General features: G+C 30.8%; 2 protein-coding genes across 4 annotated transcripts; one reads left to right on the forward strand and one right to left on the reverse strand.

Moving 5' to 3' along the window:
* Nucleotides 1-7,236: 7,236 nt before the first annotated feature.
* SCaMC (Short Calcium-binding Mitochondrial Carrier) lies at nucleotides 7,237-73,289 on the reverse strand. Of its 2 annotated transcripts, XM_035357210.2 has the most exons (10): nucleotides 72,960-73,289; nucleotides 41,481-41,592; nucleotides 41,310-41,397; nucleotides 29,612-29,723; nucleotides 28,254-28,412; nucleotides 24,982-25,128; nucleotides 19,353-19,463; nucleotides 16,964-17,131; nucleotides 13,828-13,975; nucleotides 7,237-11,514 (listed from the first exon to the last, which is right to left on the reverse strand). In XM_035357210.2, the coding sequence occupies exons 1-10, from the start codon at nucleotides 73,143-73,145 to the stop codon at nucleotides 11,327-11,329; spliced, it is 1,419 nt and encodes a 472-aa protein (XP_035213101.1). In that variant the 5' UTR covers nucleotides 73,146-73,289; the 3' UTR covers nucleotides 7,237-11,326. The 2 variants fall into 2 exon arrangements, with proteins under 2 accessions (XP_035213101.1, XP_085678865.1); XM_085822739.1 differs by lacking the exon at nucleotides 7,237-11,514 and having other exon boundaries at nucleotides 13,828-13,949.
* A 386-nt stretch (nucleotides 73,290-73,675) lies between these two features.
* On the forward strand, nucleotides 73,676-117,597 carry LOC118187026 (EEIG family member 2). 2 transcript variants are annotated; one of them, XM_035357211.2, is made up of 9 exons: nucleotides 73,676-73,944; nucleotides 81,672-81,862; nucleotides 86,061-86,181; nucleotides 88,590-88,780; nucleotides 91,168-91,325; nucleotides 99,600-99,771; nucleotides 100,295-100,376; nucleotides 108,233-108,341; nucleotides 114,187-117,597. In XM_035357211.2, exons 2-9 carry the CDS (start codon nucleotides 81,717-81,719, stop codon nucleotides 114,297-114,299), a joined length of 1,092 nt encoding a protein of 363 aa, XP_035213102.1. In that variant the 5' UTR covers nucleotides 73,676-73,944; nucleotides 81,672-81,716; the 3' UTR covers nucleotides 114,300-117,597. The 2 variants fall into 2 exon arrangements, with proteins under 2 accessions (XP_035213102.1, XP_035213103.1); XM_035357212.2 differs by having other exon boundaries at nucleotides 91,168-91,235.
* Nucleotides 117,598-123,001: the final 5,404 nt, after the last annotated feature.

Here is a 123,001-nt window from a genome sequence, read left to right on the forward strand (position 1 = left end):
GTATACCTTATCATCTAATAGAACAGTTAACAGAAAACTTGACCTAAAATAAATTTTAAGAAGTAAAAATATAGGAAAATTTTTATTTTATCTTGCTGTTACTCTGAGAAAGAGAATTTTAGCCGCCTCCCATTTCTTCAGAATTTGCACAAAATAACAACACTGTTAGCTAACTACAACAGCTAATGATGCTAACAGCGAAGTTATTGGTGATATGTATTAGTATGCATATAATGTATGTATGTAAATGTGATTTACCTATGTGCTTTATTTAGTATTTAAACAGTGAAATTAGTCTATATAGTATGATAAACTCTTTCCCCTCATTCTGCAATTTCATTATCAAAATACCCAATTAGAAAACCCTAATAAATTTTAGAAAAAAATTTAGCAAAATAGGGGTTCTTGAATGAATATGCTACTTTCCCCAATTACTTATTTTTTAAATTATAAGAAGCTATATTAGTGGCTGAGTGGTTAAGACTGCTGAATACTGGCAGTTTGACTTAGGTTCAAATCCAGGCAAACAGGCTAGGTGCATTGTTAGTTTTCTCCACGTGTAATGTGAATATAAGTCAGTTTTCCCTTAGAGAGTCTTCCACAAAGTCATTCCTTCCATTAAGCAAATAGCTCTCATGCGCTTTGATGTATTCAAGTGACCTAACCTTAAATTCTAGCACTGCATTGCAGATACAGATATAAATTAAGAGATAAAAAGGAATACACAGTGAGCTCTAAGAATATCAACCATACTATAGAGAATTTTAGTTTTCTGTCACTTTAAGAAAATAATGTTTTGTGCCATTATTTATTTATACTCTAAAAAATGCTGGTCACTTTCTAGGATAGCTGTTTTATGTTCTCTGTATTGATAAAAGGCATTCAAAATAAATTTTTATTCCATGGATATAATTTTTACACAATCTGATTATAGAAGAGTCAGTGCACATTTATTATTTGTGCGTACCTTTGCTTTTTATCAGATATTCAAAATTGCTTCTTAACAAGGTTGAGAAATGAACCAGGACTGCAAAGCTTTGCCAGCACCTAGTGTAACAAAGTTATAAAATAATAATAATAAATAAATACTTCAACATATAGCTATGATAAAAGAAAACTAATACAGTGAACCCTTTCTAAGATGATTGTTTATAGCTTCAAGTAATTTTAATTTTTTGAAGAAATTACATTCAATATCAATATTTGTTTATGTTCTCAAAAATAGTGACTAATTTTAGAGGTGTCTCTTTATTCATAATAGATTTATATTTCTAATCGTGAATTTATTTTTAAAAATGTGAATTTTGTTAATATAATTTTTATCTTTAAATAAAATATATCAATGAAAAATTGTAGATGCCTTATCATGTGCATCTCCATTTCTTCAAAGGTCTACATACCACTATTCAATAGAATCCATTTCAGCTATACTCTTATTGTGTTACAATAAGAGATATACATACCTTCTACAGATGATATATACACGGCTATATATCATCTGTAGAAGGGATTCTCAATCCCTTTTAAAAGAATGGTTTTCTTTATTGATTTTCATACACTTTTCCATATCATACAGTATGGCACATAATCATAAGAGAAATAACTGCACACAAATGATTTTAAGGTTACGATTAAGCTAAGAATATAAGCAAAAATACTGAAAAAAAAAAAGAAGGGTTATTAGCCTTATGCTTTGTTACTTTTGTATTATTATTATTTTTAATTTTATAAATATAAACTAGTTTTCAGAAACAAAATTTTAGATTCTAATTGTGCAGAAGTTTGGTTTTAATTAATATGATGGCTGCACTGGATGTACTGGTGTGCTTTTTTTTTTTTTTTTTTTTTTTTTTTTTTTTTTTTTTAAATATTTGGCATAAAATTGCTCAAATTAATTCTAAAATAACCTTGTTAAAAATATTCAACCTGTTTCTTGTTTTCCACAGTAAATTATTGATTAAACTATCAATAATTCTTCTTCTATTAGGTAAGAAGAGGAAAAAATCAATAATGTTGGTTCATCAACAACTTTCAGTTCAGCATACAGATGACTTTTAAATTCCAAAATTTAATCCACCCATGCGTTTTGAATGAGACATGCTTGAATCTTCCATGCAATTAACTCTTCTTGCATTTAAATATCAAGATCAGATATATCAGTTCAGCGGTTCAATGAGCCATGCTGGCACATTCAGAATTTAATGTCATGGAAAAAAACATTAAAATCTTTTTTTTAATTTTGTAAGTGATTTCGATGTAACAATACATCCTCCAGGGAAATATGATACTTTTCAATAACAGACAATTACATTAAGTTATCTTTAATGGTATAATTTATAATGTGTAAGGTAATTTATAATATACAAGTAATGGTATAATTTTCAATTCAGTATTGCTATAAAGAAGTGAATTTTTTTTTTTTTTTTTTTTTTTTTTTTTTTTTTTTTTTTTTAATCATGAATAATCGTTTTAGCTTCAATGAGATTGATGTCTCTTTCTTGCAGTTTGTGTATTGTTGGATAAGAGTTTTTTAAAGAATTGAACATTAATTGTATTGCCATAGGGCTGTGAACTTCAAAGGAAAATTTTATCACAGTATTGAAAATGTTTATGAAACCTTGCAAATATTTGCCCTTGTAGGCAGCATTAAAAACTATTACATAAAAACTTAATGTATGGTCACACAGTACTGCAAAAAGACAACCATTCAAAGCTTTGGCATTGATAGTATTTATTGCTTTGACGCATAGCTTTTTTCCAATTGTAAAAGGTAGACTTAACATGTTGAAGATGAAATTGCCATTTGACCAGAACTTCACTTAACAAATTTAAACAGCCTGTATCCATGAAAGAATAAGCATAAATTTTGCTGTAGTTCATTAGTTTTGCATTTTTTATGATTGTTTGGTTGTGTTCTTTACGTTCTTGGAGTTTCATATTGCGTATAAAATCTATATATTAAATAATTTTAGCATATTTTTACTTTGTATTTATTTCATGTGATTCTTCCTTACTGTATCTTGACAAACAATTAATTTTCGATTTTATTTATTTATTTTTGTGATCATGGGGATCTTAAATATGGCAATAAATTGCGAGTATATATTTGGCTATTGACTCCATTGGGATAAAATTTCATCACTTCATTGGGAACCCCTGATCTTATGACCTTCGCTGCAGATTACAGATCGAGGTGGCAAGTACCACTGTTGGTTCTGGGTTCAAATACTAGAAGTTTGTCATTGTCTTTGTAGAATTAAGCCAGATAAAATCTGTCAATTGAGAACTTTTCTCATATGGTTGTTGGTTACTATGAAAGGCACATCAAGTCTTTTGATAACAGTCCTAGGTTGCTTTTGGTCAAAATTGGAATGGTGTTTGTTTACTGCCTATGCTTCTCTATAGGAATAAAACATGCAGATTCTCTTGATTTTCCCTATAAACTAGCAAGATGCAAATTAGCTTATTAATTTCTTTTGAAAATCCACTAGTCTTTTTTAGTTTGAATAACACTTTTAGGATTTTGAATCTAACTTCATAAACTGTCTTTAAGGCATTTCTAAATTAGAAATTACATTATTTTTTCACAATTTTAGTTCTAGATTTAAAAAAAAATTAAAATCTGAAAGCTTTCAGATTTTATATTATGCCCAAAGGGACATTTTTTTAACATTTTGTGTGTTACCTTTATTTATTAAATATCGTGTTCTTCACATTTAAACCATAAAATTCAATTCAACAGCAACATCACAAAATAATTTTAAAACGAGCATATCTTTAGAATTTCCTATACACAGTCTTGTGTGCTGGAGATAAAAATGTCCTCCCCCCGGTACAGTATTGCCATTACTCGCTTTGAAATCATCAAATTTCTTAATCAAAAATTCGTTAAAGTTTTACAAAATATAAAATAAATAATAAAACAAATTTCAAGTTTGGGCTTCCAGAAGCCCATATTCTAGTGGAGGACAACTTAGAAAAGTGAACCACCATTTACAGTGAATCAATGCAAAATGCCAAAACGAAATTAACAGCCCTTCTGGGCTTTGGATTTTTTTTTTTTTTTTTTAAGGTAGCTGTGTTTCTCAAATGTAAGGAAATTTTCTTTTGTTTTTAAAAATTGCTTATTTTTTCAAAGGAAAAATGTATCCATGTTTCTCAACTAACTAACAATTTCATATACATTTTGTTTCATATACATCAACAATTTCATAACTAACATTTCATATACAAACCATTTGGAAATATTTAAGCATGGAAGTTACTCAGTGATTATTGAATTAATAATGTAATCATGTTTACCACTGGATGTCAATACTGGTGTAAACTGCTTAGAAAATAATTAAATTGCATTTAATGGGGTTATTTTAATTGAAAGAAAATTATGATAATTTATGAATCCCCCCACACACATAATGCTACTTTTAAAATGCAGATGCTTATAAAATTTTCCAGAAATAAATGTGTGCAGTGCCTTAAATATGCATTTAAATAATTATTATAAAAAGGATGATAAGTTCAAATGTGTTTATTTAGTATGCTTTTAGATGGGATGGCTCAATTCCATCTGGTTTACCTTCCTGGCTGAATCCTTCTCAGTGGCACACTAGGGTGCAAAAAAAAAAAAAAAAAAAAAAAAAAAAAAAAGTGCATGGATTTATCTTTCTAATAAGGGTACATGGATGATTTATAGTCTTTGTTTCCTTCAGGGTCAATCCTATCCGTGTACTTCCAAGACACAAATTTTTTCCAAATTAAGATACAGAATTTCATAAAGCATAATTTCAACACTGTAGGTACAATGGTTTTTATAGATCCAAAATTTTTAACTTTTTATATGATCCCCCCCCTGCACAAAGAAAACATAATTACTAAAATGCTTGTTATATGCTTATAAGTTATGAATGAAGTTCTGCACATTTACAAACAAAATTCAGTGATATACAAGTAATTAATGTTTTCTTCAGGCTGCTTACAAAATTAACTATTAGCATTGTTTCACACAATATAAAACCATTAATCACTAACACAAGTTGCTTTTGGTTCTGAACTGTTCCTTTAATTTTTTGGGGCCAGAAAATATGCCTTGAACGTGATTAAAGTTAGAAAATTTACTTTAATATTTTTATGAATTTTGCACACAAAAATATAAAATTTTTGCTTTTAATTTATGAACCTTTTGATTGTCATCAATGCGTTCAGCTCGCATTCCAGCACTGTATGGCAGTGGGCACAAACAGGGCTTGCATTACAAATTTACCACTGACATATATTGCATGTGTCTGGGAACAAAGAATTGCTTTATCTTCCAACCGCTGAAGGATTAAAACATATAATGAACATTTTATTAATGAACTTTTTGCTTTGCTCAAACTATATACAAGTTTCATTTTGTATTTTCAAATGTCTCCCAGAGGTCAAAATTTCTCATAAAATTCTGTACTTCATTTAGAGAAACTGTATTTGAAAATGCATGTCTAAGGTCAATAATTAAGGAAATAAACACTGTGGCTATCTCATATATAAGTAGTGAAATTTCTAAGTATTTTCGTTATACAAACAGTAAGATGTCAGCTTAAAAAAAATCTAAGCAATCAATTTTTTTTAGAAGATCAGGTATTAATTTCACTATTTGATCATATAATATGACGTGAGTCAAACCGTTCATTCCAAATTCTCAATTTGTTTTAAGTATATATTAAAAAAAAATCTTGCTTTTCAGTAAATTTTATTTTTGATGGTTGGAAAGAGTATTCTTCATACTTTCTAATACTGATTTAAATGTTTTCTTTGCTATATGGCAAACATTTCCATTAAAATTGATTTGATTTTCATTTGAATTCAAGTAAAACTGAGATTATATTTCAATGAAATCTTTAAATATCTAAAAACCAATTTTGGATACACACTAATTGTATTTGTTGGCTAGATGATAAAAGATTACATTATCTTACTTTAAATAAATCTTTGATATTTAACCTGTTGGGGAGCAGTGCGTGGAGAACAAAATACAGTCACGGGGTCGAACCTCCCAAAATGAAACATTGCCACCGGTCCACACATTTTCAGCAGTTAAGCCTAATTTTACGAAAAATTCATATAAAATCAACATTTTAATGTAATGACCTCAATTTTGGAAGCTACATATTTAATATACTAATTCTTAATCTGTATTAATATAAAGAATAACACATTAATATCGAATAAGGACAGCTTTTTTCTGAGAAATGCTGAGCATCAGGAAAGCTGATATCTTTCCCCTTCTATAATAATGTTACTTTTTAATTAACCAAGAAAGCCTGTGTTAAGTTTCAAAATAAATATAAGAAAGGACAACTGGTCTGAGATTTTCCATCACGGAAGTTTGCCGATGTTACACCTGCTATAGACAGCTACATGCATTTTCCCACATTCTCCTAACAAAAAAAGCAAATAACATAAATGGAAACATTCAGATGAATGCACTTTCCTACATTTTAAAAATGGGGGAAAAAATGAAGAACAAAAACAAAATTCCTAATGAAATTAACAAAAACGCTGGTGTCCGTTTAACTTAAGGAGCTGTGATTCCCAGTTTGTTTACACCAATAAATTTATCAAAACCAGAAAGCCAGCCCATACATGAAGGTCTAAAGCCATACGACTCAATCACGTGAAAACCATTACCATTTAGCACCATCAAATTCAAATAAATCATTCCTTTTCAAATTACACATACACAATGGTGGACTTAAGATCTTGATCGGAGTTCTTCACGTAGAGGTGACGCTGAGCTGTACATCGTTGTATCACGCCTACGGGATGTTGGTCAAGAACAGGTTAACAGCTTATAATATAAAATTGAATTTTTAAGTGTACATATATTGTATGACAATGAGAAGGGGCAACTATCATTTTCTCTCCAGTTTGGCCATGAATTAATCAGGGAATCTTCGTTACTACTGAATTTGATATAAATGAAACTATGATTCACGAATCCAAGTACTCTGAAAAGCCTTATATGCAACAAAATTTTACTATCCAAGCATTTCTGGAAGAGACCTCAGTTTAGTACAAAAGAAAATGTTTCTCATTCATATTTAAAACTATATCAGTATTTTGTTTGTTAAAAATCATTTTCTCAAAAGAAATATTTAAAAGACTAATGAGATATTTCATTAATGATGATAATACTTCTAAAGAGAAATAATTTATTAAATTTCTGTGAAACAGGATTAAGAATAAAAAACACATATAAAAATTTACAAGTGAGTTTTATTTCAAAGCTGAAGCAAAGTATGTACAACTATCACCTGTAAAGCAGAAAATGTACTCTGTAATAATTGCAGCCTATATTTCTATACAGGTGCAAAAATCAGCAGCACATAGCTGCATTAATAAATAAATAACCAGATAACTAGACTTATAATAACAGTAATGCAATTGGACATTATTAAAAAAATTACATTGTTATTTAAAACATTATTGTTAAAACCCAAAATCAGTCAAAACCAATGTCATGATATTATAATACATCTCAATTTATAAATACAGGAATAATATTCTTCTACAAAAAACATGGTTATTACTGATTTTTGAAACAAAGCTCGTATTTTCAATTCTAAAAATAATTGCTTCTTAGTACTTGATAAAGCCTAAACATTTTAGCTTTGACTGATCATAGTATTTTGACAATAACATACAAAGAACTATATAATGAACTTAAATACCCAGTCTTTATTAATAAATTAAATTACAACTGAATGCCTTTCTTATGGAAGTGAAATTATTTAGCAAAAGTACTCACTTAACTAATGTTATAAAACTGATTGCATTTCAATGATATAAATTAAAAATTAATTTTTTATGCATTTATTTATCTGAATAAAAATAATTTATGTAAAAAGGGATATTCCTGATTATTTTAAACTAAACAGTTGTGCACCTATATAAAACAGATAATGAGACAAGACAAAAAAAGGACAAAATATTACTCTAGTTGCAATAAACTTTGAAATAAAAATATATTACTTAAATCCATAAAAACAAACACTGATTTTTTTAAATATACATTCTAACAACACATGCTGTTGAGAAAAGAAAACTCAGTGGGGGCAAACAGAATAGAATTTTGCACGCTGGAATAACAATCAATCAAACTTGCACTTCCACACATACAGACATAAATACATTCATAAATAATTTAATACATAACTTTCTTAAATAACAAATATTTTTGCATAAAGGCAGCAAATGCACCCCCAATGAGTAGAAATTCTTTTGATTAGAAATATTATTTATATCACTATAAACATAGAAGACATGAATTTAAAAATGAATATCATACAGTATGTATGTCATAAAATATACAGATCAGGAGTAGAAGTGAGTTTCATGAAATAGAAAAGTTGAAAATGATGAATTCTAATTACAAAGAAGAGAATAAATTTCTCTAATATTACATTTTTAATTGACATATAATTGGAATAGATTTATTCCTAAAGAACCACAAATAATTGGAATAAATTTATTCCCTTAATTTACAAACACAATGTACATAAGACTAAGAATACAAGATTTATACTTCAAATAGTAGATTTACACACAAATTAAAACAATTTTATTGTTCCCAAATAAAATTAGTAAAACAGAAGTGATCAAAAGATAGTCTAGACAGTATTACCTATTCACATAAAATGCCCTAATAATAATAATTAAAAAAAAAAAAAAAAAAACCAAGACTTTTGAAAATGCAATGCAATTTATTATTTTGTACATGAATTTTGAATATTATTATTACATAGCAAGATAGCACTACACCAAAACCAAATCTGTAAAACGATGGATTGAGCAAAATACATTTTGAGAAAAATCCAAATTATGCTGTCTATGCAATAGTTTTTCACATAATTATCTCATAACGTGTATATTTGCCTTTTAACATAAAACGGAATGAAGCTAATATAAGAACGTTTCTGTATTTTACAAGACTAACACAGAAAATGTAGGAAAGTAAAAACAGCAAAAAATGCAGATTTATGGTTTTGGCATTGTGCTGATAATAAATTTTTAAAGTAAATTATGTTAACTGATACAGTATTGTTACTTTATACAATTAATGATTAGTGACCTTTTTGAAGCAATTACATTTTTAATAGAAGTTCATGTACACTAATGCATATACTTTAATAAATATATATATATTACATTAACTTTCAAAGATAAAAACGTTTTAGAAATAGAAGTCTGATCTAAAATGATGTATGATCAGCAGGGATACAGAGAGAAAATACAACCTGTTTTACAAAACTCTACGGCACATTTTTATAGATGAAATATCTAACTAGAAGTGTAGCTCCTTACAAAATCATAAAATACATTAAACTAAAAATTATGACTGATATAAATTTTAAAATTTTGCATAAAAGAATATGTGCAAATATACTTAAAGAACAAAATATTTTTTATGTATTGAGATCTGTTTTTTATCAACTATCAACATGCTATGTTTGTCCTGAGGTATAACATAACAGCATATTTGAAGATAAGATTTGCTGCCTTATCACAGACACTAATGAAATAAGACAGGATACATACAAAAATACTGTTTTTGAATGCATCCACAGTAGCATCAAACATTATGATATAGATAAAAATGCCTAAAAAAATATAAATATCTCTTAACTATGGTATTAAAATAAAACTGCCAAGAGTTACAAAAGATGTTTAAATTTAATACATTACACATAAATTAAAATGTACAAAATTATAACTAAGAATTATTATTTTAACAGCAAAAATGACTACACACTTTTCAATTAATATAATGCAGAATTTAATATAAGGCAATTTAAGTGTTAACTTTCTATCATTTAGACATCCACCTCCTTAGCACCTCTATATAATAAATATATATTCAGATATTTTTAATATAATTAATTAGACTTTGAATACAGAAGAAAGAACCAAATACAGTGAAATTTCTCTCAAAAGCATATTTAAAATTTTCCAGTGTTACTAAATAGTTTCTTTTTAACTGTTACATTTCTACATGCCTATAACTATATTTCTAATACTTTATAAGTATCTGATGACAGTAATTAATTTTTTCCACCCCAGAATCTAGAAGCCATTTTAAAATATTCAATTATTTAATTGCCTAAATTACTAATATATGAACCTTACTACCAATGTCTACAGTGAACTATGGAGGGAGAAGGCAAGGCACTCGGCACTCAAAATGAAGTTATATTTATATAAAAGTGTAAAAATTTAACTGCAGGTATATATTGACTACAAGGCTTTGACATCTTATGACTAATTTTACATTTATTACTTTAATCTGGATATGGGCGGAGAAAACAAAGAACATGTTACACATTAAGGAGAAGATTAAAAGTGGTACTTTTATTGCACTGGTGAACATCAACAGAGTATTTTTTATTGTATGAGGATTCATAACCACAATGAACGCTTCAATGAATAACTTCAGAACGCTCACATCAAATTACAAACATATTTTAAATGGTGGTAAGTTTGACAGATTTAGATATAACTTTCATGTCATTTATGAATTCCTAAATAGACAAAGGATGAACATTTTTGTTATCTCTATATTTTCTTTATTGGATATACAAACTTGTTCATTATGCTGCCATCTAACAGAGATGAATGTAAGTTTTGAGGTTTATAAATAGAAATAAGCTTTAAGCTATACAACTTAATCACTGACATTTAAAAATTTGTAATTTTAAAGAGATAAAACAGTAAATACTAATTTTGAAAGAAATGATGGATTATAAATGTGTATTGCACAATTTTTCTGTGTTTATATGCACATTTATTTTTTCCTTTAATATATGTATATACTTTTTTGGTATAAACTCTACAAAATAGAGGTCAATGAAACAGACTTATTCATAAAAAAATTCAAGAGAATTTTCACTGTAAATGGAGAAATATACCATCCATATTAAAAAAGTTTTTAAATACAAAATAATGCTTTCAAATAAAAATATTGCTTACATAAGTAGGAATCTTCTTTTTCTATGTAAAATATGCTAATGTAAAATTTGAACAGTTTAATTGAAATACTAATAATGAACTGCCAAGACTCATAATGCAATGAAATTCATAAATCTTTTTCTACCTTGGGAATGAATACAAATGCATAATTAGCATTACATAACAAACCTTAGAAACTCAAATTTTAACAGAATTGTGCAAAAAGAAAAGTTTTGGCATGAAAAAGAATTGTGATTGAATAACGAATCAAATGTCTTCAGAAATGCAAATGTATATTTTAAGCATTGATCTTTATAAATTAAGCTACCTAAAAACAAAAGCTTTATATCATAGTAACTCCTAGTGCTCGCCTTGAATATTCATAAACTACATAACTAATGCTGACAGCTGGAGCAACTTTCATAAAATTTGGTGTAATACCACGATATAGTCCAGCAACACCTTCCCTTTGAATAATAGTTTTGAATAGTCCAACCATACTTGCACTTGAGTTCGAATCATTTGTTACAGCTAAAAATAAACAAAATCGCATTAAAAAAGTACAGATTAAATAATGATAAAAATTTAAAAAAACAAATTATTTTTAAACAGATAAAAAGTGAAATAATTATTTAAAAAAAATCAGCTATCATATTATTTTGATATTTTATGATCAATATTTTAATTTTATTAAGTGGCTGGTATTTATCACTTTTGATTTTTAAATGTTAAATGATGATCTCTCACTATACAAATTTAGTTCTAAAACACTGACTCTAATTATGATTGTAAAGTCACTACATTTTTATATAATATTTTACAAATCCTTCACCATACTGGCAATAATGTAAGACCTAAGTTTTACTCTTAAAAGGCACTCCTGAAAACACTCATCTTGCAAACCCAATTTAACATAAAAATATATTATTTATCCTGGATCCTTTTAACTTTTATTTAAAAAAAAAAAAAAAAAAAGGAAAAAACTACTACTACTACTAACATCTTAATTAGGTGTTCATTGTTTTTAATAATTCTGTATCCTGGTAAAACAAAAATTACTATTATTACTTTCAGAATTTGAACTCAGGCTTGCTGCATTATTGGTTTTCATGGTTCCCCTTACGCATAATGTGAATACGAGCTAGTTGCCCTTAGAAAGTGAAACAATCCCTCTCTTAGGCAGACAGACCATGTGAGCTTTGCCATAGTCCAATAAACATGACCACATGCAGACACTGAATTATTTGGTGATCCAGTGAAATAAAAGCACAGAAGTGAAATAAAGAAAAATAAATTCTGAATCATTTAATAAACAGTGTAACTTTGCATGTGGTGATAATTTATGATGAAATAACAGAATTGCAAGTCCCCCCTACCCTTATTATTCGTTACTTCTATTTTCAACAGTTCATTTCAAATATAGATTTTAGATTTGTATCTTGAGTTTTTGAAGGATCAATTTTTAATTAGCAGCTACTTGTAATAGGTAAGCTTAAAACTGGTTTATGCTATAAAGTGGAGTTAGCATATAAAAATCAGATTGCAAATTTTTATAATTTTATTATTTTTCTATTTTTAAATACTTTTTTAACTTTTTGAAATTTTTATATTAAGCACTTCAAGGTGTTAAAAATGTAATCTACAATCTTCAGAATTTTTTTAAACTGCTTTATCTCAAGATGTGATAATTAGATCTTCAATCATATTTCTTACATAATAATTTCAAGATATCAGTCTGGCCACCTAATATGAAAAAATGATTTTTCTTGTGAAACAATGTTAAAAATGTTTTATATATGATTGATCCTCATTCACCAAAGAAAATAGCTAATGGGGAACCAAGCTCATGAACAGCTTTTGGTTTTACATGATTTTCTTCGTGACTGAAATAAAAATGAGCTAATTCTCTTTATAAAGTCTTTAATAGAATAATATCCTTTCCTCACCAAATAAATAAATAAATATATATATATATCTGAAAAATCTGCTGTATAGAATGACAATCTGAAAAGTTTAAGATTTTAAATTGCATCCAAAGGGGCATTTTTTAACGTTTTTGTGTGTTACCTTTATTTATTACATATCATGTTCTTTGCACTTAAACCATAAAATTCAGTTCAACAGCAATGTTGAAAAATAATTTTAAAAAATCTTTAGAATTTCTGATACACAGTTTCGCATGCTGGAGATAAAAAGGTTTTTCCCTCCTATTGGGTGTTGTCATTGCTCGCTTTTAAATCACTGTTAATCAAAAGTTCGTTAAAGTTTTACAAAATAAGAAATCGATAATAAAACAAATTCCAAATTTCAAATTTGGGCTTTCAGATGCCCATATCTGCAGCAGGATTATGTTGTTCAAAACTGGATGGCTCTAGGTACTGTTGTTTTATTACAATGCAAGAAACATACATACATTTACACATTCTTCATTACTTAATTTCTTCATACGTAATACAGGGCGATAGTATTTGGTGGCAACAATTTGAAAAGTGATACAGCCTTTTAAAGTTTTCAACTCAAAATCGCAAAACGAAAACAATAATCCTTCCGGGACAAAGCCCCTTTGGACTAATTATCGTAAACATACAACTATTTTGTACACTTTGTCAAAATATGTGAGTATTTTAAAGATAACCAGCTAAAAATTCAAGACTACATGAAACGAAGCTTATCAGCTTGCATAATATATATTCTTACGCAGGTAATTGCTCATTAAAATTTTAAAAAAAGTGACTGAAAATGATAGCAAAAAAATTTCTTTATATATTTTTTAAAATTTAAGTCTAAGCAAAAATGATATGATATAACTATGAAATTAAAATAATGAAAACCTTGTGGCATTACCTTGCGCTTGAAGCCGTGTTCTAACTAAAGCTAAAGGGTAACTAGCAATTTGTCCACATGAACTACTAGCTGTTCCACACCCTAGCAGTACTAATATGCCAGGATCTGTTTCTTCAGGATGCCTACGGATATAAGTTTTTTTTAAAGTCTGTAAGAAAAAATTTAATGAAGTTATCACTAAACACTGAAAAAAAATTTTATCACAAAAAAAAAAAAAAAAAAAAAAAAAAAAATCCTTATACAAACAAGCTACAAATTTTATGACAAAGCAAAAATATTTAAGATTACAATGATATACTTTATTAACTGTTTATAACAGAAAATGCCAAATTTCTTTTTTAGAAAAATAATAATCAAATTTCCCGTTCAAGAACACTTGGCATCTTCATGGACATTTTACAGACATTTTTTTCCAATTTTACAATTCAAATAATATAATAAAACAATACTGCATTTTTTTATGAATATCTAACATAAATAATGCTAAATACAAAAGCATCTTAAAATTATAAGGGCTGATTAAAAAGATTTAAGACAGGTTCTATCCAGACTTTATAGGTTTCCAGACTTTATACACAACAAACTCATTCAAGTTTTGTGAGTCCGATACATCAAAATTTGGAATTGTAATAAGGACAGTTATAGTCTACAATATTGGTTCACAATGAGTGTAAGTATGTAGGTATCACTCAAAATTCGGCAGTTTTTTAAAGTGCACTTTCTTCTTTTTATTTTGTAACTATTAATAAGGCGGTTCTATGATCGAATCTAACATTTAAATATGGTCTTTTCTGATCATATTCCATCATTCTAGCATGTGTTGCTGCAAAATTTTGCTTTCAGAGAAATGTTAAAGATGGAGAACCGAAAAGTTCATTTTTTTTGTCATGTTAAGCTCTTTTATTTCAGAGACTAAAAAAATGCTAGTCATACTGGTTGTAAAATTTGCACTGTATATGAATAAAGAGCTGTTTATGATTACACAGTTTGAAGGTGATTTGAGAGGTGCAGAAATTTCAGCCTTGAAGATGATGCTCACTCTGGAAGACCATCTTCTCTAAACCCACTCTGGAAGACCATCTTCTCTAAACCAAGTACTCTTTACATACAGAAATGAAAATCATTGTGGATAAAGTGTTAAAAGAGATATTACAAAATGATCTATTTCATGTCTCTGAAAGATACATTAAACCCTTGCCAAACATAGGCTTGCGGAACAAATTGTCACTATTTAATTTGAACAATGCGAGAAATTCAATTATACGCAATATGCTTCAGAGTGCTGTCATGTTGTGTAGTCCTCCTCAATGATTGGAGGCCAAATGGTAAAGTCGCTGAACACTGGTAATTTGATCCGAGGTTCGAATCCCGCGAACGGGCTGGCTGCATGGGGGTTTTCCCCATGTGTAACGTGTATACCCCTTAGAAAGGCGTCCACAAAGCATCCCTCCCCTTAGGCAGATAGCCCTAGTGTGCTTTGCCATAATTAAATAAACCAAACCAAAACTAATGATTGGATTGAAAATTCATTTATTAAAAATGTCAAACATTACTTAGAGCACTTAAAACTTAAGCTTTACAGCTCTCCTAATTCTCAATATTGCTGTAAAACATGGTGCTGAAGCACACACAACAAAGCATCCAAATCTATTTCTTCCACCAACACCACTTCCTTAATCTAACCAACAGATCAAGGAATTATAAAAACATTCAAAGCTATCATTCTAACATTCAAAGCTAAAGTGTGTGTATTTAATTATGGCAAAGCACACTAAGGCTATCTGCCTAAGGGGAGGGATGCCTTCGTGGAGGACTTTCTAAGGGAAACTGGCTCGTATACACGTTACACATGGGGAAAACCACGAAAACACATGTGCAGCCAGCCCGTTCGCGGGATTCGAACCTCGGACCGAACTACCAGTGTTCAGCGACTTTACCGCTCGGCCGCTGGTGGGCCCAAAGCCTATTATGTACAGCATGTTTTCATCTCAGCAAATAAAGCACCAGATGAAGGAAAGCATGGCACACTAATGGCATTTTGGAAGTAATTCGACTTTGCATAGAAATGATTAAACTTGCACGGAAACAAGTGTAATTTATCAACAATGAATGCTTGCTGACATCAGCTCTGGTTAGAGGTTATCAATAATTGTAAAGGAATCCCATTGATTGAAAATGAAGCCAAGGAAAAATTACAAACTGTAAAGCAATAGGCAGCAAAGCATTTTTAGACATGGAAGAATGAGAAATCAATGAATTAACCGAGAATGACAACTGTGATATGACAAATCAAGAATAGGATGATCTTATAACACTAGCTGATGGTTTCACTATCACTGCTTTCATTGCTGATGGTGAAAGCAGTGATAGTGATTTCACTATCACTGCTATCACCATCACGGAAGTTCAAGTTAAAGAACCTTTGACATCAAGAAGTTCAACAAACTTTCGAAAAAAGGCACAAGTTCAATTTTGTAATGGAGATCGACCCAGATGAAGGAAGAAAAAGATACTTTGCAAGAGATATTGCAAAACTTTGAGTTCCTTTAAATATTTAATGAGTTGCATGAAACATGGTCCCAAGCAAAAATTAACAGTTATTTAACAAAAATTATTGTATCGCATACCTATTCATTAAACAGTAACAGAAATCCTTTCAATTAACATCTGTTTCATTTTCTGTTTTATTACTGTAATATTTAGGTTTGTATAAATTACATATACTTTTTTAAGCTGAACTACATTTAACTCATTTTCCCCATAGAGAGTTAACTTTGTGAAATGTGATTTTGCTGTATGCACAATGTGTTAAGACGTAAACCCCACGTTTGGCTTGCAAGAGTTTACTGTAGTGTATTTCAAGATGAAGGAAATTTTATATCAACCTATGTAAGACTATACAGCTTTCTTTAAATCAAAGTGTCTTATAAATATAAGAATGTAAAGAGTATGAATGCAAAAAACTAATGCTATATCAAATACTAGCAACTGCACAAAGATTACATTATATCATATCATAATGATTCTTAACAGTAGTCCAAAGGTAATGCTTACAGTTGAGTTCCATAGTTCTGTTCCTTTTACTTTCATCATAACATAATTAATTACATTAAAAAAATACAGCTCTTAAGCTCACCTCATATATTGCAAGATCAATGCCTGCATATGGTATGATGCCTAATAAATTTGGAACATAACCTCTGTAGAAACTACGTAAGCCTTCCTTTCTGTAAATTTTGCAAGTTGCATCCCAGATGCTTTTGTACTGTCCTGTTTTCCTTAGTGCAAGTCTTGTTTTCAAAACCTAAGAGGTAATTAATTACATATCCATAAGTCCTTACATGCTAAATCATGAACATTTTCACTGAACCGTTTACTTGATATTACAGCTTAAAAAATATATATATATAACCATGCTTCAACCCATACAAAAATTGGGGAACATACAAGAGGGGGGATTTAATGGCATATAAAATGCTTTCATATTACATACAAAAAAGGGGAGAAAGAAACTGAATGTAGTTCATTTAAAAAGAACATGAAAAATGTTCATTTGCTTTTTTTTTTTTTTTTTTTTTTTTTGTGTGTGTGTGTGTGTGTGTGTGTGTGTGTGTGTGTGTAGCACTGTCAAGCAATGGTTGAATACATAAATGGTTTCATCTTGGGTTCAATTCATAACAGAGAAATGTGTCAAATGTACGCATATTTGGACTTATTTCAAAACGTAGCATTACATTCAGTTTATATGTATTTTATTTAATTAAAAACAACAAAATAAATTTAATTTAATTAATATAACTTTCTTAATCTCTTTAACATTCAACATTTAATATTAACATATGTCACAAGGAATGAAGAAACTTTCGCAATATCACCCTTTAAATAGTGGTAAAGTAATAGTGTAAGTAAGTGTGTAAGTAAAATGACGTAAAAAATATTCTTACAATGTAAAATATGCCCTACAAAAAGCTCAAATCAATTGTTTTTAAAACAGCAAACAATATTTACTTGTTCATATACACAATATATAAACCTCAAACAAAAATCAGGGGACATTTTTTAACAGTACGATATACTATTTAATTATGTACGCATATGATATCTAAACTATACAAGATTTGCAAAGGCTCTAATTCTATACCAATACAATTTTCCTGATATACAAACTAGAAGAAAATCATAAGAAATATCTTGTTACACTTAAAAATGATACCTAATATTATCATGTAATATTAAATCTTTATTCCTCAAACTTAATAAAACAAAAAGAAATGAAGAGAAGACTGCAATCATTAGTTGCTACAGAACTTTATTTTTGTTGTTATACTTTATTTTTGAATAAGATGGTAAGAAACAGTAAGATAGTTTAGTTAGAGTCAACTCCCAATTAGCCAGGAAAATTTTAGGAACATTCACAGTTAACTCAAAATCATGGTTAATCTGAGTGTAATTAATTTGATTATTTAAACTAATCATCAAAACAAAAAGAGTACATTGTAAGTAATGAAAGAATAAACATTATTAGAAATGAAAAGACTCAGCTATAAATGGCATTAAAGAACAATATTTACAGGTGACAGGCAGCGGAGACTCCTGATAGCTATTAGGGATTAGCAGAAATTATTTCCGCCGTTCCATCAGGTGTTTATTGCAACAAAAATAATTTTGAAATGGCCAGATAATGGCTGAGAGTAACATAAATGATATATTACACGATTTTTTTTCCCCAGTACATAATGAACAGTTTAGTCACATTTTTTTCAACTAAGCATGCATTTTTAGAGTATAATATATAATATAAAACTAATCAAACTAATATTAATATTACAATTAAACTGAAATAAATTAAAATTTAAAAAAATTAAACTAAAATTTTGTTGTGTTAAAAATGTTGCTCAGTGAGGGTCTGTGATTTGACTAATGCTATTGACAGATATCTTGCCTCATTGCAACTATGAATTTTATCATTTTGCAGATTTTATTTTCATTCTGTTGGTGATTATAACCCTTTATATAACATTACAAGAACAATATTTACAAAGAATTTTAAACAATATCACTGAGTTCAAAACTTCATACAAAAGTTAAAACTTTTTGCTTTTCGGAACAGTTCATCTGGCAGACATCTGCTCTCACTGCTGTTATCACACGTATTTTTTTAAAAAAATTTTCAGACAGTTTTGTTTTATGCTGACTGTTTGTGATGATAATTTTCTCACCATTTTTCAATAAATAAACTTAACTATTTTTTGACAGATCTGTTTAATTTAACCTTGGTTAATGGATAGCTGATAATATATGATATTAGAAATAACTTTTATTAATTATATTAATGGCCTAGATGTTAAAAAAATTTATTGACAGAAAAATGAAAATATTAAAAATATATTAAAGTTTTATTCAAAACTGAACATACTGCTTTTAAACAGTTCACTTTATTAGGCAAATAAATTATGCATTATTGGATGCAATCAAAACAATACTGAAAGATTCTTTTACTGTTTTAAAAAACTTAGCCTACTTACTTCTAAAGGATAAATCACAGTTTGAGAAATGCCACCAGCAAGGGATCCTGCAGCAAACCTTTCATAGATTCCCAGCTCCCGACCAGAATCACCTCGTATTAGTCTTTTAGCCTACAATTTAAGCACATTTTTATTAAAATTTTGTAACATTTTGTAAAATCTGTAATAACTGTTGCACAATCAGTTTTTGTAACTTAATTTTGTGAACATCTATATTCTTTTAAACAAAATATATCATATTTTTTCACTACTAACAAGCAGCCTTTATTTTTAGAAATGGAAACAAAACTGATTTAAAGGAAATCAAGAAACATAAAATGCTAAAGTGTTTTTAATCAAAACTTTTCTTCCAACAGAATTTAATTTATTAATAAGAATAGTATATATTTATTAACATGTACATTATTACAAACATGTAAAAATGAAATCATTGTCTGTTAAAGTGTTAAAAAATAAAATAATTAATAATGCCTTAAAGTGCAATATATTTCAAAGTACTTTCCTTTGTTGTTATTGTTGTCTTGTCTATAAATGTCATGGAAGAATAGTTGCCAGAACCTCAAGGAGATAGGATGTCTAACTTTCCTTTATGAAAGCGTATATTGCAAAATTTATATATATACCATGTTATACTGGGTATTTTCTTGATGAAGCACACATAACATTGTTGCAATGTATTTTTCTTTTTTCTAGTTCAACGATGGTGTCGTGAACATCATTGTGAGTTTAAGAGAAAATAATGAGCGGTTTGTTAAAATTTAGATCAGATGAAAGATCTTTTAATATATAGCATTTTAATACTATTTAGCACAGTGTAATAGGTTCATTTTACAACACGCGATATCCACAAAAATGATCGTTACAACAGAATGTGTCCATCCATCTTTTTGAACAACAATCTGTCTCGTTGCCATTCCGTAACAGAGAATCTTACCTCTCATGAAGTTTGATAGTGGCCTAACATTTGGGTCCTAATGATTATTTCCTCATGTCTATGGAAAGTCTCCCTTAGATAAGCACTTTGTTCCTTTCCTAATGCTAGATGTTGACTGTATATAGCAGTGCTCCGCAACCTTTTCTCACCTGCGACGCACAAAAAATCTTTCTGGAATTTCGTGGCACACCAAAGAGTTCCGAGTTATCAAGGAAGTGCCAAAAAAATTCAAATGCTGACACACTTACAATCACACACACAACCACACAACAGTGAAATATATAAAAACATTTAAAATAGACATTATTAAGGAAAAAAAATTGTCATTGTGTATTAAATACATGATAAAAAATTGCAAAATGTCAAATACATGTATTTGATTGCGGCACACCTATATCCTACTCATGGCACACTAGTGTGCCGTGGCACACCGGTTGCGGAGCACTGGTATATAGTATTGATGAAAGTCTTCAGGAAATAGGCACACTGCTGTATCAACTAAAAGAAACTGGCGCATCACAGCTTAACTGATAACGAATGAGTTTCTTGCTGTTACAGGACAACAGATCTCCTGAAAAACTGTAGCCAGATGTTTGGAGGAGAACTACATGCCCGTAGATCTGTTACACGTGAGCATAGCAATTAGACTGAACAGAACTGGGCTTGTATAATATTCTCAGATGAATGTAGCTTCTGTCTATCATCGATTTGTAGACGCCAACTTATCTGGCATGAGAGTGTACTGCTTACTGCCCAGAAAATATCCAGGGAAGGGAACTGATATTGGAAATGCAGTATCATAATTTTCATAATTTACGCCCCTACATGTGCTTGTAACTGGGACTATGACCGACCAACAATACTTTAATACAGATTTACTACCTCATATTTACGTTTTTAGTAGTGCTTTTGGTAATAAATATATTTTATTGCAGTGATAGTATGATAATATGATTTATAATATTTAGTGATAATATGATATTTATATTTTATCACACTATATATGCTACACTATCTAGAATGTCTTTTGTATTTATTCCCAAGTGACCTAAAAACTCTTCCAAGACTGGTGGATTGTCTACTGATGACCATCTTTCTTCAGAATCATCCATATCTGGACTTAAATCAAACCTGCTTGAAATTCTTGGTTAGAATATAGTCCTAGAATGTCGTATAATTTTGACATCACTAGAATCATCATCGGTAAGCTCTTTTTCACAGGAATAATTCAACACACTATCATCACAAAATTTTTCATCATTACATTCTATTCTAATGTGGTGCATTTTTTTAAAATTTACTGTAAAAAAGTCAAGTTATCATAAAAAAAATCACTTTGTCCTCCCCCCCAAAAAAAACACCAATAATTCATAGAAAATGAGCTTTTTTTTTGTCTCCTGCACTTTAATAACAATCTGCACAAAACGAGTTTACTCAGTTTCCACGTATTAATAACAATATACACAAAACAAAGTTTAGCCTTCCTACTTAAGATTTATTAAAAGAACATCATATGACCTGTATTATAAAAAAACTGCTAAAGAACAAGGGGACAATATTTCTTAATATTGTAATTATATGCCATATTTATTTCCCTAGTAAAAATAGAAAATATGAAAGCTTAGGAAACTAGAACAAATCATAAAGGAAAGGCCTTAATTGCATTCTTCAATAAATATTCAATCTACTTACTGTTCTATGGAAATGGCTAAATTTCATCTTGCATTATTTTTGTCGACATGAAAACGATCTAAGTAATAATAGATTAGTAGTCATTAGGGTTTTCTTTAGCAGGAAATGTGAAAAATGATCAATTCCTCACCAGGACTCAAACGTGGACTTCTCGAATATGTGCCGAATATGCTACTGTTACACCACAAAGGCATGCTGACAGAAGGAAGGAAAAATACCTTGTATATCCCCCTCTTAAAGGGCGACTGGGGATAAGGGGGCCCAATCACCAAATTCTGGTGGCGACGAATTATCATGCTCCCCTTTTTCCAGTTTGGGTGCCATTGCAGAGTCTTGTTCTTTTTGGGAGTATAAAATGTGGTCTCTACTGAAAACAAAATGGCAAATTCTCGCTATGTCTTGAAAAACAGATGACTGCTGATGAAGATCATAACCTTTTTATGCTAACAAAAATGAACAGAACAAGCACACACTCAGTGCTCAGAAAGCAACCCCCAATTGTGTCTAAGTAACTTGCACACAAAATAGTAAGTATAATCAGAATGAAGTAAATTTTAACTACAACTGGCTCCTTTAATCCAAATCAGGCTTATTGGTTGCACACAGCAAAATCAAGTCTAAAACATCAAATCAAAATCAATCTAAAGTTGCTAGCACAAATTTTCAGCTACACAGCTACTTGCAAACATGCAGCATAAATCTTGCTAGCGGCATAAACTCATTCTCAGTGTAATCTGCTCTACTCGCAACTAACTCTTCTACTGTGAACTCTTCAATTCTGCTACTTAAATACTCGAACTCATTGAGATTTTGCATATATGTCATTTAAATTTGCATTCTGGCAGGAAATTGAAATTAGAAAGAAAAGTTTCTTAAAATAAAAATAACTGATTAGTAAAAAATAAGGTCTTTAACAAAGAGCCGATCAATAATGTGATGGTTTGATTCATTTACTTAATTACAGGAATTTCTTAAGAGAAATTCAACGGAGGGGGAATTTCTTAAGAGAAATTCAATTTAAGGGAACAATTTTATGAGTTCTAACACTTAAACTGCAAGCAAGAACAATTTAAGCTATGAGATAATTCAGCTCATTGCAGAAACTAATCATTAACTGCAATGCCAAATTAAAGCAGATTTTAATATTAGGAAGATTAGTACACACAGATTGAATTTTGAGTTTTCAGCTAAATTATAAACATACAGTTATGCAATTTACACTATACCTAAGAAATTATGCAGTAATATTTTTCTTTCTTCTTAATTTCCTTTACAAAAAGCAGTAAAATGAGGGGGCAGTGAATCAACTAAAGAAAATCTGACAGCCACATATCTCATCAGAGATGAAAACATTTGATAAAGTATACAAGTACAATATGGATTTTCCTCTGTAAATGCACTGATACATCGTAAGTGCACTTCATACACACTTTCTGTAATTCTGACATGTACGAATTATATTTTTAGGCAAAATTAATCTGCATGAGATTAAACATAACAGAAGTTAATCAGCTGTAAAATTAGGCTAAACTTCAGAAAAGTATAAACTTTTTAAAAATGCTTTATGCATTTCATAATAATTTGATACTGGTTTCTTTATTTTCAGTGAGTAATCCTATTTGCATATTTCTAGTTATTTCACTAAATAATATCAAAAAAGAAAATTAATGCATTTGAATGTTTTCCCTTTTAAGGAAAAAATATTCATCAGATTTTCACAAAATACATTTTTAAGTTGTATATTAAAATCGATGCCAATCTACAGATGAATTGTTTAAATTTGAAAAATGGACAACTCCTACTTTTACTTTAAGAAATAATTGTTAACATCAAGAGGCCATTTTACTGTTAAAGCTAAACCACTTGACACTTTTTTTTTTTTTTTTTGTTGTTGTTGTTGTTGTTGTTATTGTTGTTTGTTTTGCTTAGGCGCATTTCCTACATTGTCAGTTTGGTTTGCTTCTTTCATGGCAATAATTGTCTTTATAAATCATCGCTCATGCTTAAACCCATGTTTTTCATCTTAAAAAAAAAAATAAATAAATAAATAAAATAATAATTTGATTTTTTTTTTAACTGCGGTTTTGTATTTGAGGATAGGAATATTTCACAATAAATCATTCATCTCATTTCGTTGATTCAGATATCAAGTGTCATATTTAATCTGTTAAGTGCGTGTGGAGTAGCACAAAATGGCATAACAAATACCAAAAAGTCACTGCCTGCCAACATGTAGTCAATCCAATTTAACTGAATTTATGTACTATCGCACATGCAGGCAACCAGAAGAACTAAAGGAGAAATGCCCTCTGCTACGCTGAATCCCATTTTTAATTTTATGCTTGTTGTTTAGTCTAAAATTATTTTTTTAGTTCAATGTTTATTAATTACTATAATTTTTATTTTAGCTTTGCAACAATGACAGCAGCAGTACCTGTTCAGTCTGCTATCTCAGAGGCAAACACTTTGCAGATGGTGTCAATGTTCAAGATGCAGTCCTAATGCAGCAAGCCAAAGAATTTTATGCAGCTGGTATTGTTGTGTTAAATATTAGAGTAAAGGTATAAATAATTATGAAGATTAAATTGGGAATAAAAATAGTTTTCAAGTGAGTATCTTGCTAGGTTATTCAGTAATTGTCTTCGGTAATTTTCTTACTGACTTCACTTAAATATATATGTATACTTTTTTCTTTTTGGATGGAATGGGTTTTGGGGTTGAAACTAACCAAAATCCTGTAACAAAAACTGAGCAAAGAAAGGGGAAAATACTTGAAATAAACAAAAAAGGGGAAAGGAGACTTGTTTACTACAAAGTCAAAATTATGGAGAAAGAAATAAGCCAAAATCTGCCAACAAGGTATTGACAGATTTTAGTTAATTTCCTTTCCCACAATTTTGACTCTATATTAAAGAAGTCCCTCCCAAATTTTCTCTTTTACGGTATGACGTTAACAGAAAAGTACCCACTAATATATATATATTTTTAAATAAGAACTCGTACCTGTTCATAAGCCATAAATTTTAATGCACTTTCTGGAGCAATTTTCAAAACATTAATGCCATTCCCCCTCCATAATGAACTCACACCACCTTCTCTTAGCATATGCCTCAGGCAGGCTGATATAGAACCAAATTCAGCTCCTGATACCTAAAAGGATTATGATGGATTTATAAATAACAGAAGATGCAGAATAATATGAATTAACAAACAAATTTTAACAGCTGGGATAAACAATATAAGGATAAGTCTCTCAAGGCTAAACATATAAAATAATAACAACTCACATAGTATTAATTTAAACCAAATACATTCTTTTATATTTTAGAATGAAAATAATTGTACATACAAACTTGAAATAAAATGACTGATAGCTCACTTACTTGAAGTAAAATGACAAAGGAAAATTTTTGAAGTAAAATGTATTCTAAGGGTGAAGTTTAGCCTTAAATCTATTCAAGCACCTAATTAATAATATTCAGCAACTCCAGCAGTAAAAAGTTATATTATTACATTAAATCCATGACAAATGAGAAAAATGAAGCTCAAGTATTTATTTAATAATTGAATAATTATGACTAACAGTTTTGAAAATTTATGAACTACAACAAATAACCAAATTAAAATTAACGTTTTAGTTTTTTTTTTTAAGTACATTTTTATGTTTGAATAAGAACACTCAGAATAGGTCTGCTTAGCAACTATATTATACTAGTAAGCTCCCTGATTTTCTAACTAAATGAACAACCGAATGTGTGAAACTTTCCATGTTATGAACTGCATGGGAATGAAAATGGAAAAGTTAAAAAATAGAGAATAAATCCGACTTTAAAATTTGTATACATATTTTTAGACTTTGTGATAAGCTTAAATGAAATTAAATAATAAATAAAGGATTCAATGAAGGTGGATAAATTATTTTATTGCTTTATTTTACAACACAACTGAAACTTTATGCAACAATGAGCAATAAAGGTAATAAAGCAAATCAACTCATGAAGTTAATTAAAATCTTCCCTTTACATAATGTTTTGGGTAAAAACGTTGTTAAACTTTAATAAATATTGATCAGCTGAGCCATGCCACACACATTTTTTTTTTTTTTTTCCTTTTATAATAAAAGCTATGGAACACACACACCTAACAAATCTCAGGAGCAAAAACCAACTGAAATCAGTACACCCGGGAATATAACAGCATTTTTAATGCTTGGAGTCCTTAATGGTAAAATACAGACAATTTAAGAATAAAAGAATGGAAGAATGGATTGAACAAGGAAAAATACTTTATTATACAATTTGAAATATATGATTGTGATTTTAAATCTATAAGTATATGTTCATATGCATATAAATGTTGAAACTAAAGGTTTTGAAAGTTATTTATATGTGATTTTTTTAGCCCAAAACAGCATTAACTCAAATGGGCTATTAGTCTCGAAATAGTATTTTGTGGCATATCACTTTAAAACACTGAATTACATTTCAAGTAGTTATAATAAACTAGTATTGCCCTGTATTACTTTTAAAAAAATTAAATAATGAAGAATCTACATGAATGTGTGGGATCTTTCACTGTAAAAAAACAACGGTACCTAGGGCCATCAGATTTTGAATGAAGTAGTCCTACACTCAAACATGTACACATGGAAGACCAATTTTGAATTTTAACATTTCATAGTCTGTAAAACTTTAACGAATTTTTAACAGACTCAACAATTTAAAAGCGAGCAGTGGCAATACTGTACAGATTAAAACGTTGTTATCTCCAGCACACGAGACTGTATACTGGAAATTCTAAAGATATGCTGTTTTTAAATATTTTGTGATTTTTCTATTCAAATTAATTTTATGTGGCTTGAGTGTGAAGAACATGATATTTAACTAATAAACTTTACACACAAAATATTAATAGTAAAAAGACCAGAAAAAAAAGTTTTGCAAACCGTCTTACTAAGAAAATTGTATACTGATATGATAAACCGAGAAAAGACCGAGGGGGGGGGGGGGGAAGAAGAAGAAAAATTTATGCCTCATCAGAAATTCTAAACACATGCTGTTAAAATTTTTGCAATTTTGCTGTCGAACTGTATATGGCATAAGTATGAAGAAAATTATGCTTAATAATAAAGCTAAAAAGAGATCAGTTAGCAGAAGTGAGTGCAACAACAGCCTGGTAGACTGTGAGCTCAGCAAGAGTTTAGAAAAACCTTAGCAAACCCTTTTGAGCAACTGTTAAAATCTTAGCCCTTTCAGATCTCCCCCCCCCCATTCTTCTTTCTCTTTTACACATAATGTTAACTGTTTATTTTCCTTTCATTGCAGAAGGCAAATGTGTTATATTTATTACTCAATGCCGTATTTCATGCAGCTTGGATATGTTTAATAGATCTTCTGCATATTAATATTGCATAGCTAACCTTTCAAAAACAAGCAGCTGTTTTTTTAAACTATTGTGCCATAAGCTGGTTGCTAATTTTTTTGTTTTCATTTAAAGCACGCTTTTTTTTAACGTTAATATATATTTCTTGCAAAAAAAATCTACTCTGTTATTTAAATGTTATAGAATTTATTATATTTAATTGCTTCTGATTTTTGATTAATAAGCAACAGCAAAAAGAAAAAGAAAATGCAATGTACAACGATTTGAATTCAGAATACAAATTTTAGGATGTCTTTCTTTTCAGATTTTCTGTCAGATTTAATCCCAAAACGAAAAGAATTATATAGATACACGTGTCTAAAATTAACTGTAACACCAAAATAAACTTCCTTAACTATCTATGTAAAAAAAGCTATTTATTGAAAATATTCTACAATTCAATTTAATTTCAAACCATATGTAAAGACTGAAACTTTACTGCATATTTTTTTCCCTCTTTCAAAAGAGAGAGGAATGTTAAATATTTTTGAATGCATTAGCTTCTTTACATTAAAATGAATTAATTTTAAGAAAAGTCTAATTCTCTTACACATTTCAAAGATTTGAAATTTATTAATTATTATTTAGGATAAAGAAATATTTTGAAAGTAAATTTATATTCAGAAGATCTGTTTTAGAAAATTCACTCTGTATTTAGAAGTATATTATCTTTTAGTTTATGTACCCGAATTTAAATGTAAATGCTATTTTTTTTTAATAATAACACAGTTTTAAAGCAAGACAAACTTTTTTATTAAATAAATATATATATATACATACATACATATCTTCCCCTTAATAACCCGAAAAAATTTTGATAAGAATTTTATAACAATAATCAGTCTTAATTTTACCTGTAAAAACACTTTAATTCTATCTAGAGGAGCTGTACATGTTCTAGAAACTGCACCAGCTAATCCTCCTGCTACTAGATGTCGCCACCACATTCCAGTATGCATCTCTGTTTGTGTGAAATCTTCAGGTACAAGGACGTTTTCACCTAAATCTAGAAACTAAATTTATGACCAGTATAAGTTTCTACTTCATATTACTATTAAATACACAGAGAGAGATTTCATTTGACATTCACAAATAAAATTACTGCATTATTATTATTATTCACAATGAGTAAGAAAAAATACATAATGAAAATGACAGAATGAAATATGTGCTATATAATTCTTTATATGAAAATATAAAACAATAATTATACCACCTGATAATTAAAGTTAATTTTAATGTTCATGTTAAAATTATCACAAACTGTAAAGGAGGTGGGACAACACAATTTCACATAAACCTGAGAGGTAGAAAAAAAGATTATTAGATTAAAGCAAGCCCCTTTTGCCTAACCATTATTAAAATTTGCAGAGCAAAACATAAAAATATGAAAAAAGAAAAAAATTTCTCCCAATGCATACACATATTTATTTGGGACTTCTTGGTCAAAATTCCCATTTATCATTAATCAAATTATATATATATATATATTTCATATTTTTAAAAGTTTTTAAAACAGTTAAAAAATAAAAAGAGTAAGTTATACATTTCACAAAAAAAAAAGTTGTATAATTGATATAAAGGTAATAAAATGCATATTAAAGAATTAAAAAATAAAAATAAAAGACAACTTACACATAACAAAAAAAGTTGTATAATTGATTTAAAAGTCAAATATATATAAAATGAGTTTAATGTAAATATGTTCTAAATGCTAGTTTCAGACAGCTGAAAAATGCAATCTGTTCTGCACAGCAATCCTAATTCAAAAGAATGCTGAATTTTAATAAAATGAATAAAATAAAATCATATCATGAGCTTATGCACGTCACATGAAGGAGGAGCATCCTTATCACATGCAGAATCAACCAATCACGGCAGAGATAAAAAATCAAGAGCTTTAACCATGAGACACAACAGCATTGAAACAGGACATTGAAACAGATAAAACAGACAATGAAATAAAGTAAAAAAATAAATAAGTAAAAATAAGATAAAACAAAGAACAAAAAAAGTTCATTCACTTTCTTAAATGGAAAACTTTACAGAAGTACAATACCAATAATATCATTGTTTAGGTTAACTAAAAATACCTTTTTTATTGGAATTTCATTATCGAAACTTTATACCACAGTTGACATAAATACATCTGAAATATATTAAAAAATTCAAAGTAATAAACTACCACTACTAAAAAAATTACTATACTTACCGTAGCGTGCCTCCAAGATCGTAAGACTTCATGTAATTCAAAGCTTGGCAAGAAAAGTAAATAATCTCTCCATTCATTGAATGATATAGTTTGAGAATTATCTTTATCCATTCTATTAAAAAAAAGATAAATTTATTCAATAAACAGACATTCATTTCTAAGAAAAGAAAAATAAAAAGGCAACTTACGCATAACAAAAAAAGTTGTATTGTTAATTTAAAAGTTAAATAAATATAAAATGAGTTTTAAAAAATATGTACTAAATGATAGCTTCAGACAGCTGAAAAATGCAATCCATTCCACACAGCAGTCCCAATTCAAAAGAATTTACTAAATACAAAGAATAATTAATAAAATTAATTTATTTTGTAATAAATATGCAATAGTTCCACATTTATCTGATATATGATGTGATACAATTATATATGTTAAGTCCCGCAACTGCCAAATCTGCTTTTAGCACTTCAATTCATGTAGTTAAATGCCTGTTTTTATATTAACACTTTTTTTTTCGGGGACCGGGGCAGGGGGAGTGTTTAAAAAAAAAAAAAAAAAAAACATGTGATGTATTACAGTAACAGTGGCAATCTATGGACAACTAGAATAGATTCAATAAACATATTTGATAAAATGCTATTCAAAAAATTAAAAATAAAAATTGAATACTTCAATGTTCATTGCAACATGAAACAGCATCAAGTAAGAGGTAGAAAAGTTTTAATGAATACTAACCGTACTTTTGATATAACCGTACTTTTAGTATAATTATTTTATTTGATATGTTCCAAGTTAAAAAAGGGGGGAAAGTGATATAAAGCTAAAATATATTTATCTTTTACGAATTAGAGTTAACTTTTTTTTAAAAAAATTCCGTTTTGTCTTTAAACCATTACAGAATTTACATTTCAGAAAAAATTGGCAGACACTCTTAATTTTGACATAAAATTTGAACAAGAGTAACATGAATTATTTTTTTTTCCCAATCTGGCACAAGAAGTACCCAAAATATTTTTCAAAACTGTGCCTTTCTAAATTATATTTGATTTTTTTTTTTTTTTTTTTTGTGTGTGTGTGTGTGCGTGTGCGTGTGTTTGATTCAAAACCATAACAGCAGTTTTAATTGCAATCTGGTCGTAAACTGCTGTTTTAAACCAACATTTGCTATAAATAATAACATGTTTTTGCATTTTATTACAGTTTTACACAGTGTATATAATACAATGCTGTTTTAAACCTGTGCCGTAACTGCATAACATAAGTAACTGCATAAGTGCAGTGACTGCACAACTTGCACACATTTTATATAAAAATTTCTTATATAAATTTCAATTTTGCAAATGGATACACTATAATATATTTCAATAAATTTAATTACATATTTTTTACCCACTTTTAAGACTTAAGACTTTCATCAAATAACTCTTAATAATTTTTTTTAAAAATACAGCTAAATATAAATATTCACATAAATATTAAAATTCAGTTTTTACATTATCTTATGATAATTTAATATGTACCATTGTTCAAAATTAAGAGAATTTTCCCACTTGATCAACTATTTCCAGAAGTAGTAAACAGATTTTAATGAAATTTGGTCTAGACACAAGTTGATATAATACAATATCGTATATATATATCATACAACAGTCATGGTACATACACACATGATTGTGCAGAAGATTCGTCAATGCAGGAAAGTCTAAACTAGAAATTGGAAGATCTGAGGAAAGAAGAGGCTACTAAGGGATACTGTTCACAGGGTTCATACACATTTCTGCACATGGAAATTAAGTACTTTTAAGGACCATCAATGAAAAAAATTAAGGACCTATGAGCGAATGGGAACTGAATAAATTCAATGAAAAATATTATCTATGCCTGAACTTTGTAATACCATCCTAAAAATAAAATAGATCCGTACGTAGGATGCATTATTATTAAACATGACTTAATTAACATAATTATTATTAAGTCTGAGAATAAAATATATGAAATTTATCAAGGAGCATTATATATTTTACACTTATAAGAACTGAACATATTTGAAAGGAGATAAGTGACATTTTATTTACGTTTTACTTACTAACAGTTAGTTTTATGTTGATTTTATTTTATATCTCATTTTGTCACATACTTGCTCAGTCTAGAGCTTTAGTAAATAGTAGTAAGCAGATTTTATGTCAAGTGGCATAGGTTAAAATGAGAAGTAAAATCATAATCAGCATGATGAACAACAAAAGACTGGCTGTTGTCACTGCTGCTGCTTACCTGCAGGAATTGTGACTCAGTTAATATAATATACTTTAAAGTTCTAATAAGCCACTAAAGCACCAGAGGTGATAAGTTGTTTTGCATTATTTTAAGTCTCACTAGATGTGAAGAATAAGTTTTACATGAATTTTTACATTTATGTGTTTTATCTTGTGTTACTACGGTAAGGGTTAATGAAATGCAGTAACTCGCTTTAATATGCAGAGATAATTTTTAAGGGCAAGCAGTAAGCAGTTATAAGTAATTAAATTAGGTATAAGATAACATTAGTCATTATGGATTTACATGGTCACTATTAAATTTTATTTATTTTTAGCCCTATTAAAATCCCAATCTAATAAAATTTCAGTTTAAAATACATGTAATTTAGAAGATTGATTCTTAAATGATATTTGGATAATTACACATAAAACATTTATGTTTTGTAGTAACAATACTCAACAAAATATTTATGCAACTTTTTAATTTGAAGCCTTCCCAGACATTTTAGCTGATTTATATTGATTTCCTTCTCTTTAAGCACCTTTTTTAACAATTCGGAATTTGTCTCAATACACAAAAGAGTGTTCTCACTAATTTCTGCGTATTTTATCTCCTAACCTATCAACCTGTCCACAATGTACCTATGAAAGTTTTATTTTATCTGGTAAAAGTTAAATAGTCCAAAACACATCAACAGATATGAAGCAAATTATTGCTATGTCTGAAAGTAACTACAATGTCCGAAAAGGTTTAAATAAGATTCTTATTTAAAAAGAAAAAAAATAAAGGCATGTTTTTATGTTAACAAAATCAATTACAGCTCGTAGTGATGTAATGAAACAAGAAGAGTCAAATTCAAACTAAAAATGTGGATTAGTGGTCAAAGATTATACAATTTAATTTGATTTTAGGATGGCCCAATAACTCTATCATCATAACAAACTCAAATGTCACCAACGATAATCCAAGACAAATAAATACAAATTATCAGAGCGGGCAGGAACTAATGCAGTGAGCAAGTGGAGGTCAGAAACACACTCTTGTCTTACACTCCAAAATTCTCGGTTTCAAAACTGTCTACGTGATTTGAATTCTGGTGAGAAAATAGAAAAGGGAAAATATAGTAAGGGCTGAAATTGTAAACAATTGGGTAATTTACATAATAATAACTGTACATATCTTTGAAAAATAAATTTGCTTTTCTTTATGTATTCAGTTTCTTTCTTCCACGTTTCCTCTTCATTTTAGATTTTTTGGATTTAGTTAAAGATTTCTGATATTCTAAATAAACTAAATGCATTTAGAATGTATAGAAAAAGCTGCTAATTTTATTTCTTTAGTAATATGAACATTAAAAAAAAATATGAAATATATATGGTAAGCTTCGGTTAGAGAGCTGATGTGGCATAATTTTTAGAATTTATTGACACACTGAGCAATAAAATCTAGAAATGGCAAAACATTTAGAATTTAGAACAAGCATTGGAAGCAGAATTTAGAAAGGCACCAGGCAGCAAAATTTACGATCCACAGAGACTGCATCAGATGGGAAAATGCCTAGTATCAGTCCTGTGTGTGATGCATTAAGACATATTAGATGAATCTTTTAAATTTTCAGTTCTCAATATCTTTATTAATAAAAGAATTCCTTTTTATAATGCCTGTCCATATGATAAGATTAGAAGCATTTTTGATATTTTCTATGCTTGTGTCTAGTGAAAAGTAGAGAAAATAAAGGGAAGATTAAAATGTTAAGAAAAAGATTCTAGTATTGGAAGTAAAACATTCAATATAATGTTTTCACTGTTCTTCCAGAGCTTAAATTGCGCCGGAGCAGGGCTTGGGCGCAATTTAAGCTCTGGAGAAAACTGATGTATATTTTGAGATTTCTGAATATTCTGAGACAATTAAATGGGAAAAGCCTTTATCATGAAAATATGAAAAATATATTTTTAATTAATTACATAGCTAGTTTGCTTTTGCTAAGAACTGTTTCATAACTGGTGCTTTATAGCATTATACCTTGCTTATTTTCCCCATATAATAAATGGCTGAAATGGAACTTTATAATATCACAGCAAAAAACAAAAATGCTTTATTTTAATCTTATCTCATAACAATAATTCAAAAATATTACCATTATTTAAATGAAATTTATGAATATTACAATGTTCTAAAAAAACTGTCAAAAATATCCTAGATCTCGGAATTAAAAATTTTCTATACAAACAGATCTTAAAATCGCCAAAATTAAGATACGCTGTCAAATTTAGAAGGGTTTAATAAAAGAATTAACATCCCAAAAAGCAAAAAGTTGTTTAAGAGCTCTTCATTAGGAAAAATGAAATAATTTTGAATGTTTCACTTCCTGCTCAGAAACTCGAGTATCCCACCATTTAATATTAGAAATAGGAACAAATTACAATCCATGAACCCACTTAAAAGATAACCATATTTGTCAGCAAATCGCCAAAAATATTACTCTAAAATGTTAATTCACACTCAAAATGGCAGTCATAGAAACAGACAGAAATTTCTGATGATTAAAATTAAGGACCTTCTGACGATTTTGTCTGAAATTAAGGACTTTTAAGGACCAAAAATCGATTCCAAAAAACTTAAGGACTCTTAAGGACCGTACGAACCCTGTGTCCACTTTAACAGTCATAGGCTCTCATAAGGGACTTCATACTCGAAATGAGGCATTTTGTGAGTCCAGGAGGCAGTCAATGTACTTTCATTCAGAAAGAAACAGGGACCAACTACTTGTCCTTCAACATCTGAAGGCATCAGTATGGCAGCAAAGGTTTGATTGTCTGGGTAAGTATTACATTCAACAGGTGTACAGACCTGCATGTCTTTGACATTGATTGCTGTGAAATATAGGGAAAAGATATTAGAAACCTATGTTTACCTTTTCAAGGTTGCAGTTGACTCTCAGTTTATTATTTTAGTTGATCCTTAATTTTACAGTTGTCTGTGTAGGTCTAATCTAGTGGATGATTTTCTGGAAAGTATGAATATTACACCAAATGGATTGGTGAGTCAGATCTTCCAGATAGAACATATCAGGGATGCTATTAGGATTCATTTGTATTACATGTGAATATGCTATAATTTACCTTCTTCCTCCCTGAATCATCAAGAAACAGAACTGACTCCCACTGGAACTCACAAACTGCCTTATTTCCAGTATGAAGTCATGCTATGAGAAGGTGTATAACTACTAGTCTATAATCTATTAGCCCATTCCTTACATTTAACCTCTTACGTCTAGCATGCTTGTAAATAGCTTGGTGCTGCTTTACTTGAAGTGAGCAATTTTAAAGATGGCAAACCGGTACTAGCTAGATTCCACAGTAGTCATATAAGTCATGTATGTTTGTGGATATACAATTTATTGTCTATGCTCCAAGTGCAGCTCTTCACAGGCTACTCTAGTAATAAATACTACATATTCTTTTGTGCATCTGCTGCCTTAAAGACCAAATTTACTCCAATCAAGATTTGATTCAGGAGCATCTCAGGCCTCAACTCATGGATTTGATCTGATTGTCAGATATGCCACAATAACTATCTCTTCTTTGATCAAGCTTGTAGCCTTTGTTTAAGACCTCCTTGCACTGATGAGCATTATGTATGCCTTCGTAAGCATGAAATGAATGTTCCATGGTATATTTTTCTAATTTATAATAACTTATATCCAAACAAAATTTCATTGAAATATGTCAGTTAGTTCTGGAGATTATCCTACAAAGTGAAAATTCTCTCAATTTAAAACCCAGTGTACATATTTTAAAACTACAATGATTGTGACAATCTGATCCGACCTCCCAGCCCCCCTTTTTTCATTACTCTTTTTGTTCCACATAATTTAATTTTCATATGATGACAATACAGTTATTATTACATTGGATTATTCTAATAAAGGCAGGATAATAATCACACATTTAAAATTAAAAATATATAGGTAGTTTTCAATATTTTAAATTCTAAAAATTTACCAATTTTAATATCAGTAATTTTGTAATGACCTCTCTTGGATGAAAAAGGTTCTTTTCTCCAGTGTTAGCATAAATATGAACCACATATATGTAAAAAGCAAGAAAAAAGATAACCTTTGCATATTTGCAAAAAATAAATATCTTGACATATTTTAAATTGGAGGATTTAAAATGTGAAAGGTAAAAAAATGATGCAGTCTTATTCAAAACCAACTTAAGAGATTATTTTACGTTTTAATTACTTGTCATTATAGCCACTTCTTTATTAATTCATAGTACACTGGTTATCATAAATTATGGAAAAATCACAAAAATCATGATTACTGAAAAAGTTACAAGTAGAATTTTATGAAACTTACCCACAATATACAACATATAGTAAGATATAAAATAACATAAAAAGAAATTACCAGACAACTATGGTAGTATAAAAATTAGCACATGTATAAAATGAACAAATCGAAGATGTCAGTTTGCTATAGTAAAAGTACCTTCAATATGGAATATAATCGCCTCTAGAAGCAATACAGCACATTCAGCGATGTGTGATGCTTTCAATTATGCGGTCTATCAGTTCCATAGGAAGCGAGAAACATTGCTCTTGCAAAGCAGTTGCAAGCATGGCAAGGGTATAAGGGGGCAGATTGAGAGCAGCTAAACGTCTCCCTAAAGCATCCCAAACGTGCTCGATAGGATTCAAGTCCGGGGATCGAGCTGACCACTCCACGCGCATAATAGTTTCCTGTTGAAGATAATCATATACGATGCGAGCCCTGTGTGGCCTTGCATTGTCGTCCTGTAACAGGAAAGCATAACCTATTACCCTGGCATATGGGCGCACATAAGCATCAAGGATGTCATCTCTATAAACATGAGCATTCACGGTTCCCCTTCGAAAAACATGTAGGTCTGTGCATCCACCCAAAGAGATGCCACCCCAAAGACAGACACTGCCTCTTCTGTATGCATCTCTTTCACGGATGTTTGACGGACGATAACGGGTTCCAGGTTCTTTTCATATGAAATAATGTGTACTATTGCATTCTAGACTAAACCTGGACTCATCCATAAAGAAAATAGCCCTTTATTGCTCAGGCGTCCAGTGGACAAGCTGTCGTGCCCACTACAAACAGCCCCCCCTATGGCGTTATTTGAGCAGCATGCAAATGGTTGTTCACCTCACATACAGACCACCTTCGTGAAGCCTTCTACACACGGTTGATGTTGACACCAACCTTCCGGTGGCTGCAGCAAGGGAGGATCTAAGAAGAGTCGAAGTAGCAGTTCTATTCCTGAGTGCACATAATGTCAAATATCGGTCATTGGCGCTCGTCGTAGCAGTTGGTCGTCCTCGGCTGAACCTCCTAGGCGCCGAATCTGTGATTTGAAATTGCCTCACACAGAAGGACTAGCATTTAGCCACCTGGCAATAAACTGTCAGCACTATCCTTATCTTCAGGGCAGATGTTTTTATTTTGTTCGGCTTATATTTCCTTACTAAATGCAGTATTTCATCTCGATGTACTCCGTCTTTGATATGATTTAAATCAAATTCCTTGTCATTATAAATATCATGAATACACATCAAATAGTTTTCTGGTTGCAATTTTCTAATTTTGACTATGTGTAATGAATGCTTTACGCATGTGCGCGTTGAATAAATGTTTAATAAAGTAAACAAATATTAAGCTTTTTTTTTTTTTTTTGGTAAATTTTGATAACCTTTAGATTATAATTGCTCTTTATTTCATAAATTACGGTTTCATATTTTTAATTTTATAATTTCTGCATTCCATCTTACCAGATTTAAACTGATGATTTATAATCCAGGAAAACCGATAATACGGAATCGCCGAAGTCCCAAAGAGTCCGGATTAAAGACTTTTGACTGTATTAAGGTTTTTTTTTTTGTTAATTTTGATACCCTTTAGATAATAATTGCTCTTTATTTCATAAATTATGGTTTCATATTTTTAATTTTATAATTTCTGCATGCCATCTTACCAGATTTAAATTGATGATAGATAATCCGGAATCACTGAAGTCCCGACGAGTCCGGATTAAAGACTTTTGACTGTATATATACAGTCTTTTGGCTCAAGCAGACTTTCTAATTCTTAAGTTTTGTTCATAGCTTATTTAACTGGAAGCAAAATTACTAATTTGATCCTTACCTGGAAAAAAGATGAAACACTCTCACTTAATTTGGTTATTGTTAATTGATAGTGGATTGGTTTGTTTCCCTTGACAAGTCAATTAATCTACTTTAAATAACAATAGCTACCTTTTCAGTACTTTATATTTTACATTTTACTTTTACTTTTTTAGAATTCTTATGGTTCAAAATATTATTCCTTTACAGTTTTTAAAAAATTTTTCAATATAATAGAAACCTAATAATTTATAATTAAATAAACAAATTAAAAATACAGATTAAAATTTATTCAAATAATTCATCACTTTAATTAAATTTATATTTCTTGGGGACGATATAAGAAAAACCTTTTCTAATAATATATATATATGTTAAAAAATTAGTTTCTTCCATTTCTTCCAGCTTGTTTTTTTCACATTAGAAGAAACTTGCCAACTCTGATACAAATCATGAGAAATTTCAGGAACAATAGGTTACATGTTGTAAATTAGGTTGGAAGGTACATGTTTGAAAATCAGAAGAACTCACACCTTTTGTTATTAACCAAAATGTGGTAGACACTGATTTCACTAATTACACTAGTCAAGTAAATATAGCTAGCTGCATATGAAATAAACATAGTAATTATTCTTAAAAAGTAACACCATTTCTAAACACAACGAATAGCACATAATTTTAAAAATAATAGAACTAGAAATACACTGCTTTACAGATTTAAAATATCAGCATTACTTGAAAATATGCTGATATTTTAAATCTAATAAAAAAGAATGTCTCAAAAAATGCTCGACTTTAGCACTAAGCCATATAAAACACTTACAACAGTTAAGGGAATATAAGCAAATATTACTAAGATAAATAACTATACCCATTTTCTCAGCTGACAGATTATCTTCATGCATTTTCAATACATGTAAGAGGCACATAAGACCCACATATTATTTATTTCATATTATTTATTTATTTTGCCTTCCAATCATCATCATAGGTCATCTTTTTTTTTCCCCCAGTATGAAGGTATGCTCTTAGTTTTCCTTCTCAAGTATAGAAAATAATAAATGCAGAGTGGTTGCACCTGAAATAACAGGAATACCGTATTCATAAGTTCTTCAAATACTATGTGATGTAATATTTGGAAGAACTGTTTTTCAGTAACTGTATTATTCTGATTTCTTTTAAACTCAAAATCATATTCAGTGAAAGAGGTGGAAGTAAAGAAAGTGAAGTAAGTTCATAATAATGTACCGCAGAGGGCTAGTCTTTGAAATTTTGTCGCCCATGCAATAATATATTTCATTTCTCCCTTGGCCAATTAAATATACATTACCTAATTCATTAACTGATAAAACATTCAAACTTTATAATCATTTATGAAATTTAAACTGAGATTTACTGCATTAAAATGCTTTATTAAAGCCTCTTAAATCAACAGCCTTCACAATTACATTTACACATAGTCAAAAAATTCTCAACAGTCAATAACATTTCCACAATATCATATGATCAGTTTACATTAGATCAAATAGTCTGCCAATATTTATCTATCAAAATCCAAAGTTCAAATATAGCATTAAAGTGCAAATTAAAATGCTTCAATACTTTTATTCATCAAGAAATTTATACTCGAATGAAATGGTCTCAGTTAACATTTCATAAATAATTATAAAGCTTGAATATTTTTCTTTTATGAAAAGTAATAATGAAGAAAGGAATTAAGCCAATATTTTTCTGCAAGCCATGTATTACATATCAAGGAGCTCATAATGTCAATGAGCTCATGATACCTAACTATGCAGACAGTCCTTAAGGTACAAAATCTACACTCATCATCAGTTGCATAATCATAATAATTTTGAGCTCAAAAAATACTACGCTGACGCTTACCTTTTTGCAAATAATTGTTTAATAAAATAAATGTTTACAATTAACATTTAAATTAAAATGAGTGTGGAGGAATAAAATGGGAAGGAAAGCATATATATTTGAAAAAATGTGTTGACAGTTTGATGAAAGATTTATAGAAAATAAAATAACACAAATTTGATACAGAGGAATGAAATGGTATAAATAATACATTAATGCTGAAATAAATATATTAATAAAAAAAGAGAAAAACATATAAGTTCTATCATCTAATTATTTACTTAAAAGAATCAAGAAAATATTAATTTTACAGGTTCCTTTTCTTTTTTATGACAGCATGGATTTTAAATTCACTGTATGTTTTGTCTGATTACGTTTCATAACTGACAATTAAATTTTACTCTCCTAGATTACCGCAGGTGTAAAAATCAATATCGTTATTACTACATATGATCAATTGGTTAAATTAGGTGAAATTTTACCCTTTGACACAAAGAATTTGCCATTCATACTTAAGTGTCACTAATTTGTATTATTTGTCAATCATTTCTTAGAACAGCCTGTTAAAAACCGGTGCTTACTTCACTAACATAAATTGATCATACATAAGTTGTTGAGGCTTATTTCACTTGTCAGACAATCAGATCAAGTCCATGAGTTTGTGAGACCTAAGACATTCCAGAATCAAATGGCTGAAGCAAATTTGGTCTTTAAGTCTGCCAGTGCATGAGAGAACATGTGAAGCAATGGTGTGAAGAGTCCCCCAAAGTCCTGTTATGCTGCCTCATCATGGCAAGGGGCAGAATAGCTACAATACATCAGAAGCCTAGCTTCTAGCAGGATCAATTTAGGCATGACAGCTTAAAAGCACAGCAGACAAAGCCAGATTTCATCCTCTGGAACCCAAGATCTACTGAAGCTGCATTTACTTCTCACTACCATGACTCAAAAGATACATAGATCATAATTGCTCTAATGTGTAATAAAACTTTCTATAATCTGCATTATATTGAGTCTAAGGTACACAGTACTCGATTCAAGCAAGATATTTTAAATGTTCAGAAGTTTTTTTTAAAAAATCAAAAAAGTAAAATTTACAATAAAAATCAGATGTCAGTTTTGAGAAAGATGTAAAGAGAATGCAGTATAAATATTTTTAATAACTTAGTTTCTCAGAATATTTTAAACCTGAAATGCCTAGCATTTCCTTTTCTAAATGTTTCAAACTTGCAAGCCATTAATTATATGGACATTCTTCTAAAAATAAAAGGAGATAAAACAGTTTTACAGGTTTAATTACTAATCTTTATAGAAAGCTGCATCATTTTTTACATTTATATAATTGGTAAAATTATATGATTACCTAAAGCTGATATAAGATTTTGAAATAAAAATAAATAAAGAATATAAATTAGGAATTTACCTCTTTAATAATGTATAAGCTTCTTGCTTATCAATCTTCACACCAAACCGTGCAAAAGCGCTCACTATCTCATCGGCATCAATAATGCCTAATGAATCAAAAATTCAGCTTTACAATTCATAAAATAATTTTTATTAAAAATAAATTCATAAGTATTGAAATTTTACAAACCATCACTATTTTCATCCATGTATTTGAACAAAGCCATCAAGTGATGTTCAGATTCCTGAATGAAGTGAAAAAAGTCATCAAAATTCAGTGAGCCCTTTTTCTCCACGTGACTCTACAAAATAAAAGTAGAAAAAAATTACTTAATAAAACATTGTAACAAAACATTTTTTAATAATTTTCCAAACAAGGAAGAAAACAGGAATCTTTCATATACATATGGATGTTGTGGTACAAATAATAATAATAAACTTAAAATTCTTGGAATACTAGTTATAATATCTTGCAGAAACTGTAATATTATAACTCTTTTTACTCAGCTAAATATTGACTTTTGGAAATAATTCTAACTGACACCATGCAGCTTCAAATTTAACATAGCATCCCAAACTTTCCAAGATGTGTTAGATAGTGAATAACTTCATTTTAGATAATCTTTACTGGTGGTACTATTAGTAATTCTTATTATTAATAAGTGAAAATTTGATAAAATATTTAGAAATGAAGATTTTAATATATGGTAAACAAGCTAGTTAACAAATTTCAAAATGTTGACTAACAACAAAATATGCAGAAACATTATCAAATGGCTGTAATACTGCTTTCTTTAAAAAATAAATAAATAAAAAGGAAGGAAGGGGGGGAAGAGAAAGAAGGAGATGATGCATCAAAGATATTATTTGCATAATATATTGATCCTACTATTTAACTGTCTTGAAAATGAATCCTTGAAAACTCCCTTCCTTTCTTTAATGCTTTTACAATACTCCATAAATTTTATTTCAACATAGCATGTAGTGGAACTTCCTCCCTTATTACCTCCATATCTCATTACTTTACAAAGCAAAATATAGCTTCTATCTACTTCTGCGTTCTTTGTCTTTCACAATATTTTCTTACACAAGAACTTCATCACTTGAAAGCAACATTTATTGATCAGCTCTTATCTTAGATAATAAGTTACCTTTTTGTAACTAACTAAACATTCTCCTACTGAATCATCACCTTATTTCTATTCAGTTTGTTACTAAATTGTTGGAATATGCCAAATGTTCAGCTTACTTTTTTTTCTCTTCTTTCCATGAAATTTTAGATTCAACTCTGAAAAATCTTAATCAGCTCTTAATGCTTATGGAATTTTGATATAAAAATTTTAAAAAATTATAGAAATTAAAAAAGGAAGTAGACTTTTGATGAATAATTGCCACTAAACATTTTATTCATTTAACTTTTCTTAATTTATAATCATCCTACAAATTTGAATAGATGTATTAAATTTTCCAGTAGTCTTTCATATTCATAAAAATATATCACCTTCAATCAATGACATTAATTTCAATTCAGTCCTTCCTTTCAATTTTACTTGATAAATAATATCAAAATTGCTTATTTTTTATTCTTCATTTTTTATTTTATTCATTATTTAACTAATAAAATTTTATTAAAAGACACAGCATCACTTTCCTCCTTGTAGAAAGGAAGCCTGTCTCAAATTATTTCAAAATGCATGCTGCATTTCTCTGAAATTAACACCAGTCTACAACAAAATAATTAAATTTACATATACATAATGATGATATAAACAACAGAGTTATTTAATTTGAAGGAAGTATAATTTTTAATTATAAATAAAATGCTCCCTTTTACAACTCATGAAACTGCAAAGTTCATTTCAGTACCCCTCCCCAAAAAACTCATTTATTCAGCATATAATAATTTATAGCACAAAAAATGACACATACACACAATACTGTATTTTTAATATAATATAATTTTTTATTATACTTATTAATTTAAACACGAAAAGTGTAATATATTGTTATAAATGTATGCATACATTTATATCTTTTACAATAAATTTATGCAAACTTATAAATTTATAATAATGTAAAAGGTAGTATATAATAGTATTTAATATTTAAGTACATTTCCATTATGCATCTAACAGGCATTCTGATAATCATCAGCTGACAAAATTGCGCCAAAAAGCATGGCAGGAGCAAAACGGAAAAGTACCAATATTTATAATCTTTATGAACTTATTTAAACACATTTTGCTTTTACATTTGTTTTATATAAAGAAAATTATTTTATTACGTTTAATAACTATGATATATTATGTTTTTTAATAATTTACAGCTTGTTAATAACTTAAATAAAACTGAATAAATCAGATTTTGAAATGTCATCATATTTCGTACGCACCTCGAAAATGTTACTGTTTTCATTACTTCGAATTTCATACCTTGGCAAAACATAAACTGTTACCCCTTCACATACCAGACATATTTATTGCAAGCTTTGTGGGGGAAGAAAAAAAAAATGTGCATAGCTACGTCTTGATTATCTGAATTAAATGAAACAGATGCAAAAATCTCCATATAGTGTTAATTTATAATACAATAGTATAGTAAGATTTTCGAATTTTGTTTTATATATTATTATTTTTTCATAAGGAAAAATTTTGCGCTGAAGATTTACTACAAAACATGATTAATAAATCGGCAGACGTTTATCTATTGCACCGACTGTTTTTACATCTAGATGAAGCAATAGCAAACGATTTTCATCTTTCGCTTTTCCTACTATTGCACAGTAAAATCGCTATCTTCAAAACAAACGCAGACATTTTAACCTCGTCAAGAGCACATACTGATATCTTAATAACTCACAATAAAGATGCGTATTTATTTGGTGACTATTGACGTTTAGTAACTATTTACCCAAAACATTTTGGGTTTTATGGGTCGTTGTATCAAAAGTCCAAAAGACAGATGCTGGCCTTGATTTTATAAATTCTTTTTTTTTTTTTTAAATTTCATCTTACGATTTCTTTGCCAATATTTCAGTCTCTTATGGCTGTTTAAGATGATATTCTACAGATGGATAAGGGAAAGAAAGAACGACCCATTTCATCAATATTCGTGTTACAATCCTCCAAAAATTAAAATTTATTACATGATAATACAAATTGTTTCTGTAGTTAAATACTTTTCAGAATGCCACACAATCCATTTACATCGATTTGATTGAGTTTTTAAATATTTATTTTTGAAGCAATTTCAAATTGAAATAAAGTGTTTAGAAGTAGAACTTAAGATTTTAGAGCGTTAACTTTTCAATATGTGATAAGCAATTATAGAAGCAAAATATAAAAATGTTTTAAAATTTGTAGAATGATAAAAATCTCCCTTACTTGATAATTATAATTTATTAAAATTAATTGTTGTTTCCTTGAGGTGCTGCTATCTAAATTTTCAAACTACAAGATTTTTTAATATTTTGGTTTTAAAAAATTCAATGTATGTAATCACTTAAAGCTAGTCATACTTTGGAATGTAATGAGGACATCATATTTTGAAACCTGACAAACTCGAGGATTAGGTGATAACATATGGCAAATATATGGTCAACTCTGGTGGCCAACTTGAATGCGGCTTCATTAGTGCCAAACCTCGATCTTTACTATCTTCTTAACATGGCACCATTTGAAATTTGCACGTCATACAATGAGCGATTAAATGCGTCAAGATTGGCAACTAAATGCAATGCAATGCCACTTTAACAAGAAAATATCCGTTATTTATACAGAACTTTATCCGAGATAAAAAATGCATGTTAACGATAGATCGTGAATATTACTTTTGTAGATGGAGGGGGGGACTTTCTCTGTGCAATAGAACCTTATAACCTGATCAAAATGTGGCAACTAAAATGTTATTTTTAGAAGTTAGCTACTAGTTAATTATATGGCACAAAAGCATCTTTATGTTTAATTATTAAGACAGGTAAATTCAATATGGGAAAACAATCAGCATTCATGAGAGAATAATTCAGTCATCAGAATGGCATGTAGCCCAGCAAACAAGGCCCTTCCACATTACATAATAAAATAAAATATTTTCTTAACCGACACTCTATTATTCAGTAATATCAAAATAACAGCACTTTTGAAGGTCTAAACTTAAATCTGAAACTTTAGGCCTACGAGATTTAAAAAGAAAATATGTAATGGGCTAATAAACTGAAGACTCACAATTTGTTAAGCATTTGTGCTATGTTTTGGTTGCCAAATGTAACAGGCCTCACCAAACCAATGAAACAATAAATTACCCAGAATTATAAAAATGAATTACTGATTCTTTTTTATGCATCAATGTGTAAATTTTGAAGGCACAATCAATGATTTTCAGAAATAATTCACAAAGACGTCCTTTTATTTTGTCTCTCGTTTGGATAAATGTCAAGAACTGTCTACATTAGCATAATTGTGGCCTATAATCATATTCATAGATAACGAGCACAGTGACAAAGATTTTAAAACATGCCCGGCACCCTTTGCCGACATCTTGGATTTGGTCAATGTTAAGGGATAAATAACTCAAAAGTTTCCATTGAACCAAAGGTTAAGTTTTATATTAAACACACAAAGAAAAAGATTTAAAAATAATATGAAAGATTTGGCTCAACAACCTGTTCTCAAAGAGTAAAATTTGTTCAAAATTAAAAAGTAAATAAATAAATAAATAAAAATAAACAAACAGGACATAGCAAACCAAGCTAGCATAAATGTAAACATAAATTATGTTTGGAAAAATATGCGTCTCATCTTTTTCATAACCATTATAGTTTTGATTAAGATGATGGAAAAAAGAAAGTTTGTATGTGTCTCTTTTACAGTAGAAGACAACTTGTTCTAAACCTGCAGGATGAGGATTTCGAATAACTGCTAGGCTCACATGGAGAAAAAGTGACTAACGAAGATCTGATACACCTCGAACAGTGAGAGAGAGGAGGATCAGCGTGCCTCAGTTAGAGGGTTCAACACAAAAGCAATGGCAATTAGTTTTTCAAGTTTAAAAAAGGCCTCACATTTTTTTCAAACCAAGTCTATGCATGATGTCGCACACTACTATCATCTTATTCATGACAAAAGAAAAAGGAAACTTGTTTATACACTTATTTTCTTAGGAAAGAACTTCAGAAATCGATGTTGCTAGCCCATCTAACATGCCAACTCCTTTCACCTCTCACACAACCTCTTCATGACAAATGTCTTATTTACTTGCAAGATGAGTCTTCAAAGGACGAGTCAATCGTTGACTCACTCCCACCATATAAAGATCTACTAGCCTTATCCTTAACCCCATCCACACATACCTCAAAGACGATAATCCAAGGTACATATTATTTATTTATTTATAATATACTGTGTTGTTTATTTGTTTAAGTAATTTTCACTGTTTTTTATGGTATTTATAGGTCTTATCTCATAAATATCATCAGGAGATATGCGTAACAAACTTACAAACAGCAGTTCAGAATGTAACTCGTTCGTAAGATGGAGAACATCTCTATATAACATATTTGAATTTAACAAATATTCTCTATTCATATAAAGCAAATATAAAATTTAAAATTTAATTAAATTTTAATTGCAAAGAAATTAAAATAATTATTATTGCTGCAAACTAATTTACAATATAATTTGAATTCTAAGAGCATATGTAAATTAATTGCACTTATCTAAAACCATGAAAAAAATATATTTTATTCCAAAAAATTAAATTTATTATTCCTAAAAATTGCATAAGTGCATAATTGTTTTGCAGGCAGGAGACAGACTTATCAAGGGGAAGTTGCCTATATTTTTTTATTAGAAAAGAATTCATAAACGTAACTAAATTTATATAGACATGTAATAAATTTATGTTCTTAGAGACATTACCTTGCATTAAACATTACTTACCGAAATAAATCTGAATGAAAAAAATTTAATTAAAAACATTACAATAATATGCCACATACCAATCATGATATATGAAAGTTAGTCCATTATTGTTTTTCTCAAAATTTGCAGAATTTTTTTATACTCCATGTCTTCACATAGAAAACAATGTATCTTGCAGGGTAGCTAGAAATTTGATGATCTTTGATGAGCAGAAATACTTGGAGAATATAATTTTCATTTTGAGAATTCATATCTATTTTGAGGTTTCGTATCAATTCTAGTGGTGAAATGTGCTCAGTCATTTGGTCTCATTCAATATGTTGTATGACCATTATATGGAGCAGCAACAGACAACTAATATCTCACAGATTTTAAAATGCAGAAATTTAGATATGATTCTGTCCAAGGAAAATATATGGATATCTTGCTGATATTAACTACAGTCAAAAGTCGTTAATCCGGACTCGTCGGGACTTCGGCGATTCCGGATTATCGATTTTTCCGGATTATAGATCATCAGTTTAAATCTGGTAAAATGGCATGCAGAAATTATAAAATTAAAAATATGAAATCGTAATTTACGAAATAAAGAACAATTATGATCTAAAGGGTATCAAAATTTACAAAAAAAAAAAAAAAAAAAAAAGCTTAATATTTGTTTACTTTATTAAACATTTCTTTCAATGTAAGTTGTTTAAGTTGCTTCGTTTTTTATGTGATAATACATTCTCTTTAATTCCATAAACAGACATAATTTCTTGTTCAGTTACAAAGTTCCGCTGTTCAAGTCCTATAATTGCTGTGTCGAGAATACGGACTAATTTGTCAATCGAAATTTTTTTGTTTTCAATAACCTCTGTCACTTTATTCGCTATCCGAAGCGAATTATAATGACGAGGCATTTGATTTAAATCATATCAAAGACCGAGTACATCGAGAGGAAATACCACATTTAGTAAGCAATTATAAGCCAAATAAAATAAAAACATCTGCCCTTAAGATAAGGATAGTGTTGACAGATCAACTTCCAATTCATTGCGCTCCGCAGCGTTAAAGATAAACAAAGTTTAGATAAACAAACGTTACAGTTTAGATAAACAAAGGATAAGCCTTTATCCATTTTTTGCAGCAATTCCACTTTTTGTTTAATGGACTCCGAAAGATACTTTCGCTTTGTATATCCTTTACATATTAGTAAATATATATCGGAAATTCTATTTGAAATAATCGAAAGTTCAAGCTTACTTTTATAAAATTGCTCTAACAGTCTGCAAAAAAATAATAAGCCGGATCCAATTCGAAGATTAAGGAACAACACAATCTGCAACATTAACTGAAATAGATAATTAGATAATTTTAGCTTAGCTTATCCCATCCGTTATACATTAAACGCGCATTCGTAAACGTATTTTGCGCACGCGCACACGCAAATTCACAGCCGTAAAGGTCTTACGCGCATGCCTCAACGCGACGCATGCGCAGAAATTTTTTGTAGCTTTGAGGTCCCGATTATAGATCATTCCGGATTATGGGTGTCCGAATTAACGACTTTTGACTGTATATGCAACTACGCATTTTGTGCTGAAATTGTATTTAGTACTCCTAGGATATGCTAATAAGATGAGTCGCATCATTTTCTTGATATAACAGAGTATTGTCTTTGTACCTATATTGTTCGTACCAACTGAAGTTGCTGCTGATGGCAAGTAATACAGAATTATGCTAACAATCTGCATCAAGATGAGTTCCATTGTTATGTCACTTCTAGGTGCTTCCTTGAATACAATATTATTCCATTCAACAAAGCCAAATAATATATCATACTTTTCCTAATGATGTATGTTTCATTGACGAAAATTACAAATCTACTTGCTACAGCATTATAATCTACCTCTAGGTTTTGCTGATCACTTATAATTGTGGATATGGAAGTACTTCTGCATAAGGCTTGCTAATCATGATATTCATGAAAAACACAGGATGTGCCGCATTAAAAATCATGTGATGTTAAAAGACAGGATGAAAAAAGAAAAAATTTTTTTTACTTCCGATATTAATGTTACATCATGCAAACTTGTCTACTGGTTTCTCTCTGCTGATATACTTTCATTCACCTTTTCCTAGCATCTTTGGATCACATGATTAGAAACCACACAGCTTGCATTCCTCCCGAGTCTCGCGTGATCAGATGGTCTGAAGTTCGCTAGCACACTCCAGTTTCTATATGGCAATATTTCTAACCACTTTATCTATATTCAATCCATAGACATTGAATAATATTACATTACGGTAGCTACACACACGCCTGGTTGTAGGCAGTCCCAAAAGGAGTCCCAACTTTTGTTAGGACACTTTTGTGACTAACTACTACTCGTCACGTGCTGAATTCAATATGCGTACTAAAATATTTTATTTTTAGGAAAAGAAAAATATATTTACATATTTACAACAGGTAAATGTTCCGATTGAAGAATGAAAAACAATGCCTGGCGTATGTCCTTACTGACTTGCTCTACAGTATCGCATTCTTTTGATGAAATTCGTAATTTCTTTTTCATACATTTGCCTACTTACATAGCTAGTAACAAACTAAATTTCCTCTTTAAGTTCTTTCGTTGCTAATATTTCTGGGATTATAAGTTTGGATTTTTTGGAACTTAAAATAACACTCGCGATTTTTATTGCAATATTTACAACAGACTGCCTGGATCAAGAGCATGGTGATTTAATGTCTGCTGTTAAACCTGGGTCTTCAATTTTTTTATCAGTCTGCAAATTGTAATTTCAACAGGTGAACATATACATCCAAAGACTGCCCTAAGTATTAAAGACTGCCCCTTTTGAAAATCGTATCAAATTTGAAAGATTCTCACAGATTTCTTAAAATATTTCTATTTCTTTATTTTAATATAAGAAAAAGTACAAAAATTTATTTTTTGTAGCAACAGCCACAAAATTTATTTCGACGGTGTAGTTATCCTTTTGTCTTTCCCCTTGAGATTGATTCAAAACTGCAATTATTTCCATTTGTCTTAATGGGCACTGCAGTACAGATGTCACTAAACAAAATCTGCACAGTCAATATTTTGTTTCACATCCTCTGTGAAACAAAATATTAGCACATCATGCAGCACGCGTTGTGTTGAAATGATGGACTTTATCATTTACTTTCCCAGAAGTTTCACAAGCTGCTCCTCACGCCAAAACAACCGCAAAAGATTATCTTCCAGAGGAACAACAAAAACATAAACATAACCTTGATCACGAGGAGGGGGAGAAGGAACTTAGGCAAACGTCGTTCAGTAAAACATACTTAAATATTATAAGTTCTTTCAGAGTATTTACCTTTTAGGTACTATTCGGTTTCGAGGGCCGTAAAAAATCGCCAAACTATTGTTGATGCCAATGCTACCAAAAATAATTGCGGCAAGAAAGGAAGTATAATAGTAAATAACTATTTAAGATTGATGTTTTAATTTAGATGAAAGGTTAATTACATTTCATACTTTTTTATTATTATAATTTATATGAAAAAGGCTAAACATGACTGAATGGAAGCATAAGAGTAAATAACTATTTCAGATCATTATTATAATTTATATAACAATTGCTAAACATAACTGAATGGATGCCTTCATCGCTATTTCGCTACCGACTTATCGCTAAAGCATAATTTCATCTCGTTGGTTGTTCAAACGTCATTTTCTATAATGAATGATGCCTTTTCTTTGAAAATATTCTCGGTAAAGTGCAGAATCGCTCACTTATTTGTTGGCCTCTTTTTACAAGGGTAAAAACAATTGGATTTTTGTACATTTCCTTTTACTTTTTAAGTGAAAATACGTCGATGTGTACATAGATAAAGTCAAGGGTGTGCGCAGTGCCATTTTTGTTCAATCCTAGGATTTTTTTAAGTGAAAATAGGTCGATGTGCGCATGGATACCGAGTATGTGCAATTCTTAAAAACGCGTCAAGCAGTGGGTGATTCTGCACTTTACCCAAAATTCTATTGCCGACTTTTCGTCATGGGCAATTCCCAAATTATTAAATCTATAGGATATCAAAAAAGGATTTAAAATAAAAAAAAGGATTTAAAAATTAAACTAGTATTTAAATGGCGTCTTAAGAAATATAGAACTATATCAACTTACGCAATCTGAAATCAATGCGTACGCTAGATTTGGGGTGCTGTTCAATGGGCGCGTTTGCTAGATTTGGCGCTTTTGCGCATACATTTTCGCTGCAATTTTTTTACGGCCATCGAAACCGAACAGTACCAAATTGTGTTACATATTCACTTCATTACATTTTATCACTGTCATAATGCGGCAAAACTGACTCAAACAGACCAGCCTTCAAGCAACCTTGCATTTTTGAAACTATTTCATAAAAATAAAATTAAAAAAAAAAATTGGGGGCTGCATATAAGACAGTCTCGTACACATGAGCTGACGGATCTTCTGCAAGAAAGATAATTAAATTATCTGTATATCACACCTTGAGGTAAAATAAACATATTTCAATTACATGGCATCTTTATGAAGTTCAGCTTATATCACGAATAATGCAGCCTTCGTTAAAATGGTGGAACATCCATGTGAACGCCTTTTACCTTCGCGAATAGTCACCAACTTGGATAAAGATGCCGCCATCTTTATGACGGGGCATCGCCATGAAATCATCGGGGTGTTGAGACATGAAAATTCCCCGCTTTTATACTACACGGTAAAAAATTAGATCGAACAATTATAAATTTCCAATAAGCTAACGACTATGGGTTTACCGTTAAGTCCCCTCCCCGTGGTATTAATTATTTTTCTTTATTAATGAGAAAAGGAGATGCCATTCATTATTTTTCTTTCAAGGAGTTTATTGCTTCTTGCTGCATCAATCCCTACAACTATAATTAGTTTTACCCATTTTTTAACCATCCATATTAAATGACAAGGAGGCGCTTTGCCACCTTATGAAATTTCAGGGATTTCTAATCCACCTTAGTGTTTGTTATACATTAGATATTAACATTGCATAGACAAGGCTTATAATTAGCAACGACGCATAATCCTTTCGCATAAAGAATTTGATGAAATTACCGTATTTTAGTGTACTTGCACAGGATCGACACCTGTTTTTAATCACTAGACCGTCAATCTCGGAACGCCTGCTATTGTTAGCTGGGCGAGTTCAATATACGCAGGTTAGAGGAATAGAAAGGAAAGGTTCTGGAATGGTTTCCAACGGAAATAATTAGATCATGGAACTAGGAAATAAAGTGATATGCTCGCTGACTTATTCCTAAACTGTGGAAAAAGTTTCACTGCTTATTTTTATGCTCCATGTTTTATTGAACATTTTGTTTAAGGGCAGATTAATTTTTATCAGTTTATGAAACAAAAAAAAAAAAAAAAAAAAATTCGTAGAGAAATACGTGTTTGCAATGTAAAATTGTATGCTTATTTAAAATCTGCTTAAAGGCATAACGTTTTGGCGAAATTACATAATTTTGTTTATTCCAACGAAATTTAATATTTATTAGAACTCTTATTACGGTAAAGTAACAGAGTATTACATGAAGTTACAATAGGTAACTATAAAGTTTTTATTTACTTAAGGTATTGTAGAAAATTGTAACTGTAAAAAAAAAGGGCAGACAATCAATACGAATAATAAATAATACATTTACTAACGAAACGCTAGCTACCCTCACAAAGCAGGAGCCCGTTCATAGTAGGCGCTCAATCCCGGAACGACTGAAATTCTCTATACTCAAAATCCCTTTTCATTTCTCCTCTTAGCTCATCCCTACTTTCACGTACCATACCTACAAATCTTGGACTCTTCCAGCAAACAATAGAATTCGTTCCGGGATTGAGCGCCTACTTTTTTAATCTGCCGTATGGATCACAAGGCAGTAGACAGGCTGTGATCAGGTGCCGTGCCTCATCTCCCGGCCCAGTGTGCTGTATGGGAACATGATCGATGCATAATGAGTGCTGAATTTTTAAATTAGTGTTGCATTTTTAAATATCATACTAAAAAACATTGCAATAGAAATAATTAGGTAAAATTAAATACTAAAAACATTATGACAGAAATAACTAAGTAAAAAAAAATATATATATTGAAAATGCATGCTTTTAAAAGCTCATTTGTCCTTTCTCCACTGAAATATTATGTAGCGGTTTAGATTTGAAACATTTATAAATTTCACGACACTCAAAAGCCTTTTTCTCATTTTCAGCTGCAGCATAAAATCTTGCACAAAACACGATAAGAAAGTAGTAGAAAGGATAAAAAAACTGTTACTTTAAGAGGCATATGACTGATAACGATTCTTTTATCGGGTCATTGAGGGCTAATAATAACTCTAAAAAGAAGATAAAAGTCTATTTTTGGAAAACATTTCACACTCAGAATTTCATTTCATCTCTTGTTCCAAAGGGCAAAAATATGACATATGCAATCCCAGATTTCCTTTTACGGAAGGCATTCCTTTTTGAGCACTTGCGATAATTCGCATTTCGTCTCTCATGCGAATGAGATAGCCCTAAGCAAATGCAAGGTATTTTTGAAAAATAAATTACTTTTTTCATCAAGTGTCGTGAAACGCAAATCGAGTAAAATTATGAGCTGAATTTAATATTTTTGTAAACCTTCACTTTTTACATAGCTGCAAAAGCATACTTTACGATAATCTACATCACTTAGAACTACGTTTATCAGAAGGGAAAAAAATGTCAGATTGCAGATGGTTGGTTAAGTACATATATATATATAAATTGCAGAATTTAGACTGGCAATAAATATGAATTCTTATGCTTGACCCATATTACAGTGGCAAGCTACATATCAGCAGTTAGGATTTTCAGCACCCGGGGACAACTGAAGATTTCGTCGCCCCCCCCCCGTTTGCTAAGAATTTAATTCTAAAATTTCCTAACATCAGTTTGGCGCCACCTGGATGCTGCGCCAGGGTCAGAAGTCTGTAGATTTCTATTCCACTAGTTTTCGCATTAAAAAAAAAAAAAAAAAAAAACTGAAATGTTTCAGATTTTAAATTACGTTTAAAGGGGCGTTTTTTAACATTTTGTGTGTTACCTTTCTTTATTAAATATCATGTTCCTCGCACTTAAACCATAAGATCCAGTGCAACAGCAATATCGCAAAATAGTTTTAAAACGAGCATATCTTTAGAATTTCCGATACAGAGACTCACGCGCTGGAGATAAAAATGTTTTTTCTGCACAACGTTGCCATTGCTCGCTTTGAAATCCTTGAGTTTGTTAATCAAAAATTCGTCAAAGTTTTAAAAAATAGGAAATCGATCATAAAACAAATTTCAAATTTGGTCTTCCACATGCTCATATTCGTTGGAGGATTACGTTATTCAAAATTCGATGACTCTATGTACCGTTATTTTATGACAATGTGAGAAATATACATACATTTACGCAGATTTTCATTATTTAATTTCTTCAAATATAATGCAGGACTCTAACATTTTATGGCAACAGTTTGAAAAGTGAACCGACATTTATCCGTCCGATGCAAAATGCCAAAACGAAACTAATAGTCCTTCGGGATTCAAATCCCTTTGGACTAAAAAAAAAAAAAAAAGATATTCAAAGGTACGAAATACTTGGGAAAAAAAAAAGTGATTTAATCAGAAACATTATATTTCTTTCAAATCTATAGCATTAATATCTGAAATCCGTTTTCTACAACAGCATGGTGTATATTTCGGTAACAACCTCTACAGTAAAACATCTCATTACTGACCATCGGCGACAGTCATATACCCTATGGAGACAGCCTTTAGAGACTATGGAAATTATTTAAAATAATGCAGTATATGGGTGGTTAGCATTGCTTGAAAGAACAAACTTATGTTTGTATATATTGCTTGAAAGAACAAACTTATGTTTCAAACAAAGGTGCCCCTTTCCTCTGCCGAAACGTAAAGAACGGAAAAACGTTCTTTCATTACTAATCGCTTCAAAAAGTGTTACACATTTAAAATTACAAATAACAATTAAAATTTCATTAATAACACATTCGTGTTACGAAAATAATAAATCAATTTTTAAAAAAGTGTCTTTTATAAAAAGATAGTTCAAATAAATCTTACATCACATAGCCATAAACAGCCATAAGTGCTTAATCGCTTAGGCTTTAATCAAGAAGTTCAAGTGCAATGGGTTAAATCATCAATCATCAATCCACTCAAGTTTTATACGCATAACATACATTCCTCGAGAGAGAGCAAAACACGGCAAGAATTTTTCGACGCAGCCATTTTATTGCCCATAATAGGAACAGCGAATATAAAAATAAAGTAGGAACAGCTAATATAAACTATTTAAAAAAAAACTGTTTTTACATACCTCGTTTTCGACAACTGTTATTTTTTTATACATTTTAACTAAGATAACTTTTGAACATTATACATTTTAAATAAGAAAACCTTTGAATAACTTTTGAAAATTGCATTTTATATTCTTTTCTTTTAAATTACAAGATAGAAGTAATAGGGACTTGTGCTAAGTTAAACTATGCTAAATTACATTTTTTATTATAGCATTTAAACGTCTCGAAGAAGTTGTAGAAATGCATGATGAAAGTTAGTAGTGCTACTGTTTACCTGCAGAAGTATCTACAGGAAAATGCAATTATAAATTTATTTACAAGATTAAAATATATATAGCCTCTAAACAAATTCAGAAATCCTCTTTTGGAATAGTCAATATCATACCCACTGATGAATTTTTTCACAGAAAGTAAAAAATTTATTTGGAACTTACTGAAGGATTTTTTTATTAATTTACTGAAACTTCTATTTTCGGCAATTTATTCATTTTGAAGAAATTTGTTTAACTGGAACAATCACAAATGAACTTAGATACATAAATATCACCTCTTAAAAGTACAGCAATCATTTTATTTTAGGGACTACAGCAATCATTTTATTTTAGGGGTATTTAAAAAAATTCTGGTAGGTTTAATGACGCTATAATACGAGGTAGATATTTCCATTTAAATGAACGTTGTTTTGATACAACTATATTGAACATGCACGATATTTCTTCTTTAATGCCTACCTATCGATCTGTAATGCTATTTTTTAATTTAGAAAAGGTTCGTTTGGTGTCGTTATTGTTTAACCCTTTCCGGCACGCTACCTTTTAAAGTTGGAGTTTTGATTTTTTAAAAAAAAAAAAAAAAAAAAAAAAAAAGTAGGCAGTCTAATTACGCCTAGAGGAGTGAGTACACAAGTAAAATTTTGTGAAGATAGCACTTATCTTTTAATTCTGTGGGTGTGCAGAAAGTGGGCAAAGTGATTGAATACAGCTTCGAAAAGAGTGCTGAAACGAGCATTGCTGTCAATGAACTGACCGATGAGATGCGGAGAAACAAAGAATACAGACTCTCAGTTGTCCTAGATTATTGGTAAGCCCGGTCTGGGCACACACACCTAGGGTTCGCCATTTGATTTTAGGCATTTCAAGGTAAAAATTTAAAACTAATATAGAATAAGAAGATTAGCATACAGCCAAAAAATAACATAGAAATTTATTTTCAAACAATTCCTTTTATACTCTAAAAAAAATCTGGAAGATTTCTTTGAAAAATGAGGGTCTTAAAAAACTAAACATGGCTAAAATATATGGACTAGTTTATGTTGAGCTGCCATCTACTATAAATAAAGAAGGTTCAGAGTAACCTATAAATCCTTTTTCATTAAATTTTTCTGTGCATACAGAAGGAAATTTTTAGGTGCGTCAAATGATTTTCATTTTCAAACATACGAAAGTAATATTAAAATTATTTAGGTGTGGAAAATAATCCAACAACTATACAAACATTAGAAAATCATTTAAAAAAAAACTCTAAAATACCTGATTTTATTTGACATTTGCGGAAAAATCTTATCTTTCTCAAATTTCAGAAAGCCTACTGAAATTCAGGAAATTAATAGTAAAAATTCGAACCGCAATTTCAGGAAAATAAATGTGAATTAAATAAACATCTTGAAAATTATTTAGCAGTTAAATATTTAGTTTTAGTTTATGAATATCAAAAACTACTTTTATTTAAGTTTTGGATTTATCAACATTTTGATAATATTTTTCGTTGCTTAATTTATAAAACACATTAAAAATAATATAAATCTAAATAAATGCATTTGTATTTTTCGAGTTTGGGAAAGGAGGGTGGGGTGATCTAGCAAGGGCACATGGATCGAGAGCCACTTGTCTAATTATGACAACTCCTAATAGCATGTCTACAGTTGGCTATTGCCGTAAGAACGCAACCCAGCCCATTTTTCTTTTTTTAGGTGTAGCTTCAGAAGTTTCAAGTTTCCCATATTGAAACACACTAAATGATGAACCGGCGATATACGGTTTTTGATTTTTACCTTAAATAAAATATTTGCTATAACATTACTTGCACTTTCTCGCGCCCAGCATTCGCCCAAAATAAGGTAACAATAAAACTCTAAGCAACTAACACTACTTGAAGTATATAAGACGTGTTACAATTGTGTAGATGCCTCAAAGACCTCTCAAGACTTTTGGGTATCTTTATCCACTTTTGTTGAAAGACATACAGTCAAAAGTCGTTAATTCGGACACCCATAATCCGGAATGATCTATAATCCAGACCTCAAAGTTAAAAACTTTCTGCGAATGCGCAGCGTTGGCACATGCGCACGGGCGTTTTACGCGTGCCCGTAAGACCTTGACTACTGCGCATATGCGTGCGCGCAAGTGCAGAATATGTTTTCGCCTGCGCGTTTAATGTATAACGGACGGTGTAAGCTAAAATTATCTAATTATCTATTTCAGTTAATGTTAATGATTGCGTTGTTCCTTAATCTTCGAATTGGATCCCGCTTATTATTTTTTGCAGAATGTAAGAGCAATTTTATAAAAGTAAACTTGAACTTTCGATTATGTCAAATAGAATTTCCGATGCTGGAACTTCAAAAGGACCTACAAAACGAAAGTATGTTTCGATGTCCAACAAACAAAAAGTGGAATTGCTGCAAAAAATGGATAAAGGCATGAAGAATGTGACAGAGAGGTTAGTGAAAACGAAAAAATTTCGATTGACAAGTTAGTCGGTATTCTCGGTACAGCTATTAACGGGACTTGAACAGTGGGACTTTGTAACTGAACAAGAAATTATATCTGTTTATAGAATTAAAGAGAAAGTATTATCACATAAAATGAAGCAACTTAAACAAATTATATTGAAAGAAATGTTTAATAAAGTAAACAAATAAATATTAAGCTTTTTTTTTTTTTTTTTAATTTTGATACCCTTTAGATCATAATTGTTCTTTATTTCATAAATTACGGTTTCATATTTTTAATTTTAGAATTTCTGCATGCCATCTTACGAGATTTAAACTGATGATGTATAATCCGGAAAAATCGATAATCCGGAATCGCCGAAGTCCCGATGAGTCCGGATTAACGACTTTTGACTGTATTACTCTTTGTAGCTGCCTTTTCCCTCAAAACTCTAAGCAGGTGGTTAATGGTTGGCAATTCACTGTCTAGTCATTTCTTTAGAATGTTCAATTGAATTTAAATAAAGCAAACATCCCGATTAGCAAATATGTTCCACACTCTCACCTTCCAGTATACTTGTAATCAGTGGTGACCTACAAAAGTTTAACCAAAGAAAGCTAGGAAGGGTTTTTAACAAAGCTGAGAAAATTTTAACATTTTTTTTTTTTGAAAAATGTTAACCTTATGAAAACAAAATATCTAATTCTAGTTAAATGTTTTACTTTTTATAAAAATAGAAAGTAGTAGCAAACAAGAAAACACTTCTAAATTAAAAAATAAATAAATTTTAAAAAAATCATAAAATATCCCCAAAATATATATATTTTATTTTCCAATGGTTAGGCAAAAAATTACAAAGAGCTAAAATCTTACAGAGGTTACAAACAATAGAACTAAGAACAAAAAGACTGAAGTCATTGCCTAAGCAGCACTCTTGCCTCCCAGTATCTCGATTTCTCTGTATGACCACGAAGAGCCCCACATTGAAGCAGGTGGTCCCTGTCCATTTCTTCTCCAGAGTCACAAAGTGGGCAAATAGGATTTCTTCAAATGCCTATGCGGTGCAAGTGGGTGACAAGGCAATCATATCCTGTAGACAGACAGAAAGCCGCAACTGCATTGCATCTCTCCATCGGGAATAAGAGGACTTATCATTCTCCAACTTTTTAAGGCTGTACGAGGCTGAAGATCTCACAAGGTAGTAGATATAAACTTCTTAAAAACAGTTTAATCCTTCAATAAGAAATGGCTGTGTTATGATCTTATAGTAAGCTGGCATCTCCTTTTTGCAGGTAAGTCCACTTACTTGCGAAAAGAGATTGTTCATTACCTTAAAGGCCACAATGGTCAGGCACCCACTGGAGAATGATTTGTTTCCCCTTTAAAGTGAGAGTTCTCAGGAATACTTGACATTGAAAAATTTCAGGTGTTAATGGGTGTTCAACAGAGCTAACTGACTGAATGGCTGCATGACACCTGAAATAACTGCCTTGCTATACAAAGGAGATACCAGTATATCCTGCAGGGGCATAGAAAGAAAAAAGATTCAAAAACACACCAGCCCCACTTAAAATGATAGTCTGACTTAAAATGATAGTCATGACTTAAAATGATAGTCATGACTTAAAATGATAGTCAAACTGAGAACCATCTATAAAAATATGTAGCCACTGAATAGGTGGATATCTAGCTACAATGGTCTCCAAAGCGAGACATTTCAAAACGCTTGGTGCAACATCTCTCTTTCTATGGATGTTTTCACTAGGTCTAGCCTTACTTTGATATTAATCACCTCCAGGGCTTCTATTTGTCATGAGAGGTTGTATATTACCTGGAATTTCAAGATCTTTCTTAATGTCCAGGACCTTTCCGAATAAATCCATATTGGGTTTTTAATTTCCTAGGCTTGACTATGTAGTCCCTCCAGTAGGGATCCTTTATCCACAGTAGCTTTTCATAGAGAACCAAGGCCTGCATTTTCATATCTCAGAAGGGTTTATTTCCTGGAAAGGGTACATCACATTGACAGGTGTGGACTTCACAGCTCCTGTAATCAAGCAAAGTTCTTGGTTTTGCATCACTTCAAGTTTATTAACCACCAATTATAGGGCAGCGACGAAAGCTCCACCACAATATGTCATTAAAGGTAGGATATAAAGATTAAATGTAATGTTAAGAATGGACCACGTGCTGATATGGAATCCAGATACCTCCTGCTAGACGCTTAAAAACACTAAGTCTATTTGAAACACTTTTGGTAAGCTGCTCAACATGAAGCTCCCAACTTAATTTATTATCAAAAGTAAAAAGTCACTAAAGTTGTCCGTGTTGGTAATCAGAGTATCTTGGTATTTTAAATTTGGGCAAAAAATTTCATGGGTTAGAGAAAAAGACTGTGAAGCTGCCAAGTTTACAGTCATATTATTTTCTTCACACCAATTCGAGAGCACCTGCAGGGCCTTATTTAATCGGCTCTCAATAAGGTTTTTTGCACCATGTTTTGAAGCCTTGGTCCAAATTATCTGCAATTAATACCAGGTGTTAATTTAACAGAAGAAACTAGATCATTGAATCATTGATATATGTATATTAAACAAGGTGCAGCTACTAACTGGTCCCTGAGCTCAGTTTGAAATTAAAATATTTGGAGAGGAAATCTTCAAACTTTACCCTGCATGTCCTCTGACTTTTGAAAGACCTATTTAGTAATTTTGATGAAATACCAATATTCAGAAGCTTCTAGTAGAGCTTTACCCTCCAGACAGAATCATAAATCCCCTTAAAGGCAACATAAATAGCTGTCAAAACATTTCTGTCATCCAAAGCATCCTTAATAAACTGGCTGAATTTTATCACCTGGTAACAAGTTGACCTACTCCTTCGGAGACCAGCTTGTTCTACATCTAAAATACTATGTTCCTCCAGATAACCAGTTCAAACAGTTTACCACAAGTCTTTTCACAGTTTTTGCAAGAATACTCATAAGTGAAATGGGTCTATAGCTGTTCAGCTGCCCGAGGTTCTTATTTTTCTTAAGGACTGTAATAATAGCTCTTCTCCAATGTGCTGGAGTCTAACCTGAAACCCACACTTGACTAACTGCTCCCTATACTGTTTTTCTTGCCTCCTAAATACTGTTTTTCTTGCCTCATTGCCCAAATGAATAAGAAACTCTGTATGGATATAATCTACACCAGCAGATTTCTTCATTTTAAGATGTCTAAGCACAATTCCAGTTCTTGTGCACTAAAGGGAGCCTCAAAGATAGCCTTCCACTTAAGTTCTTCCGTAACATTATGCATTTTGATTAACCTTTTCCATTTAACCTTAATCTTCCTTGACATTTCTCTTACATATTTTCCCTTTGGACTGTTCAAAGGCATTTGCAATGGCCTTATCTGATGAATTTTGCCAGTACAACAGCCTTTTTCATAGCTCCTTCATTGACAATATTCTAATATTGTTTCATGAGGCACCAAATAATTATTCACTGAATAAAAGTATAAAATAATGAGTGAACAGATTAAAAAAATATAATTCTGTTGTCAACAGGTAACATGAAAAGTTGAATGGAGGCAAAGCAAATTTAATTTTTGAAACATATAACCAAATTGCAAAAAGTATTCATACTTTATACGACAATCAATATATTGATTCCAAATTCAATGTATGGCATAGCTGAAAGTTATCAAAACAATAACATATTCTACACATACTCTCTCTATTTCAACTACACTAAATGAACAAAGTTCAAATCTGAAGGTTTGGGGAAAATACAATTTCTAAGTCAAATGCAAACACTATTACATTTGCTTTTACATAAACATATATAACTAATAAGAAATCACAAATGCAGGCAAAATATAGAAAATTAACATAACCTCCAGTACAGATCGAACTGCAAGTTTAAGAAAGCATTTATGATAAAGCAGTACAGACACTGTATATATGGGAAGATAAGAAACATGACAAATCTTGCCTATAACTCTGTCTTTAGCAATCAAAATCTTTTTTTCTGGATTATGAAAGCAATTACTAACATCTTTTTCAACATCATATGTTTTTTAAAATATTTTACCAATCATATTTTTCAAAATTATGGTAGCAAGAACTTCCTTAAAATTAAAAAGTAACTAATGCAGAAGCAATTATCCTTCATGGCACTATTAAATGTGGAAGTTCTTTGAAAAATCAAATTTCTTTTGTCTTGGCAGAAATGCAATTAATATACAGAATCAACCCTAACAATCATATTTATGTAATCACTAATCTTGTTCAACTATACAAAATTATGTAGGCTACCGCTCCTCAGTAGAGAAACACAAGTAACTGTACAAAACACATGATTCAAACAGAAAAACTGTATCAACAAATTTATTAGTTAAAAAATTGTTAGTAATTTTTATTTTGAAAATTCTCAGTCGTGTCTGGCTTTTTAGTCATTTTGCTATTTTCTATTGCGAGCTGCTCATGAAGCTGTGGCAGGAGACATACAACAGTCTGAAGACGCAGCTTTACATACTCTGATATTCATTAAAATTTTTCCAAAGTATTTTATTCATATTCATGAGTGTATGATAGTCCTTAGGACTGAATTTTTGTCAGATGCATGACAATTAGCAGCTAGCTGGCACTCCTAAAATGTAAAATAAACAGCCATGAATATATGATATTCTTGAGAATTGAATTTTCTGAAATGCACACCAATCAGCAGCTAGCTGGCTATCCTAAAATCATTACTTATTGTGCCTATGAATAAAAGTGAGAGCTTTTCTAAGCCTGTCTTATTGGATCTAAGTAATACTATATTTCTTTGTTTAGCTCTTTAACATTACTTTTAAAATCAAAGTAGTTAAGGGAAAATTTTGATAACAAACTATTCTTATCTACATTAAAAACATTTGTTATTCAGATATCTTAGACTAAGCCTTTCTTCGTTCCATTAATAACTATATATACATCCCTCCTGGAAACCCTAGGTTATTATGGAGTTACAACATACCATCCAATTCCTTGAAATCTCTTAACCCTGCACTGCTCGCGCGGCGTCCGACAGACGCCAGGGATGTTTCTTTTTTAATTGTTTTATAAACGGATGCGTGAGCAACCTTATGCTGCCGTCTACCTTTCTGTCAACTATACACAAATAAGTAGAAATCATCGAAACAACGCTATTTTCATTTTAGTGCTGAGAGGAAGAGGTTATACGCTGATGTGCACTGCTGGAGTCTAAGAGACACCACACGACCATTTTTGATTCTAAAAGAAAGTATTTTAAAATTTATATATTCTAGTATTTTTAAGTTATATTATCAACAGCAGTCCCTAGTAGTGTTTTTTTTTTTTTTTTTAGTTTAGTAATAGGTGAAGGAAATTGTTTGTGAATATATTTAATTTTTAACGTAAAAAGAATGTATTTCTTTTGGTATTTATAATTTTTATGTGTAACATTTTTTTATTATTTATTTTCTTACCTTTAGATTCAAGATGACTTCTCAGAAAAAATTCAATATGGCATATGAGCGTAACAGAAAAATAGTACTACGTATGCTGATGAAAGAATATGAATCAGTTGATGAGTTTGATGATTATAGTGATGCAGAAGAAGATAGAGTGGAAACAAGAGACGAAAACACAGACATCGAGCAAGAAAAACTCCAACGATAGCGAGTAATGATTATATTGCCGATAATTATTTCCAAGGCCGGAATAAATCATAAAAATGATCAAAAGTTTGCCTACCTAAAAATAAAAAATATACGCACTCGGCAACATAATAGTCCGATAGTCACATAATAGATAGTCGCTCATTTATCATGGGAGAAAGGTGTCGCATAAAATGCTCGAAAGCCGGAGCAATGTTGGGCATAATTTTTTGACAATGGCATGCTATTTAATACAGTTAAGTTCACAAATGAAAAGATGCCCACAGTACAGGAAAATTATTCTCGGGAAAGGGATGCCCATTGGACCAACATAATTGGAATAAAAGCATTTCTAGGCGTATTACACATTTGTGCTTCTAAAAAGGACAATCATGCAAATACCAAGGATATATGGTCCTCTGATAAAACGGGTGTTGAGTTATGCCATCTAATAATGTCTGAAAATGATTTAGGTTCCTTTCATATTGATTGAGGTTCGACAATAGCGATTTTTTTGCTTCAAATTAATCTTACTTTGGTTGGAACTATGAGAAAGAATAAGAGTGAAATTCCTCCAGAGTTTACACATGCAAAGAATCGGGAAGTAGGAACATCATTGTTTGGGTTTCAGAATGACTCTAATGTCTTATGTAACTAAGGGAAACAAGTTGGTTCTGATTCTCTCCACTATGCATCATGATGATGTAATTGATGAATCATGTGAAAAAACAAGCCCAAATGATAACCTTTTATAATGCAACTAAATCAGGAGTTTATACTGTTGACCAGTTGTGTAGGACTTACAATGTCGCCAGGAAAACGAACAGATGCCCTATGGTCATATTTTATAGTATGATGAATGTAGCAGCTATAAATGCTCAAATAATATATCGTGCAAATAACTTATCAATCAACACCAGGCACAGTGAGTTTTTAAAACATTTGGGTAGCTTATGAGACGTTCTCAATGCTCATCATTACCTAGAAACCTCAAGCAGGATATTCAGGGCATTTTCCCAGATGAGGGTACAGTTCAGCTTACGATGGAGCCTTGAACTACTAAAAGGCAGACATGTCATGAATGTGGCCGTTCCAAGAACAGGTACACCAAGTACAAATACCACAGTTGTAAGCATTTTTACGTTTAGAAAACGCTCAGCAAATATGCGTTGATTGCTAGTTTGTGTAACTAACTAAATGAGACAATTTTACTTGTATTTTTCATTTGTATTTGAGTTAAATTGAATAAAATTAAGTCTCATTGTAAATTGAAGTTTTGTTATTTGTATTTGTAATATGATACCACAAATATTATGTGAGTTATTTCAATAATGCCTTTGTATTTATAAATTTGAATTGAATAACCTAAATATATGTTAGTACAGCAAAAATATACCTGGCGTCTGTTAGACGCTACGCGACTTTTAACGTAACAATACGCCACGCGAGCACTGCAGGGTTAAAACTATATTTGTAGCAAATAAACTGGCTACTGCTTTAAGAAATTTCTGCCTACGGCATAACTTTTTCTTCTTATTTTTGCAATAAAGCAGCTAGTGTTTTCTCTCCAAATTTGGCATTTTAGGGAAATAGCTTGATAAAGATACAATTATGTAACAAATAATTACCCATAGCAACAAATACTTTTGTCACAGTCACTTTAATGATACTCAGTCAGCTTTTTAGAACCATGTTGCCAGAAATTTTTCAACTAACACAGCAGGAGAAGAATTGAAAAGCTGCCACAAAAAGTAGCATATGGCATCAGAGGTGATGTAATTTCTGGTGATGTCATAGCGGTGTATGGTCACATGACTTCTGACATTATCACAAATTCAATCTCACTTGGTTGAGTTAGTTTCAGACCATAATTCAATTTTCAGTCAGTTTAATAACGTATTTTAGTTCTGTAGAAATTCTAGTCATGCATTTTTTAAATATTCATTTTTTCTTTTAATTGATCCAAGCTTTTATTTTTAAATGAATTTGTTCATATCCATTGAAGTGCTTGCTTACTTTTGGATTTTTAGGGCTTTTGTAAAACATTTTTTTGAGTTGACAGCTCATTTGTCTAATTCCTTATTTTTTGCCTTATTTTAATTAGTAATGCTTTTCAGTAAATTCTGCATTCTGCTAGTTTAACTTATTTAAGTTTGACTAGGTTGACGCAGGCTACATTTCCTTTGTTATCACAAGAGACTGAGAAAAACTGACTTAAAATTTGTAAAGCAATAAAATCATAAATATTAGTATTACTATGTATAGCACTCCTGAAATTTTTCTTTTTTTGTTTTACAATATTTTTCCTCTTATTATTATTGTTTTATGGAATTCACTTATCTATCAATAATACAATACAATCTTTGATCCATGAGTTCAAAGAAAAATTTTTAAATTGCCCTTAAACACAAGAGGTAAACAACTCGAATACATGTTGTTTTTTATAAGATTTTTAATGATTTTTTAATAAGATTTTAATTCAAAATGAGATCTGCTTTTTTTACTTTGTACCATCATCACCCATGCATACAATTAGCTCAAACATTTATAAAACGAAAGAAATGAGGATAACAGACCACAAAAATTAACAGAATGACGAGAGTTATAAATTAAAATTTTCTTTTAAACAACTACTGAACAACTTTTAAGCAACCAAAAAGTAAAAATCTTCTTTTGAAATCACATATATCATCTTTACATATATATTATATATTTCAATTTTTTAATTTTTATTTGATTTGTTTTTGAAAAGATAGCATTGTTATGTTTCTTAATTTTCTAATGTTTATTTCATTTACTTTGAGTCTCAAATTAACATGCATAAAAGCGAAGGTGTCGGGGGACATTTACTCAAGTATTTTGTAAATTTTATTACATAAATTGCTTTTCACTCAAAATTTATAAAGAATTTAGTATTGGCAAAAATGCTTCATTCAGAATGAGTTCTTTGGTACTCTACTTTGGTTATAAATCCCATCACTTCAAGGAACTATAATTTTGGCCTAATTTAATTTGCCAGTTTGGCATCATCATTCTTACTTAAGTAAAAGACAAAACACCTTCGCATTCAGGGGCGTAGCTAGAGGGAGGCAAGGCGAGGGGGCATCTGTCCCCGGGTGCAGAATCCAAGGGGCGCCAAACTGATGTTATGACATTTTATAATTAAATGTTTTCCATCCTTGGCAACCAGTAGGGGGCACAAAATATTCAGCTGTCCCTGGGCACTGAAAACCCTAGCTACGACTCTTTTCACATTTATTAATTATTGTTCATTGAACGGGAGGTGGTTTGTTCCCCTTGAAAAGTCAACTAATTTCTGATTAATAGCGATAATTACTTGTATTTAATTTTTAATTTCTTTTTCAAAGTTTGAAATTTTGTTATTCATGGTTTAAATTCAAATCCCCGTAACACTTTTTTTTTTTTTTTTTTTTTTTTTTTTTTTTTTTTTTATAAATTACATTCAAGTTACTTTAAAACACAATTTTTGGAATTAAACTTCCTAATATGGGTTCCCTTTTTTTTTTTTTTTTATACTTCTACTAAATTTATATTAGGAGATAATATAATCAATATTTCTTTCCCTTACCTAAGCAGAACTTTTTAGTACAGAAAAGAGAAATTAAAAATTTTTTTACAGAATTTTAGTAATGAAAAAAGCCAGAGTCGTAGCTAGGGTTTTCAGCACCCAAGGACAACTGAAGATTTTGAGCCCCCTACTGCTTGCCAAGGATGGAAAACATTTAATTCTAAAATGTTGTAACATCAGTTTGGCGCCCCTTGGATTCTGCGCCCGGGGACAGATGCCCTCCTCTAGCTACGCCCCTGAAAAAAGCATAAGAATGGTGTCTTGGAATTTTATAGATACAATGAGATAGTTACTCCAATTATGAATAGACGTTCATGGCTTAACTTCTAAAGATTTAACTGTTTTGGGCAGTATGTAAAAATTCTAAATATATTTCATTTTTAAATTAATCTAACAATTGAAATAAAGTATACTACAGAACAAAAACAGTGCATACTCTTTAAGACTTATGATTCCAGATAATTTTGATTTTCTGTGAAGATAACCGTTTCATAACAGCTATTGTAAATTTATGTTCTTATAAATAAAGATAATTTTTAGAAGTGGATTTCACAAAAGAAACTACTGCAATTATATTCCACTCTACTAAGATATCTTATGTAGTGTCATTGAGAAATATATTTTTCCCATCAAATTATATTATTTTGTTTGATCCATATAATTAGTTCTGATAAAATACTTCTTCCTTTTAAAATAAATTGGCTAGTAATTAAACTAAAATTAATTATATTACAGAACGTATTATCATATTGTACATGATTAATTTATTAATGCTTATAAGGCAAAAAACCATATAAAAATTAACATTTTTTACTTTTCGGTTGCTTAAAAGTTGTTCAGTAGTTGTTTAAAAGAAAATTTTAATTTATATCTCTCATCATTCTGTTCATTTTTGTGGACTGTTATCTTCATTTCTTTCGTTTTATAAATGTTTGAGCTAATTGTATGCATGGGTGATGACGGTACAAAGTAAAAATAGCAGATCTCATTTTGAAGTATGGAGTCTAGGTGTTCCAAATACATTCTATTTCAATGCTTGGTTCTGGTTAAAGTGACTCTTAACTAGAACCAAGCATCAAAATAGAATGTATTTGGTACATGCAGTTGCATTGTTTATTGGCAAACTTTAAACAAAGCAATCAACTAAATGTGAAAAAACACAAGTGACTGGCACTAAAATCTGTTTGTACCAGCTCTATGATCTCTGGATTGCCAGATGCCAACTTCTATTTAAGATTATATAAATTGCTTTTTTCAAATTACTTATTTATTTTTAATTAATTATAATACCTACATTATTTTAACATATAAGCATTTTTCAATGTAATAAAAATTTTTCAAGTTTCAAAAAATAGCACAAGGAAATGATGGGGTAACAAAAAATTTTTCAAAATCACATACAAATAAATTTTAGTCAAACAGTTTATCAAAAAACACAAATTTGCGGAAATTTAAGTTAAAAAGTTTGACAGCATTGTAAGATCAAACTATCAGTAATAAGACCCAAATTTTACCATGAAAATTAATACATAATAAATGAACTACATAAAAGCAAAAAAAAAAAAAAAAACTAAGAAATTAAGAAACTGGTGTAAAATAAGAATTTTTTAAATGTAGTTCATGTATTAATTTTCTTGGTAAAATTCGGGTCTTATTAATGATAGTTGAATCTTACAATGTTTTCAAGTTTTTTAACTTAAATTTTAATTTAGCAGCATTTTGTGCCAATTTGTTCTTTTAGTACTAATGTGCTTTATTCTCAAATCATTAACGACTTCTTTTTTCTTTTCTCTTTAAATTTGTGAAACATCGCACAATATGGTAATACTGCTTTAGATTCAGATACTTACAAGCAATGTCAGTTTTAGTCAAAACAAGAATGTTCACTTCTTTTAAAATTTTTCTTCTTCTATTCACAGACTTACTTGAAAATAAGATTTTTAATAAATTTCTTATTTTCCCATTAATTATGAAATCAAAATTTACTGAAGCAAAACTGACTAAGAATGCGCAAACATTAGAAATTTTTTGACATAAATGAAAATATCTTATTTTATCACTCAGATACATTTTCTACTTACAGAATAATTTTAGACCTTTTCATTCAATCATTTTTAAAGAAAAATCATATTCTAATTGCAAATACTCTTTCTTCCCTCATACTGAAGCATGTTTTGCAAACAAATTACTTTCACCTTTCCTTAGCAACTTATGATATTAAAAGAAAGAATGTAAATTATTTCTTTCAAACTCTTTGTTATTAAGGTAATCATCAGTTTGGGAAAATATCATCATCATCTGCCACTAAGTTGTTGTCATCCAGGATGAAATAGTAAACAAAAAGTAAGGAACTTGTATTTGTAAAGACATGAAAATATGTAATCTTAGCTTCAGAATAGAAATTAACATTAATTCTAAAAACACTTTTTGAAACCAAAAAGTTAATAATTCTGTTGCAGACGAGTAATTAAAATAACAACTTTGAGACTGTTATTCAATTACCTAGTTCTCTCACTTCAATTTTCTTCTCAATTAGTGATAATGTTCATTTCACAATAATCTTGTCATCGTCCAATCATCTTCTGCTAGTTGATGAAATTCACTAGATTAACCAATTATTCAAGTTATTTTCTCTCTTATTTGTAAAATTACAGTTCACTTTTAAAGACTGAAGAATATATGACATCCTTTGCAAGTGTGTTTTAATACATATAAGTGAAACAATGCCACTTTTGAAATTTAGCATTAAGCACAGCAAATCTTTATTACAGAAACTATGGAGGGAAAAAATTAATAATATTTTTATCATAAATCAGATTTTTAACTATTCTTTAAATTTTTCTTGAGCTAAAATTATCTTATTCATACAGTGAATTAAATTTGTTTCACACAGACATTAATATGAGTTATAAAATTCTTTAAAGGCTTCCACATTTATAAAAACTTGCACATTAATTAATGATTAAATTCATTTTAATCTTCCTTTTCCTTTTAATTTGGCTCAACAGGTGGCACCACATGCATATGCATATATAGATAACTGGAGGTTGCTGGGTATACAGGTGATATAATTTAAAACATTACTACTACTAATAATAAATCTACCCAGTGATGAATGAGAATATATTTTGAAATACACAGATCCTTTTATTTAAAATTAAAAACTAACTAAGATAAGATATAATTCTGCCCAGTTTCAAACTTGATGTGCTTTTCATACATCAACCACATTATAATGCCATCTTTGCTACAATTACTCCAGCAAAATTTTGGCTTTGCTTCAAGTTGCAGCAGTCAGTTAAAGTGATAAAAGATATTAATGGGTAATAAAAATGCCCCAAAACAACACAATTAAGTAAAAGAAATAACTAAATTAAAATAAGAAACCACAGAATACCAAAAATGTCATTGTCTAAAATTAAATTTAAGTAATGAATGACCTGTTGTGAGCATGAATCCTCTATATGGACTGCAGAACAATCAAATGCTCATGCAGATATCAGTCACTCTCATTCATCAGCTCTATGAGAATTCACATTTCTCGCTAAATCTCATTTGTCTATTCAATAAAATGCATAACCAATTAAAAAATCCAGAGAATGTCTAATGTTGTCTAAATTGATAATAGATCGCCAAGCTGGAGATGGTTTTGTCAACAAATTTTTGTCACCAAATTTGGCAAGAAATTACCAAAAATTGACCAATTTGGTGACATGTGGGTTAAGTCCCTGGGTAAAATCCTAGTATACGGTGCAGCCTTGGCGTGACTTTGAAAATTATCGCCAACACCAAAAATGATCCAAAGAACGTCTATATATATACTATACACACATAGTATATATACTATATACATAGTATATACTATGTTTAACTGTATATTTTCTTTGAATGACCGGTTAACTATTCATCGTATATGTCCCGCTTTTACTGCTCATCATAAAGTCACCAAAAGTAGCCAAATCCTGTGTGCACTGGATACTAGGATTAAACCAGTCCCTGTATAACTGTAATTGGTATTATAATTGAATACCTGTAATTGAACCCTTTATGTTACTGCAACCGTATCCGGACTTCATATGCCTTCCAGTAATTTCGAAAAGTGGAAGGTATAAGAGATTTCTTTACGGCCGAAAACCAGAAACAGCATCAGTTTCTCGGATATTGGGAGTATTGAAATATCTGTGTAAGCTTCACTCTTTAGATGCACTTTGTACTGCATTGTGTTTAACAGTCTTAGTAGTCTGAAGTGTAACAGATTTTGCTCTGTGATACTGAGAACAGCTGTACGAGTATTTTTGGGGAAAGTTCCAGAACTGCAAAGTGTTTCTTTCGGAAAAATAAATTTTATCAAGCTATCGTTGATTCTGTATGCATTCAATCCAGTACGAATCCATATAACAATGCTAAAATGCCAGAGTAGCAAAAAGACACTGCACCTGCTGATAATTTAATATTTACATAATTGTAATAATCAAGAGAGACATAGAAAAAAAAAAGGGTAAAGGATATGGTTACCTATATTTCAGGGTGACCCTTGGATTATCGCTAAGTTGTTGTTTCATTTATGGTAACCTGAGTAGTTGAATGTTATGGAAACCCTTTTATGACACAATTGATCACATGATTGCGGTGAATTTGACTGATGGGAAAATATTTATAAGGGCTTGATTGTGTATTGGATGTAGGTTAGGAAGTACATTGCTTATTTTGTGGTTTACATGGTAAAATGGCTGAATGTGGTAAGATTAATTTGAAGTTTCTGTACGATTTAGAATGAAAGGAGAAAAAGCATTAATTGACTGATGTGTAAATGAAGGTTTACTTAGTAGACCATTAAAAGCATCCTGTTTGTATGAAGGAAGTGCGTATGGTCGAACGTCAAAGGATATTTTGTATTCTTATGTTTGTGAATTTATGTGACGATGCCAGTATATAGTAGACTCTAGTTCAGATAATTCAGTATACAGACGAATGTGAGGGACTGATAATAAAGTTTATAAACTTTGAATTATAATGAAGTATTAGTTATACATATTTGCAAAAGAAAATGTCATGTTAGCCACTAATTTCCGATGATGAACACATATGTAACTACACTTTTAAAACAAATTCATCTTCCGTTTCCGTTCGTGAGTATACATGCAGGAAAAGAGATTTTCATTTACTTCAATTGGTTTCTTTAAAACGTGCTTCTTCACTGGTTCTTTACAATTTAGGGCTTAAATTTTTTGAAGAATTAAATACTATGATTCTGATACAGAATACTTTTCTAGATACCGATGTCCTAACCTCATTTAATTTAAAAACCTAAACAAGAATTTTATATTACTTTCAGAGTATACACCTTAATTTCTTTTCTCTTATTGTAATGGGAAACTTTAAAACGTAATACATTAAAACTAAATAAATCTTTTAAATACATTAATAGATTTTCTTACTTGAATGCAACCTTCTGGTTGATATGGTATACCCATTTGTTTAAAAGCTACTGCTAAATCTTCAGCAGTAATCCGATCATCATTTGTGACATCTAGTTGTTTAAAAAGTTTAATTAATCTCTGTTGCTCTTTGGGTGGCAGTTCATCAAAGGTGTGAGAGGTGTGATGATAATTCACAGTCATCATACTATGTTATGTTGCAATATGTAAAAAAATAAAATATACTATTTCCATAAACATGCGCACCTTTCAATCATCATAATGGTAACAATTTTGCACATTTATTATCATAAAATACCGAAAGCGCGTGTATATCTCCCACTACTCTCTCTTTCCTGAGTAGAGTTGTCAAAACAGAGCATCGCGCTGTTGCAATAATATGCTGCGCTAAAATTTCAAAATTTAGGATTAAAATTATATTTTTAAATGTTATGAACAATATAATCACTTACAAATCAAATTTGACATAAACTGCTTACTGTATAATAAATTACTTAAGATTTTAATAACTGACATTTCGGTCTATCGAGTCAATGAAGAAAAATATTCAAAGCGCGACACAGTGTATAAATATATATATATATATATATATATCCAAAATTCGCCTGTAATAATGCTTTTTATTTACGTAATTTTTATCGTCTTAAATTATAAAATTTTATTTATTGTTTATTGAACTTTTTCATTTCGTCAACGTTGTTGAAGAAGAAGATGAAACAGTCTTCAGTAGTAGCGATTCGTATGAGTTTATTTTTGAGAAATTAGCAAATATGCCTTTAGAAAGTCCTTAAAAACTTCCATTTAAAATTTTATATTTTACGACGAAGAAAACAGTTTTCCAGAAGATGTTAAAAAAATGCGCTAAATTTATCTTCGAATATCTTTGATAAAATGTAAATCTGTCATTGTCACAATTGTGTAGGCTTGAGGAAATTTCAAATCTTGTATTAGTTTCCTGTATTCGATGTTTTGTAAATAATTCCTGGTAAGATACATTTTTATTAAATTAATTTAAAAACGTTTGTATTCTTTTAGTGTTTGATTGAAAGTTACAAGCAACTGGGGTGTGGATTCTTTAGTTTTATTATATGTTTTTGAAATTTGTGATGGTATATGAAAGCTTCCTTACGACTTTTGAAAAATCATGATTTTATGTAGATTTTATTTCTAATATCATACTTGCGTATTCTATCGAAAACTCTTGAACAAAATTCGTAAACTAAAGCATGTATGGCGAATTAAAAGATTGAATATCTAGTTAATCCCTTTATTTCTTGATTCCGTAGGAGGAAAAAGTTATAAAAAATGTGCTGTGTAAACGTAACTTTCCTTATGAAAAACATACGAGAGATGCAAAAAAAGAACGAAATGCTAATTATAAATCTTACTCAAATCGAAGTTGTTCAGTTGCATAAAAACTACCGTGAATGAATAATAAAATATGGAAATTGTTTGTGTGAATAAAAGTTTGCATACAGATAAATAACTGCCAAAATGTTGTAACAAAATTTATCTAAATAATATTAAATAAATATAATGGGGAAAACAAAGTAATGTGAATAAATATATAACTCATTTCTTCCCTGCTAGTCTGTATTCTGATTTTTGTAGCTGTTCATTTCCTAGTACATTTGAAATACTCAGTTATTTTGTACTCCATTTAGCCTGTCTTTAGCAAATAGTTGTAATTTTTTAACATTGCTAGTTTCATTCAGTCTGATTCCTGAGAGTGGAAGGAATTAGCTGTATTGCTGTTTTTGTGGTTTTCTTCATGCTTAATTTAAATATGAACTATTTTTCTTTACGAAGGCATTTGTTTTCTAAACAAAAGTTGTTTATCGTTAGTAGCTACCGATTAGGGTGTGTAAATAATCCTATTATTTTAGGTAGGTGGTATAAAAGTTTCCTTTCTTTTTGGACAAAATCCATCATCTATCATTTATTCATTTATTTTGACTGCATTTCAGTATTTATGAATGAGGCTTTGAATAATGGTATGAAAAGGAAGCCAAAATTCTTTGTTATACAAAAAAGGATATAAATATTTAAAAAAAAAATATTTGCCATTGCCATATAAGGTATTTTCTATGTATAATCCCTGTTAGAAATTTCTCCTTTTTGCCTTAGGAGTTGTAAATCACTCTTATATGGATATATATTTGGCTAAAATGCGTGTTTTTATAATTAACAAACTGATAATGAGATGATTCAACCATTAATAGTAGAAGTCTGGAAAACACTATATAATAATAAAGATAATTATCTAATTATTTTTCTAATAAATGCAATGTAATATTTCAAAATATCTTGATTCATGATGAAATATACTTGCCTAATCCTCAGAACATTCCACTATTTATTTTATTTATTATTATATATATTTTTTTAAATTTTACTTTTAATTTCAATAGCATAGATGGAGTTCCATTGATCCTTAATTCAAATTTAGCAAAATAAAAATCTGAAAATTTCTTTTCACATTTATATAACATATTTTGTTTTATAAAAAAAGTGTTCCCTTATATTGAAAGTTATCTTGAAGTGTGTTCAAATTCTTAAAAATACTTCGAGTTTTAATATCGGCTATTTCCAGCAGTACACATTAATTTATAAACTTCATTGTGTGTTTCTCAGTCTCATTGCTATGTATATCAAGTATATTCCTATATATCATATGTGTGGCCTAATTTCACCAAATGTGGTGATATGTGTTCTGCGCTGGTTTTTTGGCACGATTGTGTGTTGTATGGCAACCCTTTTGAGGTTGAAATATCTTTTGGTGGAATAGTTTAATCGCTCGTTGGTTCGTGTTGTCGTGAGTGTTTTGAAATGGCCTATGTTGCAATGAGAGACGTGGTGGGAAGATTTCAGTCGCGTATTTTAGATTGTGTGCAGAGTAAATTTAGTATGGAAAGATGGAGTTGTTAACGAGTCTTTTGTTCACGGGCGTGTTTATGCGGATTGGAGTGTATTTTTGGAATTTCTTTGGGAGTCGGGACTTTTAAAACGGAGTTTGGTGTGTCCGAAATGCAGAGCTGATATGAGAACTCGGATGAAGAATGGTGTTCCTGATAGACTTGTGTGGGTTTGCAGTCAAATTGTTTCTGGTAAAGTATGTGGGTGTCAGCAGAGTTTAAGGTTTGGAGCTTGGTTTTCGTGTAGTAAGTTAACGTTGGAGAAAGTTCTTATCATTACTTTCAAAACTTTGAATCGTAGGACGACATGTGATATAACAAAATCGTGCACTTTTCTTCACAGATGTTGTGTGACTGGCGAAATTTTATTAACGAATGTATTTTGGACTTTATATGCTCTGTGTCTGAGAAGATAAAGGGTAAAGATAAAGTGGTGAAAGTTAATGAATCGAAGTTCGGCAAAAGGAAATATCATCCTGGGGTACTATTCCGTTTTGAGGACCGTAAAAAAATTGCAGCGAAAATGTATGCGCAAAAGCGCCAAATCTAGCAAATGTGCCCATCCAACAGTGCGCCAAATCTAGCGTACACGCTGATTTCAGATTGCGTTAAGTTTATATTATTTTATATTTCCTAAGATGCCATTGAAATACTAGTTTAATTTTTAAATCCTTTTTTGATATCCTATGGATTTCACAATTTGGGAATTGCCCATGATGAAAAGAAAAGTCTGCAATATAATTTTGGGTAAAGTGGAATTGCACATACTCAATATTCATGTACACATCGATCTATTTTCACTTAAAAAAAATCCCAAAATTGCACAAAAATGGCACTGCGCACACCCTTGACTTTATCTGTGTACACATCAACCTATTTTCATTTAAAAAGTAAAAGAAAATTGATAAAAATGCAATTGTTTTTACCCTTGTAAAAAGCGGCAAACAAATAAGTGGACGATTCTGCACTTTACCGAGAATTGTTTCAAAGAAAGGCATCATTCATTATAGAAAATTATATTTGAACAACCAACGAGATGAAATTATGCTTTAGCGATAACTCGGTAGCGAAATAACGATGCAGGCATCCATTCAGTTATGTTTAGCAATTTTTATGTAAATTATAATAATGATCTGAAATAGTTATTTACTCTTATGCTTGCATTCAGCCATCTTTTGCCTTTTTTATATAAATTATAATAATAAAAGAGTAGTATATGAAATTAACCTTTCATCTAAATTAAAACATCAATCTTAAATAGTTATTTACTATTATACTTCCTTTCTTGCGTTAGGGTTGCCGCAATTATTTTTGGCAGCACTGGCATCAACAATAGTTTGGCGATTTTTTACAGCCCTCAAAACCGAATAGTACCCATCCTGGCCATGCTGTTGAGAGGCAGGGGGTATTTGGAGGTGTGGAAAGAGGGTCTGGGAGATTATTTTTAGTGGCTGTGCATGATAGAAGTAAGGAAACGCTGATGCAGTGTATTAAAGAGTGGATTGAGCCTGGTACAACTGTTTTTTCGGATGGCTCGAAATCATACATGGATTTAAAAAAAGAAGATTTTGAACATTTATTTGTGAACCATAGTATAAATTTTGTGGATAGCAAGTCTGGCTGTCATATAAATACCATAGAGAGTATGTGGCGGCGTGTTAAAGCTACGTTGCCTACTTATAATAGGAAATGCAATTTTCAGTTCCTGTAAATATCATATATTCCTGTAAAAAGGAATTGATAAAAATTCCTCTTTTGACCTATTGTTAGGAGAGTTCCTCTTATGGCCTTAAGCCTGAATTCAAGTCCCAGAATAGGCATGAATACTGTCTATAAGTACATAGTGTCTTTATAGCATGGGTCACTGCATGAAAATTGTGATGGAGATGTGTCTGACTTAACTTCATGGATGTATAAAATTCTGATATTCATTGGCTGTTTGATATCTTCTCACATAAGAGTGATAAGAAACAGCAAAGTTAATATAATAAGAGTTTACTTTTCTTATAAATCCTTGGAAAAAAGAAATATTAAGAATTTAATTTAAGCATTATCTCAATAAGAGTATATATTGATTTTTTTTTTTTTTTTTTTTTTTTTTATAAGCATAGTTATTTTAAAAATAGACACTTCAAGTCCAATGCCGTTCTCCCCATTTATGCCCCTGTTGTCATCACCATGCAGCATTTATTTGAGACTAATTCGTCATTTAGAATGTTCTAGAAGAAATTTCTTTTGTTGTTGCAGTTGACCTTTAGGACAGGAAGTACGTGACAGGAGGGGTCAGAGGTTGCCACTGAAGCTTCGATTTAAGTCATCTGGTTTTGGCGATCGGGGTGTCCAGTCATTGGCTAAGTGAAGAGCGGCGCGCATGTGTGATCACCCTAGTTTCTGTCATTCAGGGGTTGAAACGTAAATTTTAGTCCCAAATAGGGAGCGATAAATAATGCCATTATGGGAGCCCGTGTTTGTGAAGGAGACGAAGAAAATTTGTAGTTTGAATCACTTTTTGACTAAGACTTGGACTTTGAACTTGCTCTTGGGATGAGCGGTAGAAAGGAGAAAAAGATGTAGTTCGTCATCGAGCAGTGCTTCCGGCAGGGAGCAGCAATTATGCTCCCCGGCCGCGGGTTTCGCAAAAATGCGAGGGAAAAAAACTGTTGAGTGAATAACAAAAAATTAACAGAGACTTTGCTCTATATCTGTATCGGCAAAACCCAGGACGATATCCTCTGAACTTAGACTTGAAAACAGAAGGAAGGAATTGGGTTAGCTTGGACTGATGAAAAACCTGCGTCAGCCGTTCTCTAAAATACCTAGCTTCATAGTCTATGATTTCCCTTGTGGAGCTGAGAGTCTATGCCGGCAGCTGTGTGGGACAAGCAGTTCTCCTGCCTTTCAGTGTGAAAAATTTTCTGCTACGGAAACCAGTTGTAGGTGTTCACGTCGCTTTAGTTTTCCTTCCAAAGGATGTGGTTATTCCGTGAATGCGAGGGCTCACCAGTCTTTTCAAGGCACTCTTCAAGTCTTCTGCGTAACAGATAAGTTTTTTTTGTTATCAATTTTTCTTATGAACTTTTAGGAATTTGAACTTTATACTTAAATTGAATCTCTAAATTAATTCTAAATGGCTGAAAATTGTCTCCCCTTTCCCCTTCTTAATTTACCGAGACAAACAGGAAAATCTTAATAAGTTAATTGTGGTGTAAAAATATAGTTTGTTTGGTACTATTCGGTTTCGAGGTTCGTAAAAAATCGCCAAACTATTGTTGATGCCAGTGCTGCCAAAAGTAATTGCGGCAACCCTAACGCAAGAAAGGAAGTATAATAGTAAATAAATCTAAATATTGATGTTTTAATTTAGATAAAAGGTTAATTTCATATAATATTTCGCTACCGAGTTGTCGCTAAAGCATAATGTCATCTCGTTGGTTGTTCAAACATAATTTTCTATAATGAATGATGCCTTTTCTTTGGAAACATTTTCGGTAAAGTGCATAATCGCCCACTTATTTCTTTGCCGCTTTTTACGAGGGTAAAAACAATTGGAATGGTGAAGATGCCTGGAGAGGTGGAAAGCAATCTGAAGGGGATGCATCATGTGTGCAGGGTGTCTCAAAAGGTCATTTCCAAACCTAACATGCTTGTTTGTCATACTATGACAAACAAGATTTACATAGGAACTTATGTCTGAAAATGCAATTGGCGACTGCAAGAGGACAATGTTCGCTATAGAAAAGTGAGAAGTGTGATCATTTCAGGGAAGGACATTGCTAAAGAAAAATGAATCAGTTCATTAACTCTGTTCTTTATGGACATTTTGTAGAAAAAGTGTTGCTAGATCTGATGGTTGACATTCCAGCATTACACACAGAAACATCTTGTTTCAGCATGATGGAGCACCTGTACATTTTAGCAGCATTGTGCGGGAATGGGGCATATCCTGATCGCTGGATTGGCAGAGGCAGACCAGTTGCATGACCACCACGATTTCCTGACCTGACATCCCTGAATTTCTATCTGTGAGGATACATGAAGTCCATGATGTATTAGAGAACAGGACCATCGGATATGAATCTCTGCCAGGATCATGAATACGGTGGCATGTGTCTGTGGCACACCTGCCCATTTGAAACAGGACCGTGAATCCATGCATGGATGTTGTAATGCATGCATTGTGGTGTAAGAAGGAATTTTGAACATCTCTGATTTAACCATGTTCTTTAATAAAAGTCATATTCTCTTCCTACATCCTTTCTTTTTTCCCCCTCTACGCTTGCGAACATAGCCCCCTAGCAGTCGATATTTGCATTTTCGGACACAAGTTCCTATGTAAACCTTGTTTGTCATGGTATGACAGGCCAGAAGTTTGGCAATGACCTTCTGAGACACTCTGTATATAGGTTCCCACATAAATATTTTTTTGTGAGGGTGCAAATAATTAGAAATACTGTGAAAAATAGTTTTCATTTTCATGGAACGATGTAGGTTAATTTTTTATATTCGTAGTTTGAAGTAAAACCGTGCACCTTTAATTAATTCCATGAATATAAAGTTTAAAATGTTTATTAAATGCGAAAGTTCCAAAAACTAATTATAAGAACTTTTAAGAACTAAATTACAAAATCATATTGTAGTTTATTTTAGAGTATTTAGCATAGCTAATAATGCTCAAACAATAGCACTATCCTAATTATTCTTTTTCACTCTTGATGTAAATTTATATATTTCACAATAAATTGTGAAAATAATTTTTTAGTAACTCCCGTGCTGTTTATCTTGGGTAAATTTTAACCTATCAACAGTTTTCTATATATTCATTTACTATGAATGAAACATACCCAGTTATGTTGTGTGTTTTAATGTTAAGCAATAATTATTTAAGTTATAATAATTAATTCACTTACATTATTTTTTTATACTTCCTTATTATAGCAGCCTCCGAGGCTGAATTGCAGATCAAGCAAGATATCTCCCCAAAGTTTTGCCATTCTTATTTATATTAACATGTTACATTTTTTCTGTCATCACATTTTCTTATATTAGCAATATTTTTTCATTTTTGCCAAAGATTTTCAAATTCACATTGATTTTTTAAAAATATTTACTTTTTGTGTGTGTATGAATATGGGGTGTGTACATCTAATACAAAGATTCAATAGGCATATAAAATGGTCAAAAACGATGAAAATTTGAACGTAAGAACAACAGCAGCAGCAGCAGTGGAAATTTTGTATGTGATAATGAAAATATTTGTATGAAATTTTATTGTAAGGTATTAACTCTCTGAGCACCATGACCAGCTTTATTCAATCATGATATTTTTGGTCACTTGCTAAATATTAGCTTATGATTTAAGATATTTTGCTTTCTTACTTTTATTAATAACATAAATGCCATCTTGATGAATGCAAGTTTATGAAAATAGGGATTGAAATAGGTAAATATACATATTTAACTAATACAGATCTTCATGACAAATCCAAAAATCTGGGCCGCTCAGATGGTTAAAATAATTTTAAGCTAGCCCAGCTAATCAAGATTTATTTGCGCTCTTGGTATTACTTGTTGTTTTAAAACGCATGAGTTATTATTCGATATAATGTTCCTTGCAGATTCCATCATCCAATAACAGTTTGCATCTACAAAGCCAATAGAATGTCTACACTTGCAAAAATAGCTTTTTTAACTATGCAGCACATTTATTATTGCCATCTGTCATAAATCAAAAATAGCATGTATTATTATTTTTCATTTAAATGCTTACTTATTCATAAATAATTTTCTCTACCAACAGATCTGTTCTACAAAATGATTTTGCAAATTTAAGTGCAAAGTAAGAATGTCTTTCATGTTAAAGAAAAAGAAGTACAAGTTTAAAGTAGATCTTGTTTTACAAGAACTATCTGCTGTTCCATTTGTAAATGGAATCCTTTTTGCAAAAATCAGGCTTGTAGATGGGGGAACTTTCACTGAATCATCTCAAAAGTGAGTATTTTTCTGTTTCTATTCTGATTGCCATATGTTATGATAGTATGTGTGATATAAATTTTTATATTAAGATTTTTTTATAAGTCTATAAAAAAAAATTTCTGTGGGATAATGTAGATAAACACATTACACTTATGATTTATTTGGATTTAACATTTTCAAAATATTTGCATCTTTTATCACACATGGTGCCAAATCATTTTTGAAAAGTGTGAAAGCTTGTTTTGTGGAATGATATATATATATATATATGCATATCCCACTGCAAATTTTCTTTAATTTCTAAGTTTTTTTTTTTTTTTTTTTTTTTTTTTTTTTTTTTTAAAGCTTTTAGTTTTGTCCCTCACAAAATATTCATAGAGACTAAATCTAGAAAAGGTTGCAGTAAAAATATATTTACAAGTGTCCCTTGGCGATTTTTGGTGGTACATGGACACCGAGTTTCTGCAATTCTTTTGACCTTGTTATTTTGGCTTTGTGTAGTGGCAGTTTTTGCACCAAAAATCTCCGCTACACAAATCCAAAATAACAAGTCAAAGTTGCACGAACTCGGTATCCATGTTCATATCGACCTATTTACGCATAAAAAAAAACAGAGAATTGTGCAAACTAGGCATTGCGCACTCCGTTGACTTTGTCCATGTACACATCGATCCATATTCACTTAAAAAGTCAAAGGAGCAGCCAACAAAAATATATAATCTCAATAAACTTACATTTTAAATCAATCAATGAAATAACATAAAAAAAGGAAATTCATCTTAGCACTACACAAAGGAAATATCCACTTACCTTATTACAAATTTCCTTGTCTTCAGTCAAACAAAATTCTTTAACAGCATCCATAAACTTCCTGAAATTGTCTGAACTAAAATCTGTATACTGGCATCGCCATATAAATTCACAAAAATAAAAGTAAAAAATATCCTCCGTAATGCAGGTATCCTTTGACGTTCAACCATACACATTTCCTTCCTACAAACAGAATACTTATAATGGCAACTAAGTAAACATTTACACACCAGTCAATTAAGTCTTTTTTTCCCTTTCATTCCAAATTGTGCAGGAACTTCAAATTAATATTACAACATTCAGCCATTTTACCGTGTAAACCGCAAAATAACAACATACTTCTTACCCAAAATTCGTCCCATCATTCAAATTCACCGCAATCACGCAACCATTTACTAATGTAAATGGATAATAGGGTTTCCATAGTATTCAACTACTCAGATTACCATAAATGAAACAACAACTTGGCGATAATCCATGGGGCACACTTCAATCTAAAAATCTGGGTCAGAGTCAAGGTGGCAATATTGGCATTAATCGCCGCATAGTTTTTAAGATAAGACACAATGAGCTAATAAATATATTGTCAGATTGTGTAATTAAGACTTGTTTTCATATTTTTATTTATTTTTACTTCTCATTTCATCTTCTGAACTTCATCCTGTACAGGGTTTGTCCGAAAAGCAGTAGGTCTGAAATTTTTTTTAAATACTTATTAACAATTTTGATATATCATGGTTTTCAAAATATGTTCCTTCTGCATCAATACATTTCCAGCGACTATGCCAATCATTGAAGGCTCCCTGAAACACAGAAACTGAAATGCTCTTTAGCTCCCTTGCTACGGCTTCTTGAATGGCGTGGATCGAGCCGTGGTGCTGTCCTTTCATGACCCTCTTCAGTTGTGGGAAGAGGAAGACGTCTGAAAAAGCGACATCTGGGCTGTAAGGTTGGCTGGAAAAGCTGTGTGATGCCATGTGTGGTCAGGAAAACCATGCAGCAAAGGCGGTGTGACTCAGCACATTGTCGTGATTGAGTCTCCCTGGACGGATGCATACAAGTCATTTTCTGAGTCTTTTAAGTACTTCCATGTAGAATGCAGCATTCACAGTCTGATCAGGTGGTACAAACTCTCTGTGAACCACTTCTTTGCAGTCAAAAATGATGGATCAGTATCAATTTCATCTTCAGCTTGCTGTCTTCCTCCCGAAACAATTTGTACCACTCGATACCATTTTAATCGAGCCATGGCATCACTCCCTTAAGCAGTCTCGATCATATCTTTGGTCTTACTTGCCGTTTTACCCAAGTTGACGCAAAACTTCACCATGTAACGATTAACAAACGATTCATTGTGGAGATGACAAGGCACCTTAAACAAGTTCACCTTAAACTCGATCTACAATTGGTGAAGGCTTGGAGGTGACTGGTGCACCGGTAGCTAAGATCTCCCACAACTCAACCAACACACTAACATCCCCCTCATTCCCCCAAGTTTTAGTGGGAAAAATCAGTCCTACTACTTCCCAGACAAACCCTGTATCTATTATGGTTGCTAATTACATGATGATTTTATCTTAAGAAATGCTGTTAACTTAAAAAGGGTAATTTCTAATTATCTATACCTCCTTCCTAAACTATGATACAAAAGACAACAGCTATTTTTAAAAATAGTGGCCTACTAAGAGTTACCTAAAATAACCAATTAAACAAATTGAAAATGCAAGAGACATGCACAATAAAACATTTGACCCTTTTCCCACTGTTCTCTTCAGGTCAATCTCTTTTAGCTTTAAAAAAATAATAATAATAATTTGGATATTTTCAGAAACTTGGCACTGCACATACTATCATTCTTTCCATGAATACATCATTCTGTTTTCCCTTAAGAAAAACAAAGAATTGTATAAATTTGGCATGGCTCTGACGTTTTCACATATACACAGCAATCTGTTTCCACTTAAAAAATTAGAGAATGGCACAGATTCCTATTTTGATCAATGAAATCCAATCCTTTACGAAGTGCAACTTCATGGAAAGAAAATTTATGCATTCTGTACTATTAGGCAAAATGCCACTTTTCTGAAGAATTGCAATGCTTTTTCTTTAATCAGCTGGCAAATTCTGCTGTTCTATTATGGTTCCTTACAAGGAAAAAAAAAAAAAAAAAAATGCACTCAATTCAACAAAAACAAACACTAATGACTTGTGCTTCTCTACTACGTGTACATGCATATGTGGGTTGTCACATGAATACATTTTAACAATGTCATGGTTTGCCTATTTTGGCCAAATAATGCATTGCCTTTGAATTATTTTCTAGGCAATTCTGGGAGGGGGCAAGATAATCAAAAAGTATGCTTAAAAGTTGGGAAATGTGAGTTTTTCACTACCCTCGAGCCTTGACACATCATGAAATGGAGACACTGACTTGATGAAACATTCAGCTGGAGCAGCTGTCCGTAATATACCTTGTAATTGGATAATGGATACATTTTTCATTAAATTAGTTTGTCGAATAAATGTTCTGAAGAAATCGATGACAAGTTCCATGGAATATACTTGCAGCTGAATAGTGGCAAATACATATTGTACTGTTTCGAAAACATTCTATTCTTGATATGCATGGGTATGGAAGTGAAGAAAGAAGGTCAAAAAGTTCTCTGTCCATAGATCTTTCAGTTTAATCCTTATGAACACATTTACACCCATCTTGCCATGGTGGGAAATATGAGAAGTTTGAGAAGGTACATAAAATTCCTTGTGGAACATTTTCGTTCCTTTTCTCCCCATATTTGGTTGCATCTTCTGAAGCATGAATCAGGTGTTCATAATGGCAGTTACTGTGTGAGTCTTGTAGTGAGTAAAGTTACTGCATTTCACTGTATGCATCTGTGTGCCTTTTCCTGCATGGCTTGTATTTTAAATGACTCTGTTTATATCTCTTCCATGGCTATGGGCAGGATATATTAAACAGTAGTTGTAATATGCAAGTGCTTGTCATTCACCAATGACTCGCGTTGTTGTTTCCATTCAGACTGTGCCAATCACTGTTGACTAACAATATACAAATTAAAAAGTAACATTCTTCTCACAAGGCTGTCTTTAATCAAATTCTGCACAAATCTGCAGCTACCAGCATATCAGTGAAATCAGCTATAGCAGGCTAAAGGAAAGGAAGACAAAACAGGCTTTATACTTAACAACTTAACTGCATTTTCATAAAAGTGTAATTAATGCACTGATCAAACTGCTATCTGAGATATTGACACATGTGCTGTAGTTGCATGTATAATTTTGTAATTATTTTAAGTTTTTTTGGTGGGAGGGGCTGGTAATAAATTGTGCGTTATTAACTTCTAGATATTTTGTACTGTTCTAATAAAGATTATTATTTTTTCAGGCAAGAGGTAAAGAACAATTGTGTCAAATGGGATACAAAATTTCAGTTTGGTTGCAAAATGACTGCTAATGCAAGTACTGGTGTATTAGAGCCATGTATATGTAGGGTGTCTGTACGAAAGGTATGCAGTTTTATAAAATGTTGTGTAGTATTTGCATTATTATGTCTATTAATTATGGTTTGTTATCGAATTGAAATATGCTTAGATTATAGTAGAAATTTAGTATCATTGATAAAACCCTGAAATATATTTATTACATTATTGTAATTAAAAAGATATTTCATTTTGAATTCTTGTGAAACCAGGTATTTTAGTTTAAATTTTTATTAAAACAATTAGATTACTCTGTAATTTTTTCAATCTTGTTTAGTGAATGATTAAAAATCAGAATTACTTTGGTACTTACGTATTATCGCAACCAGGTTGGCGCGATTTGTAAGTTTGAGTAAAAAAGTATGAATAGAAAGAAAATGTACATTTATTAATTACAGTTTTTTATATTATTTTGTTTTAAAATATAAAATAGCAATTAAACCCTTCCGGTTTCGAATTTGAATAAGTTGCAGAATTATTTTTTCGGCGGAAATCTTTTGGCTATTGCTTTTAGCACCGATTCAAAACCGTATTCGCCTAACCATGTACATATCGACTTATTTTTACTTAAAAAAACATCCCAGAATTGCACAAAAATGGCATTGCGCACACTCTTGACTTTATCCATCTACACTGCTATTTTCTCATAAATTACAAAAATTTGCATGAAAATGCAGGAAAATTTTGTGAATCTCCAAATGTTCTTTTTACAAAACTACGTATAACACGTAGCGTTGCCGTAAGTAGGGTCGCCAAATTTGGCAATTTATGCGAATTTTGGTCCGGTTGCGTTAATACATAAGTACCATTACTTTTTTTAATAAATCATGGAATTAAAAATGTAAAACCAAAAGTTTCTCTCCTATGTTCTATTTTGGAGGGAAGAATATATATACTGAAAATATTTTTTTTCACTCAGAATTAAAATTCATTCCAAAAGGCTGCCTTTTTGTTTGTTATTATTCAGAATATTAAAATGTAGGGCATAAAACTACTTTATCCAGAGCAGGCTGTATATGAAAATTAAAGCTTTCATGAACAGCTTGCTCATTTAGTCACCTGGAACTTAAAGGATGCCATATTTTTATATGCACACAGGTTTGTAATGGATTGAATGCACACTGAAACGATAATAGCGTAATAAAATTAATTTTGTCAAAGGAAACACTTTGCGGCTCTGGACATTTTCACAAAAGTACTTGTGCAGTTCTCCTCAATATGACAGACAATCAGTACTTATCACTTCAAACTACTCACAGAGCAATACAAGATGCATATAAAGACTGAAGCTCACGCGTAAGATCTCTCAGTGCTCCAAAGTAAACTGAACTAAAAACTGAAAACTGATGCTCACTACAGTCTAGCTTTCCTGTGGTCACAAAAAATTTCCATTGCCTTCGGTTTCTCAAAATTGCTGAAAGGCATGTACAGTTAGTTATTTATGGACAGATATGGTTACAGTCACATATGAAGATCAGACCAAATGGTTGCCAAATTTTGTGTAATGTTTATTTGAACATATCAGAGCAATATGACAGCTTTCTGCCAAAGAAAAGAGATGCAATCAGGGAGGGTTATATAAGAGAATGGGGAGGGAACTATGTTAAATTTTCATGTAGTCATTTGAGATGAAGGTTGAACTGCCAGTGTTCAGCGATCTATCCAAACTGCCATTGGTGGTGAAGTTATTAGTGAAATATGTTTAAATTAATATGTGTAATAGTTGAAAAAATATTGTTTGTTCATTACTGAAGAATACTTGTGTAATCATTAGTAAAGGTGCTTATGTGTAATATAAGAATAGAGATACTGAAATATATTGTTACAATTCTGAAATTATATTTTGTGATTAATTATTACAGCTAAACCATCAGATGAAGTCTCCATAAACTACTTAGTTATACAGTCTTTGAAATACTGTCTTTTGAAATTGCAAAAATCAGAATTTTTAATGTCCATGAAATACATTAATTTTTTTTTTTTTTTTTTTTAATAATTCAGGTAATTGGAGATGGGCTGATTTCTGAATGCTGTTTTATATATCCTAATGAGATTTGTTTGCATTCCCATTATATGTGCTTATGGTTTTGCCTATTTTATTTCTTTAATCATATCATAAATGTTTGTTAAAGACTTACTATTAAAAATAAATTTTGGTACTTACGTATTATCATGTCAACCAGCCAATTAGAGCAGTTTTACCCCAAATTATGGATCGCAGTGTCCTTTAGAATTCTTCAATAATGATTGGCGACCATTGCCGAAATTTCCGCCAACAGTTGACAAGATAATATGTAAGTACCTGGATTTTTTTATTGACATCATACGGCGTAATATTTTTTCTTTTTTTATGTAATAGCTATTTTATGATTTTTCATTGCTAGAATTAAACTTGTTTTTCTCCCAAAATTATATGGTGCTAAACTTTATTGCAGGAAATAAGAGGTGGCCGATCATTTGAAAAGCTGGGCTTTGCTAACATGAACCTTGCGGAATTTGCTGGAGCTGGTCTCACATCCCGCAGGTATCTTTTAGAAGGCTATGATTCAAAACACAGGCAAGATAATTCGATGCTTCAAATCACCATAGAGATGTTTCTGTTGGCTGGTGATCCTTGTTTTAAAACGTAAGCAAATTTACATGCTGTGGATTTGTATTTTTCTAAACCTCCATTTTACTGACTGCATTTTTATAAAAAGTTGTGCTAGTACCAAACTTTTATGTTTTTTTCACATACAGACTTTCAGTTTTATAAACTTCCTCACTCCCAAACTTGACAAACTCATCTGATTTGGAGTTCTGCTGTAAGTACTTGCAGATGTGTGTGATTTTAGCATTAAGAGTTTTCAGTTACTGGCACTTATGCCATATTTCATTTGGGCAAATAAATAGGATTTAAATAGTCAATAATATTAAATTTCTAATTTAAATTATTTAAAAAAAGGAAACAAAATTTTTATGCTGCATCCAGATCTTAAAATCAGGCCTATTAAAATTTTTCTTCAGGTTTCTAGCAATGTTTTAAATTATTAGATATAATTAATTTACTAGACTAAAAATTCTGTATGTCAGTAAATAAATAGGAAGGGAAAACTTTCATATTTTTACTATTTATTCAATATTTCTTCATTTGCTGTCAGTTTAAGTTGTTAGAGCTGTAAAATAATGTTTTTTTTTTTAACTAAGATGGTAGGATACAACTTAAACATATTTTTAAATCTTTTAGGATTTAAAAAATAAATAAATATTTTGTTGCAACTGTATTTCAAAATATTCTTGGAATTTATTTAATGAAATGGACATTAAATATTGTATTTTGATCAGTGAAACATTTTCTAATTATGTAATTTGTTTTTTAGTTTATCATAATATGTAGTCTTGTTTCATATTGCTAATGCATAATTGCAAACTACAGAAAATACTGAAAATTTACGGATTTTACGAAAGGGTGTTAAGGAAAGTGGTGTGCAAAACAGAGCTAACTTATCCTCTGCTAATCTGATTGGCAAAATGCTTGTGACATCACGTGTTAAGTTGATGGTCTTGCTGATTTTAAATAGTAACTAATCATAGTTCAGCAAATTCTGATTCTTATTTTTCTAGTCCCGGTGAAAGTCTTGTTTACCCTGCAGGTCTTGTTCAGTTATATTATAGTGAGAAAAAGTAGTGTGTGGTCTTTGTGAGTCCTGATTAAACTAGAAATTTTTTAAATTTGTGAATTATAATAATCAGAATAAGAGGCAAAAATAATCAAGCCAGAAGTTCGTGTTCTAGAGAATTTCCATGGATTAAAGCATCTTTAAAGTTTCTGTAAATCATCCACTTTGCACTAGCAATAGAGATTTTTCAGTTGCATATAGTGCTAATGATGCCTTTAAATTGCATGTATTTTCTTAAAATGATAAAAAAAATGCTCTAAAATCAAAAGAAATACCTAATTTCTTCATAAAGGATCATAAAACAGATGGTATAAAAGATGAATGCTATTTAATTCATTTTTTAATTGAACGCAACCTTCCTATTTCAGCTTCCAACCATTTGAACCTTTTTTGAAATGCAATGTTTGTGCATTTTGACACAGCAAAATACCTTGTTCCTTTTTAATATAAAGGGGCTGACTGTATTGAAGCTGTTTTCAGTAAAAAAGTAAACTTGCAGGTGAATGAAGAACCATGATGTATGAAAAGATTATCTAATTCAAAACTTAGCTTGCAAAGCAGTCTACTTATAAAAATTTTAATATTTTCAATTTATAAATGTATTAAACGTTTTTGTTAATGATTATATGTCTGTTGAGAATTCCCCCTCCCCCAATTTCCCTGCAGAAATCAGAATCCATAAATCTCATGAAGCTATAATATTGTTTATAGATTCTAATTTCCTTTACAGTTATTTGTGATTTAAAATGTTTGCTTCAATTATTAGTAGATTTAGTGATATTTTTGCTTGAATAATAAAATGAAAATTTCAAATTAAATATGCATATATTTTACAAGAAGTATTTTAAATTATTCATTTTTTTGTTTTTATAAATTTTTACATTTAACAGTTAGTTAAAAATTAACAAATGGCTAATTGAAAAGACCTTGCATGTTTATTTTCAAAGTTTTAAAAATGTCACTCGTGCATTCACTACTGACAAATTTTACTGTAGTCTGGAGTCTTTGCTAATGCTGTCAGCTGTGCATTAAATTCTTTTAATTTTATTTATTTAGTTTGTGAAATTTAAAGATTGTGAGAAAATTAAGAGTGCAAAAACTAAGCCCTAAATAATTGTTACATTTGTAATTTAATCATCAGAAAACAGTGTGCCTGAGAAAAGAAAAGAATGCTGTAAATTATAGTTTCAAAAAATGAATAAAATTTAGCTGAATGTTTTTAATAAATAAGAAAGCTTTAATTAAAAAAATTATTGTAGTGTGAAGTTCAGTTTCTTCATGTTTTGTATATGCATATTTACTTTGGTATATTTTTTATGTTTAAAAAAACTTACGTGTTTGTGTGATTCTTTAGCCCTTCAGTTCGTGCTGTTGCACCTCTTCGAGACAAGCCTCAGATCCAGTTGCCTGCTGATAAAAAAGGTGAAGATTACAGTGGGGATAGCTTAGCAAGTGGTAGCAGTGGCTTCGGCAGTCTACCACGAAAACAAAGGCCAAATTTGCTGTCTTCAGGTCTGTTATTTCCCACGCCTATCAAAAATGTGCACACAGCTTTTAGTCGTTGCTGCTGCTTTCGCTGCTGCTATCCCTGGCATGATTTTAGTATATTTTATTTTGATATCCAGAAGCACTAATTTGTTTTATTATTTTTTTTTTATTGGAAGATTGTCTGATTTTATTATTTAAAGCTTATTACTTTATTTTTCTTCTCTTTTGGGGTTTCTGTCTCTCCCTTTTTCCTCGCATGATATACAATAGATTCATCATAGAAAACTGCATGCATTTTTGGTGGAATTAGAAGAACCTTAAGATAGCATTAAAACATAGATAAATGTTCACATTTAGGACATTTTGTATGGAAAAATATGAATTATTATGTGTTTCATAATGTACATTTTGAAAAGCCCAAAGTACTGTCTTGTATATATGTTATGATTCAATTGATTAATTAGTTTATATCAATAATAGTAAAAAGTGAATAATTTATAAGAATTAAATAATTTGCAAGACAGTGCTACGTTGTTTAATTTGGTATTGATCTTGTTAAAAATTACTGATACAAGCATAATTGTTTTTCCTTTTTCTCCAATTTTTCATTATCTATGGGCATAATGGGTGATTTAGATGTAATGAGAGCATGATTTAGAAATCATGTTGACTTGTTGAAATTGAAAATGGTGTGAAATCCTCAGTTATTCACAAATGAAGACTCTTCTTCATTTTTGGATTAATCATGGAAAGATACTAACAGTCAGCAAATTTTCAAATTTTGCTTACATATGCTTTCTCAGAAGAAAAGAAAGAAAATTCAAGATAAATTAATATTTAAAGTTTAATTTGAACTGACTATAAATATATTTCTACAATTTAAAATATAAAAAAATCAGTTGAACATTTTCAGATAAAAATTTAGCAAATCAATAAAAATAAGTCTTCCATTTCATCTCAAGTCCGTTACCTTGAGATTATTTTACCCCCAATTAGTTTATAAATCTGCCTAATATATAAAGGGGGCAATAAAATATAATTTATAAAGGGGGCAATACGTATTCAAAGTAGTCAAACTCGACTAGTTTATCTATGTCACTGAATATGTTGTAGAGACATTAGGTATTTTTTGGAAGCAGGAGAAACGAAAAATTTGCAACGCCTTCGCCGAAATCGAACCACAGACCTCTCAATTATGCGCTAAGTGTGTAGACCACCACACCACGAAGGCATGCGAAGAAGGCGGGAGAAATACCTTATATACTCCCCCTTTTAAAGAGTGACTGGGGTTTTTAGGAGAACCAATCACCAAATCCTGGGTGAGGAGAATCATCATCCAACACCCTTTTAGTTCGGGCGCCACTGTAGAGACATTAGGTATTTTTTTGGAGGCAAGCAAGATGAATAATATGCAATGTCTTCGCCGGGAATTGAACCACAGACCTCTCAATTACACACCATGAAGGCATGCAAAGAAGGCAAGAGAAATACCTTATAATGTACTGCCCCTTTTAGACAGATTTAAAACTAATTTTGTGTAAAATAATCTCAAGGTAATGTACTTGACATGAAGAAGACAAATTATTTTTCTATTGATTTGTTAAAGAAAAAAATTCTGTAATTAATTTTTATCATAAATATAACACACTAATAGTTCATATTTAAAATAATTAAACTTCTTTATTTAAAAAAAAACTAGGTTACAAAACAAAGAGGTTGAATAACATGAAACTTGAAAGGGATAGTCCTTTTTGCCTACAATCACACATTTTAAGATTTATATCTAAAAATTTTTTTTTAATATTTTGAATTGTAGAAATATATTTATAGTCATCTTTATGTAGAGCATTACTCAAATTAAACATAATTTATCTTGGAATTTTTTTTTTTTTTCTTCTGGAACAGCCTATGTAAGCAAAATTTGAAGATGGACGATTTCTAAAAAACTTATCAAAATATATGTGGTACAGTCAAAAGTCGTTAATTCGGACACCCATAATCCGGAATTATCTATAATCCGGACCTCAAAGCTACAAACTCAAAGCGTAAGACCTTTACCTTTGTGTGTGCGCGTGCGCAAAATACGTTTACGAATGCACGTTCAATATATAACGGACGGGATAAGCTAAGCTAAAATTATCTAATTATCTATTTCAGTTAATGTTGCAGATTGCGTTGTTTCTTAATCTTCGAATTGGATCCGGATTATTATTTTTTGCAGACTGTTAGAGCAATTTTATAAAAGTAAGCTTGAACTTTCGATTATGTCAAATAGAATTTCCTATATATATTTACTAATATGTAAAGGATATACAAAGCGAAAGTATCTTTTGGAGTCCATTAAACAAAAAGTGGAATTGCTGCAAAAAATGGATAAAGGCATATTTTTTTGTTTATCTAAACTTTGTTTATCTTTAACGCCGTGGCGGCGTGCAATGAATTGGAAGTTGATTTGTCAGCACTATCCTTATCTTAAGGGCAGATGTTTTTATTTTATTTGGCTTATAATTGCTTACTCAATGTAGTATTTCATCTCGATGTACTCCGTCTTTGATATGATTTAAATCAAATGCCTCGTCATTATAATTCGCTTCCGATAGCGAAGAAAGTGACATAGGTTATTGAAAACGAAAAAATTTCGACTGACAAATTAGTCGGTATTCTCGACACAGCAATTATAGAACTTGAACAGCGGAACTTAGTAACTGAACAAGAAATTATGTCTGTTTATAGAATTAAAGAGAATGTATTATCACATAAAAAACGAAGCAACTGAAACAACTTACATTGAAAGAAATGTTTAATAAAGTAAACAAATAAGTATTAAGCTTTTTTTTGTAAATTTTGATACCCTTTAGATCATAATTGTTCTTTATTTCGTAAATTACGGTTTCATATTTTTAATTTTAGAATTTCTGCATGCCATCTTACGAGATTTAAACCGATGATCTATAATCCGGAAAAATCGATAATCCGGAATCGCCGAAGTCCCGACGAGTCCAGATTAACGACTTTTGACTGTATTGTAAGAATTGGAAATATTGGAAAATCATAATTTCATTCAACATTAAAAAAGGGGGTGGTTAGATGTAACCCTTTTATGCAGGAGTATTTTCATACTATCCATAAGATTCATACTGAAGTTATACATAGAGAACTAAATAGAATAATAAAAAGGCTTAAGACGAGATTTAAAAAGATTTTATAATAAAATTTGTTGTAATATGATTAAACTTTGTAAATCTTGTCAAAAGAAACAAAGCATTCCAAAAAAATGCTCTTGCTTTTAAATTAAAAGTAGTGAATTCAGTTCAAAATGTTGGATCAAACTCGTTAACATAAAGTTGCAGAGAAACATAGCTTATAAATTTATAATGGTTTATCAAGACCATCTCACAAAATTAGTTTAATTAGGAACTTTAGAACAAAGTGAGCGGAGGAAGTTGCTTACCATATACTCTGGTGGTCTCGAACTCAAATTGCTTGTGGGCCGAATGCTGAATCAGAAGGCAACTTACAGTCCAAAGTATTTTTTAAAATATTTTTTACCAAAAAATAAAAAAGTTTTAAATATTTATTAAAACATACATAAGCAATAACAATAATAGTACAAAAGAATTCACACTTTTATTTATTTTGTATATGAAATCTAAAGTTTGGTATTTTTGGCAAGAAGTATCTATTGGCTATACTTTTTAATTCAAACATATTTACAGCTAAAGATTAAGTTTTAGACTGACATGTATTTCAGGCAACTTCCATTACATTGAATTATCCACTAAATAATTTACTTTAACCAGAAATTTCAAAGACTGAAACTCCACCAGCGCAAACTAAATTCACTCAATGTACAAGCATGGGAAATTTTCCCATCTAACCATAATGACATGGTGTCGCATGCAAGCATCAGTGGCAAGGACAAAGTTCCACTTTACTCAGTGTATCTTTTTTTCCTCAATAGAAGTTGCACATATAAGTTCAATTCATAATTTTGTCTCAAACTATAGGCTACATATCAACTATCATATTTATGACTATCATATATAACTATTGTATTTATGACAAATGCATAATTGAAATGTATTCACTGGCTGCATAAAATTCCTTTGAAGATCACGAGTTTGATACCACCAATCTGCAGTATGTATTCACGATATATAAAGTACCATGCATCTTGCAAAGTAACAATGGCCAGGAATCCAGTAACACAATTTGTGAAATTTACGGAATGTGGGATGAACTCAAAATTCTTCATGGATAGCTAAGACTTAGTTAAGCTTAGTTGAAAAAGCAAATTAGGACATTGAAGATGCATTATCCCCGTGGCTTAAGCAAATAGTGCACCTAAATGATCAGAAGGAATAAATTTCATTCACTTTATGAAAAATAAACACATCATGCTGAAATAGATTGTCCTTCTTACGAAGCTGTGCTAAAGTACGAATAAGATGGGGCTAAGCTAATAATCAGAATATTGTACCCGTTATTTATAATTTCCATTAAAAATAAATACATATATAAACCAAGTACAAAACATGAAATGTTAAACCAGCTGTTTACAAAAAAGGAATTTACTGTCTGCCTAGAAACTTGTAATTAATGAAGCTCCTGGTATTGAAACAAATGTCAAGAAAATGTGCTTGCGAGAGTTCCAATTTAGGTGGTCCAAGATTTCAGTATTGCAATGGTAACACATCACTTTATCTGCCAAATGTGAAAACTATTGTAATCTCAAATCCTAATGAAGGTTTTCTAGCAAAAATAAATAATTCATATTTAACCACTTATTAACCCGCGAAAATGTGCGTTGGGTCTTACAGGCCCTGCAAATATTCAATGCATTGCAAAACCTCTCCCCTTTCATGAAAATGGTTGAGTCTACCAGTACCTGCTTCCAAGGTCACCCTCTATTCATTGTGTAGGAGGTCATATTTCTTAAATTTTCTTTAGCTAGGAACTGAATCTCCAAGCCTAAAAGACCCAATGTGCATTCTCGCGTTCGGTGGGTTTTTTTTTTTTTTTTTTTTTTATAATGTTTGTATAAGAGTTTTAAAAGATGTGTCGTTATTTAAGCTATAAAGATGATATGAAACGGTTTCAAACTTTACTTGCCGAAATATCAATAAATGAAGAATCAATAAGTGGAGATGATGATAAAGAGCAATTTAGTGCTCATGAAACTTCTTCGGAAGAAGAATTTGATTCAGACGATGAAATAGATGCATTCAGTTTAGGCAAATTTTATGCCGGGATAGATGGGATTACAAAATGGAATAAAAAAAACCAAAACAAAATATAAGAACACTTTCGCATAATATTATCACTAAATTGCCTGGATATGTTGGTGATGCGAGAACTGTATCATCCCCTACAGACTCTTGGTTGTTACTGTTTGATAATACCATATTACAGCGCATTGTTGATTGCACGAACATTTACGTGGACAAGATTGCGGATGATTTTCAAGGATATTGTGACTGCAAAAAAAAACTAATTTAATCGAAATAAAAGCCTTAATCGGTCCTTTTTTACCTGGAATTTAGAAATATATGCAAGGATGCAACCTGAAGGTCCCTACAAACTGGAAAACAGCATGGACAAAGTTGTTGTGAGACTGGGAAGAACAGAAATTCTAAAACTTCATGCACAAAATGCGAAAAAAAATGTCTGCGGTAAGCATAGCTCTATAGTGTGTATTGTGTGCCAATAAATATATACCAGCATTACGTTTGCAGCTTCATATGCAAGTAGTTTTTTGGTATTAAAAAATTATATGCATTAATTTAGTTACCTTCTTCAATTATTCAACTATCTTACCTTATTCTGTTATCTTATTCAATGTTATATGCGGTGTAAAGATTTAAAAAGATTTTTCTAAACATTAATTCATTATTTTCAAATATATAACTTCTCTTGATTTTTATGAATCGTGGTATAAAATATATATTACTGGTTCAATAATAAAGTCTCATGAATTAAAGAAAAGTGCGCGCTGGCCTATTCGACCCAACGCTCGTTCTCGCATTACTATTAGGACATGCGTGCTGCCAGGTTAAAACTTATCCATAAGCAGGGTTGACAACTCTTCCAATGTAGGCAGGAGACTTCCGCTTTCCGACCATTCTCCCGGCAACCCGATTTTCAATATATTTTTCCCAACTTTCTCTTATTTTTAAAATTTCTCATGATTTTGATGTAGCTTGGCATAATACTTTGTTATTTGCACTCCCCCAAAAGTGATTTTGGGTGTCTGAAAACGCCGGTTACTCTCTAGACTGCAGAGAAAACCAAAGTAGTTTCATCACTGAGAAATTATGGCACTCTTCTGCTTTGTGAGTGAGAGCACGTGTCTGAAAACATCGGGATCTCGGAATTAGAAATTTTCTATAGAAACTAATCGCCAAAATGTTGAAATGTCACCATATTTAGAACCATTTAATAAAAGAATTCACATACCCAAAAGCAAAAAGCTGTTTAACCGTTTGACTGCTACGCTGCACAAAAGCGCTACGTTCATTTGTCTCGAAAACCGCGATGCAGTTAGTTTTTTTAGAATGCACTCGTGTTACAAAGTACACGTGAGGTCAGACTACGCACGTTCACACCCACGGAGCAACAAAGACACACTGAAACTCGCAGCGCAGATGTGCTGCATTGCGGTTTTCAAAGCATATGAATGCAGCGCTTTTGCATTCATATGCGTAGCAGTCAAGCGGTTAAGAGCTCTTTATTAGAAAAAGTGAATTTCGAAATGCTTATGTTTCAGTCATAAAATCAGACAGAAATTTCAGATTATTAAAATTAAGGACCTTCTGCTGATTTTGGCCAAAAATAAGGACTTCTAAGGATCAAAAATTGATTCCAAAAAATTTAAGGACTCTTAAGGATTGTACCAAACCTTGGCTATTATTACAGGCTCAAAATTTCTCGAACCGCCATTGATATTGATTTACACTTATTTTTCGATCCCCTTATTCTGCATCAATATTTCTGTCAATAATTATTTAACTGAACTCATAAAGCAAAATATGTTCCTTTGTTACTTTCACTTAGCTTTGAAAAATATTTGTCAAAATTAAATTCCACTCTTCAAAACTTGCACTAAGAATAAAAATAAGGTAAAATTACTACAGTAGAATTCCAGAAATCTGCAAAGCTTGGGACCAGAGGTTGAGCGGATTTTAGGATTTTGCGGATTTCAGGACAGAAAAGATAAAGCATAATATTCGGACTAAAAGTGCAAAATAAATTAGCCATATTCGATACATTTTAATTAAATTATTATATACATTATTGCAATAATTTATTATATGCATTAAATTATTATTACATACATAAATTGATTATATTATTCATTGTATTATATGTACACAGCATCGAAGTTTGCTGATTTCGCCTCATGCAAAGATTTCCGTTTTCGGATTCTGGTGTTAGAATCACTGTTGCTGTAGAATTTCAATAGCTTTTCTTTATTTTTCCGTATATCATACACAATTGTGTCGCAATTCCATACCATTCTGATATAAATCAAGGAGTAGCACCTGCTTCCATCTTTTGCAGAATTTGCACTTTTTGCGTTACTGTCAATGCAACGTGTTTACGTTTTTCAACTTTGCAAGCAGTAAAATCACGAGTGCGTTTCTTATCTGTCATTGTGTTAAAAAGGGCTGAAATTTAAAATATTCTTAATTTATCCACAAAATATCCGGATTAAAAAAAGGCAGCACTAAACAATCTTGTGAAATGAAATAACACAGCTCAGAAAATGCAACAACATGAATCGTGAACTTGAACAAAGAGTTGAGTGAATCGTCTGCTTTTTTACCTCAATGCAGATTAGATGGAAAAAAACTTATTTATTTTATCTTTTTTTTTTTTTTTTTTTTTTTTTTATATCAATAATTTGGTATTTCCGTTTTGATATGACGTGATTATTCGGTAAGTATTTCTTTCTCAATATTTTGTACTCAATGTTGCGGTTTCCGGAACCTATGAACTGAATGTTTATATTCTGAGAGGCAACGCGGATTTCTGGAGTTGGTGGATTTCAGGTCAGAAGATTTTCAGTATTTGACTGTACTTGCTTTTACAGCAAGTTGATGCTTTTAGTTTATCCCGCCCATTACAAAGCATTGGTAATTCTTCCATCTTCAATATGATTATTGGCGATGGAAAAGATTATTCATTTATTTGTAAAAATCAGTTTTTTTTTTTTTTTTTTTTTTTTTTTTTTTTGTAAATTTTTGTAACAAGAAAACTACATTAGTACCTAGAAATATTATTTTTCTTTAACATTAGAACTGGTTACGGGGTCAAATGATGAGAAATCAAAAGAGGATGATCATGTACCTGAGTTTGAACGAGGTCATTCTCGGAATTCTAGCTATGCCAGCCAGCATTCGAAAGCATCAGGCTATGGCAGTTTAGCATCTCATTCTCGGCAAAGTAGTGCAGAATCTGGCCACCATAGGTAAATATGTATATAGACTTTTATTCCCATGTATTAATACAATTTTCTGTCTTATGTAAATTTAACTATTAAAAGTTTAATGGCAAATGATTAAATGTGTGATTAGATTTTAAATTCGCATATTTGTACAGTATCTGAATTAAATATTTTAGTATATGTGGCATAATTTGCAAATTTTGTGCTCGTGGGCCATGTTTTTCTAATTCTGAGATGCACTCAGATTACCATTTAGGAGGGAGAAAAAACTGATTATAGGCAAGTAAAATGCATCCAACAAATATTTTTTTCAGTAATCAAGTTTATTTTATTAACGATAGTGTATCTTATTCTTTGGATATATGAATTACTTTAAAATATGTATAAAAAAAATCTTAATGCCAAGATGTGTTGTGCTTTTTAGTAATATTTATGCGAGGAGAAAAGTGTGCCTTAGAACCAAAGAAAGTTAATATTATTATGAATTTTGTCATTTATTATGTTAAATGTTATTAAATTTTAAATGTGTTATATATTTTAATTTTAGGAATCCTAGTTCAAGTTCTACTTTCAGTGAGTTATGTCTTGCGGGTGTTCCTAAAGCTCCAGATAGAAAGAGGCCGTCAAAAGTAATCATAATGAAATTTTATCTTATGTATATTCTGTGCTATTGTTGCAAAAAATGTAATATAGGTAAACAAAATTCCATAATCCATTCCTCATCTTCCAGTGAGGAAAAGCATTCTATCTTGTCCTCTAAATCAAATAGTAATTAGAACTCATCACTTAGCTCCACTCTCATTTTCCCCTTGAAAGATATCTAGTACTTTTGTAGAAAGAAAAGTAGTCATAGCCTGTATGCATATCAAAATATAATTGTATTAAAAGTTTTGTGTTTAGAATTTTATTTTAAAGCCCAAAGGGTCTTTTTCCCTGAAGGACTTTTGTTTTTGTTTTGCGATTTTGCGTTGAAAACTTTAAAAGGCTGTATCACTTTTCAAATTGTTCTCACCAAATACTATCACCCTGTATTATATTTGAAGAAATTAAATAAGGAAGAATCTGCATAAATGTATGTATCAGGTCAATCCATAAGTTAATACGTATTAAGACTATGCATGGAATTCACTATGACGCATTTACTAAAACAATACAATTTTGAACCTGTTGAAACTTGTCATCGTTTGACTAACATATTATTCAATTCATCACCAACTTTCATAAATATCGAACACATATCAATATTGAACCCATAGAAGATGAATATAGATAATCAGTACTAATGTGCTGTGCTACATTTTTTTATTTTCATGTGGTGAATCTGCCAGGTTTGCAGCGATAAAAATTAATACAGTATAAAGTCCGTAATCCGGACTCGCCGGGACTTTGCCAATTCCGGATTATAGATCATGAATTTAAATCTGGTAAGATGCCATGTAGAAATTATACAATTAAAAATATGAAACTGTAATTTATGAAATAAAGAGCAATTATGAGGTAAAGGGTATCAAAATTTACAAAAAAAAAAAAAAAAGGCTTAATATTTATTTGTTTATTTTATTAAACATTTCTTTCAATGTAAGTTGTTTAAGATGCTTCCACAAAAAAATTCAAAAAGTTCCTTTTTCTTTTGTGTCATCCAATGCCATACTCCTAGCATAATTTTAAAATGGATATGCCTTTATCCATTTTTTTGCAGCAGTTCCACTTTTTGTTTGATGGACAAGAAAAATCGTTTCGCTTTGTAGATCCTTTGGCAGCTCCATAATTGGAAACTCTTTTTGACGTAATCGAAAGTTCAAGCTTAATTTTTTATAAAATTTTACTAACAGTCTGCAAAAAATAATAAGCCGTATCCAATTAGAAGATTAAGGAACAGCGCAATCTTCAACATTAACTGAAATGCCTTAGAATCAGTAAAGATAATTTTAGCCTAGCTTATACCGTCCGTTATACATTAAACGCGCATGCGTAAAGCATACCCAAAAAAAACATTTGTGGCTTTGAGGTTGTTGCAACTCAACTCTTGCTGAGATCCGATGGCTGAGTGACGTCATCTCTAATAAATGTTCGCTGCGATCCTAAATCAAACAACAAGCGAGCGCTTTGGCCAATTGGCGCCAATTGCCTGTGTTTATAATTTCAGCTTGTGCTGTCAGAAGAAATGAGTTATTTGCTGTTGCGCAATCGGAAACAGAGGAGACTACTGCCCCTTTGGACGGGACTCTTGTCTGACGCATTCGTTTCGTCAGAGTGTATCAATTTATGATGTCGCCGATCACAAACACCACGAGTTAGTTTCGATTTGCACATCCTCGCTAAATGGTATCTTTTGAGACACATGAAACAAAACCCCCTTCGCTTTAACGCTTCCTTTTTCTCTGGCACAGTTTTTTTACATGATTCTGACGAATGATTTTCAGACCAGAATAAACAGCTATTAGATAGTGATGTGTTTAACGCTGCCACTGAAGGAATTCTACCCTTATTATAATCCCAATTTCTTTCGCTGTCTCGAAACTGCCGCTTATTTTCAAAATGGGATTTCCTTTCAGTGACTTCAGAATCTGTTGGCTTAACTAAAAATCCTGTACGTTCTCGACTTTCTATTTCTTTTCTTAGAAAATTGAGCAAATTCATAATTTTTGTCTGATTATCATCTTCATATTTTCTATTAAATTCTAGTGCTAAATCTTTCAGAATCACCTTTATTAATATCGGATACAATAAGGTACTGTACGAATCCGGTAAAATATTACACGATTCTAATCCTCTAATTTGTACTTCACAATGATCATATAATTTTCGAAGTGCTGTCACATCGCAAGACCTTTTAACCGGAGTCAGAGTTAAATTGTTCATATGGGTATCTATTATTAGTTCTTTGCGTCCGAAGCGATCTTTAAATATTTTCACAGCCTTCTCGTAATTCTCCGCTGTTAATGTCAACCCTTGTATTGCAGTTTCTGCATCAGAAGTAAGAACTGACTTTAAATAGTTAAATTTATCTACCGCATGCAGACTTTCGTTTTCGTGTACAGCTGTCTCAAATCGTGCCCAAAACCCGGGCCAACTGCACATGTCCTTTCCCGAAAATGTTTCCAGGGCCAATTTCAGGAGTTTAATTTTGTTCTGCGATTCAGTGACATTTCCACATGAAGTAGAATTAGTGCTATGTGGATTAGTATTTAAATATCTTTTCGTGCGTAATTTCCAAACAATAATTTTACTTTAATACTCTTCTCTAGACATTATTTCATCTTCTAAATTTGTTACATCAATTAAAGCTTCAATACCATTATCCGCTAAGATTAGTTCTTCTTCTTTACTAATTAATTGAGCAACCGTTTCTTCAATTACATTTTTATCCCCCTCATTAGCAATTTCTGTTTCTATCTTATTTATCAGCTTTGTAACTATTGCTCTTATAGCAGATCGTTTCTTTTTTAATTTTTCTAAATCCATGTTTTTGCTTAAGCAAAATCTATTAAATTTCAGTTCAAATTCAACCCAATGGCCCCACATTATGGCGCCACAATATTATTATTTATATCGTTATCGTTACGTCTAATTAATCAAGGTAAAACAAAACTGCTTACCTTGTTCCAGTGGGTTCTGCCAGGGCCACAGGGCTGAAGTTCCTCTGTGCATCTAACTGCAAAATCTTGAAGGGGATATTCCATAAATGATAAATACTTTCTTTACACAAACATATTTAATGAAGATGCAATTGGTTACAGAATATTTACATAATGAAAGGTTTAAATGTTCGCACGACGCAGCTTGCGACTTCTCAGTTCCGAGTTCTCGTGATCTCTCCACGGGAGTTCATAGTTCGAGATGACGTCACTCAGCCATCGGATCTCAGCAAGAGTTGAGTTGCAACAGAGGTCTGGATAATGGACGTCCGGATTACGGACTTTGTACAAGGTGAACATGGTGAACACACTATTAGTGTAAGGACTGCCCAGAAATGGTTTAAAAAATTTAAAGTGTGAAAAAGCAGCATTGATAATGAACCCCTTTCTGGACGTTTTGAACTGTTATAACCAAATCAAACAATTAATTCAGACGTTTATAGTGAACAACTTTGCCATCTAAACTGAGAATTGATCAAAAAGGCGCCCATGATTGACGAATATCAAGAAAGTATTGTTTCATCATGACAACGCTAGACCACATACGGCTCGAACAGTTCTGCAAAAAATTAGTGATTTTAATTTGGAGCTCTTGCCACATCCTGCATCCTGCTTACTCCCCAGATATTGTCCCAAGTGATTTTCACTTATTTCGTGCTTTGCAAAATTTTTTACTGGTTAAAAAATTAAATTCTAAACAAGTGTACACAATGAACTTTCAAGTTTTTATTCATGAAAACCAGAGTCTTTTTACAGCAATGGCATAAAAAAGCTGCCTGTAAAATTGTAAGACATTGTAGGTAATAGAGGAAAAAATAGAATTGATTAAAATGTTCAAATAGAATGATTAAAATTATTAAATGTCAAATAAAATGATTAAAATGTTAAATTGTGTGTGTTAAATTGTGTGAATTGATTAAAATATTAAAAAATTTACCAAAAAATGGGCACAAATTTATGGACTGACCCAATATGTTTCTCGCATTGTGATAAAACAACAATCAAATTTTAAATGACTTAATCGTACTACAAATATGAGCATCTGAAAGCCCAAATTTGAAATTTGGAATTTGTTTTCTTATCAGTTTCATATTTTGTAAAACTTTAACAAGTTTTTAATTAACAAACTTAAGGATTTCAAAGCGAGCAATGGCAACGTTGTACAGAAGAAAACATTTTTATCTCCAGCGCTCGAGATTGCGTATCAGAAATTCTAAAGATATGTGCAATTTAAAATTATTTTGCGATCTTGCTATTGAACTGAATTTTATGGTTTAAGGTTTTAACTGAATTTTATGGTTACTTGATATTTAATAAATAAAGGTAACACACAAAATGTTAAAATCCCTTTGGACATAATTTAAAATCTGAAACCTTTCAGATTTTTTTATGAAATTCTCATTTTCATTTGTTTCATCTAAAACCTTTGATAGTGGTGCTTGGAAATGTTTTTGGGGCCAATAGCTTTTTATTGTATCATACAGTAAATTCCTTTCACCAGTGAAGAATGCTTTAGTATGAGTTTAAAATCTGAATTTTGTTTCTAATATGGTTGGCAGTCCATCTGTGTAGCATGCATAGCTAATATGTTATGATTTTGTTTTCCATTTCAAAGAAAATGAGATCTTTTCTTTATTTTCTGAAATTTTATTATGAGTTTCCAAGGGTGAACATTACAGAAATTTGTTTAGATGAATATGAATGAATATACTTTACAAACATCAGCAGCTGGGCATATGATGATGCATTGTTCAATTCATTACAAAAGCTGTTTGCACATTTTTAGAGGATTTTGCTTTGCTATTAAAAAACTTCGCGCTTTAAAAAAATAATGGATGGAAGTCTATGTTTGTGCTCTTTCCGAAGAAAATTATTCGTATTTAGTTATTAAAAACGCCATGATTTTTCTGTATCTAAAGCAGCGATAGTTAATATTGTCGATAAGAAAGGGGGGAAATGTCAAAATTTGGCTTTAAGAAAAAAATTGTTCAAAATACATATCCAAGGGGAAAACTAAATGTTTCGAATGTTGCAATAATGACTTTAATGTTAAAGGAAAATGTTCGAAGTCAAAGGACAGTTGCATATTCATTAAAATGCTTGGTGTGAACTGTAAACAAAGTGATTAGTGCTGATTTGAATCCTAAAAGGTGGTAAAACATAATGGGCATCATTTTTCTCCACGAAATATTGCCAAAAGCGAAATGCGCTACGGAATTCTTTATAAGAAACAATTATTTGGACAAAAATATTGTCGCAATAGATGAATCTTGGGTATATTTAAATGACTGTAATAAAAAGAGATCCATTTATCATCATCAAAAAGAAGGGGGGGGAATTTAGAACGTGGTTCAAGGAATCTGAAGAAAATTTTTCAGATTGATTTATGATTGTGTCTGATTTTTGATATAACAACAAATAAAAATTAAAGAGAGTGTTGAAAACTGTTAAGTCAATTCCATATATTATCAGGAATAAGTTTTATATCTAGTTTTTAAATATGGAATTCCTTCTCTTTACCCACAGTGCCATCAATAATTAGAACTACGTCGAGACAAAGTAAGCAACCACATAACAAAATCCAAAGTTAATTTCCTGGAAAAAATGTTACAAGAAATGGGTATCAAGACCATACCCTTCACTGATATCCCTTCTAAATCACCTGATGTATCATTCATGGATTTTTGTGCATTTGGACTTAACAGCTGTTCAAAAAGAATGGGATAAAATACCTCTTCTGCTGCTAAAGTATCAAATGTAACATTTAAAACACAAAAAATGTAGGTAAAATACTTCTGTAATTACAAGGAAAATCATCTAAAAAATGTGCAGACAGCCTCTGCATATTAATAAAGCCTGAGTGTTGCAAACTTCATATGTTGCACTGTTTGATCCTGGATATCAATGGTCATATTGCTGATCCTTCTTTGAAAGTCTCATAGTACAGTACAAAGTCCGTAATCCGGACTCGTCTGGACTTCGGTGATTCCGGATTAGGGTTTTTTAGAGATTATAGATCATCAATTTAAATCTGGTACGGTGGCATGCAGAAATTATATAATTAAAAGTATGAAACCGTAATTTATAAAATAAAGAGCAATTATTATCTAAAGGGTATCAAAATTTACAAAAAAAAGCTTAATATTTATTTATTTACTTTATTAAACATTTATTTCAATATAAGTTGCTTCGTTTTTGTGCTAATACTTTCTCTTTTAAAATTCTATAAACAGACATAATTCCGTGTTCATTTACAAAGTTCCACTGTTCAAGTGCTGTAACTGTCGAGAATAAGAACTTGTCAATAGAAATTTTTTCATTTTCAATAACCTCTCTGTCACTTTCTTCACTATCGATAGGGGTATTTTCTGGAGCTAGAACCATACTTCAGATTTCACCGTCCGTTAATTAATTGATGGTTGGGGCATTGTCGTCATGGTGAAAAACTTCTGTTATATCATTTTCATTTATTACTGCTTCTCCACATTTCTTTACAAAATGCAATAACTGGAAAATTTCACCTTGCGATGTCCAAACACCTTCAAATTCGCTGCTATCATCTCCATCGTCCTTACCATCAAATATGGTAGCTGGCCATAAATTATGCCAAGCATTTTTTAACGTATCTGGAGACACATCCTCTCACGATCTTGTGATGCTCTGCACAGCAGATTTTATGCTGAAAAATTTCAAAAAGATTAGCCATTGTTCAAGAAATTTAACATAGATTTTAAAAATGCTACTTTATATTTGAATTTCAGCATGTGCACTATTTCCATATCCATAGGCTGAATGATAGACGTACACTTTGGAGGGAAGAATAATATGGATACATTATCTTTCACTAAAACTTTAAGTGAAGTATGCGTCAAACAATTGTCAACAATCAAAACTATTTTTGAGTCATCAGGTAAACCAACTGAATTCAAATGTCACCGAGCCTCGGGTATAAAATGATTTTCAAACCAATCATTCATCAACGCTTGTGTCATCCATGCTGTTTTATTTGCACGACATATAACGGGGAAAATCGTTACTCCTTTAAATGCTCGAGGTCGTGCATGTTTTCCAATTGCGAAAAGTTTGCACTTGTGCGTTCCTGCAGCATTTGCGCATGCTAAAATTGTAGTCTCGCTTTGTAATCTTTGACACCAGTTGGAGCCTTTTCTGCAGAGGTTGCCAAGGTATTTCGCGGTACATAATGCCAGAAAAGACCAGTTTCATCAGCGTTGTAAATTTTTTCTGGAGATAATTGTTCACTAGTAATGAGTTCAATGAATTCATCTGCAAATTGTTCAGCAGCTGAAGCTTTCTCACCTGAAATATTTAATTGTCTTATACCATGGCAAATTTTTAATTTGGTTAACCAACCTGTCGAATATGTGCACTCAGTGTTTAAGTGCATTTATTCACGTAATAGTTTGGCTCGAGCCACTAGCATTGGACCCATGAATGGCATTAAATAAGCATGTGTAAAGCATTTAAAAAAAAAAAAAAAAAACAGTTTGTGGCTTTGAGGTCTGGATTATAGATCATTCCAGATAATGGACATTTGGATTATGGACTTTGTACTGTAATATTGTTTCAAGTTCCTATCCCCCAAGGTCATCTCCTAAAATGGTTTCTACTGTTTTGATAGGAAAACTTTTTATCAGTTCCCTTTTTTCTCTTTTTAATTATTTGTGAAATAATCAAGTTAATATCTCTGTGATTTGATGTTAAAATAATAGTAACGTGATTAAAATTATCTTCTTAATATGAAAAAACTTTTCATGTATTCTGTTATGCTGATATTAAAAAGCATATTATTTTCTGGCTAATTTTTATTTATCAAATTTCTTCTTTAGAAACAAATGTCAGATGAAGGCCGAATGGATTCTACTAGAGTCAGTGCAAAAGAAGTAATTAATGAAGTCATTGAAGCTACAAACCTTGAGCCTGATGATTCTATGGAATGTAAGTTAATGCTATCATTCTGAATGGAGAAAACTATTTATAATTATGATAAATTAATTTTATTTTACTTCGCCATCTTACAGGCAGCTTTTTTTATACCATTGTTTTAGAAAGACTCTGGTTTTGATGCAAAAAAAACTTGTAAGTTCATTGTGTACATCCTGTTTAGAATTTAATTTTTTTCCCAGTAAAAAATTCTTACATAAGTGAAAATCACTTGGGGCTATATCTGGGGAGTAAGCAGGATGTGGCAAAAAGCTCCCAATTAAATTCACTAATTTTTTTTTGCAGCGTTGTTCGAGCCATATGTGGTCTAGCGTTATCATGATGAAACAACACTTTCTTGATATTCACTAATTGTGGGCATTTTTTGATCAATTCTGAGTTTAGATGGCAAAGTTGTTCACTATAAACTTGATTCTAACAATTCAAAACATCCTGAACGGGGTTCGTCATCAATGCTGTTTTTACCAACTTAAAATTTTTTAAACCCTTTCTGGGCAGTCCTTACACTATTAGTGTGTTCTCCATGTACACTATTAATTTTTATCACTGCAAACCTGACAGATTCACCACACGAAAATAAAAAATGTAGCACAGCAGGTTTGTACTGATTATCTATATTCATCTTCTATGGGTACTAAAATGTGTTCGGTATTTACGAAAGTTGGTGATGATAGTCAAACAAAGACAAGTTTCAGCAGATTCAAAATTGTATTTGTTTTAATAAATGCATCATAGTGAATTCCATGCATACTCTTAATGTGCACAAACTTATGGACTAAACAACAAACTTATGGACCACGCATACTCTTAATGCACAAAAACTTATGGATAAAATTACACCATCTGCCACAGACCAATAATAATACTCAAAGCTAATTCAAATTTGAGAATTTTCAAAGTTCTTTTAATCAAAAGTGATTTTGAATATTATTTCAACAATTTCAATATTATTTAATAATTTTACTACAAATTATTAAAGGGACTATGGTTCTATCACTATCCAACACATGAGTTATTAGTCTGGTGTGAGGAAACCATGTGTCTCGTATATGGACCAGTCAGTAACAATAGTTTAATTACTTAGTTTCATGTTGATTATTTATGGTAAATGCATAGACTGCAACTACTATGGATTCTCTATAGTTTATATGGAAGCTTCTGAAAAACTGTGAGCTATGGAAAACTATGGATTTTACAAAAAGAAGGCAGAATAAATAGTACGCAAAGCAGAACCAACTAACTCATCTGATGATTTGCTAAATGCTTGGGACATTAAATATTACATATTGAGTGCATTACTGGCTGTTAAAAGTAGCCAATCATAGATCAGGAAACTCCAATTGTTAATCTGTAATCTAATTCCCAGCAGTGAAGGACTTCTTTACTCTGCATTGGCTGCATTCGCTTAGGTTACAGTGAGAGTGTAGCACATATCTTGTGAACTGTAATTCAGTGGGTTTTTTTTTTTTTTTTTTTGAGAATTATGCCGTCTGAATTTAAAAAGCTAAAATTATCAAATGGGGAAATTTAAAAATTTGTATCGTAAGAATTTCCATACATGAAAGCATCTGAAATTTCCATGAATTATGCACGTTGCAGTGTTTGCAACAAAGACTCAACTTTGCATTATGGAAAGTAAGTTTGCATTGTGGAAAGTTACTTTGCATTTAGTAAAGTTTCCTCAAAAGCATAAAAAAAAATTGATGCTGTAAAATCTTAAGAAGTAACAAATTTTTCATAAAAGATGATGAAACAGATACCATAAAAGCCAAATGCTATTTTGTTCGGTTTTTAATTGAGCATAATCTACTGATTTTAGTTTCGGATAATTTGAAACAAATTTCAAATGCAATATTTCCGGATTGTGCTGTAAGAAAAAAATTAAGCTGTGGCTATACCAAAAATGTGGCAATTGTGAAAATGCTTGTAAAAAGTGCTGTTGCCAGTGATGTAAAATCGATGTACAATAGCATCATTTGCTCTAATTACTGATGGAAGTAGTGACAACAAACTATATCCTTTGATTATGAAATAATGGAGCAAAGAAGAGGGGATGGTAATTACTTCATTTATTTCTATTTTATAATGCAAGAATAATACTGAAGTAGGTATATGTAATTGGATAAATGAATACTTTAGAAGCAAAGGGCTTCGAATGGAAAAATTGTGTCATTTTCTTCAAACAAAGTTAACAATATATTGGGAAAATTTAAAGGTATAGCATCATTTATCAAAATGCTCAACTGGATAAAGTCATTCAAGGTTGTCTATGCTACCTCTTGCATATAATTGCAAAAAAAGCTACTGAAAAATTAATTGGCTCAGAAATATAAATGATGGTAAAAGATATTTTTAGAGAAAAGTTTAAAATGGATGCATAGCTTCAAACTCGCTCGACTGATTTTGTGACAGAATGCAAATCTTATAAAATTCTGAAATACTGCAGTATAACAGTGGGATGATCTTTCTCTCTCTCTCTCTCTCTCTCTTTTTTTTTTTTTTTTTAAATCAGTCATCTCACAATGAAAATGAAAGAAAAATTGCAAAACATTAAAAAATGTTACAATCACCTACCACCAAAATGTATTTATTATTTGTGAAGAATACTTTTGCTTTTGTTTGTAACAGTAGATATTAATTTGCAACAAGTTCCCTATATGCAGAAATTGTGAAGAGAACTTGTTGAACTGTTCATGAATTTATTTGTTAGATTCATAAATCTACAGGCAGTTTCTGAAGGAAATACAGATACTATGGTGACATCTATTCCATTTCAAAAGTGTAATGAACAAAAAGTAAATGAAAATTTAATGGTTGGTGCAGAAACAAGATTATACTTAAAAAATGCCAAGTCGAATGAAAGTGAAGGTATTTTTCAATTCACTATGGGCTTTTTATGAAACTGCATGGTCATATATAGTAGATAAATTTCCTCTAAGTGATGCATTTCTAAAACATGTTGAAGTTGCTGATATTAACTTGAAAACTAAAGTTTAATTTTCATCTTCATTTCTTGGTGAATATTTTTCCATGCATTATTGATGAAAAATATCTTAATCAAATGAAAACTGAGTTTTCTATGTGTCAAGTAGATAATTTGAAAGCATTTTCAGATTTATGTTTTGATTTGGCATGGGTAGGAAATGCAAAATTAAAAGATGAATGGGTGCATTAAATATAGACTACTGCCTATTGTAAGATTTCCTGCTGCAGCTTGCGACAGAATTTTTCTATTATTTAAAAAAGAAAAGAAATCAGACTGAATTTTGACCAAATTTAGGTATGAAAATTCTTGAAACAGCTCTGATTGAAAAGATAAATATGTAGACAAATAGGAACTGTGTTATAAAAAAACAATCTCTATTCCAGCATGCTACGTTTAAACCTTTGCATTCATAATTTATAAGTAAATTATAATTATTTAAGGTAAATTTTCATTTTGCCAGCGCAGCTGATAAAGCTGCCAAAAATGGTACAACCGATGGCAAACGGATTAGCCTCGCTGGTAACCTTTTATGCCTCATTTTCAAAACAAGTAGCAGCCATTTCTTATCGGATTGGTTGTTTCTTTCAATACTGGCATACAATTACATATAATTTTTACCAAATAGTTCAAGTTTATGGCCTAAGGCAATTTGCAGTAATTAAGTCAATTAAAATGCAATCAGACTGCTCACCCGAAGGCAGAAATATAGGAAATGCGATGTCGGGTTAAATTCATCAATTCTAATGAGAATGCTCTAGCGTAGTAAAGCACTGCAGTTTTACATAATTTCTGAGTAAGCTATTCATACGAATTGAAATAATTCTTGCATTTAAACTTGTATTCCATATTTAAGATTTAACATGAAATTAATGTAGATAACTACTGAGAGAATTAGATTTTTGTAACGTTGTTTACATGAAATGAGATCACTTGGGGTCACATGATATGAACCAGTGATTCAGTGAATCAGGATGCTGAACCATGAGATCATAGTAAATTCTTAAGGTCTTCTTACAAAATTTAAAAAATTTATTTTTAAAATTTTTTAATTTTTATTTTTAATTTTTAAATTTTAAACAATATTAAAATGTTTATGCCTTCAAAATAAAAAATTCTTAGAAGTAACATTTGTTAATATTTTTTATGTATATACTGTGTGTTGTCACCAATAAAGGCTGCTTGGCAAGATTTGAGCTGGCCAAACGGAAAAGTACCTTATTTACTCATTTTTTGATAATTGTATGTATTATTATTAAGTATCTAAATTCTCTTCCCCCCATTAAAATATACCAGAATATATCATTCCTGTGCCATTCTTTGTTTTGACCATACCATGATGAAATATTGAATTATAGCTAAAATTTCCAGTTGTGTATTAAATATGAAATTTAAAGCTATGTAAAATGTTTATTACTAATGTATGTGTTAAAAAGCCAAGCATAATGGGATATTAAAATAAGGTCACTATTCATGCTTATGTGTTTAAAAATACCATTATTACTGAGGTTATCATAATTTTTATCTCTCTTTATATACTTTATTTTTGACATTGATCTTTTGCATATAACTCCTCTAAAAATGCTATTTCCAAATTCTGTAATTATAAAATTATACTTTTATTATTATTATTATTATTATTATTATTATTGAGATGTGATTAGGAAAGAATTAATGTTTCAGAATGGTCTTAATAAAATACAGTCAAAAGTCGTTAATCCGGACTCGTCGGGACTTCGGCGATTATCGATTTTTCCAGATTATAGATCATCAGTTTAAATCTCGTAAGATGGCATGCAGAAATTCTAAAATTAAAAATATGAAACCGTAATTCATGAAATAGAAAACAATTATGATCTAAAGGGTATCAAAATTTACAAAAAAAAAAAAAAAAAAAAGCTTAATATTTATTTGTTTACTTTATTAAACATTTCTTTCAGTGTAAGTTGTTTAAGTTGCTTCGTTTTATGTGATAATACTTTCTCTTTAATTCTATAAACAGACATAATTTCTTGTTCAGTTACAAAGTTCCGCTGTTCAAGTCCCGTTAATTGCTGTGCCAAGAATACCGACTAACTTGTCAATCGAAATTTTTTCATTTTCACTAACCTCTCTGTCACATTCTTCATGTCTTTATCCATTTTTTGCAGCAATTCCACTTTTTGTTTGTTGGACATCGAAACATACTTTCGTTTTGTAGATCCTTTGGAAGTTCCGGCATCGGAAATTCTATTTAACATAATCAAAAGTTCAAGTTTACTTTTATAAAATTGCTCTTACAGTCTGCAAAAAATAATAAGCGGGATCTAATTCGAAGATTAAGGAACAATGCAATCATTAACATTAACTGAAATAGATAATTTTAGCTTACACCGTCCGTTATACATTAAACGCGCAGGCGAAAACGTATTCTGCACTTGTTCACAAGCATATATGCGCAGTAGTCAAGGTCTTACACGCACGCGTAAAACGCCTGTGCGCATGTGCCAACGCAGCGCATGAGCAGAAAGTTTTTAGCTTTGAGGTCCGGATTATTGGTGTCCGAATTAACGACATTTGACTGTACACAGTATATAAACTAAATATTTAGTGATTAATATTATTTTGCAGCATTCAAATGGCATGAAAGTTTGACTGGAACTAATTATATGCAATAATTAAATTACCATCTCGGGTTCTGTTAAAAAGTGTGAAAATCAACCTTTTTTAAATAAAAAATTCTGCTGCATGTGAATTCAGGATATGTTATTTGTGAAAAGTGCCAATATTTTAATGTGTATTGTATGTATAGAATTGAATTTGGATTGTAAGTAAAAATTTTGTGTATGTTTTTAATTTAATTTTCTTATTTATTAGCACCCGGTCTTATATTATTTATAAAGAATGATGGCACACCGGCTTTAAGCTCTCATGAACTACCTGATTGTCCTTCTGGCCACTTTGATCAAGTAGTAATTGCTCATAGGTAGCAATTGAATCAAGTGATTCACTACTGAAGCAGTTTTGTGTCTCAGAGATTATCTTCTGTTACAAACAGTTGCTTAGAATTCTATCAGTTGTTGTCTAATAAATTTTGTTAAATCAGGATTAGAAATTTTAAATGAAATCCTTATACCTGTATAAAACGTAGGAATATCTTTTATATATGAGAAATGTAATTGATAATGCTGTTCATCTAATTAAACATTTTAATATTCTTTTGTTTTGTGAATATCGACCAGGCTTAAAATATAATTGTTTTATAATGTATTTTGAATTTCAGTCCTTGTTTTTACTTTTTATATTTTATACTGATTATAAGGAGCTGTTTTAAAACTTGCCTCTAACTTAGTTCAAAATGTGTGATAATTTTCTTGCTTTTGAACAAATTATTGTGTTTGTCAAATGTGTAAAATTTTTTGTTTAAATAATGTATTTAAATTCTGTGCATAATTATTACTTCAAATAAATTGAAATATATCATAGGCACCATACCAAAGCCATGAATCTGTATTTTACTTACATGTTCCCTTTTTTTAATGTTTTAAAATAAAGAAATGCATATTTTGTGATATGCTTGTACTTGAATTATTATTTAGAAGATATTACATGATTTTTCTTATGATAAAGCACTTGCATATCTTTAACCAATTTTTTCAAAAGAGTAGTTTTTTAGAGTCATTGTTTTGGCATGATGCAGGTGATATATATATTGAGAGAGAGAGCTGTCAGTGTTTGTATATAAAAGAAATTTATATTAATTTTTCCTTACAAGAGTAAAATTCAGCAGAACTTATTTGAATGGATATAACTGTTCTTAAAATAGCTTATAGAAATTTTTATATAATTATTGTAACTTTGATGTAAATTGTAATACATTTATATTTTTATAACAGTAGTGTGTGTTATTTTTGTTTATTTCATTATTACTTAATTATTTGTAAGACACATTGTTGTTAATTTAGAAATAGTGTGCAAGTAGAAATTGCTAATTTATTTAGAAGAAAAATTCTAAGTGTTACAGCAACTTTTGTAATTCAGAAAAATGACTCCGAGGAAATTCCTCTGTTGAATGCATATTTTTTTTTTTTTAATTTGTATTTTTTGCTTATTGTTGTTGTAATTGAATAACAGTATTAATTTATCACTGAAATATTACTTCCAATGGCCTCTATTTGTTGATTAAACTATGTAAGAAACTTTTTGAGGGAAAAGGAAAAAAAAAAAATGTTTTTTTAAATAAGGTTTTAGGTCAAGAATCGAACCTAATCTTCCATTTCAGAATTCACACTTTTCATTATGTCATCTTCAGAGTTGCAAGTTTTGTATAAGAATACTGTCAAATGGGCTGTCTTCATGCATATAGAATATGTAGGAATTTATCAGCAATTGCAAAATTCTCATCGACATACATATGCAAACAGTAAACACAAAATTCATAGTGTTTCTTTCCATTTTTAAAGAAATGAAAGTTTTTCTAATCATCTGTCTAGAGATATGTCATGATTTAGGCAGCTATCTAAGGCAATACGCCTTTTTGGGGGGAGAGAAAAAATAAAAGATCTCTGAAATTAGACTGTCAGTTTTCAGTAATTGTATTTGTAATAGATAAAAAGAAAAAAGTTTTAGATAAAATGTGTTAAATTTTAAATGACTAATAAAGCAACCAAAAAGAAACAGCTGATATAATGAGAAACTGTTTTTATTGTGGGTAAGCATAGTTAAATTTTAATGTAGTCTTACATAATATTGAATTTTTAAAAAAAAAAGGGGGGAAGGCTAAATCAAAATATGTTTTAGTGTTGAATAATTTGAATTACCTAAAAGATTAATGTATAAATTTAAGATGTTTAATTTACAAAAAAAGCATCCTAAATAAGAAAACAATTTTTAGCATTTCATGGGCATTAAAATTTTGAAATATCTTTCTGGTTTCTCTTTTCCTTTGCAATATGTTATTTAATTTACAAAAACATCGCATTATATTTCATGTTACACTGCCTTATCATCATTTTTACGTATGACTCATTAGCATATTTAATGGGACTTGAGGATCTCATTAAGTGTCCTTTGTAATACAATTTCTTATGAATTTAATGTTGTATTTTACTAATAGACTGGATTTATGTGGATAGCATAGCAAATGTTTGAAAATTAGGAACATCCTTAAAAGATTGCCATTTCCCATTTTTTAATTCAAAGCTGTTCATAGGACTCAGTTACTTCCTTTTCTGCTCAGTGTGTACCCTAAGAAACAAATTTAAAGGGAGTTTAAACAGAGATAAAGCATTTTAATTCATGCATCCTAGTAAGTGTATGCAAATTCTGTTTAAATATCTGGTGTTTGTTATTTTTTGTGTTTTTATTGAATCTTCATGCTTTAAAACAGATCTGCTTTCTCCCCCCCCCCCCATTTTCGAAGTCCTCCCATTTCATAGCAATGTTCTAATTTAGATTTACAGGAAAAAAACGCATTGCAAAATTGCTCAAATTTAATTGTAGATCCATGACAAACTTCCATTCATTTTCAGTCTAAGTTTTTAGCTCAAGTTTGTATCAATGAAGTAATTTTTAGGTTTTGCTGTGAATAACTGCACATATTTCATTTGTACTTCCAGATATTTATTGAGTATTCATAAGTAATGTTTTATACGTTACACACATATTTCTTCATTGACTTTGTGTTAGAATGACCCATTCCTTATTATGAAAATAAAGGATGGTATAAAATAGGTGTTTCCACTTTATATTTTTAATACTAGGTGTAGTATTAAAATCATTTTTAAAAAAAAAAAAACTAATTGTTGCTGTGAATATTTTCTAAAAATTTGTGTGCACGTCCTATTCTGTACTTATGTGCCATGTTATACTTGTATTGTTCCTCTTGATGTTAATCCATGTTTGATACTGAATTTATTACTTGTTTAAAGAAACTGGCTTGCAATACTGTATTTGTAATCTTTTAAATGTGGAGTTTAAAATAATTTTGAAATGGGAAAGTTAAAAAAAATAGTTAATATTAAATCTAGTTTGCTTTTATAAAACTGTTTCTGAATTTTAATCATTGCAGTTTGAAATTTTAGATTTTTAATTCTTGCATAAAGAAGATTTTGTTTTTAATTTTATATGATACCTAAGTAATATAACTTGTCTTGTCAAATCTTGAATAAATGAAGCATTTGCATTATGCTAAACAATATCCATAAGGTTATTTGTATTTATTTCTAAATCAGCAGCTCCATGAAAATACTTGGAATGAACTTTAAAAAATAAATAGGTTGACAAGTACATGTCAAATGTGTTGTCTTTTTCTGTTTGATGTTCATTGATATTTGAATATTATCTGCATATGAAGATAATCTAATAATCAAAATATGAGTTAAAAGTGTTCTCATTTGTTTGGTGACGTCTCGACCAATATATATTTGTGCCTTATACTCGTTTTACAATAAAAGGTTTAAAGAGCAATTCCAAAAATTTGGCACTTAGTCACCTATTTAATTAAAAGATTCAAATACATGGTGAATTGAATATATTCATAAATCAATTGAAAGGAAGGTCAAATTTAATAGCGAAGAATTCTTTATATGCCAGTTTTATAATAGTCTCGTAAACTCAGGAACCGTTGTGTAATTATTATCTTACAGTTTTCAGTGCATGTGTAAACTGTAAAAATAATATAGAGGTTCTGAAATAAATTTTAAAAGACAATTTTGAAATTGTTTAATTGGGGAAAATTTAATTTTATATTATTGGCAATTGTTTGATGTTTTAAATGTTCATAATGAACTATGGGCTATATTAAAAGTGTTAGATGTATTATGTCTTCTGGAACTTGTTATAATTGTCTAGTTATTTGTTTAAACATTATTTTTATGGAAATATTAATTTCTGTCTCTTTGCAACCTTTACTTGTAAAGCAGAGACAATATAGCAAAAATATCCCAGGCCTTCTCGGAACCTTCCCCTCTGATGAGTAAGTGATTTCTTACTCACCCTTGCAGTGCCCGCTCCACCGCCCTCTCGTCTTAATCTTACTGACACTCCCACTCGCCATTGTTTAAGCCTGGTAGTGTTTGCGAACCGGTCGGAGTTAATTTCTTATCTTTTATTGTGTTCAGTGCTTGTGTTTTTCGTTACCGATTTAAAATGTCAGGAAAACGAAAGAAGGTTGTGTTTACGATTGCGCAAAAACTAGAAATAATTTTCAAAGTAGCAAACGACGCTACAAGGCAGCAGATGGGATTGGATTATGGAATCGCGAAAACAACAGTGTGACATTCTAAAGCAAAAAGACAAACTGGTGAACTTTGCATTAGTGTCGGACAGTGCTTCCGCAATGAAAACGCGAAAAACTATGAAGTGTTCTACCTTTGATGAGCTAGACACAGCATTGACAGAGTGGTTAGCTCAAGTTCGAAAAGAGTAATCCTCCTCTAACCTCCTGAACCTCCTGTAAATGGTCCTATCATTGCAGCGAAGGCAAAAACCTTTTTTGAGTTGTTAGGCCTGAAAGGAAATTTTGATGCTTCTTCTGGCTGGTTCACTCGTTTTAAACAGCGACATGGAATTCGAGAAATTGGACTTCATGGGAAGAAACTTAGTGGTGACTAACAAGCAGCCTATGATTTCCGCCATGAATTTGAAGAATTTGTTTTAAAAGAAGAGCTATCTTTTGAACAAATTTAGAATGCCGACGAATCGGGACTTTTGTGGAAATATCTTCCCACTCGCACTTTAGCATCTGAAAGTGAAAGTAAAGCGGCGGTACATAAAAGCAGCAAGGAAAGGATCACTATCATATCTTGCAGTAACGCTAGCTGTGGACATAGACTTGTTGTCATTGGAAAGTAAAAAAAAACGCCGAGATCTTTCAAATGCACTAGGATAGAAAATTTGCCCATTGATTACTTTAAACAAAAAAAAAAAAAAAAGGATGGATGAACCGACACATTTTTCAAGATGGTTCGAAAAAATCTTTGTTCTTCAAGTGCGTAAACATCTTAAATCGAAAAAGCTGTGCTATTGATCGACAACGCACCTTCTCACCCAGCAACTAGCATGCTAAAGTCTTCTGATGGACAAATTTTTGCAACGTTCCCAAACGTTACTGCGCTTATCCAACCAATGGACCAAGGAGTCATTGCGACAATGAAGAGAACATACCAAACCAAGCTGCTAATGGCCAAAATTGAAGAAGGTTATGATCTGAAAGACATTTGGAAACACTACACAATCTTGGACAGCATCTACGATATTGCATCTGAATGGGATTCAGTGAAACCATCAACCCTCATAAATCATGGAGAAAACTCATGCCTAATGTTGAAGCCAACAACAACCTAACCCCTTTGAGTTGTGAAAAAGAGAATGAAGATGTAGACACGCATCCACGGGAACTCTTGCCGATATGGTGAAAACAGTTGCGGGTGGTGAGAACTTCGATGCTGAAAACGAGTGGTTGGAGTGTGACGTCAACGAACCTGGCTTCGAATGCTTGACAGATGATGAAATTATGAAGAAAGCAAGGGAAGAGACCGAGAATGAAGGAGAGCGAAGTGAAGGCGAAGAAGAGCCCACTGTGCAGATGCGGAAGTTACACGAAGCGGCTTTGCAACAAGTCGACGGACTGCTGAGCTGTTTGGAAGAACAAGACGATGCGGAGTTGGCCGAGAAACTTATGCTACGAAAAATGCAATCTCAGATCAAGAGAAAATGCTTCCAAAGCAAGAAGCAAACACAACTGACTGATTTCTTCTAAAAGGTGTAGTTTTACAGTTATACTCTTGTAATTACATAATACATTACAGTATTAAAACAGTACATATGTTTTAATTTTTCTGTGTATCCTTGACGCCTCTCATAAGTACAAAGCACTTTTCTGTTTTCATTAACAAAATGCATTTTAGGTTAGTTTTGAGTGATATACTAAAATATTAAGTGTTAGTTAAACATTTCCAGCTGTTTATTTTATGTTTTATTGTACATAAAACGATTTTTCAAAGTTGAATTGATTGTTTTCTCTTTTGCTATACCCGTTTCTAGCTTTTTTTCGGATTATCTGCGATTTTTGTTATCTGCGGCGGCTGCGCCACCCAATTCCGCGGATAATCAATCTTATGAGGTCCTCTTACATAAAGAGGAGTATTTCATTTATTACCATTCAGAAAGAACTGTTGAATTGCATTCTGTTAACTTTTTATTGTTAATGTAAAAATTTCTATTTCATGACACAGTTTTATTTAACTTTCTTCTCTCTTTTCAGGTAAAATTTTAAAATTAATGTTTAAGCTTCTTTGATTTACCTACTTTTCCAGAAATTTTCCATGCATCTGTGATAACAATATATCATTTCATAGGATTTCTTCTTTTTTTTTTTTTTTTTTTTTTTCAAATCTTTGTGTAGTAGTCAACTTAATCATTGAGGATTTCTATTTTTTACAGCAATGGATGCAAATAAATATTTTTCACCTATGATTAGTTTGTATAATGAAGAATTTAATTAATTGTTAGTAGTCTCATGATTTTAAGTGGTGTTGAAATTGGATTTCCAAATGAACGGAAATTTAAATTAACTGAATGTAATCTTGTACCAAATTAGGAGGAGTAGATTATTCCCTGTATTCAAAGGCAGTGATTTTTCATCTTTATTGCTCTTCTGCATCATATAGAGTAAAAATTAAAAATGAAATATGTGAAAATATCCTTTTTGAATTAAATAGCTTTAATTAATTGCACAATTTTTTGTTATAATATATTTGATCATTTATGATGACAATAAAAATAGTATTTCCTATATACAAATAGTAGTAGGGGTTTAGCAGAATTTCAATAGGAATATTGAATAGGATTGAACAATAGAAATGATGCATATTAGAATTATTGCATCTAATTTGCTTGCATTTCTTTTCGGAAGTTTTGATTTACAAACAGCCTTTGTGTCATCTTCAAGCAGGAAAAGTTGAAAAGGCAAAGCTAAACAGTGGTCTGCATTGAAAATGTTAAAATTTATATTGAAAGTGGACTTCCAGTAATCAGTCCATAACTTATATATGGCATTAAAAACTTTTCTGACATTGTGTGTATCAGTTGCTTTTTGTGAGAGTTTTGATTGAAAGCTATATTTGATCAACAAGGAGATTTCTGTCCCGAGTCTCGATAGCTGTAGGTTTGTCACTGGCTGTATCAGCATGTTGGAGGCATTACACTTTTGTTAGAGTGAAGTAGATCAGCATTTCCCAACCAGAGTTCCCCATAACATTGTTAAGTGTTTTGCAAGAGAGAAGGAAATAACACATACATCATAAAAGAGAAAACAGTTTTTTTCCTGATTTGTATTCTTAGTGGGGGAAGTAGGTGTGACTGTCAAAAGAGTCTAGCCTATGATAATTGAAAAGCCGCTTTTGGCTATGCTTGGTTAGACTCGCCAAATGCCATCAACCTGTTGTATGAATTTCTTTGTTACTTGCATTACCAATTCAGTTGTAAAAAGAAAAAACGATTAGTTATTATTTATTAATAGAAGATTGACTTTTTCTTTAGCAGTTTTTGTTATACTCTACATTGGCATTGCAATACTATACATGCTACAGGAATCTTAACTGAGCATAGTTTGAATAGCCAAAGGCAGCTTTTCAATTGTCAAGGATTAGAATCTAGTGTGACTGTGTATACAAGAAGTGTAGGATTATTGGTGATCAGAGTGCTAAGTGCATATTTTTTATTTTACTGTTATTTAATTTATTTAACTGTTATTTTTATTACTATTATTTGATTTTGTTTCTCATTTTTAATTCTGTAGATTTATATAGTTAAAATGTAGTGACACTTGAAGACAAACAATCCAGATAATTCTGAAGAGACTAGTGATAAAAGGTTTAGAATCTCATATAAAATTTCAAAAGGCTGATAAAGAAAGAGGTGCAAAAAAGGTTCATTGTTACAATGGAAGTTATCTATCAATAAGCTTTACATGGCATTTATCAGTGGGTTTAGCATGACTGCAGAACTGCCTGACAATGGAAGAAATTTATTTCAGCAAAGAATCACAAAATCTAGAAATATTTGTCACTAAACCAAATTAGTCAAGCAAAATTGGTCACTATTTTTTATAGGTTTCAAGTTAGACCATTGAAAATGAGCTTGAAATTCAAGATATTTTTTAATCCGTGTTTAACCACGGTCAAGGCTCTCTATAAGGATTATCAAGGGGCTGAAAGTTTCCTTCGCTATATCCAATTTGAAAAATAAATCAGCTTTCAAAATAGTGTAAAAATTGATTGATGAATCGCAGAAGAAGGGTGATGAGCATTATCACCGAAAAGAAGCTAACGGTAACTTTAATTTAAAAGTTGTTTAAGTGCGGCTAAGCCTAATTTTTGTTTACATTTGAAACTTAACAGAATAGTGAGTTCAGTGTCTTTTTGCTGATTGGTAACAGAATTAAACTTTCATTTTTGCGCACCGAAAAATCTGCCTTGTTGCCTGCTGGCCGAATTGTTTTTGCATAGAAACTAATTTTAAAAAAATTTTTTGATTGTTTTAACTGTATTTGGTGTTAAGATATTTTGAGGTTTTATGTTGCTGCGAAGTGAGAACGGAATTAATTAAATAAGATCTCTAAGCATTCTATATCTCTAAAGAAATTCGAGTAAATAAGCATTTCGTTTTAGCAGCAAATATTGTCGCCAGT

Source organism: Stegodyphus dumicola, chromosome 8 (assembly GCF_044657685.1).
Source record: "Stegodyphus dumicola isolate Sdum_Otavi_A_Nest chromosome 8, ASM4465768v1".
In the NCBI taxonomy this organism is placed as follows: Eukaryota; Metazoa; Arthropoda; class Arachnida; order Araneae; family Eresidae; genus Stegodyphus; species Stegodyphus dumicola.

What these genes read in the sequence shown, in the direction of transcription:
- SCaMC (XM_035357210.2), bottom strand. Translation starts at nt 73,145, where the DNA reads ATGATGACTGTGAATTATCATCACACCTCTCACACCTTTGATGAACTG. An exon ending in AATTTATGGCTTATGAACAG is followed by an intron (nt 19,464 to 24,981) that starts GTACGAGTTCTT and finishes CTTAAATTGTAG; the next exon opens with GCTAAAAGACTAATACGAGG. An exon ending in TTGATCTTGCAATATATGAG is followed by an intron (nt 13,976 to 16,963) that starts GTGAGCTTAAGA and finishes TTTTTCTTACAG; the next exon opens with ACTTTAAAAAAAACTTATAT.
- LOC118187026 (XM_035357211.2), top strand. Translation starts at nt 81,717, where the DNA reads ATGTCTTTCATGTTAAAGAAAAAGAAGTACAAGTTTAAAGTAGATCTT. An exon ending in GCCAAATTTGCTGTCTTCAG is followed by an intron (nt 91,326 to 99,599) that starts GTCTGTTATTTC and finishes CTTTAACATTAG; the next exon opens with AACTGGTTACGGGGTCAAAT. An exon ending in GCAGAATCTGGCCACCATAG is followed by an intron (nt 99,772 to 100,294) that starts GTAAATATGTAT and finishes TTTTAATTTTAG; the next exon opens with GAATCCTAGTTCAAGTTCTA.